This window comes from Tiliqua scincoides, chromosome 2 (genome assembly GCF_035046505.1).
Source record: "Tiliqua scincoides isolate rTilSci1 chromosome 2, rTilSci1.hap2, whole genome shotgun sequence".
In the NCBI taxonomy this organism is placed as follows: domain Eukaryota; kingdom Metazoa; phylum Chordata; class Lepidosauria; order Squamata; family Scincidae; genus Tiliqua; species Tiliqua scincoides.
Window position 1 is genome coordinate 177,738,670 of NC_089822.1, and position 144,179 is coordinate 177,882,848.

Below are 144,179 nucleotides of genomic sequence, written 5' to 3' on the forward strand. Positions count from 1 at the left end.
GCACATGTATGGGCTCATCCTTGAGAGAAAAGGACCCCACCTCCCTTTCCTCATCAAACCTCAGGGAGGTTCACTATAAAGGGCCACATAGCTAGGTGGTAGCTGGTGGTAGCAGAGAGCCTTGGCCAAGCAGCAGGTGGAAGCGGAATGAGTTGGCTGTGAGCTCATCAAGCAACCAGGCAGAAAATGGGGAATCATGCTTCAATGTGGACCAGACTTTAACCCAATGTTGGGAGGTCTCATCACATCAAGCTAGCATCTTTCACACATGAGCCCTGTGTCTGAGTTACAGCTGTGTCTGGTGACATTGAAATCTCGTGAAATTTATTTTTTCCTTGATACCACTCTTCCTCCAAGGAACTCAGCATGCTGTACATGGTTCCTTCCCTCCTTGTGTCCTCACAACCAGCCTGTGAGGTAGGTTAGGCTGAGAGTGAGTGACTGATCCAACGGCACCCAGGAAGCTGCATGGCTGAATGAGGATTTGAATCCGAGTCTTCCAGGTCTAAGTCCAGCACCAGAATCACTACACTATCCTGGCTCTCTATGTGATCTTTGATGTTCCTGTGCAAAATGGCAGAGGCAGCAGCTCCATGCCACCACTGGGCTGCTGAGGCTGTGGGGGCACTAGTCAGGGCAGTGGGGTTAAGCCCCCAATTGCACATCCTCATAGGCTCCACCACTGCCTCTAAACTTGCTGCCTGGAGGGTGGTGGCCAGGCCATGGGACTCCGTGTTATCAGCTAAACCATTGACCAACTAAAGGGCAAATGGAAGGCCATTGAGGCAGCCATGGGCCTTCTGTGCCTCACGTGGGCACCTGAGTCACAGGCCCCACCCTGTATCGCCAGATGCTTTGGCTCTGGGAGCACCATCATGCTGGTAGGTTGCCATGGGTGCATGGCTTGGCCTGGCTCGGGTAGTCTGGGTTTGGCCTGGCTAGAGACAGGGTGGGTTTTCAGGGTAAGACAGCACTAAAGATGTACCCCTCCCTCTCCTGAGTCCCCCACCTGAATCCCATGTGCAGCCTCACTGTGTCGTGGGGCTGGCAGTGCTAGCTGCAGGTGGTGTGATTGTATGGCAGGCTGCCATACAATCAAGTGGCTGTTGCACAGGGTACGTTGCAGTTTGGCTGAATAGTGTGGCTTGTCTTTCTGGGCAGATCTTTGGGAATTGTGCCTGCATGCTACATGGGTTGTGCTGCAGTGACTGTGTCTGTGGGCAAAGGCTGTCATGCAACCCACGGATTTGGTGCAATACTGACAGCACACTCCTGTGCATGTATTTTCAAATGTAGCCCATTACATTCAATGGGGCTCATTCCCACCAGGTACATATATGTGGGATTGCAGCCTGTGTTGGTAGCTTGGCAACATGTCGCAACATGTGCCATCCTAGGCATGTCCACTCAGATGGAAGTCCTACTGAGTTAAGAACGTAAGAACAGCCCCACTGGATCAGGCCATAGGCCCATCTAGCCCAGCTTCCTGTATCTCACAGCGGCCCACCAAATGCCCCAGGGAGCACACCAGATAACAAGAGACCTGCTTCCTGGTGGCCTCCCTTGCATTGGTGTGCTCACATAGCCCATTTCTAAAATCAGGAGGTTGCGCATACACATCATGGCTTGTAACCCATAATGGATTTTTTCTCCAGAAACTTGTCCAATCCCCTTTTAAAGGCATCCAGGCCAGATGCCAGCACCACATCCTGCGGCAAGGAGTTCCACAGACCGACCACACGCTGAGTACAGAAATATTTTCTTTTGTCTGTCCTAGCCCTCCCACACTCAATTTTAGTGACTGTCCCCTGGTTCTGGTGTTATGTGAGAGGGTAAAGAGCATCTCTCTATCCACTTTATCCTTCCCGTGCATAATTTTGTATATCTCAGTCATGTCCCCCCTCAGGTGTCTGTGTGCGCATACAGCTCAGTCACTTTTGGGAAGGTGACATTTTCTCAGTACCCACTTCTTTCCAATTGAACTGCTCAATTTGCTAGGTACTGTAATGTATTCTAATGTGTCCTTCCTCTCATGTGGCTCTGTGTCTTTCTCTAGCAGAAGGTATTTGGTACAGGTTGCATTTGGGCTATGCTGTTACACAGTAATTAAAACCCCTCTTCTCTGAAGCCCTAGAATGTGTAGCTGATCTCAGATGTTCAGATTCATTGCAACACGATGTGAACTGTGATGTGCTTGTGGTTACCTGGCTAGATTTTGTGTTGTCCTGAATAGAATGTTGTTGATCAGGATGGGTTTGTTCAGCTGTCACCGTGTATTGATTGTCCCCTTCTGTATATGACATGAGTCTATGATGCCACTGTGGTACATGGCAACAGAGTTGCAGTGGATGTTGGAAGCGCATCAGTGTTGCTATACTATTTCTTATTTAAAGTAGCAGCATTCTGCTGTTTGCAGCTTGATATACATAGGACTATGATTTCATGATTAGTTCATGATGGTGTTAGAGGCCACCAGCATAGAGGACATATTGGAGTGTTGTCCCTGAATATGAAACCTTGCTTGACCCTTTCTGGAAGTCTTAGGCCCAAATCCTAACCAACTTTCCAGCACTGGTATAGCAGTGCCAATGGGACATGTGCTGCATCCTGCTGTTGGGGTGCACTCACAGAGGCCTCCTCAAAGTAAAGGAATGTTTGTTCCCTTACCTCTGAGCTGCATTGCCCTTATGTCGATGCTGGAAAGTGGGTTAGGATTGTGCCCTTAATCACATATTGCGTTTTGCAAATGACAATCATGCTACACATGTGGCTTCTTTACTGAGCTCATAGTTCAACGTTTGTACGTTGGGTGGCAGTTTAAGGACCATCTCCACTAGCACTCCCAAGGAATTAATATTGCTTGAAATGGTAATGGGATTATTAGGCATCTTACAAAACTCTTGCATGGGAATTGACCTAACAGCATCTTGGCCCACTGGTGTGTGACCATGTGCAGAGAGTAACTGATACCCCAAACCAATAATCTCTGAACAAAAAGGATACTGTTTTCTCACACAAGCAGCTTGTTGAAGCTGTTGAGTAGCTTGTTGAGCAGAATTGGACTAATACTTCCTAAAAGGACTTTTAATGCTGACATGAAGTACATTTTAACTGCTTTGTCTCAGCCCAAATAAATTATCTTGGCTGACACAGAAATATGGTCTTCATTTTGTGTTACTTAGAGAAAATTTGTTTGTTTTTCTTTTTTAATGGATCATTGGATGTTCTTGGTTACATCATAGACCACTGTAAGATTGTTAGATTAGTAAATACTGCCAAAAAATCAGCAGAAAGGGAAGTCATTTCATCCCCAGCAACTATCAACTGATCAACTTCCTGCTTTCTTTTGTGATGTAAATTCAAGCTCACAGAATATCTTTTGCAGGATTTTTAAGGGTCAAACTACAGTACTACCCTTTGTTTTTTAGTTTCTTTTAAGGAAATTGTGTACAGGGGAGGCAAATAGTGGCAAAACAATGTTGGAAGGTAAGGGTGTTTAGTACTTTGCTCTATTATATTTTGATCTGGATTGCATGCACACACACACCCCACTATTTTTAATGAAAAAAATCTTCATTTGGCTTTGAATAGAAGTTTTTTTTTCTTCCTAAAATGGTTAGCACATGAGAAAACAGCACAGGAATCAGAACCATAATGGAGTCAAAGTACTAAAGCCTCCCTACCCTCTGACATGATTTCATCTCCTTTCCTGACCTAGCAGGCTGTTTCCTTAAACACACACAGACACAAGTGAAGAACTTCTTCCGTGACTACCATCTGAGCTTCTGCTGTTGCATCCCAAGAAGTTGTCTGGAAGCTGGAACACAGATTGATGATTGAGGCTTAAGTTATGGATCCACAAGTCAGAGATGTAGCAAAGTTATCAGTCACCATCAGTCTTAAGTGAAAAGCAAGATCACTTTCTGAAAATTGGACATAACATGATCCAAGCAGAGTATCTTTACAAGCTTTGTTCTGTGAAAAGGCTGACACTGATTCTGTTCTTTTCAGTTAAACTGTCCCCATAAAATAGATTCTAAAGGCCAAAGCAGACATGACACTGGAGATCTCTGCATTTTTTTTTTTAACTGAAAGGTTAATACCAGAATTTTCAGTTCAGATCAGGAGCATGGCAGTATTGGGGTCTTTTAAAATCCTCCTCCCCCCACTGCTATTTTCACTTTAATTGTGAATTTAATTTCATTCAATTAGTCTACAGACTTTGTAGGATAAAATATGTATGTTCCTATACAGATATCTGTACAGTAGCCAATGGGGAAGGGAAAAGGAAAGGAGTTAATTTCTTCCCCCCAGTGCCATGTCACAGCTGATCTCACACTGCTATGACCGTGGCCTAAGGAGTCAGCCAAGACTCTGACACAGAGGAGCTAACCTGGCAAGGAAGATCAGCAGTAGTAGGTACAGAGGTACTAGCCTAGGTCCCAGCACAGCCTCTCAGCAAGGAGGTCCACAGAATCAGGATCCTCAGCAGCAACCCGCCTTCCCCACAACCTGATTTTTTTGAGGGACTGACTCTTTCCACACTGGGATCCTTGCACTTCCCAGTGTCTGCTCGTTACTGCAGACCAAGGCAGGAGTTGACAGAGAGGCAGAGGAGTGCTAGGTTCCAGGCCAGAGACCCCTCTGTTTATGCTAGTCCTCAGGAAGGTGGTAGGGCTGGGAAGGGTAGTCAAAACCTGGGAATTACATGCGACATTAGCCCAATACAGGCATAATTGTAACAGTGGATAGTATCCACAATTGCAACTCAGATGGAATCACAACTTTAAGCACTGCCCCCCCCTTGTGCTGAAGCTCTCCATAGCTCCTCCTTCTCCCTCTGCTCTCTTTGGGGAGGAATAGCCACAGGATTCAGAACATGTGAGCTCCAGTGTTCTGAATCACATGGATATTCTCTTCACAGGGAGAGAGTGGGGCAGGGCCATGGAGCACATCAGCATGGGGAGAGGGCTTGCCAGCCTACATGCAGATATCCTGTAACCATGGAGACTCTCCATGGTTACAGAAGGTCAAACAAGAGCTATTGTTGGAGCAAGTTGTCTGCTTGGAGCTAGCCAAGGTACTGCAGCAGCAGCTCCAGTCTCACCTGCCTGTGTTTGCCACCCTCTGGCATCCTCTATGGTCTCCTGCCTGTGGTCAGGACACACACATGCATACACACACACTGGCTTTTTTGGTGTCATGTCCCATTTGGCCTTAATAGATGATGGTGAAGTACCAGTGGCTGATGAAAACTGTTTAACTGCAATATTTGCCAATACTGCTAATGCTCAGTTGGCTTACTAGGATGTCAAACATAAGGCTCACAGGCTGGATATGGCCCACAGAATCTCTTTATCCAGCCCACATGATAATTGGCTCTCCCAGCAACACCATCAGCTGCTCTCAGTTGGTGAGCTGCATAGTGATGCCTTGGCAGAAGCAGCACAGCTGAAAGTGTGGTCCACATGACAATTGGGATCTCCTGTATCTTGAAAATAGGATCAACGTTTGCATGTTTTCTCTTCTGTCATTTGCAGTAAATGAGTTCCCAAGTGAGAAAAAAGTGTATTTTTTGTCATCACCACCTTAATGATGTCACTTCTAGCCCTCAGTTGATACCAGGAACGCTACTTGGCCCACTGTAAGAAACAAGTTTGACATCCCTGCCTAACAGTGTTATGACTACAAACCATAGTGGAGATTGTCAGGTGGAGAAATATGCATAGCAACAATAGTCAAGTTGGACTGCTTTATATCTACAAAGGTTCTAGATCTGCACACTACACAATGAGGGCATATAATGGACTTCTCTGCATTACATCAGATTTGTTTTTCATGCAACACATGGAGACAGAATATGTAGCAGGAAGAATGCTAATGAATAAAATATATAGAAAACATTCTCCTCTGATCCCTTTTTGGGATCCCTCTTCTTACCCAGTAAGAAGCGGTAACATTCCTCTACAAATGTTGGACATGGTAACACAATAGTTTCAATTTTATTTTGGTGGAGCCGGTGGCTCATTGCACTGATGTTGGACACAGTAATGCAATAGCTTCAATTTTATTTTGGTGGAGCCGGTGGCTCATTGCACTGTGAGTTTCATCATTGTCTTCCCCTTAGAAAGGAAGGATAGGAAGCAAGCAAAAAAAATATCTGCAATTACTTTTTGCATCATCGTACAATAAATAAATAAATACATGTTGCAATGATACAGCAGCACAGGTGGAAGCCCAGTCTCAATTTCACAGCAAACTTTTTCTGCAGAGTCCCGAATCCCTTCTTTCCCCATCCCTGATAATATAATTTAGGGTTCCAGTAGCTAAATGCAGTCTGATGAATCTAGAGGTTCATGCCTGCATAATCCATGAGAACAAACAGCAATACAATCATTTGTCACTCAAAACTGCAAGCAATGCCGGCTTCTCTGCTGACTGATATATTTCTCGCAGTTTGGAGTGTAGGTTTCTCCTTTAGCGGCACAAGTGAAGGTTAAGGGGCCTTTTGGTTCTTGGCAATTGTGAGCTCCTTGTTGAAGGAATGGTAGATTACATACATAGAAATAATAATAATTCATGATCAGGTCTTGTATCTTGCAAACTTGTATTTTTTGCCCCTTGCACTTTAACTGTAGCCTTCAAGGTTGAAAAAAGATACATATGAAAATGATTTTATACTTTGAGTTCTGAAAACATGAACAATCAAACTTATGGCCTAATCCTATTGGGCCTTGCCACTAGCGGAATGCATGTTCTGACTGCCATGATAGCCTCATGGCAGTTGTAAAAGTTGCTCCGCCAAGGAGGACAGGTGGAAAGGCCAGAGCCTTCCCATGCATGTTAACAGATCACTAGTGACCTGCCAAGGCAGTTAGGATGGCAGGGGAGACAGAATGGGGATGGGGGGGCAACATGCTGGGAGGGGGAGGGTAGAGCATGTCAGTAACAGGGGTGGGGGAGGACAGAAAAGGGTGGCAACAGAAGCATGGGAAGGGTGGATCAGGTCTAGGAAGGGGGCAGTTTCGGTGGCAGTAGTAACCCCCAAATCTCAGACCCCTTCCCAGACTTAATCCAATGGTGTGGGTCCATGTGGACCTGCACTACCAAATTAGCACTGTGGAGGCTTACCCAGAGGAGATCTCCACAACTGCCCCCCCCCCCAGCCAAGGGGCAGGGAGAATGACTGGACTGTTAGTTATAAACTAAACTCTAAAAATTCTATCACCTGACTTCCATTCCAAATTCCTCATATAACTCTTTCCCAGCACTCTCCTGTCAAACCAGACACACTATGCAGTTTCTTTCTACTTCCTACAAAGATCTTTTATAGCCAAGGTGCACCCTGACAGGTCCATTTGAGATGATACATCCAAATCAGCCTGCCTATCATGCAATGAGAGACATCCAAGAGCACATGCTGTTTCCCATCCTTCTCCTTATCAAAGGGAGGCACGTCAAGACAACCCCCCATACAGTGAGGAGAAGGGGAACAACATGCTGGGAGGGGGACCAGGAAATGCATGATCTGTGGGGTAGGTGGGCCAGTTTAGAAGCTATCAACCAAACCAGCCTTGGTAACATAGGGCATTATTGAACAGTAGCAACTGGAGTGATTTGAAAACTTGTTCAAACCTCTCCATTTCAACGGAAGGATTTAGAGCCCAACCTGGGCTCGGCGCCGCGGCTTCATGACACCATGCACTGTTGCAAATGTGCTGTCAGACACGTTTGCGAGCCTCACCACTGGGCTACTGCCTGTGCTAACCCAGTACCAGGCTAGTGTGGGGCGGGTGCCCAGCCTCCGCCGCTTGGCGGACTCATGGACCACCAAGCCACAGCACGGTAAGCAGGGGAGGGGGCGGGGAGGGGGCGGAGATGAGGCGTGGGGAGGGCTGAGAGAGGGCAGGTGGGAGGTGTGCCAGGGGAGGGAGCGGGGTGGCAGGAGGCAGGTCTGGTGGAGCTCAGCTCCACTGGATCCTGTGAGTTCGTGCAGGGCTCAGCGCCCTACACAAACGGCTTTACTTTACCGCCAACCTTTTGGTAGGTCGTAAAGTGAGTAGCCCCATTGCGGGGCTGCTTCCCTTCTCCTGAGGTGCCGCCTGTGGTAGCCTGAGGTACGCAGGATCCGGAGGCAGCCGATCTCGGTGCTGCCGAAGCTGGGTGCCCCGGGCAGCTCAGGATTGGGCTGTTAGGCTTCTGAGGATAGTTCTGGGCTCATGGATGTGAAGATGGCTTCAAGAAATGTATATGAATGGTGTTTGGGTGCTTAGACACTTCAGAAAAATAGAGCTGTTCCTTTCAAGCTTGGGCTTTTTCAGTCCTCAGATGAAATCACTGAAGTCAACTGCACAGGGTCTGAATAAGAATGTTTTGTAAATCTGAGTAAATTTCTTAATTTCTACACAGAGCAACAATTTGCTTCCATTCTCAGAGTGACATGTAACTCTTGGGGGCATGTGCTTGGAAAAAGATTGGGCGAAAGGCTTGTAGCAACAGGAATTAGCATAAAAAGAGCAATGTAAACCCATCTGGCTTTAATGGATCATTTCTGCTTATTTCTTCCAAAGTTCTTTTTACATTTGAACCATGGCTGCACAGAGATCCAGTCATGGTCCTAGTGATCCACTAGCTTCACCAGGAAGCATCAAGTCGGGGATCCCTTCCGCAAGTAAGAAAACAACATGGAAAAATGTATCCACAAAGTTTTTCAGTTCCTTGAGGAGATTTTCTGTGGAGACAGCACGGGTGAGAAATACTGTGTTACCTCTTCCCTTGGCCTCTGGAAAACCATATTGTTCAGCTCCAAGGAAACCTTTCCTCATTGCACCTCATCTCAAACTGTCATTTTGAGGAACTAATTGTTTCTCACAACTGCGTCCTCGAAATGGTTTTCATTCGCTGCAGATTCCCCCGATTTTGCCGTCTGGGGTCTCGGCTTACTAGCTGTCCTTTCCTTTACCCCTCCAGGAGGGACAGTGCGGGGAAAGAGCAGTAGTTCCCCATTCTGACAGAAGGACGGCTGACTTTGGACTTGTCTCATCACAAGCTTCTGTGAGCTGCCAATGGTGCGGAGGAGTGCTTTTGACCATTCAGCTTTCAACCATTCCAGGACATCCAGGAATCTCTGTGGAATAGACAGAAAACATGGTCAGCTTTACATATCATAGAACCTCCCCCCTCCAAAGGTGATGTCCCAGAGTTATAGTTATCAGGTCAAGCTCACACCAAAATCTCAATCCCTGATTTTGATGGACACAAGTTATTTCTATTTCCCTTTCCAATACAAGTGGGTTTGAGATATATGCTAATTACAAAAGGAAACCAAATTCAATATTAGGAAGACTGCACACGTAGGAATTATTTGGTCAAATTCCACCCCACAGCCTCAGCTCATTAGGTGAGCATAGCTGCACCTACCAGAAAGCCACTGAAGGAGAATACCCTACATGCTCTCCATTATGCCTCAGTTCAGGCTCCTAGGGTTAAAGCTGGATGAACAGTTTTGTGTAATCAACTGTCGTTGGCTCCCTGATGGGCTAATTGGTTTTACTAGCTAGTTTTATAGTCCTGTGATGTTATGGTTTTTACTGCTGCTTTTATGGTTTACCATCATTGCATTTCTGTTAAATTTTGTAAATCACCTTGAGGCAAAAGAAATAAGGTGAGCTCTAAAAAGACAAATAATTGCATATGCCATAATAAATAAGGAAGAAGCAGCTGAAGAACTGGTGCAAGGTATTTGAGGAGTAAAGGTAGATGAACGACAGCACAAAGCTGTTGAGAGCAGGTACCATTTCAAAAACCAGGATGTGTAATGGTTAGAGAGTTGGCCTTAGGCCTGGAACATCCAGGTCCAAATCCCATGAAACTTCCTGGGTGACTCTCAGTCTCACAACTTTCACAGGGTTGTGGTGAGGACAAGAGGAACTATGTACATCACCCTGAGCTTCTTGGAGGAAGGGCGGTATAAAAATGTGAAAAATAAAATAAAATGCTGGAGCAATGAGTAATTCTTACTGTGTCCTAAAGATTATCAGTAGTTTGGTGTACAATATAGTCATCTCACCACCAAATGATGAGTAGAAAGAGGGATTTTTTGTCCTTTATATAAGCTTGCTTCTCCTTTTTTGGTGAGTCTGGAAGTTTTATTGAATGGCACAATACCTGTTTAAACAACACAATCCTGCTGCTTGTCTAGCTAGAGGTAGGTCCCATTGAGTTCAATGGAAATTACCTCAGCTAACTGTGTACATAGGATTGCATTCACCCAACTAACCAATATTATGAAGGCATGCTATAAGAAGGATGGGCGTTTCAAGACTTCTTTCTTCCATGTGGGGTCAATAGGTCAAGCAAGGTGGTCACACTGCTCTGATGCTCCGCTGGGTTTGCTATAATACCTATGCAAATCAGGACACGAGCTTGTTGAATTTACAGAGGTAATTAAGACAAATCTTTGGTATTCCCCTGCAGCTATACATTGACTTCATACTTTTATCTTTCTGTGCATTTTAATTAGCCATATTTCTATTTGAATGTGTTAAAGAAATTGCATGTCACAGTCCTGAAGCACTAAATGTGAACACCATAATTCTGCATTTCTTTTTCCTTTCAATAATGAGATGCATTCTCCTATTCAGCCTCATAAATCCTTGTCTTCATAAACTACCTTATTTGTCAACATTTCTACAGGCGTCTTTGCCATGCTTATCTTTATAATGGTGGTTCAAATCTACAAAAGCATTTCCATTTCTTGGGGGGGGATTATCACTGCACTCTGCCTCGGTCTATTTCAGACTTTTTTCAGCTTGACCTGATGAGCTGTTTTTTCACTTAAAGAGTAGCCCAGAGGGAGTCAGCACCAGAATAGCAGCACACAGGGAAGGGATATTCAGCCCTTTCCCACTGCACCATTGCCCCAGTGAAAATCAGCCTACTCAAAGCAGCTATTGACATCAGGAAGGCATGATTTTGTCTGTGTTGCTTTCTGGGTAACAGAGAAAACTACTGGGCAACCCAATCCTATCCCAGCTGCGGTGCCAAAACGGCTACTGCTGCATCCAACTGCATCACCGAAGTTCTCCTCAGGGAAAGGGGACTTTTCTCCCCTTCCCTTGAGGAAAGCCCCCAGCCCTGCAATGGGGCTTCTCAAGTCTACACTGGCTATTTTGCTGGCACAGACCTGAAAGCTTCCATGTTGGGTTTTGCACCTGACACAGAAGATAGGCTATGCAGAGCAGGTCCTATCCCCCTCCCAGGCCGGTTCTTCCCACCCTACCCCATCCTCCCCCTGCCCTGGAATGCCTCCCCCCACTCCAACAGACTTTACCACCACCTGGAGCTGTTCCCTTGCTTCAGGTGGTGTCCATCCAGTGCTGGGCTGGCAACAGCACTCCTTGCACAGAGGGTGCTGTAAATGTGTCTCTACAGCACTGCACAAAATTATTGTCTTCTGCCCTTGGCATTTTCAGCTGCAGCCCAAAGGAGCTTCCTTTGGGTGGGATAAAGCGCCCTTGAGAACTCCTTGGACAAAAGAATGTTTTGTAATAGCCTCTTATCAATGTTTTTCAGCTGTCATTCCCAATGCATGTTCCTGTACTAGTCAGTTCTTGTGTTAGAATATTCACAGAAAATTATATAAAAAGAGATCAGGAGATATGGCATTCCTCCAACTTTGATATCTTCCCACTGAGTATAGTATTTATCACTTTCTGTCATCTTCCACTGTTTATTTTTCTGAAGCTGCTGAAGAGTTTATGCAGAGCAATATGGTTGATGGGAGGAGGGTTGTCCATGTTATTTGGTGTCTCATGAGATCAGCGTCTCATCACTTACACTGCTACACACGTCGTATCATATTTCTGGCCGTTCAGCTTGTTCACTAGGCTCTGAAAGGACTTCAGGGGAAGTCCTATGGTACAACCTACCATTTTCAATTGGCTACAAATGGTAGCAAATGGACCTTGATAGTTTGAGAAGGATTGATTTGTGACAATATTTGTAAAAAACAAAAAGAAGACTTTGAGCATATATCTACCCACAGACAAACTGTTTTCCTTAGCCATTTTCTTTGCCCAGGGAACCTTGGGGATTGTCATTCTGTGAGTTCTCTAAAGAAAGAATTTTTAGCATTCTCAACAAATATCAGTTCTTAAGATTATTTGGTAGAAATTAAAATATTTCAACTGGTATATAATTACTACAAGCTTGTAGTATAGTTACACTCCAGCAGAAAGTCTAATTTGTTCTAGCCTTATGCACACATTACTGTAAGTGTGGAGACTCTCCATGCTTACAGTATGTCTTGAAGTGCACCAAGAAGATACATCCTTGGACTCACAGGCCTGCCCCCCATCCATCATGGTTCAGCTGGCTCCCAGCATCCCTAAGCATAAGAGGGATCTCTCTTCACATAAACCATGCTTTGCTTCAAATGCTGTAGGTGTGGGGAGATGGGCGTTCTGAGTACATTATCAGTAGAGGCAGAGCTTGCCAGTACATTCATGCTGCCTTGGACTATGTGTGGCCTCTACAGACTAGAACAAACTGAATAGGACTTCTGTGATGCAAACATTCGTGGCTCCCCCGTTTGATGGCAACAGGGCAAGTCCAGTCTCTCCTAGTGCTACACCATTTCTGACTTTGATTCAATCTGTAAAAGAGACATAAAGAACACATATTTTCCCCCCCGATGCCTCCTGATGAACTCAAACCACTCTAAAGCTACAGCAAATGCTGCAAGAATGCCATTCATTGCATTCTACAGAGTGTGATGGAAACGGGAGCTATTAAATGTTTTACAACCCAAGAGAATTCTTTACTGATGCACAGAAGAAGAATGAGATGAAGAGATACTTTTTCCCCCCAACAAGCTACAGGCTCACTTTCCTAAACATCTGTCTTGAGAAATCAGACAGAAACTCAGATGTGCTGGAATTCCAGCTATCTGCTGCTGCGGGTGACCCTGTGGGAGACTTTGTTTTCCTGACCTCTCATGGCCATTCTTCTGATTCAGGAATAAAGCTGGGCTAAGTTCATAAAGCGAGTCAGACACTGCAATTCAAGCTAAAGGAACTGCAGACACTGCAAGCCAGCTAAAGGAAAGTCCCACAAGGCCTACCTACAGTTCTCCACACTACCCTGATGCAAGCTTGAACTTGTTCTAATGCCAAATGAACTACTTCATGGGCATAACTGACAAGCCGGGGGAGTGTAACAAACTGGCTGACAAAATCCCTGTTTGCAAACAGCCAAAATGGTTGACTCACAGACACAGCAGCCACAACCTCTTTTCTCTCCCTCACCCTTAGTCCTTTTGCCTGTACATTCTTCTGCTAATACCATAAAATGTCCTTCAGCCCCGGGTCACGTGCTTTCCCTAATTTTACACTGCTGTTCATGTCTTCATTTCTCTACCTTCTCCACCTCAGAAATGGATTTTCAGCCCATTTTCCAATCTATCCACTTTTCTTTGCCAGCTGCCTCTAGCTCCCCTGTCTAAGAAGTTTCGTGCTTCTTAATAAATCGTACTAGTACTACTACTGTGGTGCATGCAGTGTCCTAGTTCTCCGCTTCTCTAGTGCTCTGTCCTTTGCTGCCCTTGTACAATAGCATATTGCTCCTCCTGTCCCAACTTCTATAACTTTTTTTCTCCCATCCATTCTGACCTTTCACTTTCCTCACAGAAGCAGCAATATTCCTGTTGATTCTAATGCTCACCATCGCCCTGAAAAGTTGGAGTATTCTTAACATTAAATCACAGAAAATATCACAGCAAACCAACCTGGTGTAAAGACTTGGGGCATGCAGACTGGCAAACAAAATACATGTATGTCTTTTATTGCATTATATAATTTACACAGATGGAATATCAATGCTGAATTATTATCATGTTTGAACTTCCTTATCATATGGACACAGCAAAAGGGACTGGTTTGTCAAGTGAGTAGTTGCCTACTTGAAACACTCATTATCAACCAGCAGTATATGCATATTAATAATAATAATAATAATAATAATAATAATAATAATAATAATAATAATAATAATAATAAATAGGTTGTACAAATTGTACCTTTGCATTAATACATCAGCAGAAAAGGTGAAAAAGGATCTTAATAATAATAATAATAATAATAATAATAATAATAATAATAATAATAAATAGGTTGTACAAATTGTACCTTTGCATTAATACATCAGCAGAAAAGGTGAAAAAGGATCTTAATAATAATAATAATAATAATAATAACTTTATTTTTACCCCGCCTTTCTCCCCGAAGGGACTCAAGGCGGCTTACAACATATTAAAAACAATTTAAAAACAAATAAAAACATATTAACACATACTAAAAACAGCAGTCAGAGTAAAAAAAAATAGGTAAAAAGAGCATAGAGCAGCAGCAAGTCATAAAAGAATCAGGCCTGTAAAAAAATATTAAAAGATGTTAAAAAGATGTTAAAAGGCCAAGAACTCAGAAGGCCTGTTTAAACAGAATAAATAAATCTTATAACTCCAAGTGCACATATGAAATGATAGTTTGGAACCCATCTTTCTTATAGGTTTTGGACTGATTAGGATATACCGTATATCAACTGGTTGATGACCAGATGTCACCACTGCATCACGTCAATTAGTCTAGTTTTCCAAAACTCAAGGGGAACACGGAAGGCTAATGCCCTACTCAAGACACTACAGCAATACTTATCTACAAGATTTTAGATCTCACTCAAGCAGTTCTCAAAACACTGAGATTTCTGCCCAAAGCCCAGTATCCACCACAAATTGCAACTGGGAGTTAGGTCAGTCACACAGTCCATTTCTCTTACAAGCATGTATGCATGTCTTGTCCTCAGGCAAGAGCATGTCGATGTCTGCTCAGGAAGGTTACTGTTAGTATAAAATGGACACAATGATTCAGACATTGGCCTGCCCTCATGTTCTTTTTAAATTTTATTTAAAATGCTTCAGTTGCTGAATGGTAGAGAACAAGGAGGATCTTGTGCCTTCTTTCTCTGAAAACTTGGTAAACTTTTCCTCATATTTTGGCATATTTTAAGAACTCCTTTCTTTATCTTCATCTATTCCTGTAGCATTTAATACACAGCAGATTAGAGCATCACCACTTGGTGGTGCCAGCATGCCAGGGAAAAAAAGAAACTTGCCAGAAGCTCCAAGGGGTGGAAAAGGTTCCTCCTTTACTGTATCTGGGAACATGTCTGTTGATTTTTAGACGTAAAGGGTTTTTCCCCCCAGTAATGAATAATTCTGCAGCCTATTCAGAATACAGAACAACTGTAAGACAACAGAAACCAACAGGCTAAAGTTACCATAGTTCTCTTCCTTGTTTATATGGGCCCAAAGAAACAAAAGGGAGTCTTGTGGCAACTTAATCAGATTATTGGGAAAGAAGCTTTCATAGTTCACTTCCTCCAAAGTTCATTAAACTTTCTGATGAGCCATAATTTATTGCAGTGGTCCTAAACTCGTGGGTCATGACCCACCAGCCTGAGAAGCACTGTCCCTTTAAGAGGTGGGGGCATGGGGAAAGCGGTGACACAGTCCCCAGGATCATGCTGCTGTGGGGAAGGGGGGCTTTCTTTCAACCTAACCTACCTGCTGCCAGGGTCCAGGGGAGTGTAGGGAGCCCCGCGGTGCCCTCTGCAGTGCTCCCTGTGACTTGTGGAAAGTGAAAAAAGCAATCACAACCCACTTCTGGGTTGCAATTGCGAAACTGTGTCATGATAGTTACTTTCACTTTCTATAAGCTGTGGGGAGCCATGCATAGGGCTCTGCAGGGATACCCGCACCCCTCCGGACCCCGGCAACATAGGTTAGGTTGAAAGAAAGCCTCTGTTCCCCACAGCAGCATGATCCTGGAGATCGCGTTGCTGTCCATTTCCCTGGCCGAACAAAAACTTATCTCAGGAGATTTACTCCTGAGAAGGCTGAGTACCACTGCCCTAAGAAACTGGCTACCCCTCTGAAATGTATACCCATAAACAATAATATAAATGAAGTTGCTGATCTCTTGACTAAAACATGCAACTTGTCCCTCAAAACGGCCAGAAGATTGGAGGATAGCAAATGTCACGCCTATCTTTAAAAAGGGAAAGAGGGGGGACCCGGGAAACTATAGGCCAGTCAGCCTAACATCTATACCGGGTAAGATGGTGGAATGCCTCATCAAAGATAGGATCTCAAAACACATAGACGAACAGGCCTTGCTGAGGGAGAGTCAGCATGGCTTCTGTAAGGGTAAGTCTTGCCTCACGAACCTTATAGAATTCTTTGAAAAGGTCAACAGACTTGTGGATGCGGGAGAACCTGTAGACATTATATATCTGGACTTTCAGAAGGCGTTCGACACGGTCCCTCACCAAAAGCTACTGAAAAAACTCCACAGTCAGGGAATTAGAGGACAGGTCCTCTCCTGGATTGAGAACTGGTTGAAGGCCAGGAAGCAGAGAGTGGGTGTCAATGGGCAATTTTCACAATGGAGAGAGGTGAAAAGCGGTGTGCCCCAAGGATCTGTCCTGGGACCGGTGCTTTTCAACCTCTTCATAAATGACCTGGAGACAGGGTTGAGCAGTGAGGTGGCTAAGTTTGCAGACGACACCAAACTTTTCCGAGTGATGAAGACCAGAAGTGATTGTGAGGAGCTCCAGAAGGATCTCTCCAGACTGGCAGAATGGGCAGCAAAATGGCAGATGTGCTTCAATGTCAGTAAGTAAAGTCATGCACATTGGGGCAAAAAATCTAAACTTCACATATAGGCTGATGGGGTCTGAGCTGTCTGTGACAGATCAGGAGAGAGATCTTGGGGTAGTGGTGGACAGGTCAATGAAAGTGTTGACTCAGTGTGTGATGGCAGTAAAGAAGGCCAATTCTATGCTTGGGATCATTAGGAAAGGTATTGAGAACAAAACGGCTAATATTATAATGCCATTGTACAAATCTATGGTAAGGCCACACCTGGAGTATTGTGTCCAGTTCTGGTCGCCGCATCTCAAAAAAGACATAGTGGAAATGGAAAAGGTGCAAAAAAGAGCGACTAGGATGATTACTGGGCTGGGGCACCTTCCTTATGAGGAAAGGTTATGGCGTTTGGGCCCCTTCAGCCTAGAAAAGAGGTGCCAGAGGGGGGACATGATTGAGACATACAAAATTATGCAGGGGATGGACAGCGTGGATAGAAAGTTGCTCTTTACACTCTCACAGAACACCAGAACCAGGGGACAGCCACTAAAATTGAGTGTTGGGAGAGTTAGAACAGACAAAAGAAAATATTTCTTTACTCAGCGTGTGGTTGGTCTGTGGAACTCCTTGCCACAGGATGTGGTGATGGCATCTGGCCTGGATGCCTTTAAAAGGGGATTGGACAAGTTTCTGGTGGAAAAATCCATTACAGGTTACAAGCCATGATGTGTATGCGCAACCTCCTGATTTTAGAAATGGGCTATGTCAGAATGCCAGATGCAAGGGAGGGCACCAGGATGAGGTCTCTTGTTATCTGGTGTGCTCCCTGGGGCATTTGGTGGGCTGCTGTGAGATACAGGAAGCTGGCTAGATGGGCCTATGGCCTGATCCAGTGGGGCTGTTCTTATGTTCTTATAAGTTCCTGTAAGCCCACATATGTCAAGTTTTATTCAACACACACAAAAATTCACCCCTACCCCTATCCTCTTTAATGATAGACAGAGAAGGCGATTGGAGGCAGGAGAACAGTAACCCCTTTGGAATTTGCTTCCTGAAGTGACTCTTTCATGTTGGTTCATGGCGACACCAGGTCAACAATTGCTATTTGCTCCTTTTCTTGTGAAAAAAGCAAGGACAAAAAAAAGGGTGGATACATGTTCCAGAGCTGCAAAAGGAGAGCGCATTGCAGACGAATGGCTGCATAAGTGAAAAGCCAATAGGTCACGAAATGGTAAAGGATGGTAATGCTACAGATCTTCAACATGTCTTTAGGTGAGTACACTCTCTTCCTGGAACAGGATGGCAGGCTGAGCATCTAAAGAATTGTTTAAAAGCTGCCTGGGAAGAGGTTGATGGCAGAGCACCTTGTGGAACTGAGAGAAAAAGAAAAACAAACATTTCCCCAAGGTGCTCATAAGCATAATGGGTGGATTTTGCCTAGGAAAGAGCAGCAAAGAAACTTTCCTTTGTTTGACATTTCCTCAGTTGGTATTTCTACCTGCCTCTTTGAAAATATTCGTGCTCCTCCCTCCTGTGTTTTAAACCCACAACACAACGAGATCAGAAATGGAGGAGGAGAGGGGAGGATGCAGAGCAATGGATTAAATCAGCAGCGTCAGGGGAATTAAATACAGTCCCTTCAAGAGTCGATAAGCGCTTCGCTCTGAATATTATACCTCATTGCTATGGCTCATAGACAGGAGGCTAATTGCCTCTATCCCCTCTTGCCATGGTTACGCAGCCCATCATTAAGTGTCAATTGTCACATTTAATTTCCTCGCAAAGCGCCTCCTCTTTGATTACTGCTAGCAACCCTCTGCCATCTCATCTCCAGGCAGGCATTCACACACACCCCCCCCTCCCACTAATAAACCTGATAGTACACTCAACGCCGGCTGGGAACAATCATTGTGGAGCAGGACCCAGAGAGGTGTTGGAGTTGCAATCACAGCCACGATGCCTGTTGTTATTAGGAAACTAGGAGCACAAACCCATCGCTATGACCGGACAGAACAGAGTGGGATCACAGACATAATGGGAGATCGTCCCTGTCTTCTTGATTAAACCCTAATGTTTCTTTCATTAAATTATGTTTCGCAACACCTCTGTTATTCTGTCGGTGACTTTTCTCCTGTTTATTAAGTGAATTTATTTCTGACTACATCTGCCTCAAAGATAGCTTCCCTCCTCCACCCAAATGCACTGCAAAAGCAAGTGGCAAGGGGAGGTTCCCATCTATTGCTCCTAACCAAACCAATGGTTCTAATATGGAAACATTCACAGCCAGAGAAGGAGAACTTGTCTCTCACCATGTGTGCATGTACTCTTCGAAACCTCAGGCCTCTTGTTTACACTATGGCTAAAGGCCACTTCACACATTATGGAAAACAAATCTCTGTTTTGAAAGACGTGTTTATAGGGCAGGGAGTCCTGACCAATGGATGGTTCCTTGTACATTGCTTTGACCATTTTTCAAAGCCCCCATCTGTCCCTCACACACAGCATTTTTAGGCTGAACACATTTAGCATCCGAGGGAGCAACTGAGGGAGGCCGATGCATATTTTGAAATATATGTGAAAGAAATGCATATTTTTGAAAGATGGAATGTATGTCTACCAGGAGCGGATCAATTGTCAAGGCTTCTATCACTAGCCTGAAGAACAAGGGCTCCTGGGGGGGGGGAGGTACACCTATATTCTCCCAGGAAGAAGGCAAGGGGGAAGGAAAACCCAGCTTCTCCCTAAGGAGCAGCTGCAGGCCACTTGCTTCCCTGCCATCTGTTAGGAAGAACTTAAATTCAGTTGCCCTAAAGTCAGGGGAAAAACACTCTGGCCTTTGCAACCAGCTCGCCAAACTATATGTTACAAGAAGTCTGTGATTAGTGCTTCTTTGCTTGTTTGTTTTTTCAAAAACATAACTAGGAGAGGGCTGATTTGGATACCTGGATCAAGACCATGGTACAGCGAGAGGAGGCTTTAAACCTTTGCTCCGCCACTGTCCCAGTCTTGAACAGGATCACTCCTGGTGGCTGCTATTTGCCCAGTTAAGTAATTGCCACCAATGTGAGGTTTCCTTCTGGGCCACCTAGAAGCTGGACCAAAACCTTGACATGAGCAAAGAGCCCATTCCCCTTCCCTCAATATGATTCTGATCTGAACTGGAGTCCAGGGTAGCTGCTATTTATTGGAGCACACACAAGCATGGAAGCACTAAGCACTCATTTCTCATTAACATGTAGTAAGGATCTCTGGGTTGTTGCACCATTACTGCTATTAGCTGGCAAGCAGGACAGCCTTATTCAACGAGAGAGAGAGAGAGAGAGAGAGAGAGAGAGAGAGAGAGAGAGAGAGATATGCCTTACAGCACACCATCTTCGTCAAGTACGTCTCTCTCCTCTATCTTTTCCTCCTATTCCTGTTCCCTTCTATGACTTGCCTTTTTAGTAAGCCTGGCAGCACATTATCTCATTGTGTCTAATTCTGTGATTACAGTGAACCACTACGGGAGACAAAATTTGGACCAGTTCAGGTGATACTTACTGAATCAGCCCTTCTTCGCACATTTGCACTATACGTGCTCCATGAACACACATACACTGTCCACAACACAAATGTGTCAAGAAGGGCTGGTTTCCTAAATACAATTTCAACCAGCCCCCAATCTGAAAAGTGGGATCAAAATATAATACATAAGTAAATGCATGTATAAACATTAAGAAAAACCCCAAACGTTGTTGTCTTCCATAAAGTTAGAAGCGGCCACCATGAACTATTTAAAATTAAACATGGGCAAATAAAGTGTTGGTGTCAGAAAACAGTCAATACAACTCAGACACAGATAGCTTTTAGAGGACTTGGTGGCCTTCTTGATGAGGATATGTTAACAGGAAACTTTGGCTATTACTAAGCATATGTTTAGTGCCTGTGATATAGTAAACATCAAACACAACAGAGAAATTATATGCTTCAGATTTATATGAGATGGCCTAAAGATGCAAAAGAGAGCGACTAAGATGATTACGGGGCTGGGACACCTTCCTTATGAGGAAAGGCTGCGGCGTTTGGGCCTCTTCAGCCTAGAAAAGAGACGCCTGAGGGGGGACATGATTGAGACATACAAAATTATGCAGGGAATGGACAGAGTGGATAGGGAGATGCTCTTTACACTCTCACATAACACCAGAACCAGGGGACATCCACTAAAATTGAGTGTTGGGAGAGTTAGAACAGACAAGAGAAAATATTTCTTTACTCAGCATGTGGTCGGTCTGTGGAACTCCTTGCCACAGGATGTGGTGATGGCATCTAGCCTGGACGCCTTTAAAAGGGGATTGGACAAGTTTCTGGAGGAAAAATCCATTACGGGGTACAAGCCATGATGTGTATGCGCAACCTCCTGATTTTAGAAATGGGTTATGTCAGAATGCCAGATACAAGGGAGGGCACCAGGATGAGGTCTCTTGTTATCTGGTGTGCTCCCTGGGGCATTTGGTGGGGCTGCTGTGAGATACAGGAAGCTGGACTAGATGGGCCTATGGCCTGATCCAGTGGGGCTGTTCTTATGTAAAGAACGGTTCTGATCAGCTGAATTTTCCATTTTCACCAGCAGTGTTTGGTCCAATAACAAGTATCTACTGAGTTCCAAAGCTGATCCATTTTAAACTATACTAGACTCCAAAATGAATCTGGGAGGCAGATTTCAGAATCTGGTATCTAAAATCCAAATTTTTTTCAAATTCATCACTCATTTAGATTTTTAGCCTAATTTATACAGTTCTATGAAATCTTATCATACAGAACTAAAGGTCTGTATGATAAAGAACTAAATCTGTATCATACAGAACTAAAGGTCTCTATTACAGGTAACATATTCCTGGGTGCTGAGATCATGTTGCTTCATCAAGCAACAAAATGTATTCTCATCACAAAACCCAGAAGTGTAAGGTTGAACAGTAAGGCTACTAGGATGCAGGAGAATCTGCAACAGCAGCTCCAGGACTAGATCCCAAAGGAAAAGCTGATGAAAATACAGAGCATTCAGAACAGATGAGATAGAAAATAATAAAAAGAAGAGATTCTAGAAAACTTTAATTGCCCAAACCTATGCGGCCACTGCATTGAGAGCATAGGGCTGCCACTGCAATGTCCACTGAATCCAATGCACTATCGTGGTGGAGAGGCTAGTTGAGAGAGGTAAGAAGGGTAAGACTTACCCATGCATCATGGCCGATGCACTTTCCCCTATGGGACTCCTCAGAGATATACCAGTTCTGTTACTAAGGGTGTGTCCAGCTCAGGAAGGGGATTCAGGATGCAGCAGCAGCTAACTCCACCTTGTCCTGCCCCTCTCTCCACCCTTTCCCTGCCTCTCTGCTGGTGGAGTTGTGCCATGGGCAAGTCTACGCCCCATTGTTGGTGATGTACAGCTTTCCGCTACTGGTAGCAGAGCTGGTAGCGGAGAGGTTTCTGTGATGGCGGGGCTGCCTTTGTGCTGATCTGAATGTATGCCGGCGTTTCCTTGGAACAGGATTGGACCATTAGTTTCTGTTTTGTGGTTGACAACCCAGAAGCACTTTGAAGGAGCACATTTTGAGTGGATAGTTGTGCACTTTTCAAAAGAATGAGGCACACAAAAACACTACAAAAAAAATCAACACTTCCTTCTGTTTATTTAGACCAGGATGAAGCTTATCTCTCACATGATGCAAAGAATAAGGTTAATAAAGGAATATATGGTGAAAGATCAAGGGTTACAAACCAGGATCACAAGGGTTTTCCTTGTTGGCATGTGAACATTTTAATGGTTGCAGGAAATTACTTTCAAATCTTTCTGATTAAAATGGATTTTGACTCTTAACGAGGAAACCTTGGTGGACACTTGGCTCCAAGTGATGGAAATACTTCTCCAGATGTAAGGCATTTGTTTGTGGAATTTGAAAGAGCTGTGATTCCCACCAGCTAGCTAACTAATTCTGGGAAATGTTGCTTCCTCATGATCATACTACTGGGTTTCTTTCAGATGACATATTTATGAGATGTTGACAACCCACAGGAGGTAAACATGAATACTTCAGAACATAATACTGCACTGTTCTGCTCTGACATCATGTGTTCTATGACAAGTTCTCCATGATAACTATCAGTGCATGCATGTCTAAACATACTGATGCTGAAAAGGAACAAACAACTCTTGGTATTTATAAGGCAAGGGTAAGGTGAAGTAGCAGAGACCCAACGATGAGGTCTCTTTTATGAAGATTCTACTATTTGGGCATCCAACAAATTGATAAAACTGTGGCAATACAAGGTCAGTGTCCAATCTACTTATAACAGATTTTGCTGTCTTATTTTGCTGTCTGCTGGATAACGTGCAATGTTGCGACAGCCCTGCCGGGCAACATTGGTTGGCAACCCCACTCGTGTGTTTCTCTTTCAGATGCTGCTGTTATTACTGACACAGTTCAATAAACACTTTGCAAAAGGTGAGTGCCTTGCTAGTTAGGGCACATCCCATGGTCGGGCTCAGATCTTTCTTGCCTGGCTCCCAGCCTGCATCTTTGAACAGTGCGCTACCAGGACCCTGCTTGCTGTTGAGACTCCTCCTATGATCTGTCCCAGTCCCTCCCCTGGCACAAAGGTTCCCTCCAGCTGGTGACTGACCCACAGGGACTCAAGTCCTCACTGTGAAGAGTCCTGTGTATTTGTTGCACATGGCTGCCCTCTTCCAAAGGAGATCTCTTTCTACCCTTCCTCTGCTGTAGTCAAAAGGGAATTCCTTGGATGTGTGTGTAAGTGTGAACCTGTTGCTATGTTGCTCATTTTCATTGGCAGTTGAAGGGTTTCATGCTGTGGCTGTGGCAGTAGCAGAAAGGAGAACTGTCCTCTGCTGCAGCCAAGGTGGCTGCTGATTTCCTCCCTATAACCTCCACCTGATAGGCTTCCTAAAACTTACCAGGCAATGGGGAGGGGAGCACCTGCAGCAGTGTTCTATCTTCTTTCCTGGGCACCAACCATGTTAAAAATCCCAGGTGCCCAACCTGGCTGTACCCAGGTGTACCAGAAAGGAGAATGGATCACTATGGCTGCTCCTCCTATCCTCATCAACCCACAGGATGAATGGGAAGAGCCACAGGATGAACAGGAAGCCACAGGATGAACGGGAAGAGCATCCACAGCAACAGATAGGTGGAGTGTGGCTGAGCAGGGGCGTGATCTCTGTCAAGGGCTGAGCCCTGAGCATGTGTCTGATCAGGCCCAACCATGTGTCACTGGCTCTGCATGCGCTCCTCCTTTGCATGAATGTCAGTAGTGAATCATTTTTTAAAAAACAAACAGATGCATCATTAAAAGAGCAACAGAAATGCTCAACTGATACTAATACAGACTGGTAAATCTGAGCTGTTACTTCCTCTTTTTCAATAACAGTAGCCTAGCAATATGATTACAAATAGTATATTCTCTGTGTTGGGGGAAAACCCCACATAAGATAAAGACAGATGAAAGAGGAATAAAATGACACAACCCATATTAGAGAATTACCCAAAGACGTTGCCAAGTCTGCCATGGTTCATAGCAAATTTGACAGACAAACCACATGAATTCAACATTTATTAGATCTGCCAGTTTAAGCGGCTTGCCTTGGTTTTAGTAGCTGAGTCCTTCCCTTCCTCTCAGTACTCACCTCTAATGCAAGTAATTCATTTATCTGAATAGCCTACAATGTTCAGAAGACCAGATGCTTCCATTCACCCTGGGACAGTTTAAGTGTTTTCAATGAATTATGTGCTTTACTGCCATTAGCGTTCACTCTTACTACTTTGAAGGGGAAAAAAAATTCTGAATGAGTTGATGAGGTGGTTTCATCATGATCATCTCCCAAGTGGGCCTACTTGGAACTTTCACAGTTTAAATGGGTACCTTTGAAGGATCCACCCAGACATCATGCCTGGATTAGGCAGGCATTATTGCTCTGGGTAATGACAGCCACACGGGTGGTGTGGATTCCTGGAGGGAAAGCATTTCATCCCAAGATCCAACTGCTTCAAAGCACTTTCACAAACCCAGTGTGATGTTAATGAGCTAGAATATTTCAATGAAAGGGGATTTCAGGATTACACTGACCTGGGACTGCATGGGGGATATTTTATATTGTGCCTTAAGATGAAAATATTCAGCTAATGAAGCTTCTATTCCATTTTTTAAGCAATGAAAATAAACACTTTGACACACTCCTCATCAAGTCATCTTACTCTTTGCAGAACAATAGCTAGAGCCCATACAATTTAAGCCCATAACTCACAGAAGTTTTTCTTGCTGATGAAAGGGTACAATTCAGCCAAACATTTGCTGAGATGAATATCCAGGCAGCCACAAAGGGGATCTTTGGGGTGCAATCTCTCTCTCCCTCTCATTCTAATTTTTCAGTACTGTACATTCTGGTTCCCTGTTTTCCCTTCTCACATGTTTAAAGCCACATATTCCAAAATCAAGACTGCAGGAAACTATTAGTCTTCAATACAACTCACAGCCCAAACTAACTTTCCAAAGCTGATGCAGCCATGCCAACAGGCCATGCACTATATCCATCAATGGGGAACAGTCACAGAGGCCTCCTCAAGGCAAGGGAACTTTTGTTCCTTTACCTTGGGGCTGCATTGCAGCTGCATCAGCACTGGAATGTTGGTCAGGATTGGGAAACATTCAGTATTCTTTGAATGTTCTTTTTAGCCCCAATAGTAGGCAGCCACTATGCATGGACATTCTGGGATCCCTTGATCTCAGCAGGCCTTTAATTACCCTCTTCCCCCCTCCAACCAACAAAGCATCTTGCAGAACCTTAAAAACTAGCAACAGAAGCTTTCGTAGACTGGAGTCCACTTTGTCAGCATCTCCACACACAGGCACGGACTGGAGGTTGTCCATGACTTTGTGTACCTTGGCTCAATGATCTCTGACACTCTTTCTCTCGATACTGAGCTAAACAAACGCATCGGTAAAGCAGCTGCCACATTTTCCAGACTCACAAAGACAGTCTGGTCCAACAAGAAGCTGACAGAAAATACCAAGATCCAGGTCTACAGAGCTTGTGTCTTCAGTACACTTCTGTACTGCAGTGAGTCATAGACTCTTCGCACATGACAGGAGAGGAAGCTGAACACTTTCCACATGCGCTGCCTCTGACACATCCTCATTATCACCTGGCAGGACAAAGTTCCAAACAACACAGTCCTGGAACGTGCTGGAATCCCTAGCATGTATGCACTGCTGAAACAGAGATGCCTGCATTGGCTTGGTCATGTTGTGAGAATAGGCAATGGCCGGATCCCAAAGGATCTCCTCTATGGAGAACTCGTGCAAGGAAAGCGCCCTACAGGTAGACCACAGCCGCGATACATCTGCAAGAGGGATCTGAAGGCCTTAGGAGTGGACCTCAACAGGTGGGAAACCCTGGCCTCTGGGTGTCCCGATGGAGGCAGGCTGTGCATCATTGCCTCTCCCAGTTTGAAGAGACACTTGCCCAGCACTGAGGCAAAGAGGCAAAGCAGGAAGGCCTATAGCCAGGGAGACACACCAGGGACAGACTGCACTTGCTCCCGGTGTGGAAGGGATTGTCACTCCTGAATCGGCCTTTTCAGCCACACTAGACACTGTTCCAGAACCACCATTCAGAGCGCGATACCATAGTCTTCCGAGACTGAAGGTTGCCAACTAACAGATGGAAAGAAACCCTCTTTGTCTGAGCCTTCATACACACAAACTGGTTTCTAGGGAGGCCAATTGCAAGAATTCTTCTTGTCATCTCTCATAGGCTCTGGCGGCATCACTCTCAAACTATCACACCAGTGTTGTCTTTTTCCATTATCACTGTGTTTGCAAAAGTTATGAACAGTAATTTGGAGATGTAAAACTGCAGGGTATTCTTTCACATCATATTTGCTTCTCTGCAAAGGGTATATGTACACTGATGCCATAATACTGTACAACCTATTTTGTGATACGCTTGAGGGTTAGCAGAAAGATGTCTACTACCCTGTAAAAGGACATTTAAAACCAATTGTGGAAAGGAAATGGCCAGTTGTAAGTCATCAAAACGTTATACGTGTATTCTCACAACGAATTCAAAAGAAACCAATTTCCTATAAGTGCTGGAAATGGACTCTCAGCTCTGAACCTCTGAAGAGAACAAAGGAGATTTACTCTATCAAACGAAGCCTTCCAGGTAAACTGGCACCACAGAAAGTTTGAAATGCACACAGAACTGTTATGACATGCAAACTCACAGTGCAATCCGATGCATGTCTGCTCAGAAGTAAATCACATTGTGCTCTGTGGGGCTTACTTTCAGGAAAGTGGGCACATGTTTTCAGCCTCAGTGGCTTCAGTTCTGCAGCCAGTTTGCATGTACTTATGTTCTTTGGCTTAAATGGAATGAAGTGCACAGGTCTCCGGGCAAGACGGTAGCCTATTAATGAGGTAGGCCGCCATCTTGCATTAGTGCAGAGGTCACACAAACCAAATTATAATTTGGTTCTCTTATTCTACATTTTCTTTACCATATATTTTGAGATATAGAACTAACTGCATAGTGGAGGGTATTTTCAATAGAGGCTGTCCAATTATTTGGTATCAACTACTCTTGCACTCTGTGTAGTGCAGAACATAGCCAAAAGGATGTGAAGGAAAGGTTCTGGAGTTAGTAGGAAGAAGCTCAAAGAAACTGCAGCTGAAAGCTGAAAGCCAGAAACTGTTCCTTTCCTCTTCCACCAATACACTGATTATAGGTGTGAAAATAAAAACCACAACAGTCAAAATTTTACTTTCTCAGAATCAATTACACCTCATCCAGTTACATTTTGTGTGAAGCGTACTTGGTTAGCTTTCATTGCCCTTATGTTGCATTGTGGGGAGCAGTGTTTTATGTGGAATATTTGCTCTTAACTATGTTATTATGACCAAAAAAACATTCAGGAGAGCTACACATTAATCTGTTTCAATGCCCAGATTAGTTCCACTCAATTCCAGGCCTCCATCCCTGAATGACAGGATTGTAGTAGTTAGTGAGTTGCAGAACAATTCAGTTCACTGCTAATAACTCAGGGTTTCCCCTTTGTGATGATATCCACCTTCCCCACACGCCCACGCTCCATGACTACCATGGCAGCAACAAACTAAGAAAATGAACTCCCTCAAACCATGGTCTATGGCTTCCTACTTCTACATGTGTTCTTATCAGAATTCAAAATGGCAACCACTCATATGTGACTGAGCTGGAGCAGCTGTTCTCTGACCTATTCCATTAACCCACTTTGCTTTCCTTGCTGGAGAAAAACTACTTTCCACCAGCAGACACGTCAAATCCTGGTTTGAGTACAGACTCTCTCCTCCTTTTTTGGCACATATTCTTTCTGAGATGGAAGAATGTTCTCTGCTGGGAAGAAGCTTATTTTGTCTGGACCTTCTTTGTCTTGTATAAGATCTGATTGGAGAAAACACCCTTCACTAAGCAATGATATCTGAATGCTCCAAGTTAAGACAAGCACTTCGTCTTTGTTGGGGGCCAAACTGTGCCAAAATTTTACATCCCAAATTTGTCCCCCTGCCCCAAGTCTTCATATCTCAGCTGCAACAATATTTTTCTCAGAAGTTCTGTGTTGTCAGAATGAAAGTGGCTGACTAAAATGATCACTTCATAGATACCAGAGATGACAATCTCCTACAAAATGATGTGTACAATTATGTGTATGTTGGAGAAGTGTCCTAAATCTTCAGATGTTGTTTCATTCAGTTAAATTAAACAACCCAGTACTGTTTTCTTTAACTTTCAGATGCTAACGCCAAATGCTGTTGTTTCATTTGCATAACTATTTTTTATTGTTTAGGACATATGTCATAAACTGCCCTGAAAATATGTTCTTGAAGGGTAGGGTAAAAATGTTTCCAATATACTGATTAGTTTTCTAGGCCTGCATTTTTATTGCTTGCTGCTGGTTCTGCTTTTTTCTTGCTTTTGACTTTTAATGAGATTTTTAGGTTATAACTGGTTTAAGGAGATTATAATGTTTATATTTTTTATATTTTATATCTTTATAATGTTTATATTTTTATGATTTTTGTAAGCCACTTTTAATGCCTATCAGGGAGATAAAGCAAGGCACAAATTTGTAAATAAACATCCTTTGCTGTTCCACTTTCTCTTTTAGGCAGCTGCATGATTACCTTAAAGTTCATCAGGGTTTAAGTTCTGCTTTGTTGTGTAAGCATCCTTCTGAGATTTGTTTTTTATGGCATTTTTCAAAATCCAAAATTTTGAATTTGTTCCTAGATTTGAACTGTAGGGAAATTTTGTTTCAGCTCTGCTCTGCGATTGGTAATCACAGTCAGCGTAAAGAATGAACTGACCGGTTTTCTGCCTCTAATGAGGGTTTTTCCAAGGCTGCTAGAGAAGGTCATACTCATAAGGAACTTGGTTCACAGTGCTAAGTTTGACCTCATCGGTCATTCTGACATTACAGTAAGTCAAGCTACTGAACTAATATGCTAGGCAGCCATTTCCTGTTATATAAGAACCAGAAAGCTGCATGACATAACACAACCTGATGGAAATCTGAGTCTAAAATGCAAAAACAAGACAAGTAGTGACCTGGAATTTCTGGGTGGAGCACGTGTTAACACCCAGTATTAGGACTTTTGGAGCTGCAATTGCACCATATTATTCCTAAGGCCTTTTTGACACAGACATTTAATAATAGGGCTGAGACAAAAGCCGGGATTACTTTCACAAACATTTCTGACAGCATCAAAAACCACATAACCTTTTGGCATCTTTCTTTTCCAGAGTTTGCTCTGAAAGGGGGTGAAAGTGTTTGCCTATCCAGGAAAGATTGCCCAGAATATTTCTTCATGTGATGTCATCATCTACATGACATTTTGATCTCCGATTTGCTGGAATCAGTCTTGGAAGGACAAATAGGTTCTAATGGGGGGAAGGACTTGATTATGAAACAGCGGCAGGGTGGGGAAGGAAATTATCACACAGTGAAAATGATAAAAGAGTGAACATTCTCAGTACAGAAATTTATTTGGGGAGAGAGGGGATTATGTTGCTCTTCCCCAAATATATCACTTTTGTGTTGAAAACAGATATGGGCAAATGTTCAGTGAAGCTATATTTAATAATCACCATTGTAATAAGGTCACTGCCTATTAAGGATATGAAAAGAATTCTGCTTCAAATAGACTTGCTGCTGTTACAATAATTTCCACCATTTTGTTGGAAATCACCTATGCTTACATCTTTTGCATTTATCACCTAGCTTGGTAACTACAATATTTAGGAATAAGAAGTCAGTGGTTTCCCCTTAACTGCAATTTTTTCAACTCAAATATTGTGCAGACATAATACTCATAATTTCCATTTCAGCTTTACATAAGCTGAAGACTACACAACAGTCAACACAATATTGCCACTCTTCTAGCAAAAGTTATGGTAGACCCTTGCCAGTTGATCAAATGCTACTGCTCCCTTGAGTATACCATGATGTCTCAAGAGTCTGCCTTCATGCTGTGATCAAAATACACTCTGTGGCTTGATTGAAAGTGTAGGTGGTCCCAGAGGGTTTCGCATGACAGTGAGTCAGCGTTTATGATTCAACATTTGTCAACTTACGCAGGTTTAAAATATTAAAATAACGCTACCAAGACAAACATCCAGCATAGCAGCATTTGGCATAAGGGAGTGCCAAGGAATGTGCAACAAACCCAAAGGAATCTTTTTCATTGTTGCAACTTGTAATATTTGCAATGTGATGCAATGTCAACCTAGTGTGTGGCTGCTGTGAAAGAGGCTAATGATAAGAGTCATTAGAAAAAGGATCCAGGAGTAGGCTGCAGTCCTATACACACCTACAGGGACGTACATGCCATTGAATTTAATGGGGCTTACTTATCACAGGAGACAGAAAGAGCGGACACCATGGAAGTTGATCATCCCAGCTCAGATGATTGAAGTCTATGACCACAAGATTGTATATTTACTTAGAGGGAAGTCCCACTGAAATTGATGGGCCTATGGTGTCACATACATTTTCAGAAGATTCTGGTAGAGGGACTTTCTTCATCTTAATGGTTAAGATTATTAAGATCATAATTTGAAGCATATTTCCATATAAATTGTTTCTGATCAGATCAGTTTTTACTATTCAAATCTTTTATCAGCCATCTTTCCTTTGCTCAAGGCAGCACGCTACATAAATAAATAGAAAATAGCATCCATAAATGCACAAAAACAAGAGAAACAGGAGTGCAATGATTAGCTGGGTTAGACCAGCGATTTTCAACTTTTTGCATCTCACAGCACATTGACACGACACTAAAATTGTCAAGGCATACCATCAGTTTTTTGACAAATGACAAGGCACATCACACGGACAGCTGGGGCTTGTATCCCCCAGTGGCCCTACTAACAAATGAAACTCCCCCAAGCTCCCATGGCACACCTGCAGACCATCCACGGCACATCAGTACACCACGGCACAGTGGTTGAAAATGGCTGGATTAGATTAAACAGCTATGCCAGATGCCAGCCAAAACAGAAACATTTTACACTCATCCCTCAAGCATTGTGAACCTCAAAAGAAAGATTGTTCTGCAGCCTTTGGGGTAACAGATGGCAAAGCCCAACTTCTAGACATGACATTCTCAATTCCTGTGGTGACAGAATACAAAGCAGAGCCGAACTGGATTACTGCAGGTTCAGAGGACAGTGAAAGGAAGGTGATCTCTGAGGACGAAATGACTCTACATTAATTTGCCCTGATGCTTGAACCAAATAGCAACTGTGGCGGCCTGATCCAGATTGGGACTGTGGTGCAGCAAAGAGTTAAAGTCCTCCTCTCCCCATGCTATGGTCCTGATGTGGATTTCCCTTTCCTCGGCTGCTATTTAGTGAATAAGAGTTAAGCACATCAAAGCCTCTAACTAGCATAATATATAGCTTGGCTCTCAGACATGTGGGGCCACACCACGAAGATTCAAAAGTGAGAATTAGCATCTTGAATTGGTTCTAGAAATAAATGAGTAGCCAACACAGTTGGAACAAAACTGCTGAATGTATTCATCTCTTTCCACACCTGCTGTTAGCTAAGAGGTAGCAAAGGTGTGTTTGTAATACAGAAACAAGATAGCAGTGGTTCCCAAACTGTGGATCAGGACCCAATGGTGGGTCGTGACCCAATTTTTGGTGGGTCCCATAGCAGTTGAGCAGAGCTTCCAATGAAAAAAACAGGTGATGGAAAGATCAGATAACTAATTGCCTCAAGCCTTGATGCTATTCAGAAATTGTTTAGCTGCTAATTGCCCTGCAAAGAGCTCTGCTCCTGCTGTTTGCAAGCATGTGTAAATACAGTATAGGGAAATAAATATTTGGGCATCTTTTTTCAGGTTATTATTACTTGTAAATAAATAAATTTCTTTTTAGATGTCTTCTTTTTAAAGTCTCGTAAAGCTAGATGGGTCCCAAAAGAGTATCATTTTAAAAAGTGGGTCCTGGTGCAAAAAGGTGGTTTGGGAACCACTGCAATAGAAGATATAAGGCTAGGCCCCAAAGAGTGCAACATTCTCCTCCATCCTTGTCACAGACACGCTTCTGATGATTATATAAAACCACATGTTTGCATTTTTTTTCAAGAATAGCAATGTCTCCTTCATTCCCAGTTCCATCCATGTCAAGAGGAGAAGGCAGGGGTATTTCCTGACTGTATCTTTAGTGGAATTCCACAAGATGATTCTGTCCAAGCCTCAGCTGTTGTGATTCCTGGTTACCAAGGTGTCTTTGAACCACCATACAGTAGCTATCTGTGGCATTGCCCATCTTTCATTTCAACTCTTTCATTCTTGATGACATCATTTCATCTTTCATTGCTAGAGAGTTCTCAATCCCTGCCCACATCCTAGGCTTTTCACACAAGCAGTAGAAACTTACAAATTGGGCAAAAAGGACCATGATGAAAATGACACCAAACTATTTCAAACAAAATATTTTTTAAAATAAATTTCTCTGTGGATCTAATAAACGTCCTTCTCCTCAGAAAGGATACCTTATGATAACCTTAGTCTAGCCTTCTACGTGAAAAAGAGAATGAGCAGATGATTTCAAGCTGAACAGCCCCAAGAATCTATAAATCCTCTGAGAAACAAAACCCACAGCCATGTTTATGGCTGTTTATGGGCTGTCACTTTTGCACATTTAACAACTGCACAACAGATAGACATGTGATAGGTGCAGCTTTTCTCAATAGTGCATCTGCATGCTAGGAAAATCAGCATCCACTTGTTTCTTGTCTGGCATGTCAACCTACTATTAAAGGCATCAGGTCTCATTCAGAAAAAAAGGTTGCATACATGAATCATAGATGATCTCTTAAGTGATTTTTTAAATACATCAGAAGAGTACAGTAATATATAGATTCCAGCAGCTTTACAGTGGTCAGTCAACACCATCCTGATTTTTGCACATCAAACGGTGGGTTATCAATCAAATGGTGGGTTTGGTGAAGGCTGTTAAGATATCATGGTGGTTGTTTTTTTTTCCATCCCTCATTTCTGTTGCTCTTTTGGGTCATGTCAACTCCCTGTCTGAAAATTACTACGTCTAAGAGTACAGTCCTTTCGATTTTATATGGCTAGGAGGTAGTCAAAGGGAAGCAGACCTCAGGAATCTCTCCTTTCACCAGAGCAGTGTTGTCATCAGTAGGTGCACTCAGGCACTGCCTTTGAAACCGATTTTCAATCGTCTTTAGCCAGAGAAGAAGCATTCATCTTTGCAAGTAGAAAGTTATGCATAAACAGAAACCTCTTGGTGATCAACAAAAGGAAGGAAATAGAAAAAAAGTCTGACAAGCGGTAGCATGAAAGAAAAGTAACAGCCTTTAGGGTAGACATTCACTCAAGTAAAGGGTGATATATGGAAGACAGAGGGAGATGCAATGCAAAAAATCACAGGCTACGCTACATTATAACGCACATGGTACCCGCAATCGTGACATGAAAATCCCAATATCTGGAGACACCTTCTGTGCTAGGCTGCAAGCATAGGATACAGCAGAGCAGGGTTCCTCTGGTCCCACCCCCTCCTGTCCCGGTTCCTCCCCCGCCTGCCCTCTCTTGTTTCCCCCCTCCCACTGGAACACCTCCCCCTGTCCCCAAGGCCTTCTCTGCCACCCAGAACTATTACCATGATCCTGGTGGTGGCCATCCAGCACTGGGCCGAGAGGATGCTGTACACAGATGACATGTAGATGTAAACAGAGGATGCTGTAAACGTGCTTTATGGAACGTTAACGACACCCAGCACTGGTGCTGGACAATGATATGACTGGGCCTTGAAGCGGTCATCATGCAATCCATTTTCCCCCAACAACTTCTGATTTCTTTTCCCAGGCAGTTACCTAACCTTCAAGCTGGGAAGTGATTGATCTACCATCAGTTGGTTTTCACTTAAAGTATACGTTCACCCAGAACTCCCTTGAAAGTGAATGCCTGTTGATTTGAAGTACTGTAATCTGTGCATGTTTTAAAAGCAACTTCATCGGACCCTAGGCTGTAAAACAAAGCACTTCACTTAACCGATCTATATAAACAGCCACATAGAGCTGCCTGCATAAAATAGGTGGAAGGTTATGAGCTAGATTCCTGCGGAGGCTGTCTCTTAATTATAACATTACATACATTGGCCCAATTATCTCAGTCGTTACTGAGATTTAAGGAGCTATCACCATCTTAAGAGTGAAGTAAGCCAGGCATGCACTGATGCCTGATTAGCTCAGAAAGTCTGCTTTTCCAAAGTTGCATTTCTAGACTCTTTCTGCATTCTAGGGGTCATTGTGCTTTTTCTCCTATGGGGAGAGGGCTGGGCTTTTTCTTCGCACTTATAACTAGTCCCCGAACACTGTTCCAGCAAGAAATATTTTACACATGGCTTTTGGAAAAACCCATCTCAACCCATTAATTACATGTAAATTCTATACAGAGTTTTACTAAGATGTTATCTATTGAGGACAATGCTTGATAATTATTATTAGTAGTAGTGTTGTTATTTTGTACAGAATGCGTCACCATTGCAGATGATCACGAAGCTGTGGAAAGCTGCTTGTACTGCCAACATAAGGAGAACAGATGAAAACGGGCAAGAGATGTATGCAGATAGTCTGCCCAGTCGTACCCACCTTTCCAGCACCGGTGCAGCCGGGAACAAATTTTCCAATACCTTGAGGAGGCACCTGTGACTGCCTCCCCACCACAGGATTCAGTGCATGCCCCATTGGCATGACTGCATCGGCACTGGAAAATTGGATAGGATTGGGCCCAGTGTTTCTTCCTGGAAGTCTCACAGCATAGTTTGGCATCTATTCGGAAAGAAGATGTAAATCACTTGACTGGTGGAACCTCCTGCCATCCCACACACACACACACACACACACACACACACACACATTAGTCATATTCATTCTCTGCCAACAGGTAGTTTTCTCCAAAACAAGCCAAGCATATTGTTGACTGATGGTTGTGGGATCATTGGCCCTTTTTTCTTTATAAGAAGAATGTCTGGCAGCTATAAAGAAAAGTATTACTATTTTCTCTCTCCAGCACTGACAGGAGCAGTGACAGACAGCAACATGTCTGCTCCACACCTATGGTGAGCATGGATGTGCACATAATTAGGAGCTGCCTGGGTGAAAGAAGTCGATTTGGCTATTAATCTTAAAGAAACACAACACCTAAAACAAAAACAAATGACTGGGCATGGCTAGGGAACGGAGAAGAACAATGGAACTACTGTGCATTACCACCGATAACAAACCCTGATACTAGAGTTGCCATGAAAACATTCCCCAGAGACACAGAGACTGCATTTATACAGTACTCACCTCCTCCAAAAAGAGGAAAGTAAATGCCTTAGATGAGAAAATTACCTGCTTTGCAGATTAAAATATTCTTAAGAGTGTGCACAAGGCAAGAATCTAAGCAGGGGAAAGTCCCTCTCTAAAGCACTACGCAGATGGATCAACAGGAGGCAAATAAATATATGGGTGTGGGCAACACATTCACGTCTGCAGTCCCACCCACAGTTCAACATGTTCACTGGGACTTAGGCACAGGGACCTATACATGTACAAGCCAACATGCATAAGCCATGACTCTGCAAAATCTGGGGGGAAAAACCATAAATACTGTATAGAGAAGCAATTTTCAATCTTTTTCATCTCATGGCACACTGACAAGGCACTAAAATTGTCCAGGCACGCCATCAGTTTTTTGACCATTGAGAAGGCACACCATGCAGCTGGTAGGGGCTCAAATCCCCCAATTGCCCTACTCATAAATGACCCTCCCCAAAGTCCCACAGCACAACTATGGTAAATATGTGTTCTAGAAACAAGTCTTCTTCAGGCAAACTGGCCCCTGGGCTCAATGAATGTGTGAAGGTGCAGCAGGAGTACACATGACAGCATTATACCCTGCCACCAACACACCCATTGACCATCCCTAGTCCTCTCAGTGACCACATATTCCAATTTTTCTGCACAGGGCAGAACCAGATACATGTTCAAATCATGCCGATCGTTCCTTCACATGTGTGACTCTGCTGACAAACACCAAATTGCAGTTGCGAGTGCATAGCCCACAGGTGCACTGCTGTTGGGGGCATAGCTAGCAGGCATTCTATTGCTGCCCACTCACTGTTCCCTGACCACAGGGAGATGTTTGTCTGAACGGCTGTGCCTGTCAGGTTAGGAGAATGTAGCTCTCACTCATTGGAAGTGAAGACTACATACCTACTATGGGAACCAGGGATTGCATACTAAAGTAGACAAAAGCTGCTTTTTTGGAAGTAGATAAACATGACCAAGAAACTAATTGCCCAGTCCTATCTGGGCCTTGCACTAATGGAACTCAGCACAAGGTCTGGGCTGGTGGTACAGAAGCTGCAGCAATGAAGCATCAACTGGGGCCACCAGTGCAAATGGCTGGCAGCCCCAGCTATGTGCCAATGGAGTGCCTGCCACCTACCAGAGCAGGTAGTTTGGCTAGGGGATTACAGGGAGGATCAGGGTGGAGATCAGCACAGTTGCGGGTGTGTCAAGGGCAGGCTGGGGGCAGATATCAGTGACAGTAGCTCTGCCAATATCCTATGCCCCCAACCTGGCCTTGCCCTGGACCATCTTGGATTTATGCCAGCCAAAAAGCTGGCCCAGATCCAAGTAGGCCACTTGGGGACCATGGAATGGCATAGTAGGTACGTAAAAAGGTTTTTTACACCACAATCCTATCCCCCCTCCCTGCTCCCGGATGTACCAGTCTGGTGATAGGGAGTGCTTTATGGCCATTGCAGTGCATGCTGGCAGTGCACAGAGCTGCAGGTACAAACAGAACTGCCAGTTTTTGCGTACTCCATGGAAATTGCTGTCTTAAACTCCCATAACGGTAAAAAAGGTGGGACACATTTTTCAAACAAACAGTTAAAATACAAGTAGCAAGTTTGGAACAGTCAAATCAGTTCTGTAGGTAATTTACACTATAAGCTCCAAAAGGAAGAGATCAAGCAGATCCCTAATTGGGGATAAAGCAAAAGCTGTATGATTGGCTAAGAGAGTTCCTGTTTCTTCTGTCATGGCCATGATTCCCCATAAAAATCCACACACTGCAGAAGCAAAATGCAGCAATATTGGTGGGGAAAATAATTATTTGGCTCAAATACACTGACTGAAACAAAAAATTGATACCAATGGGAGCTTCTCCACCAGGGGAGACAGCAGTTGCAGAAGGGCTTGATCAGGACAAGCACTGTGCAGTGGAGGCAAAGGTTCCTCACACCATAGTTCCAATCTGGATTAGGCCTCCCACAGTTCATATTAACATAATACCCCCATAGACTAAGCACACAAAACAACTATACATGTATAGTTTTGCCCTTGAATACATGCAAGCATAAACTCGTGGACTGGCAGGCACTGAGGCTGAGATGAAAAGGCAACCAGGTGCCAGGAAAACACCCCATCTCTTTTCTGGTACTGCATTTGCCCAGTGACCAGATTACTGAATTTATTTCCAGGAAAACATCAACATTGTGCAATTCAAAAGTTAGACACTTCTTTCTCCTACTCATACACACCACATGCTGCATTTGCTGGTCACAATAAACAGAGCTCCACACAGCACTCTCCCACCTTTGAGGTTTGCAGAGGTGGACTGAGGAGCAAGCAAGGCCAATGTAGAACCTTTATTTTCACGGTTTACCACTATTGACAACAGTGGGAACATCCCTAGAAGAGCAGGAAAGGACTGGATGTCCTAAGAAAAAAATGGCTAGGAGACCTCAGGAGAGAAAAAAAAAACAAGCTCATTAATCACCATTATTAATAATGGCCTAGGCTTCCTTTCGCTCTTGAATGCAGAAAACACAGTCAGGTCACATTGGGCCATACTAATGAGTAATGCAGTTAGGATAATGCTTACTTGTAAGTCAGTCACCTGGATGCCCATACACACAACACACCAGCAAAACAAGGCACACTCTTGCCAAGCTGGGCTCAGTAAGGGGACTGTTTTGACCAACCACTGCCAGGTAAAACTTCAGCATAACCCTTCAAGAAAAAATGCAAGCTTCAGTGTTTTATTACATAAATGTGTTTGAAACGAAGCCTGAGGCTGAACCGCTCCAAAAGGTCTACCTGGATGAAAGTCAATTCTAAACAAGGCTGCTGTTTATGAAGGTTCCCAGAATGAAGCCAAGAGAAGGTCCAGCTTGACTCCACTCCAAGGCGATGGTGGCTCTTGGAGGCTTAACTTATCACTGAGGCATGTCACTGTCTTGGAGTGCAAGGAAAGAAGGCATTGAAAAGATGTCTGCAATGTAAATAGTTAGGACAAATGGTATCTATTGGTCTGGTATCTGTTCAGAGAGACAATTCTAAGTATGCAACAGATGGCCTGAGTATCTGAGTATTCCTAGAGCACCAATGGTCATGGTTATTGTTATACTACAATTTGATGGGTATGACATTTCGGTCCTCCTAGAACAAAACTTAAATCACACCTGTATAATAAGCCAGTGGCTTTTATTGGTACAGGAGGCACCTCATATTACAAACTACTTAAGTAGGGATCAGCAGATTCTACTGCAAAAATATACAGTAAGCAAATGTAGAGGTTCCAGCTCCTGTTCATAGGACACCTGATGGGCAACCCAATCCTATGCTGCTCAGAGCACAGGGCTGCCACGGTGCCAAAAATGGTTGCCACATCATCCTGACGGGCAGCGCTGGCAGCACCTCAGGAGAACAGGACTTTCATCCCCTTACCCCAGGTAAGGCGAGTAGCCCTGCAATGAGTCTCCATAGAACCAAGAGCCTCTGTGTTGGAAGGCGGACCCAGCAGAGCTCCACCGGTCCCGCCTCCCACCCACCCTGCTCCCTCCCCCGGTACACCTACTCCCTGCTCTCTCCCCACCTCCTTCTGCCCGGGAACGCCTCCTTCCCACCTCCCCCCAAGTCCCCACCTACCTCTCTGCTGCCCAGTGGTCTGCACGACTGCTGAGCAGTGGAGCATCACTGATCCACCGGTGCTAGAGTTTCGCAAATGTGCTTTACAGCATGTTTGCAACAGTGTACGCTGCTGGCCCTAAAGCATCTTACAACAGTTAACCCATAAAATAATCCATGGATGACTGCAACAAGATTCCTGTTTTCAGTAGTGTAACTAGAGGAGGGGCAAAACAGTAAGTACTGCACTTACTTAATGTTTAAGTGGCCCCTCGCATTTGCCGTCTGAGCTATTCCAGGTAGTGACAGCAACATGCAGGAGACGCCGTTTTGGTTCGGTGAGTGCCTGCATGTTGCTGTAGCTGTTCAGAATGGCTCTGATGGCGAATGGGAGAGCCACTTACACAGCACAACACGGCACCTGCAGTTCTTATCACTTCATCCCTGCTGTAGCTACACTATGGCCTGCTTTCTAGGAAGGGTTGTTGCCTGCTGATAGAAACCATCTCCTGGTTGGAGATGTCATCACTGTCTCCAAAAGCAAAACACATGATATGTGAGGGGAAGATACATATTCTCAAACACTTGAGAAGATGCTTTTGACACACACCAGGGAGCCACAACTTTCTGTAGCTACTTTGGTACGTGTCCTCTACTGTGTGTTTTCAGGTACTGTATTCATTTCTACCTCACACTGATAACACAGGCCAACATGCATTTTGCTTCCTTAAATGTTACACCAATTACTGGGTATATTTGGAATGCCGATTCCAAAAATGGCATCCATTTTGCCCTATCACGTCTAGTATTGGAAATATGGCATAGCCTCTTCAGTGAATGGTTCAAGCAGCTTCCTCATGAGGAAGCCTACACCATGGCTTCCTCATGAGGAAGCTGCTTGAACCATTCACTAATGAGGCTATACTATATCTCCAAAACTAGACATGATAAGGCACAACAGATGCCATTTTTGGAATTGGCACCCCAAATTCATATCAAACCACCATAAAGTTTGGGAACCCTTTCCAACCCTCAATTTTGTAGGCCTGTGTATTCTGTTGTGTCAAACAGCAGTGAACATTCACTGCTGAATAGTGTGTGAGGCACCAAAGGAGAAGTGTGATTTTCCTCTACTATCCAAAATGCTGCAATGCTACGAAAAATAAGATTAATTGAACAATCAAATACAATAATCAATTTCTCCATTTTTGTTTTTCCTTTCCGTCTTCTTTCCCAGCTACATAGCAAATTAGAGTGGGTTCCCTCTTGGAAGTTAAGAGAAACGCCTTGGCTTGCTAATGAGGTTACTACCCCACCCAGATTATGATCACCTGGCACCAACTGGCAAAACCCAACCTACCTCTTGTAAACTTTAATAGCTTTGGTGGTTCTCTATTCAATCTATATCTGCAGTCTATTTCTCCATCTGCTTTTATCCAGGTCTGCTCTGTCTGGAGCTTCTTATTTGTGTATTCAGACCTTTGGAAAACTCAGTACCAAATTCTGCCTAAGACAGAGCTACTTTGGTAGGAGTAAAAAAAAAAAAAAGACAAAATATTTAAGAACAGTGGACTTTGTATGTGAGGCACAAAAATGTTTGTGCCAAAGTAGATTAGTGGTAGCGTAGCTAGAGGAGGGGCAAAACATTACATACTGAAGGTGCCACAATGCGCCAGGTAAGCAGCCATTCTAGGCAGTGACAGCAACACACAGGTGCTTGCTAAACAAAATGGCATCCCCTACACATTGCCTCCACTGTCTGGAATGGCTCCAGTGGCAAGTGGGAGGGGCCGCTTAACACATTTTGCCCCCCCCAGCTATGCTACTCATGTAGGAAAGAAATAGGGAAGAAACAGGGAAGAAATACCTCAAAGGACACAACCACGATCCTACTTCTGATTCCTTTACCTGGGAAGTACTTTGTGTTGCTATCTTTAACAGTCTTGAAAAGTGGAAAAGCATTACTGATGCTTTTGGGACACGGTGCTGCTTTTTTACCTTTTCTAGTTTTTAGCCTTTAGCATGCCATTGCTGTGCATTATGTTTGGAGGTTTATAGCTATTTTTAAGCAGATGTTTCGATTTTATATAGACTGCCTTGGGCGTCCACATAAGTGAAGGAAAGGGGAGATTTAAAAAATTAAGTGAACAGAAGCATGAACTAGGTCAACCACCTAAGGACATTTTCACACCTGGACATCCATAATTTTTGGAAACAAATGGTACCCAAACTGTAAGGCTATGGGGGGGGGGAGGGCTGTACCTGCAGATCCTGTACCCACAGATTCACTTATCTGCGGATCAGGTCCATGGCCTCCCAGGCATGTCCCCTTCTGGAAGCAAGGGAAGCTTCAATCCCCTCACCTCTGGAGGGTCCTCTGAGCCTAGCAGAGGCTATGGAAATGATGTTTTTAATGCCTTATAAGGCATTAGGAGGCCCAGGGAAACCCTCAGGGAAGTTTCCCCAGGCCTTCTAATGCCTTATAGGTCATTAAAAATGTCATTTCTGGTTTCAAGAAGAAACCAGAAGTTTTAAGGATCAGTGTGAGGTGACACAGGTCGCAGATGGATGTCCATGACGTCTGCTGGGCTCAGAGGCCCCTCCAGAGGCAAGGAAAGCGGAGCTCCTCTCGGCTCTGGATGGTAGAGAGGGAGGGGTTAGCCCATATCTGCAGTTTCACTTAAAGCCTATCTTTATCTATTCAGATGTAAGTCCCATTATCGTCAGTGGGGCTTTACTCTCTGGAAAGTGTGTTCAGGATTGCAGCTTTGATGAAATGTGGGTGTTTGATTTTGTAACAAGCCTGAAATGCAGAAACGTATTAAAATGAAACATAACCCACATGGATCCTGCTGCCCTACAGACAAATATCAAATACTGTAAATGGTAAGCAGGAAGCTTGGACTGCGTAATACTTTAGTACTCCCCTGGATTGCTGCAAGGATTATAAAGTGATACACATGACCTGCTCTGGACACTCAGAAGTGCTATCCAAATGCTTATCACTCCTTCTTCATCAAAGATGCAGTAGAGTTGGAGGCTCCATGAGAACAGCAGCTGGTTACAACCTTCTGTTGGGTGTCCAGTTCCTTGAACTAGAGCTCTACTGCATGCCTACAGCAGCTTCATGAGATGATTTGTGTGCAGAATCCTGTTTCCATACATTGAACATCCCCCTTGTTCGATCAGGGCACATTCCTTGAGGATCCCAAAGAGGCAACTGCAGCATGTGTTAAGAAACCCTGGAATGCCAGCGAAGCTGGAAGCTAATGAAGTCGGCGTAATGAAAACCTCAGTTTTCTTTTGGTTCGTGTGTGTTGTCTTTTGCTCTGTTTTGTTTCTCCATGCCAAAGCAAACTAGCTGTGCTGAGAAACGGTGTCGCTTCCTGCGATACCCGCTGCTGCTCTCCAGTCCGAGGCTGTTAAGCGTCAACTTATCAGCTGAGTTCCTGACCTTGATTATGTAGCCCTTCTGCTGCTAAGTACAGTGCAGCCACACACGCGCTTCCTCCCATCTCTTCTGGCCCCGCCATCGTGCAGCACTGTTTGTCATTGCCCAGTCTTGCAAGTCAGATCGGACCACAGCTGTCACTTACAGTCTGCTAACACGTCAGCTGCAGACTCAAAAGGAAAGAGGAGTACCGAAAGGACAGCTTGTACATTATCCTGCTGATGGCAACAGAACAGAGTGTCATTGTTTTGGGTATACCAGTAGCAGCTTTATATGGGCTTTCCATACTATCTTTCGAAGAAAGAATAAAGGACAGACAGTCAGTATATGTGTCCTCAACTTGACCACTTCACTGAATGTCAAGATACCTAGATTTTACTGCTCACATATCACTATACTGTACATTCTCACAGGCTTCCCAAAAAGTTTTGGCAAAAACAGCATGGTCAGATGGGGTGTCCAAGTTGAAACATCTGTATCTGGATTAACAAGGAAGCAAAGATCAGTGGCGTCACTAGGGCATGTGGGGTGTGTGGTCCACACAGGGTGTCACATACGGGGGGGAGGATACCACTACTGGTCAAAATTTTTAAATTCTTGGTATTTTCAAACAATACCATCATGTGATATATTATTTGATGTGTAATTTCATGCAAAATGCAATGAAACAAACCTTGTTGAAATATCTCTATTCTATCAAAAGTTATAGTTAAAAAACCAGCGGGGCAGGGCAACAGTGCATCACCATGTCCACCACCCAGGGTGTTGCCATACCCACTGCAAGCGAGGAGGTCCATCATGGGGGTGACAAGCTGGCTGAGAAACCCTGGCGACACCACTGAATCAGATCACTCTTCCACCACAATGTCAGTCCAGTAACACCTGATCTACATGTCAATATGGTACCAGTATCATGTGAGAATCAACTCCAGTGTTTCCAGCTAGGACAGCCACAAAATCCTCAGAAAAAACACACCATCCAGTACAATGTATAGGATTGTAGATGTAACAGGGAGCTGTGGCCAATGGCCCAGTAGGTCAAGGGAGCTACTAGTCAAAAAAGTTGAGAACCTTTGGCTTACACCAGGGGTGCCCAAACCCCGGCCCTGGGGCCACTTGCGGCCCTCGAGGCCTCTCAGTGCGGCCCTCAGGGAGCCCCAGTCTCCAATGAGCCTCTGACCCTCCAGAGATTTTTTGGAGTCCACACTGGCCCGATGCAACTGCTTTCAGTGTGAGGGCGATTGTTCGACCTCTCACATGAGCTGTGGGATGAGGGCTCCCTCCACTGCTTGTTGTTTCATGTCTCTGATGCAGCAGTGGCAGCAAAGGAAAGGCCAGCCTTGCTTTGTGCAAGGCCTTTTATAGTCCTTGAGCTATTGCAAGACCTTCATTCATTCATATAAGTTCATCTTTAATATATTCACTTATGTAAACTTATGCAAATGTATTCAAATTTTAAATGTAAATTAATTCTTCTTTCCCCCGGCCCCCCGACACAATGTCAGAGAGCTGATGTGGCCCTCCTGCCAAAAACATTGGACACCCCTGGCTTAAACTATAGACCTCAACATTTCCCACAGTCAGGTGTCAATACATATTATTTAAGAAACAATCTGTGGGAGGACTAGATCCAATACAACAGACATAATTCTGCCAAAACTAAACTACAACAAGTAAAGGAATGTTGCGTGCCTCTGAACTGTTGGTTATGAGCAATCATGTGCTTCCATTCCTTTTTCCTTTTCAGAACTAGCACACCAGTGCCCTTAGGGCTTCGGCCCCAATCAGTTCTGGATTCATCCTGTTGACAAGGATGGTGTGGTGCAGAGAATGGACACAGGCATTGTGCACCATCTGTTTGGGGACCTGCAGGGTGACAGCAGCAATTTTCTATACAATGCATGGAAATGGGGTGTTCCTATACCCACGTAACCATGATTTAACCCATTTGATTAAACAGCTATAGAATTATGAGACTTTGAATGGGTCTGTTCCAGATAAATGGCTTTAGGATTTTAGCTTTAAGCTCTTCAAACATTTAGTTTAGACTATTATAAGCACTAGGGGAAAGAAATTACTGAGAAACACTTTTCACTTGTCTAGCTCAGTTATATAAAAACCCTCCTGATCCATTAAATAAATGGCTGTAAACCCTTATTGATCCTGCTATCAGTTGTTCTAAACAGCCTGTGCTTTCTGAAGTTTACAATCAAATAAGCCTCATTTGTTGCATTGTCTCCCATGAACTAATTCTTGATTTACTATAGCACAGGGAGCAGAAAAACCTGACTCTGGAAATGGAGCTATACTGGATATAGAGATAATAAAATCTAAATCTGTGGTCTTGAATTTTTATTATGAAGGCTGTTTTGCTCTATGAGAGTGCCTCCTGTGGGAACTGAGCTTCTGAAAAGTTCTCAGATCACTTCCAAATGGAAAGTTGCAATTCTATGGAAAGCCATTTCACCTGGGGACAATGTCAAAGAAAAGTCTGTACATTGAGATTAGGAATATTCCCCAGGAATTTATGGCACACAATAGCAGCTCCAGATCCATGTCAGGCCACGCACACTTCTTGAAGTCCCCTCTGATGATATTGAGGAAGACCTGCAAGACCAGGGCGCAATCCTAACCGACTTTCCAGCACTAGCATAGTGGTGCCATTGGGGCATGTGCTGCATCCTGCAGTTAGGGGGCACAAGCAGAGGCCTCTTCAAGGTAGGGCAATGTTTGTTCCCTCACCTTAGAGTTGCATTGCCCTTACCTGGAAAATTGATCAGAATTGTGCCCTAAAACTTGTACTGTGCATAGGGCTGCCAGACTGCAATCTAAAGATTTGTATGGCAGCTTTGAAATGCCAATTAAGGGCCCAATCCCATCCAATTTTCCAGTGGTGCTGCTGCTGTGCCAATGGGGTATGCACTGCATTCTGTGTTGGTGAGGCAATCTCAGAGGCCACCTCAAGGTACGGGAACATTTGTTCCCTTACCTCGAGGCTGCATTGCAGCTGTACCAGTGCTGGGAATTTCGATAGGATTGTGCCCTAGTGCTCATCACTTCTCTCATCCATTCCTTTTATCTGCCATTCAAACAGGACTTCAGTTGTATCAGACAGTGAGCAGGGGGTGAGAAGACCCATGCTAATTAACAGTATGTCTTGCTTAATTGTTATTTTTAAAAGAAAAAGATGAACCTCCTGGTGCATTTTGATGGAATTAATTATAAACTTGGCTAAATCTCTTAACGAATCTCTTTGCAACATATTTTACCATGGTTCCAAAGTTCATATAGCATGAAGGCCTTTTTAATATTTTGTTAAAATCCACCTTGGTTGTTACTTAATCTCTCACTTTCTTATCCTGCCCTTATTAATATTAAAGCTGCTTCATGGCCGGAAATTTATTTAGCAACATATTATATCTCTTCTGCCCTCCTTTTAATGTGTTATACTGTTATAACTTATGCACACTGGTTACCGCTTCAACAAATGATTGCCATCATCTTTATTTTGCTCTTCTCCTCTTTGATTAGCATCTTCATCCATCAAATGTGGAACTCCAAAACTGAAGACAGTCTGAACCAAGGGTTCTCACATTCCAGTTACCCAAATCAGAGTGGCCTAATTAGCATTTCATGCAAAATTTTGTGTCCACGCCTAGCAACTGTCTCAGACAGTTGGGGAAGGATCAGAGAAGCGTCTCTTCATTTAACCACTTGCTCATGCCATGATTTGCTTATGCTTTCCTCATAACCACAAAGCCTGCCAAGAGAGAAGCAGAAAACAGCTCTATTGTTTCTCTCTTGAATCTGTTCAGCCAATGTGTTCCAACCAGTTCCAACCCTTCGGGCATAATCCTAACCAGTTCTACTCAAAAGTAAGTCCTATTTTGTTCAATGGGCCTTACTCTCAGGAAAGTGTTGTTAGGACTGCAGTCTCAGGAACATACGAAGCTGCCTTATACCAAGTCAGACCAATGGTACACCTGGTCCGGTATTGTTACTCAGACTGGTAGCAGCCTCTCTCAAACCCTAAGAGCTTCAGAGAGGAATTTTTCTCTTCTCCACCTGGAGATGCTGCCAGGGACTGGATCTGGCCTCTTCTGCATGCACAGCAGATGCTCTTCCACTGAGCTGCAGTCCCCACCTATAGAAAAGGGCCCTTTTTCCCCCAAATTTTGAGCCAGTTGGATACTAAAAAATGACCCAGGCTCGGTTAGGAGATAATGGAAAGCTCTTGAAATCACCTGAAGTCAGTCATGTAATCCCATTACAGCCTACTGTTCTCATATGCCTGGTGGGGGAAGGGGTGAGCCTGTAAGAGAGTGGCATATGACAACCCTGCAATGCTGACCAGTGATCATATTGCATGTTACAGGTAGGTAGGGCTAAGGCTGCTTTGGCTATACAGTCAAAATAATTTCCAGGTTGCAGTTATGGTCATTCTACTTGAATTGCCTCCTCTAAGACTTTCCCAGCCAAAATCCAGTGCTCCTTTCATGCAGAAGCCTTGTGCTCGAGTGACATGCATGCAGGTGCATTGCATTTTTACATGTTTAAAGCTAAAACCAAACAATTAAAAACAAAACAATCACTTTTTCACAGGCACTGCAGGGGTGGCCAAACTTGATTTGGCTGCAATCCTAACCGCTCTTTCCTGAGAGTAAGTCCCATTGAACAAAATAGAACTTACTTCTGAGTAGTCCTGGTTAGGACTGTGCCTTCATGCAAGAGTCACATATGATAAACTTCAGATATTTGAGAGTCTAAAGAAAGAGCCACAGTATTTAAGGAGCTTTTAAATTCTTAAATATATTGACTCACCATGAACATTAAACATGAGTTTTAATTCAGTGGACTCTCAGGTTTCCCAATAAACAGTGTTTTCAAACTGGGGTGTCGTGACGCCTCAGCCTGAAGGCCCTGGCCTCAGTCCCCTTAAGGGGCGGGGGCAACAAGAAGGCAGGGAGGAGGCGACCATCTGCAGGGCTCCCCAGGCTTCTAAATGTGAAAGTGGAATGCTGCTGCAGGGACTGGTGAGTACATGCCGGTCCCTGCAGCCCCCCCTTAGCAATGTGATCCTGGGGGGATCACATCGCTGCCTTCCCCCTGCCCCTGCTGCCTCCCTCCCCTCCCCTGCCAGGACTTACTGCGGTTTTCAAATTCCCCAAGAGTTTGAAAAACGCAGCCCAATAAATAATTATAAAGCTTGAAAATGGTTGATTTACATTTTATATTAACTGTGATGCAAAAAGGAGCTCAGCCAACATATTTCCGAGAGCCGCACATTATATGTCAAAGAGCTGCTTGTGGCTCACAAGCCGTGGTTTGGCCACATGTACAATAAGACACGTTAGAAAAAGGAGAAGTTCCGGTCTTTGTTACTACCTTGGGGGGGGGGGAATAAGGGGGACATGCCTCTGCTCAATCAGAGATACAGCAAGTCCTCACTTAAAGTTGTCATAGGTTCTTGGAAACTGCAACTTGAAGCGAAACAACTTACAATGAAACCAATTTAACTGTAGGCTAACTGATATATGAAAACACGAGTTACGTTCCTACAGCATATTTCTGGTCACAAAAACATCACCAAACTTCTAAATAGAGACCCCAAATGCTTCTAATATTAAAGACTGGAATACATGTGAGCTTTCCAGGCTGTAGGAAATCCCACTCAGACATGGGGAGAACGCGCAAACTCCACACAGACAGTAGCTCCGGCACCAAATTCTTTTTTTTTTTTTCAACAAGTTTAAAACAAAATGACTTATAACGAAACAACTTTCAGTGAGGACTTGCTGTATGTTAAAACACAGTATTCTTCATGCAGGGCATCTGGCATTCCTAATCAATGGGAGGATCTCTGCATGGGCGCAGTGATTTTCTCTGCAGACAGGTGGGGTTCTGAGAGCACACCTGCAGAGGAGTGGAACTTGTCGGCATCTTGCCGGCATGCTGTATCTCCAACAGGAAGACAAATGTCTGCATAGGGCTCAGGTCACACTACAACCCATCAAAATCTGTTGAAACTGAAAGGATGTATTCCAGAGTTGGTGTTCTTGGAGAGCACCCTAAATCTTACTTCAGGCCACAAGGCATCCCTGCCCAATACCAGATATATTTCACCTATAGCTTTTGCGCTGGTCGCAGTACTACTAATTATTAGGAATCCAAAAATCCTATTCCATGTTCTTTCTTGTTAATAATTCAGCTTGCAGTTCTATGACAGGTATCCCCAGTTGCTTTCCACTGTACTCCCATCTAGCCAACAGTCTCTATAGCAGCTGGCCAACTATATCTTCCAAACGGCCTCTGTAGTTACCAGTTATGTGCAATGGATTTTTCATTTCTTATGTACATTTAGGTCCAAATCCTAACCAACCTTCCAGCACTGGCATAGCTGTGCCAATGGGGCGTGTGCTGCATCCCGCAGTTGGGTGGCACTCATGGAGGCCTCCTCAAGGTAAGGGAATATTTGTTCCAGTACCTCAGAGCTGCATTGCCTTTATCTTGGTGCTGGAAAGTCGGTTAGAATCGCACCCTTAACCTTTTAACAAGCAGTGTTCATTCCAGTGGCCAGGGATCCAGCGATCAGCAAAATGTTTCCAAAGCAGTTAGAATCCTCATTTCACTTATTGGCTCAGACTGACAATAGTTGACTGACTCCACTTGGATTTTAAATTGAGAAATGCCGGATACAGGAACTTTACATACATAATGGTGCTGCAGTGGTTAGTCAATTAATTAGTTCCATTAACTGATGAAAAATCTTTCAATCAGCTGAAAAGATATCATTGATTAATTAGAGAGGCATTTTTAAATGTTATTTTTAATTCAATAACTCAACAGAGAAGTTGATGGCAAGCAGTCTCCCTTCTCTCTCACATAGGAGAGTATTCTTCTTTTCAGATGATGCCTACACATTGTTTCATGTACACAGCATCAAAACCAAGGAAAGGATACCTTTTTCTTCAGATGTACTATTTTACTCAATTAAATTTGCATTTACTTAAGCAAATTGATGTAGATATAATTGATCAATCCGTTATCTAACGAGCACTGGTCGTTCCCATCTAATGGGCAATCCTAACCTGCACTGGTGCAATGGGGCCACATGACTTCTGGAGCAGGCTGGAGGTCTCCTTGGAATATTTTTCCCCTTACCTCAAGTAATGCTCCAGCCTATTTAGTTGGCCCAAGTCCGAACAGCCCCGTGAAGGGCTTCCAGGCATAGGAGGGAGGACCGGATACAGCAGAGGTCCTGCACCACTTTACATACCTCCACCAGCAGCCAAAAATTGGGATAAAATGCCAGTGGGGTGGTGCGTGTGTTCCTGTTGGCACAGCTTACACACCTCATTGAAAAGCTCTTTACGGCACTTTTCCAACAGCTAGCACTGTTGGATGGTGCTAGCCGTCAATAATATTGTAAAACTCATCCAATTTAATGAGTGATGATTTCTTTAATAGGGCAATAGCCTTAAAAAATACAGATTTGCTAGCCTAGGGGCAACTGGCATTTTATAACCAGATAGCTGTTGGGTACGACATTACTTTCTATACAGGGCATAATGTCAGAGCAGTGAAGAGTGACAGTGTAGTTCACGAATCAGAATATATTTAAATGTTGTGTAGTCAATAAATCCAGGGATTTTCAGTTAAGCAGTGTTCAGATAATGGGATCCTCTTTCTCATCTTCTAGCTGAAGATGCAATGCAACGTTCTGCAGTATCTGCAACCTGCTTTTTTCACACCAGGTTGTCTCTGTAGTTGAGGAACACGTGCAGATTCTGGTCTGCTAAATATTTCCATTCAATCTAATGAGTCAGAATGGAGAAAATACTGAGCAAGGGATCTGGGATTTAGCCGGTGCACTTGGTAACGTGCACGGCTTATCTTCACCAATTGATTGTAAAAACAGACACACAACGTTTAGTGCTCATAGGGTTTAGATGGAATGAGGTGCACCCACCAATGCTCTCATGCTTCAGAAGGTTCATGACCATCCATGAATTAACTGACACAATAGTGGGAATAAGCCTATGATACAATTTTGGAGCATGGAATGTTCCTCATCCTCCCCACCCAGGGTAGAATCAAGCATTATACTTCCTTTCAAGTACAAGGAATTCGTGAACATCGTGAAATCAAGGACTGTAAAAGTGAAAAGGGGCTACTAAGAAGGGAGTCTCTGGAAATAAGGCACATTTGTGAGCCTTACCACAGGCCCAGCGCTGGAGATAGCCCCGCGCTGGGCCCACAGTCCGCCACACAGTGGCTCACCCAGACTGCCAAGTGGTGGAGAGGTGAGTGAGGGCATGGGGGGAGGTGGGGAGGAGGTGTTCCAAGGTGGGGGGAGGGCGGGAAGGTGGTCTTGTGGGGGAAGCAGGGATGGAGGGGAGCAGGACTGGCGGAGCTCAGCTCCACCAGATTCAGAGCCCTATGTCAGGCCACACAGTCTGACGCAGGTCTCCTTGATTCTGTGCTGGCTAAAGAGCCAACACAGAATTGAGTAGCTCCATTGTGGGGCTGCTTCCCTTACCTGGGAGATGGGAACAAAAGTCCCCTTCCCTTGAGGAGCTGCTGGAGGCTGCCGAGCAAGCTTAGGATGCCGTGGCAGCTGGCAGCCATTCCCAGTGCTGCGGCAGCTCTGCATGATGGGCAGCTCAGGATTGGACTGTCTGTCAATGTCCTATTGAATGCTTTCATTTTAATAACCCAAAGTATGAAATTCTTTATTCAGCCGTCTGCTACAAGATATCCCTAGTTTTTTGCTTCCCTGTCAGGTTTTCCCTTGCACTGAACTACCTGCAGAGCTGACCCATCCAACTGAGATGGCCAACTGAGACAATCACCTCCAGCAGCAAATTCGTGGGAGCACCTGCCTCTGCCTTCTTGCACTGTTGCACTGTTTCAAATCCTCTTGGATTTGAAAAAGGAAGAGAGGAATAGAGCAGAAGTGTGGAAGCCGGATAGCAGGATACACCTCTCAGAGAATCCATGGCTGAGCAGTGAGATGCACTCAGGCCTTTTATAGCCAGCTCCAAAACTCTACCCTCTCTAGGTCACGCAGGCTTTCAAGATCCATGCTTAAAGACTGGTGGCAGAATTTGGGTCTATGGACAGCTTGGGAGTTGCTACGTGCTCTCTTTCCCATACATTGGCCTCTGATCCTCAAGTACTCTCTTGAAAACCAGCAACCAAAAAAGGAGATATAATTAGAATGTTGCCACTTAATTAAAACAATTGGGATTTGTTTGTTTTGTCAGAAGAACAGAGCTGATATGTGCAAGGCCTGCCTAGGATATACAGATGCCTTGCAGCCCTCAAGCTGCTTTCAAGTGGCATGAAGAATGCAAAATGGCTCCGTTGTGACACTCATGGCTGGGTTTCTAGTGAGTAATTAATACTGAGAGCAACTCTGAGCAAGCCATCTTAGCCATTTCACTTTGCACAGGCACAGCTCCCAATGACTTCCAAAGGCAACAAAAGTTTCTTTGCTACCACAAGAAAAGATGTCTGGATTCTGTAGCAAATGAGTGACAATTGTCTGTTTATTGTTTGGCTCTATCCATTGATATGGAAAGATCTGGAATTCGCTCTTTGTAGTATAGCTCAGATTCCTTTGTGAACTCTAGAACTCTTTGGCATGCTCAGCCTGGCCAATAGTTTTCTCTGTTAAAACAATGAATCTTTGTAGCCAGAAGAGGTTAGGGAAATGACTAGGAATGTCACCTGCCACAATGACAGCAACATGCCTTTTAAAAATGCAGAAGAAAATTCAAGCTCCAGATATACCATAAATCTCTGTATTGTGACACACATGTGAAGCAAACTGAGCCTTTGAGAAATAATTATCAGACTCTGTTAGTATATAATATGTAATTAGCTGGAAGAACAAACATATCTTAACAATTCGTTCTTCTCCACCTCTTGTATACAGTGCTGCAAAGCAAAAAGAATAAATAAAATAGTTTTTGCTGTGTGCTCTGGCGCATTCCCAGCAATATTGTGCAGTCATTCAGATACAATTCTCTTTTATTGCAAGGGTGTAATTTGGGTGAGTGTACTATTCTGTGATAAAAAAGACTTTTAATTAGGCTGATGTGTTATTTTAAAAATAGACCCCATTTAGTAAGAAAGTATAGGGTCAATTCACTGCATTGCCAAGTTTCCTTATGTCCTTAACTGCCTTTCAGATTCTACCACAATAACTGAGGTTCATTTTCTTGTGGCTCTTTTGAAGGCAACAGCATTTAATACAATGCATTCCAATGCTATGGTTTGAGCTCCAGGTGGTGGTGAAGGCCTCGGGTAAGAGCTACAGGTGGGGGCCTCAGTGGTGGGGAGAGATGTTCCGGGGAGGAGGAGGCAAGGAAGGAACTGGGGCAGAAGGTGGTGGGACCAACAGAGTTTTATATGCTAGATAATAATAATAATAATAATAATAATAATAATAATAATAATAATAATAATAATAATAATACAGGTATTTATATACCACCTTTCTAAATCCTCAGATTTCTCCTCAGACTTTATTCAAGGCGGTTTACATAGGCAGGCTATTTAAATCCCCGTAGGGATGGATACTGGAAAGTTATTAAAATTCAATGAAAGATGAATTAATAGAGAAAATAATGAATGTGGCAGAAATGGATAGGCTTACAGAGACTTTGGAACAACAGCGTAAATCAACTCAGATAGAACAATGGAGATCATTTTATGCTTGGTTGAAAATGAAGTTGTAAATGTATAAGATAGGGCATTTAGATGAATATATTGTATACATGATATATTATACAAGATATGATATGATAGATAAATGATATTAAGAGGCTAAGCTAGAAGAAGAACAAGATTAGAAGATATGTATTGATTGATTAGCTATATAGATATATTATTGCCTGCACCCTCCAATGGTGTGTGTGTGTGTGTGTGTGTGTGTGTGTGTGTGTGTGTGTGTGTGTGTGTTGTGTATTGAGTTTGTGTTTGTTATGTGTTTGTTTATATTTGTTGTTTGTGTTTATTTTGGAAAATAATAAAAAAGAAATTTTAAAAAAGAAAAGAAAAAATCCTTCATGTGAAAGCCAATGTGTGAATTTCTAATTAAAATAATGCAGGGGGTCACAATCAACCATTTCAACCCCCCTGGTGTGCTATTTAACAGAAAATAAAAGATTGTTTAATTGTACTGGGTCACATTTAATTTGATTCTAAGTTCATACATTTGAGAAAAGCACAACTCAGCTTCTGAAAACCCCAAAAGGCAACTTGGCAACCTTGCAAAAATACAGTATCTATTTTTGGGAGTTGGGTTAGGAATTGAGTTCGATATGGAGATACTGATCTCACTATGACTAGATAAGTCACACAGATAAAGAGAATCACATAGAACAGATAAGGAAGGAAAAGGATGCAAATGAAATGTGGGATAGAAGACTGGAGACTAGGAAGTGAAGTACAAAACTGGAAAGAAAGAAAGAAAGAAAGAAAGAAAGAAAGAAAGAAAGAAAGAAAGAAAGAAAGAAAGAAAGAAAGAAAGAAAGAAAGAAAGAAAGAAAGAAAGAAAGGTTTTTCTAGATGCCAGGTTGTTCCCTAGCCCATGAGATCAAGGCTGCTGTGACATGTAAAGGCAGCAACAAGATGTTGGGAGGATGATCTTGGCATTCTGTTTTTTCATGCTATGGCAGAAGACAAATACATACACAGATAAGAGCACTTTTCACAAATTTCACCTGACATCAAGTATTTCTGCTTATGAATATTGCCCTAGTCTATCGTTTCTGCCCAAATCTCCAAGTGCTATGAGCTTTGTATTCAAGTATCCAAAACTAAATGAAATACATGCCTAACCATATTTCTTGGCATTTTACTGAGCGTAGGCATTTGAATCACGATCCATAAAATATGTAAGAGAAAAGAGCCTGACTGTCATGTGAAATCACATTTCATTTGCATTTTAGTCCTTTAAGATATATGAAGCCTAGAGAGAAGTTCTGTATGGACGATAACATCAATAAGATCACACAAAGTTCATTTATGAAATTTATGCAGCAGGAATTTATGAAGCAGGAGTTGTGGGCCAAACTTCAGCTTTTTCGTTTTGGAATTGCTGAATCAGAATAACACAAAAAATTGCACCTGTTAATTGATCTAAACCAAAAACGGGAGGTCAGCTTCTAATATGCTAACAGTAGATATTTGTCTGTTGCTGTGTCAGCTGAGAGGGTCCTGTTCTTTCCTGTGTCTCCTGGAATGTTTTCGGACACTCTCATGAGGGCAAAGTCTCACATCACATAACTCAGTATCCTATGTCAGCTCTGAAGGAGGGTAGGAGGACAAACTGCTCCTGACTTGGTCACTTCAGAAAAGTTCAGCAGAACTTGACACAGGAAGTTAAGTGTGCACTACATTGTGAAAGTTGATGAATCAGCCGTAAGAAGGCCTAAAGCATGTGAAATATTTTCATGCAGTCATGAGTCCAGTCATGCCATCAGAGGTGGCCATCATACACTAAAAGCCAAGGAGCTCAAAATGGATTGATCTCTGCCCAAAAAGATCTGTGCAGCCATGAAATTGCACCAGACCACAATCCTGTGCACATGGTCAGTCAGGGTAGAAATGTACACACGGACAGGGGAACAGCATTAACTTGCCATACCCCAAGCCTCCAAGCACTGATCGTTACCTGCACAGAGGCCTATCTGAAAATACAGAATTCCAATTCGTTTAGACTCTGAACATGTGATCTGTAGCCTTAGTTTTTGCAGGGTACAGTCTGCATACAATCAAGATTCCATACACACTGGAATGCAACCAGGCATCTGGGCAGAAGTAACACCTGGTGGTCAGGGGCAGAGTAAGGACATGCAACTCCATTTTCCCCTCTACACAAACATGCCTACCCAATTTGACTGCCTACACAGGGCTCCTGTGTATGCATTGCAGTCATGCTTACCATTACAGGAGGCCACACAGACAGAGCTCGTGATGAGAACCTCATAGTATGGATTTGCACATACATACACAAAAATCACAGAACTGGCACAGTATATTTCAGCAGGGAAGGTACAGTACTTTGCTTTCGTGGACTAGACATTATCTAACCCTTGCCATGCACATACAAGGAACAAGGTTTCAGAATTTTGCAACTGCACCCAATGTAATCTCATACGCTTGTCATACTATGATCTATTTATTAGATGTACAGTATCGCTCACTTTCCTTCCATCATGGAATTCAAGGCAGCACACACAAGATTACCAGGTGGTCTTTCATTCAGGCACTAGCCAGACTTGTTTCCCTCCTTGAAAGTAGTTACTGCCTAGCCCTCCTGGGTTTGCATGTCAAACTCTTTCCTGCCTTTCTCCCTGTGTTTGCAACCAGAGATTACAGTGTCTTGGCACCCTTGTCCCATGATCTCTGCAATGCTTCAAACTGCCTCAGCAGGTACAGATATGTAATCTTGGGCTTTGGCAACTCTGATCATTGACTCACAAACCCTGCTCTATCTTCTGTATCTTGTGTGCTGTCAAGCTGATGACACACTTAGGCCCAAATCCAAACCAACTTTCCAGCACTGGCATAACAGTGCCAATGGAACCAGTGCTGCATCCAGTGTTGGGTGGCACTCCCGGAGGCCTCCTCAAAGTAAGGGAATGTTTTTTCCCTTACCTCGGAGCTGCATCGCCCTAATGTCAGTGCTGGAAAGTGGGTTAGGACTGCACCCTTAGTGCCTCTATTTTTTTTCTTTCTTTGTGTGAGTGCTGTGTGTGCACAGGTGAGTCTAGGACACTTGGTCCATGTAAACTGTTTTAGGGGGAGACCAGACTGCCCCAGGCCTCTGGTTGGGGAGTCCCTTGGCCATCACAAGGGTTGTTTGAGCTTTTGGGTTGCTCAGTAGTGCGCCATTGGCTGCTACACTTGATCCTTGCACATGTAACAGAATTCCTTGTGTTCACATATTACGCATGTCTTAAAAGTATGTCCAATAACAACAGAATTAACTGTAGTGTCAAGCATTGTGGAGCTTTCTCCTTTGCTCCCTGCACTGTATTCCAGTTTTCTTCTGCAGCTGAGAACCTGTTGCTTTATCATGCATCAAAGGAGCTAGTGTCATGTTCCAAGCTATGAGCAAATCTAAAATATCAGCAGCTTGCCTGCATGCAGAGCATGTCCACTTGGTTCTGTTGTGGTGAGTTCTGAATTTAGGAAAACGTTCTCTGCGCAGACTGATCTTATGCAGGTTTACCAGGAGAGGCCTTAGAGCAGGGGTGCTCAATAGGTGGATCGCGATCTACCAGTAGATCGCAAGGCAAAATGAGTAGATCGCGGAGCCCTGTCTCTCCAAACTGTTAATATGTCAGTTTCGTCTAGTGACTAGACGAAACTGACATATTTAGCTGACATGACACTGAAACTGACACTTTAGCTGCTCTTCAGGCATGCAGCAACAAAACTGACGAAACTGACTAGACTCCAGCAGGGGCTCCGTACATTAAAGGGGGTGTCTGTCAGATCCTTCCTTCCCCCCTGGTAGATCTCCGGGCCTTGCTGGGTTTCAAAGTAGCTCTCGAGCCAAAAAAGTGTGAGCACCCCTGGCTTAGAGGATACCCTGCCCATGCAACGATACAATCCATTCCCCCAAGAATTCCCCACCACTGCTCTTGCTGCTGCCGCCACCACCTCCTCTTCAGGCAAGCAGCTGGGTGAGCAAGGCGAGGCATGGTGGAGCCAGTTTCCTGCCCCACTGCCTTCAGATCCAACATTGCCACCTTCCTCCATGCCATCCTGTTCATTTCAAACAGGATGGCCCAGAGGAGGGAAGCTGATCAAAGTAAAAAGGCAGGGGGTGATCTCTGGATCACCATGGCTGCTTCCCATTGCCCCCTAGGCTGCTTTCTTAAGTAGACAGGTGGGTGAGAAGGAGGGAAAGAAGAAGGTAGATGCTGGCACAATGTAGATGCTGGCACATATGAAAACACTATTTGGAGCTCTGCAGTGCTCCAAACCCTGACCATGGTTCATCAAAGGGCTGACATCTTTTCATCAAACCTCTAACCTAAGGGTAGATTCACAGGTTTCTCTGAACAAAAAAAAAAAAGGGGGGGGGAGACTCAACAAACCAGCACAGTGCAAAATGGTATAGCTTAAGAAAATACATATAGCCTGGTAGGGCATCTCTTACTGCAAATGTGAGTTAGAATTCTTCAGGCTACCCCAAAATACTGATGCTGAGTGGCTATGTGCCAGTACCCTGTACCTAAATGTCTGTGCTTTGCAAAATAGGCTTCACTAACAAGCAACATCTGCTTTTCCCAAGTTCCCAGGTCATACCCTTGTCGAATTTCACTCTGCTAGGACAGTCTGTTAATGTTTATCTGAAGGGAGAATTTTTTTTGGTAGACCTGGTGACATTTCTCAATTGTGTACCTTTCCGGTGTCATTAATCCATAGGTTCCCTAGCATGGAACAAGCTGCATAGAGAGATGAAACTGTACTCTGGATTTGCTTATGACCTCAGCATGGACAAGAAGAGAAGCAACTACCAATTAATCACTTTAATTTAAAAAACAAACAAACAAACAAACAAACAAACAAACAAACCATACTGCCTTCTGTTTAAGTATGATTGGTCACTGGAAAACAGCCACAAGACATCCAGGAAAGCAGGCAAAATGCTATAGGGGAAACTCCCTTATCTACACTCAATTTTACTCAGCACTGAAATCACGACTGGACGTGGGTCAACTCTGAAGCGTAATCCTAGATCCAAGCTGTACTCACTGAAAGATGGCTGCCAAACCATTCAGTGTTTTCTACAAGTTCCACCCCCCCCCCCAATGTCTTTTCTTCTGATTAGACCAGGGGTGTCAAGCATAAGGTCTGCAGGCTGGATGTGACTCCCGGAAGCAATTTATCCATCCCCCTGTTATCATTAGGCTCTCCCAGCGTGATAATTGGGCTCTCTCATATCTTGAAAATAAGAACAAGACTTTTCTTTTCTGTCATTTGCAGCAAATGTGTTTATCTGTGAGAACGAAGTGCTTATTTCTGGCCATTATCTGCTCAATGATGTCATTCCCAGCTTAATGATGTCACTTCCTGCCTTCAGCAGGCACCATGAATCGTACTCAATCCACTACATGAAATGCGTTTGACACTGCTGGATTAGACAGTTCTAATTTCCTAACCTTGTGCCCTTAGATACTATTCAAATTAGCTGTGCTTCTTCTAAGTTATGCTAGAGTCCTCTCCTATAAATGGCATTTGGTCCCCAGTGTTAAATAAGGGTCAGGCCCACAATGAAATATGTGCTTCTCTTACAGAGTTCTTATCCATTAATAGGGCCACACTTTTCTACCCATGTGCCTATCCTTTGCAATAAGATAACTGAGTTTTGTGTCTACCCCTTAAAATGTACTTGAAAGCTACTTTCCAGATTGAGGAAGAGAAATCAGACAGTTCCTCTCCTTCCCCCCCCCCCCATACATACAGTTTCCCCTCCAATGCCTGCAGCAACATGTCCTTCCTCTTACATCTGGCTTCAGGAAGGGCAGGGCTTTTGATTCCCTTAATAACTCGGCTTGAGTAAAAACAACTCTCACGCATGACAAGGCACAAATGGAAAGGTTTATGAAGGTGCATGGCAATGTGGAAAAGGCGACAGGGAGAAAGATGCTTGCCAACTGCAACACTCAGTGTTTGGCTGCGCTGCACACAGGGGAAGTGGAAGAGAAGTGTGGAGGAGGTCTGTGCGCGTGTGTGTGTGTACAAGTGCATGTGTGAACACTGTGTTCTGCGAAGAGCATCTTCAACACTCAGCAGATCTTTTACCAGTTCAACGAGCTGAGACAGTCAGGCAGGAGTCTTGTTCTGATTCCCAGGCAAAGAAATATACCCACCAAGCATGTTTAATCAAGATATATCAGTCAGTCACTGCGCACTATGTTGTTTGCAGAACAAAAAATCTGAGTGAGAAACCACAGAAAGTACAGCACTTTTTTTAATACGTACAAAACAAAGGTCGACAGTCCCAGTGCATTTCAAGAACAAAAACAGTATTTTGCAGAGCATACATTTTGGTAACCAGTCACCACACATACGCCTGCTATTGCATTTGAAGAGTTCTTGCTTTGAGAACGGGCACAGCTCTAATTATTGCTTTGTTTTCATTGACTGGTCTGGCCTGCAGACAACACATTCAACAAACTAAAAGATAGCAAATACTAATTCATATCAAAATATAAACAGATTCCCACACTGCCAACACTTTGCTAGAAGTTACAAAAGAAATATTATATAAAGTGCTCTGCCCTCCTGTCCCATCCCCCCACTTATTAAGGTTAGGGTATATGGGCATAATATATAGAAATTCTGAGCTTGTAGGTAGTTCTTTTATTTAAAAAAACAAAAACACAAAACTTCCCCCCTGAGTTTTTTTCCCCAACAAAACACTATTCTAGGAAACTTATTGGAATCTTCAAGGACTGATCAAACATTTTTAACTGGATGCCTTGGGTATGGTTCTGCTAATGGCTACTAGCTGTTTCAAGAGTTAGACAAATGCATCCAATTCTCAAGATAGTTACTAAATGCTTCTGTGTTAATGAGATGTCTTTGACAATGAAAGAGCCTAGGAAAACCACTTCAACTGAATGAAGACAGAGTACCCAACTTGATGACTTGTTCCAAAGGAATCTTCCTTTCAAAAGTCACATGACATGATTCACATGCAAACTATGATCTCTCAGAAGTTCCTGTTGCGGGGTGGGACAAAGGATTACATCAAACCTTAAAGCCAAGTAAGTTATTACCCATGTTTAGGAAGTAAGCAACTAACTGACAGAAGGTAAGCCATTTTCAAATGCCCAGGGACCTCTTACTCATTGCTGTTTGGCTCTCCATTGTCTCTTCCTGTACTCTTGGGACATCTCTCTAGTCTACATCCTCCTTGTGCTCCCCGTCTTTCCCGTTTACTTTTCAGTTCCGATTAACGTTCAGTCTCAAATGACGCATAGGGAACTTGCGCCACTAGAAGTTTGAGAAAGGGAATACTCTCAATACTGCAGAGACAGACACTTTGAATTTGCACAAAATAACAGCAAGGTGTGCATTTTGCTTGTGATATTTTTCTCTTGTCCATTTCTCTGATGCTTACAGCAGTGGAAAAAGAAAACACTGAATGCTCTGGGGAGCTTAAAATAGCTCCCAACCACAGAAAGTTCAGGAAGGCCTTCTGGTCAGCATTCGAGAAGAGTAGTAGTAGTAATAGTAGTAGCAGCAGCAGCATTAGCAATAAATAATAATAATAAATAATAATAAGCAAACAGACAAACAGGTGCCCCGCAGAGGAAGCAGGTTGCATTACTTCCTCTGCTATGTTTGTCTTAGGCAGTTTCACATCCCCTTGCTGCACATGTATGCTGTGAAAATAAAGATGCCCCCCCAAAAAATGGACTGACATGTAAAACAATGAGCGGCTGGGTCATCCGCAAGTCTGTGCCTGCTTCTTGATACAACTACAGTCTCTGTGGTTGGAGCTTAACTTCAGCTGCCATGCGAAGAAGGCAAATGCTGCTTTCTATCCACCTCACACCCCTTCTCCCTTCTTTCCTGCACCTGTTGACTCATGTCTTGAGTATCAGCTTTCAGTCTGGCAGAAAGCAGGCAGCCAATATACAGCAAATCCAGAGGCAGAGACAGGCAATATGACAGAAAATCTACTAAACAAACCAATCAAACCAGGCAACAGGCAAGACTGCACGACACAGCTGGGGGCAGGAGACTGACTCAGCATTTGAGCTTTGTCAGGTCGGTGAACAGGATCATAAAATTTCTTCTCCAAGACCAACCAGTTGAAAGCAAATAGCACGTCAACGGCTGGGGTGACCTTTAGCACGAAGTTTGCATAGAGAGGCATGTCCTGTGATTTTGTCCCAAAATTCAGTTATATTTTTTCACCACCCTCTTCTGGTGTACACCAAAATATATAACTTAGGGTCCAATCCTATAGTTGCCCTGCGCTGCTGGAACTCAGATTACAACAGTACAGGGTGCTTTCTAGTGGTGTAAAACCAGGGCCACTCTCATGTGCTGCCAGGTTGCTGCCACAAATGGGCAGCAAAACTGCACACACAGCAGTGCCTCCAAAACCCTCTGTCAGTTCCAGGAAGTTGGAGGCAGAGGTGTGCCAGGAGCAGAGAGGGAGAGGGCAGGGGGAGTTTTGGGACAGGGAGTGGGTGGATCCTGGCAGCAGCAGCTTGTGCCAGAATCCTATCCCCTCTTTCCCTATCCAACCCACCCCTTTTATCTCCTTATACCAGCAACATGGCTGGTATAGGTCCAAGGAGACCCATAGACGATTGAGCAGTCTACAGGGAGACAAGTAAAAAATATTCTTACTTCCCTTCTGCAGGCTGACACGTTGTCTCCCTGCTACAGCAAGCAGCGCCGCCTCTGTTGGCATGGCTGTATGCTATAATGTGGCAGGAGATAGGATTGGCCTGTTAGAAGTTTCCTAAATCCTCCGCGTTTAGTAGAACAGTAGGGAATGTCTAGAGATTGTTTCTAAAGAGTGTCTGGAAACACACGCTGCTTTTTGAAATTCAAGCTTTGTGAGTCACCAGCCTTGTTTTAACTAGCCTTCTTAATTCCAGAAAACATGCTTCCCGCCCTTCATCTCCTCCCTTCCAAGGGCATCTTTAAGCTTTTAAAGAAAGTAGGAGCTAGGTTTTGAGAGTCAGGTAATAATAATAATAACAACTAGGTATTTATATACCACCTTTCTGGTCATCAGATTACTCCTCTGACTTTATTCAAGGCGGTTTACATAGGCAGGCATTTCTAAATCCCTCAAGGGGATTTTTACAATCATAGAGGTTCTCTCTTTCAAGAACCAACAATGGATCTTCCTGGTTTGGTCTCACTTCTGGCCTCCAGTTCTCCCACGCAGGCTGACAAGCAGCTCCATCTCTCACATGGAGGGCAGCCAAGACGCTTCTTGCTCACACCAAGAGCAGGTGGAATCACTCAGCTCAGCTCGGCTTGTCAGCTGCTTCAAGGTCTTGCCATTCTCAGCTGTTCAAGGAGCTGCCGGTGCCCTCGATCTGGCGACCTTCTGATGTTATCTTCGGGCTAACGGAGGCTCTACCCTCTAGACCAGACCTCCTGCCTGACATCTGACATCTTAGACATCTGACCTCTCAGATGTCAGAGGCCAAGGCAGGGATCACAAACAAAAGATCCACTTCGAATATGGGGCAGTGGCTGACATCATATTCTGCAACAGGAGGGGGTACATAGAGCCACTTGCACAGAAAATTGGCAATGCCTGCTGGCCCAGTCCAGATGCATGTGCGTGCTACAAAATCACACACTCATGCCCACAAAACTGGGTTGGAAGGTGCCAGGGAGAAGGGATGGTGCACTCTCAGTGATGGTCCAACCCTCCTTAGTAGGGGTGAGTTCCAAGTTTGAAAGCTAAGCGGGCTCTGAAGATTTCAAGTATTATTAAATGTATCTAGAATCCTAATGATCTAGTGAATTCTGTTAGAGAGTTGTTGGGTTTTTCTTTAATGTACATAGAAGTGACAATGTGCACACCCTACTCTGGTCAGGGAAACTGAGGACTATGGCATAGAAAGTGGCACAGTGTTTTCAGCCTTCAGTGTTCATGGTAGATTTGTTCAAAAGCATCAACATAATTATTCTTGCACAATATGACACAGTATCGCAGAAGGACTATGGTCCCAGCACTCCCCCACAAGAGCAGCAGAAAATGAAGGTTGTCTTTACCAGTGCAAAAGAGACATAGCCTGGTGGGGTAAAAGAAAATGATTGCACAGTTCTGTGAACCTATACCACATCAGCTGTTTATTTGTTCTAAACTCCTCCAGGCAGGGACTAAGTAGAGAATGAAGCACACTGGGTACTAATTTAACAATGAAAAGTAATATAATGACCCAGATCAATCCTATTTTTATTCCAGACTTAATTGCCTGTGGGACCTTCTGGGTTGTGTTTTAGCCAAATAGACAGAATGGCATTTGCAGAGAGGAGAATGTTTACTGTCTTGATTGCAGCCTAAATAGCATAATGCCTTTAGAATCACTCCATAAACTTAGCAGGGAAACCTTAAATGGGAACTGTTTGCTAGCTACTAGTTGATCCAAAACCAGCACAGAGTTGCTCTGAGCAATAAATACCTTTACCTTCCTGTCATTGCTGGTCTAGAAGTCAGAGAAGGACAAATGAAATCACTGGCAGAGCAGGTGACATAGCCCTCCCTGCACTTAGAAGCAAAATGTTATTTATCCTGTAGCATAAATTAAGTTGAACACATTAGGACTCCACCCACATTTCCTGCTGTCATCTTTTGAATGATGCCAAGCCCTGCAAAGAGTTTTGCCTAACGATTTTACAATAATGAGGCTTAATCCTCACTAGCTCCCTGGCATGTAGGATCATGCCTTTCCATCTGCCAAGGTTCTAAATATGGAAGAATGACCCAAATGCAGGACACCCACAAACACGCTTCTCTCCGCCCTCCATCAGCGTGGGGACCATTTCACAAATGGGCAGTGAGGATGGATTGGTTGAGCTCCAAACCACCACCAGGCATAGTCTCAGTTTCATAACAACAGTGAGGACTTAAATAATGTTGGCTAGTGAGAATGAGATAACATCAGGGTTGAGTGGGTGGAAAACAAATATAGATTTGAAATGAAGTTAAAGTCCAGGGAGTTGAAAGACATGCAAATTGTGTGAATATCAACAAAGATCAGGTCTTAATGAGGATTTCACAGATTATACTTGAACTGGTTCCGAAACAGTAGATTCTCCATATGTGATCAACTGCGTGGAGGAACATGTTCAAGCAACTAAGAACAAGGTAAAAAAAAGTAAACTTTACAGAAGTGCTAAAACCTGTAAAAGCGACCCTAAGTTTGCCTTCAGGCAAATCCTGAAAGCTAGCATCTTCCAATGAAAAAAGTGAGCCATCCATGGCACCAAATTAGTCCTTGAGTTAAAGATTTTCAGGACAGCAGCTCAGTATTATTCCTATCTTCGTGAGGTAGATGAGCATGTAACACTACATCACAATAATTAAAACAAAAAACAAAAAAACAAAAACAACTCCTTCATGCAGACCCCTACAGTGCAACTCTTGGTGGAAGAAGAGACTCAGAAGTGATTATATAAAAATCCTAGTATGTCCTTCCTGAAATACCTTCTACAGTCTGCTTATAAGCCAGTGTAGGGCACCTCCCATTTACTGGGCAAACCTCTTGCTAAAATGTTAGCTATTGTTCAGCACTACATTCTATTCCCTGGGTAAATGTCACAGGGTGATGGCAATGATCATGCCAGAGAATCATCTGTGCTACGCTCTGTCCCCTGGAATTCAACGCTACCATGCAACACAGTACCTTTACAGTGCAAAAACTCTTGCCCAGGAGGAGGGCCTCTTTCTTCATGCAGCAATTCTTGAGCCTTCTGTTGTCCCATATGATAACCATTGTGATCCCCATTGAAGTCACTTTTCCCATTGCTGTTGGAATATCCATTGACATACATTTTCAGGGCAGACTTCCGCAGGCAGAGGATTTCCTGGAAAGCATATCTAAAGTCCGGGCTTCGGCAGTAAATCAAGGGGTTGAAGGCAGAATTGACATAGCCCACCCAGTTCAAAAAGATGTACACAAATTTGGGAATGAGGTTGTCATGGATGACGTACACAATGTTGACAATGAAGAAGGGGAGCCAACACAAGGTGAAGGTGCCCATGATGATGCCCAGGGTTTTCAGAGCCTTGTGTTCCTTCAGGCAGAACTTGGAGGTTCTCCGGAGACCTCCCCTCCCCACTGTCTGCTCCTGCTGAGAACTGTGCTGGTGGAACCTGCCCTCACACTTATCAATCTTCTTGAGCTGCTTCTGGGCCACTTGGAAGACCTTGGCATAGACAAAAATCATGACCACCAAAGGGATGTAAAAGGAGATGATGGATGAGGTGATGGCATATCCAGGGTTGGTGAAGAAGTCACAGCAGTTCACGTTTTGGTAGCAGGTGAGGGCGACCTCGTCCTTGGCCCTGTACCAGTGCATCTGGATGGGCAGGAAGGAGGTCAGGATGGAGATGACCCAGACCAAGAGGATGACGATCCTGGCTTTGTTCTTGGTCAGGAGGCTCTGGTACTTGAAGGGGGACGTGATGGCGAAGTACCTGTCCACGGCGATGACACAGAGGGTCTCGATGCTGGCCGTGACGCACAGGATGTCGATGGAGGTCCAGAACTCGCACCAGAAGTCTCCGAACAGCCAGGTGCGCTGGATGATGTGGCTGGCTCCGAAGGGCACCACCGCCAGCCCCATCAGGAGGTCGGCGCAAGCCAGGGAGGTGATGAAGTAGTTGGTGACCGTCTGCAGCCTCTGGAAGCGGGCGATGGCGGTGATGACCAGCACGTTGCCGAAGACGATGGCCAGCACGATCAGGGCCATGAGGATGCCCATGCCCACCACCCAGGCCTCTTCGGAGCCGCGGGGGGCGCCTCCTTCCGCGCTCTGGTTGCCCCCGCCGCTGAGGTTGGCGCCCAAAGCGAGCGGCAGGGAGCTGGCCGTCTCCATCGCCGCTCCAAAAGTTCTCCGCTCCCTCCTACCGCCGCCCGCGAGCCCCAGCAAAGCCGCCTGCGGCGCGCCGAGCCTCCGCTGCCAGCAGCAGCCCTTCTTCGCCGGACGGCTGCGGAGTTGCCAGCCACTTGCCCCCTGCAGGCACCCTGCGCTCAGCGGCTCCGGGCAGGCTGGAGAAGATCCAGGCTTGGCAAGCGCGCCACGCGGGGCTTGGCGGTCCGGGGAGCCTCATGCAGCCGGGAGCCCTGGAAGCCAGCCCTGCCACGGGGGCACCATCGCTCTGCTCCCGTCCGGCGCTCGCCTCCTCCCTGCGCGCTTCGCAAGTCAACCTGGGCGGCCAGGGCTTGTCCCGAGCCCGTTATGTTCGGGGGAGCCGAAAGGAACTCCCCATTGTGACGTCAGGCGCCCCCTAGCCAATAGGCTGCCCGGAGGGACACGCACAGAGATACACCCGGAGAGAGCCGCGGGAAAGGCTGGGCTGCTGGGGATCTCTGCCCCGCTCCCGTCCGGGGCCGCGTCCCGGTGGCAGCAAAGTCGCCACCTGGTGCCACCGCCGCTGGCAAAGGATCCGATCCCGGACTGTTCCTTCCAGGTGGAGTTCGGGGAGCCTGGACTGGCACGAAGCGACGGCGGCACCTGCCCCACGCGCCTCTGCCCCCCGCCCCCCAGTTAGGCACCTGACTCTGGAAGCGGCGCCCGGAGGAAAGCCGCTGGGAGATCAGGAAGACCCGGGAGGCTCGCCCCGCCTCTCCTTGGGGCTGCGGGAAGAGAGACACCGCGCTGGAAAGACAGGCAAAGATCTGGGACTCTGGGCACCGGAGAGCGCCTGGGTGCTGTGAGCAGCCTGCCAACCTCCACAGGCGTGGCGAAAGCCTACCCAGAGGAGGGAGACTGGAGGCGCACCCAGCCTGTCTTGGCAGCGCACGCTTCCGCCACCCCACATTCTCACAGCGCCTCGCACCACCTCTGCTTGCAGTGCGGGAGGGACCGTCAATCCCCGAGCTGCACCCTTCTCCTGAGCGCCCCTTTAAGGCGAGCGCCACGCCGTCATCCTGAACTTTGCCAGCCCTCCTCCAAAAAGCTCACCTGAGCCTGCAAGAAATACCATTGCACCTCCCCAAAAAGCACCCCTCCAAACTTTCCATGCTGGACACCGATCGCTGCTTCTCAGGGACAGCCCCCTTTTAGTAGTAGTAATACTTATCCCCGGGAAAGCTCTCAGCACTGGCCTCATTTTGGCTTTGGGGGACGTTTGGGGAAGCCCTCAAAAATGTTGTGATGGTGCGTTCCCATTACCCCTGGGGGCTGGGGGATAAGAATTTCAGTTTGGCTGAGCTTGTGGTAAGAGGCGACTAAACAGCCACCGGGTAGATGGGACTCCTTAGCCTGGGAAGGCAGCTCATCTGAGAGAAGGAAAACTCTGATCCCAAACTTCCACTGCCTTGTGGCTACATCCAGTTATGGAAAAGGCTTCAGGAGTCAACCTCGAGGCAAAATCCATTCCAGCGATGTGGAGAGGGGGGCTTTGCTGCATGGGTAACAGTCTATCCTCCATATCTACTTTGCCCAGGCTTCGCGCACTGGAGAGGACACTCTGTTCCAGAACCACCATTCAGAGCGCGATACCGTAGTTTTCCGAGACTGAAGTATGCCAACATGTTGATGCGTTCCCATGCAGGACATGGCCATTCTTGGAGGTTTTTAGCCCCGCCGCTCCATTTAGAGCATGAGCCTATGCTTGACTACTCAGAAGTAAGTCCCATTGTCTTCAGTGGGGCTTACTCTCAGGAAAGGGTGCGTAGGATTGCAGCCTAAAATGCTGAATCTAAAGATGGGAACACATGCCCATTTGGATTGCAAATGAGTTGCATCCACAAGCAGATCTCTTCGGAGATTAAACATTCCCACAGTTATTTCCATGTTTTGTTTTGTTTTTAAATCTGCTCAAGGGAAACCAAAACAAAACTCGTCTAGCCAGGAGAAACCTTCTGGCTCAACTTAAATTCCTGCCATCCTAGATTTCTACTTGCAGAGCCTTTAAAAAAATCCCAGATTGCTTTAAGAATGTGATTTCCCTGTCTAGTCAATTCTAGAGACAATGTGCTTGCATTTGTAGACTAGCATTGTCTGTAGAACCCAGAGAAATGCTGAAACAGTAAACAGGGAAATTTTCTTTGGAAAAAATAATCAGGCAGCAGTCTCATTTTTTCAACCTACAGCACCTACTATGGGTATTATCTTACACCACCCAGGATCATAATTAGTCTACAAAGAAATTCCTCCAATCCTCTTTTTTTTTTTTTTTCTTTTTTTGGCACCCAACCTGAAGAAGAGTACTGCAGAACTTGAAAGCTCACTCAGTGCTTCATGAATTTTAGATGTTACAGAGGAACCCATGGACTTAGTTTCTCTCCTACTGTTTGTGAGAACTAGCCTTAGGATTTACATCTTACATGCACATAAGTTTGGGCACTAGGTGTGAAAATAAGTGTCAGGTTCCTGTTTTGCTCCCAGAAGTGTGAAGGACTTTGATTGTGAACTGGAATCTATGTGGATAAATTCCTTTATAAGAAAGCTGTGTTTTTGTGACCCATCTGCTGGAAAAGCAGTTAGCAGTAGTGTAGCTGGGGGGGTGTCACAGGACCCTGGGCAGCACTCTGTGGGGGAATGGCAATGCCACCCCCACCAAGACAAACCAGTTGCTGTGCTCTTGTCCCCCCTCAGCTGAGCTGCTCTAAGCAAGGTAAACATGTGTAGCCTAAACCCTGGGACCATGTGTGAACAGGCTCAAGGAGATCTGTCTATATACCTCCTATTGAGGTGTTCACTGCATGCATCCAATGGCGGGCTGTAGTCCACAAAGGTTTGTGCTGAAATAAATTAAAGACTCTGTGCAAGACTCTTCGAAGGAGAATATGTAATTCATTTGAACATATCCCATCCTGATGAAATACCCTATATAGATTCATAAGAACATAAGAACAGCCCCACTGGATCAGGCCATAGGCCCATCTAGTCCAGCTTCCTGTATCTCACAGCGGCCCACCAAATGCCCAGGGAGCACACCAGATAACAAGAGACCTCATCCTGGTGCCCTCCCCTACATCTGGCATTCTGACTTAACCCATTCCTAAAATCAGGAGGTTGCGCATACTCATCATGGCTTGTACCACATAATGGATTTTTCCTCCAGAAACTCGTCCAATCCCCTTTTAAAGGCATCTAGGCTAGACGCCAGCACCACATCCTGTGGCAAGGAGTTCCACAGACTGACCACACGCTGAGTAAAGAAATATTTTCTTTTGTCTGTCCTAACCCGCCCAACACTCAATTTTAGTGGATGCCCCCTGGTTCTGGTATTATGTGAGAGTGTAAAGAGCATCTCCCTATCCACTCTGTCCATCCCCTGCATAATTTTGTATGTCTCAATCATGTCCCCCCTCAAGCGTCTCTTTTCTAGGCTGAAGAGGCCCAAACGCCGTAGCCTTTCCTCATAAGGAAGGTGCCCCAGCCCCGTAATCATCTTAGTTGCTCTCTTTTGCACCTTTTCCATTTCCACTATGTCTTTTTTGAGATGCGGCGACCAGAACTGGACACAATACTCCAGGTGTGGCCTTACCATAGATTTGTACAACGGCATTATAATACTAGCCGTTTTGTTCTCAATACCCTTCCTAATGATCCCAAGCATAGAATTGGCCTTCTTCACTGCCGCCGCACATTGGGTCGAGACTTTCATCAACCTGTCCACCACCACCCCAAGATCTCTCTCCTGATCTGTCACAGACAGCTCAGAACCCATCAGCCTATATCTAAAGTTTTGATTTTTTGCCCCAATGTGCATGACTTTACACTTACTGACATTGAAGCACATCTGCCATTTTGCTGCCCATTCTGCCAGTCTGGAGAGATCCTTCTGGAGCTCCTCACAATCACTTCTGGTCTTTACCACTCGGAAAAGTTTGGTGTCGTCTGCAAACTTGGCCACTTCACTGCTCAACCCTGTCTCCAGGTCATTTATGAAGAGGTTGAAAAGCACCGGTCCCAGGACAGATCCTTGGAGCACACCGCTTTTCACCTCTCTCCATTGTGAAAATTGCCCATTGACACCCACTCTCTGCTTCCTGGCCTCCAACCAGTTCTCAATCCACGAGAGGACCTGTCCTCTAATTCCCTGACTGTGGAGTTTTTTCAGTATCCTTTGGTGAGGGACCGTGTCAAACGCCTTCTGAAAGTCCAGATATATAATGTCCACGGGTTCTCCCGCATCCACATGCCTGTTGACCTTTTCAAAGAATTTTCAAATGAGAATGCTTTTACTGAGATCCATGTGGCGCCCATGTTGGAGCAGGTAAGGGCTGCTCTGAGCCCTGCAGGGGCAGAGGAAGGGCAGGGAGGAGCAGGAGAGGATGGTAATGGCAATGGGGTGGGCAGACCAGGAAGGGGGCAGGATCAGTGGCAGCGGTGCACACTGTATCCTATCCCCCTTCCCAAGAAAAGACAACACAGACTTGCATCCAGCTTGTATTTAGCAGGCACAAGTCTGAGTTGCCACATTGAGGCAGCTGGGGCTTACCCCCGGGCAAGGGGATGAATATCCTCTTATTCCAGGGCAAGGGGCATGAATATCCTCTTATTCCAAGGATGATGATCATCAATATTCCATTGATATTCCATTGATGAAGTGATTGCCAGCCCAATCCTATCCACACTTTCCTGGGAATAAGCCCCACTAATGGGACTTACTTCTGAGTAAGTCCAGCATTGCAAGTTCCCCTATAGCAGTGTTATTCAAACTGTGAGGCACGGCTCTTTAGGGCGGCGCCAGGAACTCAAAGGGGAGGCGCGGGATGTCCTCTCGCAGCGATATAGTCACTCCCCTGGGCAGAGCCCGTCTTCTGCCCGTAGTCTGCGCTTTTTTTTAAAGCAGAAGAAATGGGAGTTGCTCAGCTGCGAGAGTGGCTGCCGCCGCCCTGCCCTCTTCTCCCTCCACTCCAAGGCTGCCTTCTTCTGTGTTCCCTGCATGTTGTTTCCAAAGCTCTTCAACTCCAACCCCCAAACATGCTCAGCTTGCAGTCCTTAACCCTCGCTGATCCTTGTCTGATTGGTTCCTAGTTCCCAGCCTGGGATCGATTCTCATCAAAGTGAAATCTCTCTTTTCAACCCCCTCCCTCTTCCACTCCCCCCTTTCCATCTCCAGACCTTCCCACTTTCCTCCAAATAAAACGCTTCCTATTTTACCAGTCATCAGGACTCTTAAAGTTGCTTCCATGCAGTTGGCAAAGGGGGGGGGGGGGGAGAGACAAGCGCACACTTTACTTGGCCAGGAGCAGAAAAAGGGTACTGTTTTTAAAGTGATTTATTAATCTTGTTGTTTGACTGAAGAGGAAAGGCTGTATTTTTAAAGTGATGAATCTTGCTATTTGAAGGGAATCAGCCATTGATGAAGTGATTGCCAGCCCAATCCTATCCACACTTTCCTGGGAATAAGCCCCACTAATGGGACTTACTTCTGAGTAGACATGCATAGGCTTGAGCTGTGCATCTCCTAGTATAGGAGACAAATCAGCTTCCGAACCAAACCCTTATCAGCTCTGATATATTTTCATGGTCTATTTTTGTTTTCCCCACCAGCTGTTGAAAAAATTCAATTTCATTAAATTAATAAAGGGTTCGATCCTATCCAAGGAGAATGGGAGAAATGACTACTTGGATTGGGGTCCACAGGGGTGTGTGTGTGTGTGTGTGTGTGTGTGTAATGTTGGTCAGACTGGTTGGTCACAAAGTTCATTTGATAAAACAATTATATTGGTATGCTTACGAAGTCTAAAAAAATGAGTCCTCCTGGACCAGACAAAATCTACCTATTCCAGTATCCTTTCTCCAACAGTGATCAGCAGCTGATCATTTATAAAGCATGTATATTGCTGTGTATTAATAATATATTTTTAAGATCTGCATTTAATTAATATGATTAATATAATTAATATTGATATATATTTAATATTTAATATTATATTATAATAAATATATATTATATTATATATTTAATATATACTATTAAATATTATATTTAATATTTTTAATATAAATATTTCTGGCCACTTCCTGTTTAATGATGTCACTTCCAGCCCTCAGGAACATGATGGGGAGTCATGGCCAACAGCCACGGGGGTCAAGGGAGCCACTGGCCGGAAAAGTTTGAGTACCACTGCCCTATAGGATTGAGCTCTATGTTTGCAATCATGGTAAGACGGCTGCAACTGTATTCCTATTCTGTAAAGGGGTCCCTAAAGAACGGATATCTGAACATTCCTTGGAGAGAATTTCTCTTCTTTTAGTTTTGGAAGATCATTTAATTCTGCATATGTATTTCTGCCCTGTCCATTAGGTCCTTGATGTGTGGAACATTCTCTGAAAATTTCTGTTCATAGGCTTTTTAAAAACTGAAATGGGGAAAGATATTTCAGTCATACATTATTTTACCGAATGTTGCATTGACACAACCTGTGCAGATTCATGATCACATTTGTCTTCTTAACTTGAAAACCAGAGACAGATAACCACTTTTCCTATTCATGTTTTAATTGGGCTTGGTTTCAAAACATGCTTCATTACTGTAATCACAGAGGTAACCTTGCAACACCCTCTGTTATGAATTCCGGACTAAACTTAGCATGTGAGCTGCGAAAAAGCTTATTGAATTGATGCAAGAGGAACTTCCTTCCCATTTTGGAAAGTGTAGAACACACGAGACACATCTTGTACGAGACACATCGTAATTGCAAGGAAGGAAGAGCAATATTACAGCAAAGAGTTGGAAAACTGGAGAATAATATTATATGAACAAAACAGGAATATAGAGATAATCAAATTTCGGAAGAATTACAACTGTTGAAAAGTAAACTTCCTCTCTTATCTACATGTTCAAAATGCACCTATGTAAATAAAATGATTTAGAATGAATGTACTGTATTTCCCCAAAAGGTGTTTCCCGCAGCAGAAGAAATTGTTTTTGACAAATATAGCACAACCAGAACAGACACGATACACAACATCTGTTTAAATGTGCATAAAATATCAGAGCCATTGCAATAATAAGAAGTCAACATTTGTTTTAATGTTTTTATTGCATTTTTAAATGATTAAATTACTATTACTGCACATAATATTTTGTTCTTAGTTTTGCATTTGGTTGCTTTTTTATTTTTTATTTTGTATGTTACCTTGAGTGCTCCTTGTATTTGGAGAGAAAGGAAGGATATAAATCACTTACAGTCAATTCTGTCCGGCTTTAGTGCTGGTGTAACAAGCTTTCTACCAGCACTAACTGCCTTATGGTTGTCATGCAAAACACTCTGATTGCTCAAGGCATTGTGAGCTGCTGGAGCACCAGAGGGAAGGCTGGAGCCTTCCTGCATGTGCCGGAAGATCTGGGAAGGGGGAAGGTCCAGTGGTAGAATGCCACAGTATTTATTTATTCATATTTGTATACCGCCCTTCCTCCAAAGAGCTCAGGGCGGTTTACACAGCTGCTCCTCCCTTCTTTCTTGTCCGCACAACAACCCTGTGAGGTAGGTGAGGCTGAGAGAAAGTGACTGGCCCAAGGTCACCCAGGAAGCTTTGTGGCTAAGGAGGGATTTGAACCTGGATCATCCAGGTCTAAGTCCACCTCCCAAACCACTACACCACCCTGGCATTGCTGCATCAGTGTTGGGGTGAACCATCAGACTGGTTGGCAACCTTCAGTCTCGAAAGACTATGGTATAAGCCTACAGCACCTGGTATTCCCAGGCAGTCTCCCATCCAAGTACTAACCAGGCCTGACCCTGCTTAGCTTCCGAGATCAGACGAGATCGGGCATGTGCAGGGTGTCAGTTGCTGTAAAATAAATACATAAATATATGCCACTGACATATGGCATTACTATGGACCTGCATGGTACATAGTAAATCTGCGTGATTAGAGGGTTTAGAAATAAAAGTGCTAAAAGCATTAAAATATTAGGGTATATAAACCATTCAATGTCTTCTCCCATTAATTACAGGTAGAGATGGGAGAAACACCACTTTCTGCAATTCTCATTTTTGTTTAAAAAAAACACAACCATAATCTGCAAAAAATAAAACTAGTTAGTTTTTATTTATTTATTATTTAATGGGGGTAGGTAATGGGGGCATGGGTAATGACTGTGGCTGCATCTGCTGACACTATACCACCTATATTACCAACCTAGTACACTTTTAAAGTAATTATTATAATTTATTATTATAATTATAATGTCAAGGTCCTGGCCAGTGTTTGGAAGCACTATGATCCCTTTCCCTGCCAGCACCTTCAGTGACAGCCTTGCGTGACTCTGGGACATGGCCTGTGGGCCGACATGGCTGGCCATGAGAAGAGGGAGGTGGCAGTGGCCACCAGGGCGAGGCAGTTTGCCGCAAAGAGGCAGATGTGGTAGTCACACTGCTGGTTGAGGAAGCCAGCCACCAGGAGCCAGAAGTGGCTGTTGCGCCATGGGGCCTTCTGGTGCAACTTCTGGCCTCAATACGATGCTGGTGGCCTGCCGTTCCATGACAGCCTTCCAGAGGGCGGAGCAGTGACAGTTGGCTGTGTAGCTCCTCCTTTCAGTCTCAGGATGGGGAACATTGCAGGAGGAGCAGGGCAGGAACCATGGAGCAAAGGGACAGCCAGCAAACCAAGGGGAGAAAAATACAACCTAGCAGGGTAGCAGGGGTGGACTCTGATGGGGCATGCAAACCCTATATAAAGCCAGGCAGGGCCATGATGATGTTCAGTGGTGGTGAAATGATCGGCTGAAGGGGAAGCTGGCGTGCCTATGAGCCCCTCTATAAGAGAGCTACAACCAGGGAGACGGGAAAAGGTTGCCAGAACCTCCTCCCGCTGAATCTTGTCTGAGGCTGTTCTTGCCCAAAGCAACTCATGGGGCATCCAGGCAGTGCTCCACCTCACCTCTAAATGTGACCCTTCACGGTGCCCTTAAGCCCAGCTGCCCTGGGGCAGCATGTGACACCCTGCGGGGCCAGACATTGAAGTTTGAATAAAAAAAAGCAACACTTTCTGTACTTTGGAAAACACCGAAATCCACAAAAGAAAAAACCCACGTTTTCTCCCACCTCTAATTACAGACATCCCACATAGCCCCATTTTGATATTCAGTTATCCTACACACCAAATGAACAGTGCAGAGAGGGCAAATTTCCTCAGAGCAAGTGCTCTTATTTTGTCATGCTGTTAGCATACATTGGAAGCTGGCTTCTACTTCATCAGACTATTGGTTCATCATCCACCACCTAGTTGCTGTTCCTCATGGACTAAAAGCCCCAAAATGGGCATGCTGTAACCTCACATGGGGGGGGGGGGATTGGGATGCTTTGGAGGTGAAAGAGGATTTAAATTTAAAATTCCCTTACCCCTTGATAAGCCTCCAACTCCACATTGGGTCTCCCTCCCACTCTGCAATAGGTCTCTTCAGATCTGCGCCAGCAATTTCCTTCAAGCCCAAGGAAAGAAAGGGGACAGGGAGGCTGCAGAAAAGGGGGATAGGATCCAGTGCGTACCATCACCACCAGATCCATGCCCTCCTGCAGCCTCCCTGCCCTGTTACACTCCCCTCCCTGCCCCGTTGTGCCCTTCCCCACCCCCACCTCTGCCTTACCTGCTCCAGCAGGTTGCTTGTGATGTACTGGTGGACTGGGAGCACTGCCACCTCAGAAGACCATGCAACAGCCCACTCCTCAATAGGATTGGGCTGCAAGGCAGAGAAGTTCTTCCCCAGCCTATCACAGCAGGATTAAATGACATGGTAAGCATGTGCTTAATGCTGATGAGCTTGTTTATTTTATATTGAATGGCAATGAAATCAGCCCGTCCCCCACAGATGAAGGCCATGGCATGGGGGGAGGGGCTTTCATCCTACCCCTGTTACAGTTCCAGCTGAATCTCCCCCCACAAATGCTATTTGTTATTGGGGGTGGGAAAAAAGCTCTCATAGACATAGGCACCAACAGGAACTCTTTTTTCCATCTCAAAAAGCAGTTCTGAGAGGGCAATCCACAATGGGCAAACTAGTTTTGAGGGGGCAAACCATGGTGGGGCTTAGTATAAAAGGCTATCCCATCTCAATGCCATCTCATCATGGTCCCAATCCATGCAGGCTGCCCAAGGCAGCTGATTTAGTGCCAAAAAAATAAATAAATGCATCGGTATTATACAGATGCTTAGCGGAACGTGTCATTTGACCCCGAAATCCTGTGTACACTAAGAGTTTGAACAGAGGTTTCCTACAAGCAAAGCACTCTCTTTCCCACAGTTCTATGACCCCCCCTCCTCCCCTGAGGTGTGTTTTTCATTTGTTTTTCAAATGGTACAAGCTAAAAACAGTGCTGTTCAGTATCTATCTATCTTAAACAAATAAAAAAAAGTCAAAATGAAGAAAATGTCAAGAAAAGGTTATTGCAACTAGAAAACAAGACAGTAACTGTTGATACTAGGGACAAACAACAGGGGATGGCCATCACCCCTTCATGGTCTTTCAGCTTCAAGCAAGTCTGGCCCATTCAAGAGACCAACTGAAATGGTTGCCTCTGCTAGCGAACTGGCAGGGTGCACCAACTTCTGTCACTCCACTTGCCTCCACTGGGAGGTGCAAAGGCTGGCGTATCACCTGATAAGGGTGGGGCAGCATTTGGCACACTCATCTGGTGTCAGGAGACCTTGGGTCAATCCTGGCTTCCAGAAGCATTTGGCTGGTTGCCATTAGAAACAGAACACTGGAGTAGATAGACCTGGGTTGGATTCAGCAGGACACATCTTAGTTATTTCTTATTTTATGGAAAAACATTTTAACCCCACCTTTTCCCGTCCAGAGAGGGGCTTACCCAAGGGGGCAGAACTGGGTGGGGGGAGGGAGGACCGGAGGGAGGATTGGGCCCAGGAGGGAGGCTAGGGGTGGCAGCAGACTCTGCCACCAAATCCTATGCCCCCTCTGTGGCCGGAAAGCCCAACATGAGCCTCCGATATGGGCCTCCTCAGTTCTCCTTCCAGGAGAGAAGGGCTAGGACCTTGACACAAATCGCTGCTGCCAGGATCCACCCCCTCCCTTCCCTGAACTACCCCATGCCCTCCCCCTCCCTGCCCATGACATGCCACCACTTGAGTTGGCACAGCTTAGATTCCATGGCAGCATGGGTGTGGAGCTGCCACTGCTTTATAGCAGTGGCTGCAACTGACCCAGCAACAACATGATTTTTTTTTGTCCTACTGTCACTGGGCCTCAAGAGCCTCAACAGCATATCAAGAGACTCACTGTCGTATGAGGCCCATAGGGCCATTAACCTAAGAAGAAAGGTAACTGATGTAGAAACATGCAGGGGAGTTATCAATATGAAGAAACATGAAGAAGGAAATGCCCTAATTTTAAAATGCATTACTTGAACTTCTGCTTGTTCTCTAATGGATGTGTTGTGCAGCTAATGACCCACAGAACCTTTCTGTCTTTATTAGGGGGACAGATCAGCTTATCCTAAGGCCATTAACAGTAACAGATAGACCTTATGCTATCCTGGATTTGCTGTATATCACATTTTTGTCCGGCATATGAAGGGACTTCTTTTTTAACTGATGAGAAGAATCTACAAAGAAAGGACAAAAGTTTCCCAAAACATACCACAGATTTTCAGGATTTCTTTGCTGCTGTCATACCATGGTGTTCCAGGGCTGATTTGGTGATACAAATTGTGCCTGTTTATTTGCTTGCACATTTAAGGGGAAAAATAATAATCTCAGAAGAGAAATTAAAAACCTTCAATTGAAAGAATGAGCAGTAAAGATAGAATATGAATATCCTTTCTCCATCTAACAGCAGAGATGTCTGTGTGATGCATACCTGCTTCCAATCACAGGTCAGATCCAATCACTATAACAACTTGTTCCTAAACAGGTTTACACTGAATGACTGTTGCTGTGTTGACTATTAACTACACCTAAAATGTAAACACGTATAAAAGAGCCTCTGTATATTTTGTAAAATGAGGAATCGCTTTGTGAATTTAGAATGTTCTATATTAAAAGGAACAGAGTTTTTAAAAATTCTCAGAGCAGACTCAGTGTCCCCAGGAGTCATAGAATGTAGACAAAGTGGAGGCAGGGAGCAGCAGAATATGGGGAGATGGAGGAGGGAACTGACCTGCCCAATGCTATCCCCAGTGGTGCTGTCGGGTGCAGTGGCGCCAAAATGGCTACTGCTGTATCCAGCAGCCCAACCAGGGCCACTGGAGGTCTCATTGGGATAAAGCCCCAGGCCCTGCAATGGGCCTCTTTGCTTCTGTGCCAGCTGTTTTGTTGGCACAGATGGGAAAAACTTTGTGTCAGGCTTTTCATCCCTCTCGTGGGCTGGTTCCTCCCCCCGAACCTGCAAACCCACACTTCTGCCTGGAGAGCAAACCAGCACCGAGCAGTCTCAGTGCAGTCTCAGTGTAGCACTCAGTGGTGTCTCAGTGCATTACCCAGCACTGATGGTCCTTCCTCTCTGGCTGTTGCGGATGTACCTTACAGCACGTTTACAACACCCAGCGCCAACTTTGGAGCTCAGTGCTATAGGATTGGGCCCTGAGTTATCCCAAAGGGAAGGATAGGTCTGGAAACAAAGTTTAATGAATTTGAAGTATGGCCAAACCCCAGAGTGTGTGTGTGTGTGTGTGTGTGTGTGTGTGTGTGTGTGTGTGTTTCCCATAAAAATTGATAGCTTGCAGACAGGGGAATAGGCAATATTTATATTGTTATATTAAAGATAATTACTATTGAAGCTGCTTGTAAATTTATTAGCAGTGTTCCATGATTAAACATAATTAAAAGTAAACATAAAAGCAATTGCAGCCTATCTTGACCAGGTAGTTAGTGCATGTTATTCTGAGCTAATCTGTCAAGTGTGTTTGTGTTTCCCAATCCAGTAGATAACATTGATTGTGGTAAGAGAGAGATTCTCAGAACCAGGGGCATAAAAACCACTAGTTCCCCCATGCTACTAATTGTTAACATAGCTGATATTTTAGGCAGGTTCTGTTGACATCGAGATGGCACAAACACTAGCATGCTTGGCCACAACTCCCGCAACATCCTGTACTAAATCAACTAAGCAGTAGTGGTGAGCTAAACCAAGTAATTCTTGTCTGCAAAGTTTGGTGGAGAGCAGAATGAATGTATCTCTGAATCCATTATACTCACCCAAACTGCACAAGTATTGTTTGCAAGCCACTCCATGCCCTGTTTGGAATATTTGAAATAGGGCCACTCTTGGAGGCCAACATGCATCCTCCGCTCCTTCTGCATGCCCATCCAGTAATGAGTCTTAGGCCCAGATCCTAACCAACTTTCCAACACTGGCATAGCTGTGTCAGTGGGATGGGTGGTGCATCCTGCAGTTGAGTAGAACTCACAGAGGCCTCCTCAAAGTAAGGGAATGTTTGTTCCCTTACATCGGAGCTGCATTGCCCTTATGTCAGTGTGGGAAAGTGGGTTAGGATTGCACCCTCAGTATGTGGGGCTTTCAGCACACAAGGCAGCCTTAGCCACATGCTCAAGCCTCTAGCATGGTGAGTATCTTGTGTTTTTACAACTCACTACAACCCATATGCAGTCAGAGCATGTGAAGAAGCCTCTTATAGTGTGAGTTATTCACAGGACTGCTCCAGAGCACTACCTCATATGTCCCAAGTTTCCAGTATGGGAAGCAGATGGTGTTTTTACCACCAAATTGTCATACCAGTTGTGCAGAGCCATTTCCAGAAGGGATAGAATAGAATCTGCCCTTTCAAGGTGTTTGTGCTATATCCTAGTCCCACTCTGAAAATGCTTTTACTCCAGCTGCCACCTAGGGTTCCTTCCCAGATTGTGCTAGATCGTGCAGTACCATGGAAATATGTCCAGGACTTGGGGCAACTGCTAGTAAAGAAGTACCAATAGCTGCTCTTGAGGTACCAGGACCCTATTGCCTGATCTTTAGGATTTCTTCAGGGGAGCAATGGATCATATCTTATCAGTTAATATGCTTGAGAATGTTCTGTACCAAGCATCGTATTGTACATTGACAGGAAGTGTTCTTACTTCAGGCAAAGATGAGGAGTAAGATACTGGTGAAACAGGAAACTCATGCATGACCACAGGCTCACTAGTAAGCTTTCCTCAGAAGTTTGAAGATTGCCCATAACTAGTGGCAATCCTTATGCTGAAATTGCTTTTAGAGAGCCACATTCCCTCATCCACTGACATGATGGGCAGCCCAATCCTACCTAGATTTCCCCCTCCCACCAACTCAGCTGTGCCACCAGAAGGTGCACTGCATTCTGTGGGGGAAGAGGCAGTTCTGCCAGGTAAAGGAACATTTGTTCCTGGAGGTCTCTTCCCTGTCCCACTGAGCCTACTTGGATCTGTGTCAGCTACTTTGCTACCTCCCTGTTCCGTTTTCTGCTCACATCCCACTATTGGACTTGCCTCCTGGTCTGGCAGTGGGTTTTCCGTACTGCCGCCAGTTGTGGCAGTGCTCTAAAAATGGCCACCGATTGCATGCCACGTGCACCACCAAAAACCATTTCATGACAGTGGTACTATGTTCTGATGTGGTAAATCCCACTGCACACTGGGCCTATCCTGGTGAAGTCTGTCACTCTGATGACCTAACTGTAATCTGAAACATTATCTAGAGATAATGAGAGAGGCAGATAGAGAAACTAGAGAGGCAGATAGAGAGTCAGCCTTGCCATGAAGCGACTGAAACAGTCACGTGGAGTGGCACCTTGGAAGGGCAGCAAACAGATGGGCTTCTAGCCTGTCTTCACCACCATCTCCAAAAACCGGCTGTGGCATTTTTAGGCCTTTAGGAGGCCACAGAAGGCCATCTGGGAGTCAGTGAGACTGCTGGCAGCCTCAGAAGGCCCTTCAGAGGCCATGGAATGGCTTGTAAAAAGAAAGGATGGTAGAGGGAGGGGTCATGGCGGTGCCCCCTGGGCAGCACCCCTGGGCGTTTGTCCCCCTGCCTCCCCAGGTATGCCAGTACATACCCATGCAAGCAATTATTTCCTTTAAACTGGACTTCAGCCATCCAGATCTGCTGTCATTCAGAAAAGCATGAGTCGTGGCAAATGGGAGGGAAAAGCAATATGATGTAACCCTGCTTTAGGCTTGATTGCTTCTTTTTGCTAATTAGCATTCATTTGAAAACTCTCAGTAAAATGTGGAGAGGTCATTTTCCCTTGCCTAAATCGGGGGCGGGACCTGGTGCTCAAGCTGATCCTGTCTAAAGATGACCAATAGCCTAAAGAATTTGAACAAGCAGGTACTATTCAGGCAGAAAGAATTGGTTTCTTTTTTGTTTTTCATCTTGGTGTGCTGGTCTGTTTGCTTGCTGGTTTTTTCTTCTTTTCTGAGATCATGCTGAGAAGGCACATTGAGTCCTTTGCTCGCAGCCTGTTGGGCCTCATTGCCTTGGCCACTCATCTGAACAGGCAGCTTTGCTCCCGTCAGGAGCCAGGGTGATTTGGTGGTTAGCGCCACTGGACCTTGGTGCCAGCAAGACACATTTGTAAGCCTGGTACCACAGAGTGAGCGTGGAGAACATCATTCTGATGACAGTCTACTCAAAGGCACCTCTGTGCTGATCACACTGCATGTCAGACGCCTAGCTCTGACATCAGCAAAATTAGGAGGTGCCAGTTGGCACTCTTTATTTTCACCTGCAAACCTCACAGAGCTCACTGCACTGCTTTTTAAAAAAATATACATTATTATAATTAGGTCAAAGGGAAAAAAAGAAACCTTGGACCATCTTCAAGCTACAACTTTCAATGCTGCCTAGGGCTTTAAAGACTGCACACTGGAGCTCCTCTGGACATTATCAAACTTATGGCTCTTTCGCAGCACCGCACAGTTCTTAAATGGACAGTTACATTCACTTCAGTGAAAGCATTTTTTTTTTTTAAAAAGGACAGATGCCATGTTCAGTAGTTTCCTCCTTCTATCATCCCCCTGTCCCTGCTTGTCTCAAAAACCAGTTGGCCGTTTCAATGGTTCTCTTGGAAAGTTTGAAAAACCTCAAGGATTTTACGAGCATTTGAAAGAATGCTCTTTGCAGCCCTTGGGGGAAGGAGGATATAAATAAAAAGGCAGGATACAAATATTTTTGAATGTATAAATAACTCATTTTTGTTCACAGCTCCTTTCACTAGGAAAAAATCTCTTACCTTTGTGGAGGACAAGGGGGTAATCAGGGGTAGGGTAAGGTTCACAAGCTGGTACTTGCCTGTTTGATGCTAAGCTGAAAATGATGCACCTTGGGAGTGTCATTTCCTGTGGGGATTAGGGTTTGATCTGCAGAAACCCCTTGATCTCAACAGGAAGTGATGCCGCAGAGCATGCTTAAAAGCATCATTCTCCACTGTGCCAGACATGCACCTGGCTGCTAGCTCTCCCTACTGCTGGTTCTGCTCCTCTTATTCCCAGCAGTAAAGCAGATTTTTTCTGGCAGAGAGCATTTTTCTGACCCATTGGCAGGGGAGGGGTAGTAGTGGCAGAGGTCCCTTGTTTCAAGGTAGCCACAGATTCAAAGGGATGTAAAATTGACTCAAAATGGACCGTGGTTTTCTGAACGGGGGAATTCACATGTTGCGTTCCCTCTCATTCAGACATGGTTAATGCCACTCATTTGAAGGTGTGTTTACAGATTAGTGGTCTCTGGGATATAGGAAGTGCTAGCATTGGCATTCTTGATATTGGCTAAGTCACAGTATTGTATCTGCACTCACATAAGGCACATGTAGGCAAACTGGCAAAAATTCAAAAAGGGGGAGGGAGCAGGACAAAAGGTCTCCCATCCTACCCTACTTGCACAGTTTCTCTGCAGCTGTTCTTTGTCAATAATGGAAGCATAATCTTTTGTCAAACTCCTCGATGCTCAAGAACTGCTTTCAGGCATATCTTACGTGCAGTTGTAACAGCACTAGAGATGCCATGAAACTATCCCCAGAATGTCTTGGCCAAATGCAGCTTGAAATGCTGGTGACAGCCAAGTGTTGAGTGCAGCCCCAGTTGGCATGGGAGGAAGTGGGTCAAGAAAGAAAGGATACATTTTCCATGCACAGCGTGCTGTCTCCCACTGAGGGTCATCAATCTCTCCTGGGACTTGATGAGATCGAGGGGTGTGTGGGAGTGTTCCTGCCCCTGCTCCACCTCCTCCTATATTTGCACCAGTATCTGGTGAACATTTGGTAAATATTCAATTAGTAGAACCAAAAGTACCATGGATCGTGGGTGTTACTAGGTCAGCGATTTTCATCCTTTTGAATCTCATGGCACACTGACAAGGAGCCAAGGCACACACATTGCCGGGGGGGGGGGGGAAGGCTCACATCCCCCAATGCCCCTACTAACAAATGACCCTCCCCAAAACTCCTATGGCACACCTGCGAACCATTCATGGCACACCAATGGTGTCTCAGCATAGTGGTTGAAAATAGCTGCACTAGATCCTGAGCTTTGCGATGTCTGTCCGTAAATAGAAAGATCTTATGTCTCCACCTTAAATGTTCCTCAGATAAGATAGCATAAGATTATGATTAGGTCAGAACATTGTAACCAAGAGTGGAATTGGAATGTCTTTTTCCACAAGGGACATTTTCTGCATTTCCCGGTTATCTCACACTTGACATGGACTTATGCACACTTGAAAGTTGATGTGTGCTCAGATCTGTGTTATGCACTGGCTGCTATGGAGTCCATGAGCCCTGCCCCGCCCCCAAGCAGGGCATATCTATTGTTATAGCAGCATCTCAAATAGGATTAACATCATAAAGAAGACAACCACAGGCCCTGCCTGACATAAACAAATTATGTTTTCTAAATGAATTGTTGACTTGGCTAGAGATCAGTATCTTTTTTTTTATAACAGGTTGTTGTGGTAACATAACACACTTGTCTCTATAGTCCTTTCCCCCCTTTCTTTCTTAAATGCTAGGTGGAGCTACTTGAGATTTACCTGAAGGTGTGAATCACTAATGAACTCTATTTCTGTTTGTTTTCAACTGTTTCCTAGAGTCTAATTCAAGATTAACACTGGGGCCCTAACTTCAGATTGAGCAGAGGATCCAGAGGAAGGGGAGGGAAATAAGCTTGACACTTTTCTTCCCAGTTATTCATCTACTCAGAGTTTTTCCCACCCGCAAGCTGCTTTTCTCCCCCCAAGAGATAAGATACATGTTCCTGCATCTTTTATGTCTCAGAGAGAATATCAGTGATGAGGATGTGTGTCTGTGCAATTTTCCACCACACTTACACAGCACATTTGAATGCAATAATGACTGGGAAAGAAAGAATTAAATACCCCCATGTTGTGTGGTTTGAGTTCATCCACAGAAGTTTTATCTGGTAAAAGTGGACCCAAGAAGAGAAGAACCACAGAACTACATGTAACACAAAGCTAAGCAGGCATCCAGCTGGTCAAGTGAATGCCATGATTCTGTTGAGCTACTTACCTGCCTCACTGCAGCAGCTGATCACACCCCCTTTCATTGCCCCCAAACCACTTAAGGAAGACAGACAGGGATCTAGCTGGTAAGGGGGGGGGGGAGAGAACTTAAACACATTGTCCAGATTGGTTGTAATTATTTTCTTCCTCTTGCCTTTCTTTCATTTCAGAACACCTTGAGGACCTTGCTCGCACCCTCTGCCACACCACCAATGACAGGAATTCAAAGTGGCACTTCAAAAAGGTATGGCTGGAGGAACTGCTAGAACAAGTTTATTTCTACCTTAGTTGTCAATTAGCCTTCTAGGTCTGGCCAAGTATGTAGTCAGTCTGATGAAAGACAGGAAGGCAAACTTGCAGCATAAGATCAAGGCAAAGGTAGGCAATGCAGGGGATGACTGGCCACAGAGATGGGGACTTTCTTCTCTCCCCTAAGTCCATTAGCTGAGGACAAAGGAAGGTTAGAGAACAGGGAAGGGAAGAAGACTTTGGGGCTAGCATAAGGGTAGCAGGGAGGCACCCAGTGAATCCATCCTGAGTTTGTTCTAGGTCTGGGGTTCCAAATCCTGAACTTAGAGTGCCCTCCACCTCCTCACAAGACAGGGCAATTGCACCCAGGCTATCCAGCTTAGCCTTGCTCAGTTTGGCCTGTTCTCCCTGGTGAGTCAACCCTGCTGAGCTATCAAAGCTTGCTGGGGCAATGAAGGTCTCCAACCCTCAGGGAAGACAACTAGGGGATGAAAAGGAGGAGGAAAGCTGATATTGGAGGGCATTCTGGTTTGTACCTGATATAACTCCTTTTTGCAGCATATTCTGGCTTGGACCAAAACTTTGGGCATGGCCTACCTCATCCTGCTTGACAGAGACCTCTCCCCATGGGAAGAAGTAGAGAGGCAGGGACCCTGACACAGGTGTACAAAAAGGTTCGGGCAGTGGAAGTGCCCAGGTATGGCTCTTAGCAAAAGTATAGTAAGCAATCCCAGTCAAACCTTAAAGCAAAACAAATGGCCCAATCCTATTGGGGCCTTACACCACCAGAACAGGCATTCTGATGCCTTAAGGCCCTTTTCAGCTGTTGTAAAATGCAATAAGCCATTTGATGCAGACTGGTTACTGCTGCATCCTGTGAGTCACTGGGTCAGGCCAGGGAAGACTGTGGGTGTTGGTAAGTCAGTGCAGGGTTTGGAGGCAGGGATAGAATGGGAGAGGTGGAATGGGGCAGAGGTGGGCAGATCAGGGTTGGGATGAGGGCAGTATCAGTAGCAGTGGTACACACCAATATCCTAACCACCTTCCGGGTCTCAATCCCCCCCCCCCATGGGTTCATGCAGACTTGTGCCAGCTGTAGAGCCAAATTTTTAAATTGTTATAACTTGGGCCACTGCATGCTATGGTGGGGGGCTGACCAGGTGGCCAGGGAGAGGCAAGTAAAATATTTTTACTTAACACCCCCTTCCCCCCCACCTGTCCTCTAAAAGGTCTTCTTGGATCTATGCCAGCTATTTCACTTGCATAGGTCTAAGGAGAGTTGGAGGATGTGCCAGGCTGGGAAAAAGGGGAAAGGATCTTGACATGCACCTGTGTTGATGAGATTTCCCCCACCTGCCCCCACTTTGGCATACTCCCCGCCCCCAACCACCCATGATTCTTTCTCATTCTGCCTGCTCATTGACTTATTGGTGACAGGGCAGAATGGAGAAGGTTCAGTGGTTTGCTGTTGCCTCCCCCAGCATAAGGGTAGCAACAGTGCCTCCCACTGTTGCCTCAGTGGTTTGTTCTGTTGCCCACAGAACAATGGGTGACTTTTGTGCTATTGTTGTGGGACTTGTAACTGAATCCTAAAGCTGGTGGCTCTCCCTGGTGCAGTGGCACCAGAATGGCTACCACTGCATCCAGAGGCACTGCCAAGGCCACTGAAGCTCTCCTTAGGAGAAGGGGACTTTTGTCTCCTTCCCCTGGGGAAAGCCCGAAGCTCCACAAATCAAAGCTTCTCAAGTCTGCACTGGCTATTTTGCCTTCACAGAGTTCAGGATCCAGCAGAGCAGAGCAGAGCAGAGCTCCTATCCCCCTCCCACTCTGATTACTCCAAACACCTGTTTATGGATAAAGTGTCTTGAGTTTATGATTAATACAGTTTTCACTACTTATAGTGGTAGAATGCTGGGTTTTTTTCCGCCCACCTGACTGTAAATATATAGGCACTCCTGGGCTCGTATAATCTGTGGAGGGGGGCTTTCAAGTAGGCTTAAATCAAAACTTTCACCTATGAAAGAGTGTGGGATACTGATTGTCAATCAGCTATGTTTGGCGCTTAATCTAGATATTAGCTATTGCTTCAGCAGCAGCAGTCTGACAGATTTTCCAAACCCATTGTTGGAACTGTATCTAGTAGGTGTAGGGGTAGAGACGGATGACCCAAACCTTCTGGGTTCACCAACCATAGCAAGAGAGGCACAGTAAGCCTACAACCATAGCTGGATGGTTCATAAGGACCAGAGAGAGGTGACATACCTTAAGGAGAAGAAACAGAGAGGCTAAAAGCATGGTGACAAGTACTGAGATAGAAGGATATAGTTGCAGTCTGTCCATATTTATGTCTTGACAGGGAGCCACTGCTCTTTTCGCCAGATAGATAGTTAGATAGCTATGCCAAAGCCTGTAGGTGTCTCAGGGGTTCTGTGTGGGGAGGGTCAAACGACACATTACTTTTAGCACAGGCTATGCTGTAAATTTTCTTTTTCTGGGTAAAATAGTACGTGCCTGGGGGCCCCATCAAGATCCAGATGAGAACATGGAGCAAGGACTTCAATCCTTTTGCTGTGTCATGGCAAGCATGTGGCTGCAGATCACGCGCTTAAAATGACACCTGCGTAGCGAGATAACCGTGTGTAGGAATGCAGTTTGCATTACAGGGAATGACACTCCAGAGAAGCTCAGGTTGCACAGAACCGCATGTGCCAACCATGGGTAAGTGAAGTTTTGGTATCTTCCTCTGTCAAGCAGTTCTGAAAAAAGAGGCATTCAGGACCTTTCTTCTCTGCAACCTTTTCTGTGGATCCTTTACTTGGGATCCAACTTGCTGTAGCCTTTCACTTTACGCTCTGCCACACTTTTCTGATGATACCAAAGTGGGTGTGTTATAAATATGGCAAAAATGATATCAACCCTGGTTCATATACAGCACTACACTCCTGGCAGCTGAAATAATGATTTGTAATTTTGTGCAAGCTGCTGGTAAAGAGAAAACAAAGAAATACTGACTATCCACATATGCTGTTACTTGTACTGACTTGTTCTGTATAAGATGATTCTCAAATCATCTTATTAAACTTTTAATTAGCTAACAGAGCCAGTGGTCTTCATTAAAAATCACCTACTGTTAGAAAATGTAACATTTTAATCACAGGCAGCCCAATCCTGAGCTGCCCGGAGCTATGGGACCCGGCGGCTCCACAAAGGGCTCCCGCCAGATCCAGAGCCTCCTGCGCTATCACGGGAGGCTCCTTGGGAGAAGGGGATGTTTGTCCCCTTCTCCCAAGTAAGGGAAGCAGTCCCGCAATGGGACTACTCACTTTAGCAGCGACTGTTTGGTCGCCACTAAAGTGAAGGCACTCGTGTAGGGCGAGCAGCCCTACCTGAATACCCTGGATCCTGCGGAGCTCGGCAGGAGCTCAGCTTGGACCTGCCTCTCCCCCGCCCCCAGGAATGCCCCCGACCATACCTCCTCCCTTCCCGGAATGCCTCCCCCATGCCCCCAGGAACACCCCCATTCCCCGTTCTGCAGCCTGGTGGTAGCAGGCAGCGCTGGGCTGTGGGTGGTGGCTCAGCGCTGGCTGGAGTTGAGCCACCTGAGGTGGGAGCCTGGCGGTAAGCCCTGCAAATGTGCCTTAAGGCACGTTTGCAACTGTGGTCCACAGGATTGGGCTCTTAGGGCTCAATCTGGCACTGGAAAGTTGGACAAATGCAGCTGCAATGTACCCCAAGGTAAGGGAGCAAACAGGTAAAGGGGACCTCTGTGACTGCCCCCTTCACTACAGGATGCAGCACATGCCCCATTGGCATAGCTGCATCGGCGGTGGAAAGTTCAATAGGTCTAACCAACTTCCAGCACTGAGGTAAGGGCAATGCATCTCCAAGGTAAGGAAACAAATGTTCCCTTACCTTGAGGAGGCCTCTGTGACTGCCACCCAACTGCAGGACACAGCACATGTCCCCTTGGCACAGCTGTGTCAGTTCTGGAAAGTTGGTTAGGATTTGGGATTTAATTGGTTAGCAGGAAGAAGGGGCAGCACAACCTAGAATACTGTCCAATGCTGCCTCAGGTCTGCTGCTGCCACCTTTGCACTACCCCCCAAGTCCCTTATCATTCTCCTTGCATGGTTTCTTCAAATGCAGAAGGAACTACTTTCAAGCAGTCCCCCTAAATAAAACCGGATGACCTGCACATCTGCATTCAAAGAAACCACATGATGAGCATGGTAAGAAGTCAGATTATCTGCTTTCCTTTTAGCAGGCAAAAGTGGATCAATGTGGCTTTACTCAGCGTGTGGTTGGTCTGTGGAACTCATTGGCACATGATGTGTTGACGGCATCTGGCCTGGATGCCTTTAAAAGGGGATTGGACAAGTTTCTGGAGGAAAAATCCATTACGGGTTACAAGCCATGATGTGTATGTGCAACCTCCTGATTTTAGAAATGGGCTATGTCAGAATGCCAGATAGGGCACCAGGATGCAGGTCTCTTGTTATCTGGTGTGCTCCCTGGGGCATTTGGTGGGCTGCTGTGAGATACAGGAAGCTGGACTAGATGGGCCTATGGCCTGATCCAGTGGGGCTGCTCTTATGTCCATGGCAAAGAAAAAAAGATTAATTCCAGGACCATGAACTGAACATGATAAGGATGCATACTTTCAGCACAAGTCTTTAATCAGTGGTTAGGAAACTGGATATGCAAAAATGTCTTGTGTATTCTCAGGCAAGAGCATGCTGCTTACTTACACAATGCAATACACATAAAAATATTTTATCTACTGGTTGCTAGAGGGTGAAAATGCATTGATATGTGAATGGGAACAGGAGGAAGGGGAAATCCACCTGAGGCCAAGCTGGCCAACTTCTGACACTACCCTCGAAAGGAAGTCAAGATAATGCAGTTTTCTTACAAAGCAAAGAAAGATAAGGAATTTCCAAATGTACATTTCCCTCGTGAGTGTAGCCACAAATCTAGAAATAACACAGAAGGTATTTCAGGACAGATACCTGTAATCCCATGGATTTGGAACTATCTTAGTTGTTCTGCTTGACCTGTTTATTTGAACAGCCATGGGAATTGATATAATTGATGACTAGTTTGTGGGTATCCAGCATGCTGGAGAAGGCACCACACTAGTACACTGCAAAAGCACAAGAATCGCTGGTGAAAGCCAATCAATTACAGACCTACTCCCCATTGCAGGGTCCAAGTCCACAATGCTGCTCCCTGCATCATGCAACCAACCCACCTGGATACATATCCAGCACTGCATTGAGGACCACTCAGAAAGCCAGGAAACTGGAAGTACTGATTAAGACTGGTGGAAGCCTCAGGAGACTTTCTGAGTGGTTTGCAATGCCAGGTGCACATGGTGCTTGGGGCTTCTCCCCCCCACTCCCCTCCTGATCCACCACTGAAGCCAACTTCTAGAAGTATCCTAACATGCGAATGAGTTTATGAAGTCACACTGAGTATTGTATATTGATGCCAGCAGAACAGTGGAATGCAAACATGCAAATGACCTGGGATGTGTTAAAGAGAGCCACATCGTCTCTCTGACAGTGTGTCGGGGGCTGAGGGGGAAAATTAATTTACATTTCAAATTTGAATAAATTTACAAAAGTTTACATAAATGAATATATTAAAGATGAAATTATATGAATGAATGAGGGTCTTGCAATAGCTCAAGGACTATAAAAGACCTTGCACAAAGCAAGGCTGGCCGTTTCTTTGCTGCTGCTACTGCATCACAGACGTGAAACAACAAGCAGTGGAGGAAGCCCTCATCCCACAACTCACACGAGAGGTCAAACAGTCACCCTCACACTGAGAGCAGTTGCGTCGGGCCAGTGTGGGCTCCAACAAATCTCTGGAGGGCCAGAGGCTCATTGGAAACTGGTGGCTCCATTGAGAGGCCTCGAGGGCCGCAAGTGGCCCCAGGGCCTGGGTTTGGGCACCCCTGCCTTATGCCTTTCAAAATAGTTTTTTGTGTCATACTGGTCTCCAGTAAGCATCAGTATAATGCATTCTGACTCTGGTTTGTCTTAGCATACTTGACAGCAGCAAACTTTGAAGAAAAAGTCTAGATTAAAATGAATTCCAGATCGTATTTCCAAAACAGGGAGGATATGAAACCTGCACATTTCCTGTACCATACAAGTAGAGTCTTGTGCCTGGGAAGCCACTTGAGGAACAACAGAAGAACATAGTTCATATAAGGGCACCAGTTCAATGAAGTCACTAAAGAAGTACGCTGTCCTTAAGGCCTCTTGCGGGCCATAGCTCAGCAAGTTCATACCTATATGGAAGGACTTCCATGAATCCAGCAGTTCTGTCACTAGTATTCCCATCCTGAAAGCAGCCTTTAGTGCCTCACTGTGCATGGCTTGGTGGACTTCTCCAAGTTGATAAAGAAATATCTGATGCAACATGTAGCATATCTTTACTCTTCACGCCCACCAGGCACCTAATGCTAGCAATACACTCCTCTAAATAGCAGCCTCTGTGGCCTGACAACACTGTATGAAGTATTTTATGATAAATGGCATCCAGCAGAACGGAAACTTATGATTAACTGAAAGTCTTTATCTTCCAGACAGGAGGTGATGGGAGGATGATGAAAGAACATAATCAAGTGCCAAAAAAATGATGCTATCATCACCCCCACAGTAGGTGATTCTCCTTATACGAATCTCAGCACTGGATGTGACAGTGAACTATTATGAATTTATACCCTTTGAGCCAAATGTTACATTTTTTCCTGAATAAATCTATAAGAATGATGACTAGAGGTTAGAAAATGAGAGGCGCAGTGGGAGGTCAAGAGAGGAAATAAGCGCAGCTCCAAAATATTCATTACAGATAAAAAATTGGGAGGAGTGTGTTGTTGTGTTTAAAAATAACCTTGTCATATTCTTAGCTGGCTTTTGAGTGAGTTGTGTGCCTTGAAGGCTACAATCAAAAACCTGCTTCCTTAACAATTAACCCATGAATTTTGAAAGAAATCTTCCCCTAATGAGTTCAGGATTGCAGCCTCACTGTGCATGAGGAACAAAGACAAATGCAACGTTCTGAGCTTAGGCAAAAAATGAAAAAAGAACAATCAAAGGTATAAAATGGTTAATACCTGACTTGGCAGGACATTGTATGGAAGGGATCTTGCTGTTGCAATGGATCACCAGCTGAATGTGAATCAGCAGAATATGTGGCTGCAAAGAAGGCTAATGCAATTCTAGGTTGCATTAGTAGAACCATAGCTTCCAAGTGGCGAGAAGTAATGGTTCCACTTGACTCCATGCTGGTCAGACCTCATCTAGACTACTGTGTCCAATTCTGGGCACCACACTTCAAAAAAGATGCAGTCAAACTGGAGCAGGTTCCGATAATAGCAATGAATGGTATTATTTAAACCGCCCCTCCCAAATAGGCTACCTGAACTGCTATGGGTCCCCTCAGACATGCCATTCGTTTTGGTGGCCAGGGGGCAGGGTGAGCAGAAAAATGTGGGATAATAGCCGGCGTGTGTGGCTACTGATGGATCTACATCCTCCCTCCCCCAACACAACCCCTGGTTTCTCCCCCAACACACCCCATTACACCCCATCTCTGCCCATGGTGCACTTCTGCCACCAATTTACTGGCACCTGCTGCATGCACTGCACCTCTCACCATTCATGGCAGCAACCCAGCAGTGTGTGACGGTGGTCTCGCTTTTGTACCACCATAAAGGAACGTGTGCTGCCAGAATGCTTTTTCCTGCAGCACAAGGCCTTAGTATATTTAGCGTGGAGAAGAGAAGGCTAACGGAGGACATGGTAGGGAGAGATGGTCATTGAAGCTAATGCAACAAGCTCCTTCTGAGCTGTCCCTGCAGATCTGAAGTCTGGGAAGCCAAAATCTGTTTCTTCTTTCTTCCCTGACTTCAGGTCTGCAGGAATGGCTTAGAATACAGGAAATGCACTGAAATGTATTGTAGAATTCTGAGCACCCTCCAGCCTGCAGTGCTGAGTCTGAAACGTGTAGTTCTTTACTCCTTCCCCTTTGGCAGGAAATTAAAAGACAACTACGGTTCTGAGACTTCCAACAGATGAATAATAGAGTGTTTAATGTGCACTCAAATTTCTTCATTGCAAAGAGCCAGAACCTTGGTTTATATGAACACTCTAGGTTGCTGGTCTCCCCTACTCTTCCCCTCCCTGCAGTGGGCAGTATGCAAGTACAGTATAAGCAAGTGTGGAGGAGGGAAAATCACAGATAAAAGGGCTGGTATTGGTGGAGGGCTCCCCTCCCCTGCTTTGGAGAACCCTTAGATTAAAATCTGGACATTTTCAGAGAATTTTTCAGAAAAAAATTACAGGCATCCCCAGCTCATTTGACAGGTTAGGGACTGGAGCCATGGTGAAAAGTGGAAAAGGTTGAAAATTGAAACCCAGTTTTATTTTTTATTTTTTTTTTTTTTTTTTTACAAATGTTGCTTCCAATGCAACATTCAGCTAGCAAATTGTAAATACCTTTTTTATCTTGCAAATTCCAGCTGTCACCCAAAGATTTCTGCAAATGGACTCTCATTAATGCCTTTGGGAACAGGAGTTAAAGGAGTGCTCTCTGTCTCTCTCACATACACATGCACACACCAAAACAGTTTGAGTCACCTTGTCATATGCAAATCAACATGGGGGAGGACAATTTTAGTCTTTCAACCAGAGAGAGGTTGAAAGAGAGAAGCATGTGTTGAATTAATGACTTCTGTGTATAATCGAAATGTGTTGAAAGAGTGGATTGTGGAAAAATGAACCATCAGAAAGCAGGGGATACCTGCATTGGGTTTTTCCTGGGAATTCTCCAAATCTCAGAAAGATCCAGGGCATTCCAAACCCAGAGGGCTGAATTTTGCCCATCTCTAAGCAATGAATACAATTCTGTCTATCTTTTGTCCTCCCATTTTTTTCCTAGAACCTGGACTGCTGCCAACCCTTCCTGTAGAGACAACAGTCCTGACAAGCCAATGGTACAAAATGTTATTCCAAGAGTTTCTCCTGTGAGTTTGGTTAATGCAACTCTAAGTTGGCAACCTCTAAGTGACATCGAATCTTCTAGGTTCGATGTCACTGTGACTTTTATGCAAAAAAAAAAAAGTTGCTGTGGAGAACTGGAAGTTATTTTTTGATGTGAATTCGCTTGACTAAAAGGTACATTTCCCCATTGATTGACAAGATACATATGTGATGTTTGAAGTTAAACTAATCACATAACTGCAAGGAAGAGTGCTTTCTGAACCACTGTATCCATCTACAGAGGATTTGCTGATTCATGTTTAAGGAACTGGGAAGCAAATTAAATTAACATGTCTTAAAGAGTTAAGACAGAGAGAAATACATCAGCCCTGCTGTGGTCTTTTAGTGCCAAGAATATGAAAATGTTTTGTGAAAGTATAAAATGAGAGGCTTTGGGGGGGGGGGTGCCTTAATCTGGCATGGTATGGTTGCTGTAAGCTCCATTTTTACTTGGAAGGAGGGAGCATCATTGAATGACCAGCTGAAGCGGGACTACTACTGAGTAGAGCTGCAAAGGATTTGGTCATCCTGGTAAACCTCACAGCTGCTGCGCATGACCCTCCTCCCTCTTGCAGCACAGTCCCTCCCACCCCCTCCCGCCCTCTTTACAGATGGGCAAAACAGCAGGGGAGTCCTTAAAGTCCTCACGCTCCCATGGTACTTTTATATATTTCATTTTATTTACTTACAGGAATTTACAAATTTATATCCCGCTTTATCTCTCATGTGCACATTCAAAGTGGTATGCAGGGGTGGCCCATCCATGAGGCGAGGCAACACAGGCTGCATCAATGGCAGATAGTTCCATGGGAGAGGGAGGGTGGTGGATTAGGGGTTCCCTTCACCCCAAGTCTGTCAACACCTCCCTCCAATGTGAGCCACACTGATCCTCTTTCTGCTGGTTAAAGTGAGCAGAAAGCTGATCACCTGCCTTCTTCCCATGCTCTTTGCATGGTTTCCTCAAACCCAGAAGTGTGGAACTTCTGGTTTTATTTACAGGGACCATGTGAATGAAGGAGTGCCTTCATTTTTGTGGTTTGAGGAACCTGTGCAAGGAGCATGGTAAAAGGCTTTAAAAAAATAGTGCAGAAGTGGCAGCAGCAGACCTGACCTATGGATAAACATGCAGTGAAGAAGGAATCACCTCGTCCCCATCCCCACTATGTAATGGCTCCATGGCTCTAATGGGTCTTCTCAGATCTGTGCCTGCGGTTGAGCAGGCACAGACTTGAAGAGGCCCATGTCAAGCTGTCCAGCCAGGGAGGGAGGATAGGATATGGCGGCAGACTCTGCTGTCATCTCCGCCCCCATCTGGGTTCAATCCCACCCTCCCCCAGCCAGTTCAACTCCAGGAAACCTCATTGCTGCCCAGCAGTGATACTTACCATTGGCAGCTCGTCCGCAGCGTCCATCCAGTGCTGAGGTCTAGCGCCAGCGCTCCCTCCTCACCAGGTGCCACAAACATGCTTTATGGCATGTTTGCATCACCCGGAGCTGGTAGTACACATGTGCCACTGGTGCTGGCAACTATAGGATTGGGCTCTGAGAAAGTTATAAAGTGTACAAACCTGTGAGAACTTTTCTGAAGAAAACAACTTTATCAAGTGCATGTTCATGGATAGGGAGCAGTCATGAAGGGGAAATGTCATTTAGAGAGGAGGCATTTCCTTTGCAAAGAGGGGGCATCTCTGAGGGCTTTCACTTTGGGGAGACGGCAAGTTGTGGTGTTTTGGCCTTGTGTTTCCACAGGATAATTTATCTTGCCCATGGTGACAAAATGGCTGCGGCTCGGCCTTGAGAATGTGCTAACCCAAATCATTGATGTCAGACAGCTGTGGGGAAAGAAGAACCCTTTACTAATATTAGAAAGGCTACTTGCTTAATCAAGTTATAGGGAAAGGAACGTTACGTGCCTTATTCTTCTTAGTCTGAAAGGAAGCTCATTCTTTCCTGAAAGCTTTCTTATTAAATCTTCTATCAAACCAAAAATAGCTTATGTGGTTGCTACTACTTCCATAGACGTTTCTTTTTGTTCTGTGAGATTGTTCCAAAGACTCAGGGAAGGGGAAATGAAGTGAGAAAAATGGAGCTTGGTTTCCATGTCACCTCTGAGGGCAGAAAGCACTAAAGAAAAATGAGGATGGGAATGTGATGTATTGTACCGCTCCTTGTGAAATCACAATAAACTTAAAATCTATCAAGGTAGACTTGAGCTTGCAATTTTATCACAGGGAATCTTTTCACAAAATCACTTCATTGTACACACATTGAAGGAAGAATCATCTCACGGTGATAACATCTTTTGTCTCCACCATTGTTTGAAAGTGTCATCAGGTCTCTAGGTTCAATTTCACCTTTAGGAAAGAGGTTTGAAGGTTTTTGCAATTCCCACCTTTTATTTCTGTGACAAGAGAAGTTTCACCCGCTAAATTGTTGGGGCTGCTGTTAAAGTCACAGGAGCAAGACCAACCCTGTTTATATATATATATATATATATATATATATATATATATATATATAAAGGAGAGAATTGCCATTCCAGGCTAAGCTAGAGATAAAAATGAGGCCAGATCAAATCTAGAATGGTTGTGTCATATTTGTGGCCCAAACCTATTCCCCCGCTGTGCCAGTGGAGCACATGCTTTGCTGCTACATGCTGTTGCAAAAGGACCATTAAGCGCTTTGCAACAGTGCTACTCCCAGCAACTGGCATAATGGGGGAGTCAAAGGGGAGCAAATGCCCTGAGGTACCATGCCTGTGATGTGGCGCTACCTTCCTTGCCCCCCTGCTGCCTTCCTTGGGTCCCCCCATGGAGACCTTCGGAGGGCCAGGGAGGCAGCACATGGCCTCCCCCCCAGGTCCTTCTAAGGCCTCCAGTGGGGGGGCTTTAAACCCCACTTTCTCTTTTTGGACAAAAACCAGAAGTGACATTTCAGGCCCTTAGAAGGCCTTTTTGAGGGCTGGTGAAGCCTTTAGACGAAAACTGGAAGTGGGGTTTTAGACCTTCTGTAAGCCTCAGAGGAGGCCATGCACAGCCTTCTTCAGCCCTCAGAAGGCCCAATGGGAGGCATTCTCCTCATGGAGGGATGGCATTCTGAAGTCCTGGCCCCAGGTGGCACAGGGGCCATGATCGTCAGTGCAGCAGCACTAGTAGAAAAGCTGGGGGCCTCCCCACTGGCACTGGTGGCCACACAGACAACCGACAGAGCAGGCACGGGGGTGGGGAGGGCAGAGGGCAGTGTGTGGAACAGGGCTTGGGGTGGGCAGATTGAGCCCAGAAAGGAGGATGGGATCAGCAGCACCAGCTTACACTGCATCCTTTCCCCCTTCCCAAACCTGACAGTAACACAGATCAACTAGGATTCGCGCCAGCAATATCACTGGTGCAGGTCTGAGTTGACCCATAGCAGTGGCTAGGACTTACACGCGACAATGTAACAAATGTCCCAATACACTGAGGAGATCTCCAGCAGCCAAAATTCCCCCACTGAATGCTGTGGAACCAGTGCCACTGCATTGTGGTACCGGCAGCGCAGGAATTTAGTTAGGATTGGATTGTCAGTCAGATCGACCTCTTATTTTAGTGTTCTGAACAGCAAGCATACCAATTTTCTAGTCATAATTTCGTGCTGAAATGGGAGTCACTTGTGTGATGAAAGCTCTGATGTTTCTGTCAAACAGACACCTGCAAGCAGTAACAGCAGAGATGTACAAGCAGTTATGATGGTGTCTGTTTAGCGGTTAAAGCATTTGTGTGATATGTTAAAAGTTGCCATCAGAACAAATCTTAAAATGGTTTAAGGTTATGCTCACTGGGTGACAAGAAGTCCTGGGGCATTGCAGTAATGTCATGGGTTGTCTTTTAATGTAACAATAACAACACAACAATGGGTTGCTACCAAAGATGCTTCTACTTCTGTGTGAATTTTCAGACAACAGCCTTCCAAATGATCAAACATTCCGCAAAGGAAGGAACAAAATTGACCATACATTGTTGTAGGCCTGTCTGTTTCTTCATGATTGGTTGGAAGCTAGGAAAGGGGACATGTGATACTAACACATCATATGTTCAGCCATTAAGGCCACTGAAGAGGGATAGACATGAACATGCCCCCCCCCCAATAAAACCACAGGCATATCAGAAGGCCTACTGCTTCCATATAAACTAGTTCTGTCTATGCATTGTATTCTATGCCATGGTTCACCTGTGGTTTGTGCCACACCAGTGGGTAACCATGATACTATGTTGTAGTAATGTTCAGATCTGGTACCCATCTGATACAATCTGAAACAATCTTTCTGCTCTCCATCATTTTCTTCTCTTTCTCCCCCCTTCCCTATGCTCCATCTCTTTCTTCCTCTTAAGATTACTGTTAACAATGGTACTACAAGTATAAACCATCTTTCCTCAGGTCACAAAGTATGCGTTGCAGACCAGCAGTGTCTTGTCAGTACAACTCCGGTGTGGCCTAGAGCAGACTGTAGTCAAAGAATCAGGACTGCTTAGAACAGTGCTTTGTTGATGGATAAAAGGCTTTTTTAAAAGCACCTAACCAGACATTTCCTTGTCGTTAGCAACCTGAGTCAAATACAAGGAGCTGCTTGCTCAGAAGTGAAAGTCATTGTACGCCAGGCCCTTTATCTGAATAGGGCTCTTGCAGCACTTTAAAACAAATTATAGTGCATAACCTCTAAAAGAATGATAACTGGCTTGGGGTTTCCTGTTCAATGTGGCACCCATAAACATGATAATATCTCTTAAGTGCTGCTTTGTGCTATAATTGTATAGTAACAAACCAGGCCAGAGAATACAATGAACAGTTATTTTTTCTTTGTTTATATTAAACATTTGCCCTTATATTCTAATGATTTTATCTCCAACTGACTTTTTCTATGTCACCTCCCAATGTGATAGTTCCAAATCATTCAAGGTCCAGTAATTCTGCTTCTTCTTTCTGGAGGTGGTTCTTCCACTCTTATTGGGATCTAGCTCTGTACAGCTTTCAGCAGTGAGTGCACTGACTCTCTATTAGGTTTCTTCACTACCAGAGTTCCAGTTGTGTGGCCTAGCTGTGGATCACTTTTCACTTTCAGTCATTTTAGTACCCTGCTGTTTTCTCAAGGTGCTCCAGACTGTGTACATTAGACTATCTCTCTTTTTTCCCCCCTCTTTTCACAACAGCCCTGTGAGATTGGCTGGGTTGAATGATACTCAACACCTTCCTTGGGGTTTGGACTTGTCGTCCCATACAAGCCAAATATATGTCAACCCTGAATTGGGACAGACATGGGTATATCTGTTTCAGAGTCTTGGGCCCCAATCTTTGGGGCCCAGCACGCTGCCCTGGCAACTGCCATCATGTAAGATGGCCACCACTGGCCATGAGAACTCTGCACCATCTGTGAGGCCAGCACCTCAGCACTGGGAGGACACCCCCAAGGAGTGCCGGATGGTAAGTGTCCCCACCAACCTTCAGGGAGATTTTTTGGGGTGGGGGAGGGCAGGGCGAAGGCGGAAAGGGGATGGAACTGAGCAGAGGGAAGGAAGGCCGAAGGGAGGATCAGGCCTGGGAGGAGGGCAGGGGCAGAGGCAGAGTCTGCCATTGAATCCTCTGTTCCTTTCCAAGCTGCTCCACCCAGCATGGGCCTCCTCTGTTCATGGCACATGAAAAGAAGATATTTGACTCTTTATCTTTACACAAGATCCTGATGAAAATCTCTCCTATTAGTTGTCAGATATCATATTAAACTGTTAAGCAGGTAGAAAAAGAACTTCTCCTGGGAAAGGTGCCTAGAGCCACTACAAAATGTGAGAGAGATTCATGTGAAAGAGATTCTGTACTGGAATCAAGCAGCCTCTTATCTTCAATGAGACCACATCAAATGACAGACTTAGAAATGAACATGTCAGTAGCAGTCCACATCACACTTTGTGAAAAGACATTTTTGGAGAGGGTGATGCACTTCTCAGCATGAGAATGAGTTCTACCATGTTACTAGCATGACTGGTATTCAGGAATTACTCACTCCCAGTTACATTAGCAGCTAATAATCTGCTGAGTATAATTTGGATATATGCAATAGTATTCATCTGTTTTACATAATGTAACTGACAAGCTTATCCCAAAAGAAACAGAGATTGGCACTTGAAGGAATGCTGATGGTTAAAAACAGGGGTGATTGTTGCAGTTTGCATAGGGGTGTCTGTGTGTACATGCACATAAGGGTGGAGTTCCCTAAGAACAGATTATCAACGTTCCTTGTACGGACAAAGAATGCTGCCATTTGGTGCCAAGGCCCTAAACTGGAAAAACAGGGAAGACCATGGTTCTGGATTAAGACACAAGAGGATGTTTGATGAGAATATGGTGCTGTTCTTTCCCTACCCAGAAAATGAATCTGCCCAGTTTCTTTGTAATTATGGAATTTGCACCAAATCACATTCATATGTCTTCAAGGATTTGATCTGAGATGGATTAAGTATCCAGTACCCCAATGCACATGAGTCATTAAAAAGCTTGAAAAATGCTCACCTCTGATAATAAAATGTTATCACTGAACTCTGCCTATAATTTTATCTAAAATCCAGGGATCTGCAGCAACATGAACATGAGTTAGAATCTATCATAGCTTGTTCACACCCATCCTGAGAGTTAATCCTGGCGCTTTGATGATCCTAGATACTCTCCAGTTCCATTATTCAATCAGTACAAGTTTAAGAGCAGAATCCCCCTTTGCTTTCATTTCACTTTTTAAATCTGTTAGTATCATAACTCCCTGAATATAATTCTGGCCAAACTGCTTAAATTAAGGCTGCAATCTTATGCATGCTTATTTGAGAGTAAGGCCCCAATCCTATCCAACTTTCCAGTGATGATGCAGCTGCAATTCCCACACCTTGGGGAGGCCTCTGTGACTGCCCATCCACCTGCCCCGTTGGCACTGCTATATCAATGCTGGAAATCAGTGCAGCCCTAAGCATCAATGGGCTAACTCAATGGGGCTTACTTTTGAGTAGACGTGTATAGGATTGCATTATCAAAATAACCAATATGGCAGGCAAATCTAAATACTGTATCAAGTCTCCTTCATTCCTGTGGTTTTTCTGATGCAACAGACACTCATCTAATTGCTTTGTTACACAGAAATGGTTTTCTTTCGACACTGAAGATATAATGATTCCACCTCTATAAATTTTAACAGGAGATATAAGTTCTACAGGATTTTATAACGTTCCTTGTAGATCTATAGATTATCTGCCCCAATGTTGCATGGAGCTCAAATGGAGATTTTGACAATGAAGTCTTGATGAAGAACAGAAATGGATCTTCTGTGAAGATAGAGAACTAGAGAACAGTGAAATAGAGAACTATTTAAGCAGATATCTTCTGCTGCAACATGTTGAACCATAAGGCTTCTCGTTGCTCACCTTCCAAGATGCAAATTCAAAAGAATCTTGTTTGTTTGTGTGTGTTAATTTATAGGTGGAGCAAATGTGGGGAAAGGGCGTGGACCTCAAATAATTTCTTTAGTGAAAATCCCATTCAAAAGGAAATAAGCATTATTATGTCTTGGAAGATTAGGGAATTTTTCTCTTGTCCCACAGCTTATATAATCAGGGGAAGTAGTATTGTTGACTACAGTTAGATGACACTACTAGTAATTGTACTCCTGGCACACTATTCCTGCTAACAGACAAAGAGGCACTTTTCCAAGTCATGCTCCTCTTATATTTAGCAGAAGGAGAGTAACTGCCCTCCCTTCAGCCCAACACACTGTATTTTCTAATGGCTATTGCTGGTGTCTCTTTTGAGAGCCCTCTTAGGACAAAGAGCCATTTTAAGCATTTGATTTTCAGCCCAATCCTATGGGGCTCTACTGCTGAAGGAGATCCTGTCAAGTATAATTTTGAAATAAGTTGCAGGTTGACAACATGGTTATCATCCCAAAGGAGGCACACTCTGCATTGTACAAAACAAGGACTTTCCCTTTTCTTGACCTACTTTGAATGAATGTTTATACAACAAAATAAAAAATATGCAGCTAGTGTTTAGGTCTGGCTCAGTTCCTATAAGGGAAGGCTTAAGAGGCTTACTCCTTTGTTAGGCATTATATAAATAGTTAATAAATTGTCCAAACGCTACAGAAAGCTTCGTTTGGCTCTCATACACCAACAGTGCTTGATAAAATTATGATTGGTTATGCCTAATGTAAAAATTCACACATCCCGCTTAACCCGCTGTTGATAATCTTCACTAAACAAGATAATGGCTTCCTTTGCAGCAAGAGAGTCCTTGGTTCAATTTCTCATTTGGTCTGGTCTGATCTAGACAGAAATATAAGCCTGATGTTGGTTTGTGATTAGAGTTTTGGTAGGAAGAGGTGGGGCCTGTAGGAGCTTCACAAGATGAATTGCATTCCACAATATTTTCTTCCATGATCATGTCATTTTGACAAATTCTGCAACATTACACTTTGGAAAGCACAATGCAAGAAGCCTTGATATATTGGGCCAGCAGACTCCAGTGAAGCAGACACAGAAGGATCTCCTATTTATTAGGTATGGCATGACCAATGAAGTGGGTGAGAGTCTTATGAAGGGAGGGGGTGTTGTGTGAACTCTGGACTTCTGTGACATTTCAGACTTCAGATACTTCAGTCAGTGATACTAAGTCAGAGGAGATCTCCACTAATGTGGGCTTGAAAAGAAGTTGCCAGCCCTCCAGAATTGGCCTGGAGTCTCCAGGAATCAGCATCCATCGTCAGGAAACTACTGAAATAAATCATAGAGATTTAAATAGTATTGTCAATATTAGAAAAGGGGGGGGGAATCTCCAGGGATAGCTCCATTCAGACTTGGCAGCCCTAGAGAGATCCTATAAAGCCCAAACCAGCTTATTCATCTGAGTAACACTCTGCAAGACCCAAGGAAAGAGAATTTGGCCCCTAACTGTTCTCCTGAGGCATTTAGCCTCAAAGAAACCTGATTTATACCTGCCCTTTATTTCCAACCATCCCAGGCCCCTCACTCCCAGCACAGAAGGCAGACGGTACATCAGAGGTCACCAGAAATGCTGGCACGCCAGACTCTGAGTCAGGGTGCTGCCCTTTTATAGGCTTGCCAAAAGAATAGCAGTGCTGGCACCAGGCTGCTGGAGCAAAGACCTGTTCTGAGCACCCCCCCCCTTCCAATAATGCCCCAATGATGTACTACTGGACACTACCAGTACCAGATAATTTGAAGGTTCAGGGGCCAGCCCGGCCTAGATGACCCTCTGATGTTGTAAGCCATTCTCACCTTCTGATGCCACCCCTGAAGAGTGGGACTCAGGTGCTCAGTGAGCTATCAACATACTGCCTGTGTCATGCTGTCCTTCAGCCACATGCTCCTCCTAGGTCCTTGCTTCTCTAGAAGCAAAGAATTCCAATATAATGTCTACAGATTTCTTGTCTATAGCAATTCCCATGCAGACTACAAAGGAAATCGTTCCCTCTCCAAGGTCTCATAATTTGTGCTAGGGGTCACCAGGGCTGTGGACCTATCATACGATGGCATCACTGGTGATTCCAGGGATATACTCTAGAATCTGTTTTCAGGACCAGCCAGGACTCAGCCTATATAAGGAAAAGTGCCTCTGAGCATGTGAAACATGCATTTTCTCACTGCTGAACAACTACACTTTATGCTTCTTTCTCTTACACATGTAGATGCTGCTGACAGTGCAGTCCCACTACTTTTCAAAAATTCAGCTTATTTATTTTCAAACTTAGGCTGCAATTGTATGCACACTTACTTAGGAGCAAGTCCCATTGAACTCAATGAGACACACTTCTCTGAGTAGATATACATAGGATTGCATTGTTGGTCTTTGTTTACAAGAAAGTCTTTAGCAGGAGATAACTCCCCCCCCCCTTTCCAGGTCTTCTTTAGGCTTTCTTCACAAAAACCTCCCCCTGGTTTTCTCCTACACACAGTGCCCCCCTAGGGCCCCCCATACACACAGAGAAAGAGCAAGTACTTCATTCTTTGCCCTCACTTGCTAGCAGGCCACATTATGCCAGGACTCAGCTCAAGAATCTATTTGCCGTACCAGGGTTGAATCCAAAAATTGCCTCCATAAAAAATTTGCTCTAGTTCTCTGTCTCTCCTCATCTTGCTCCAGTAATGGACTCCTATCCAAAATAATGTCAAACTTCTGAAAAATAACAGGGCAGGCTGAACAGGAACTTTAGTTGCCAGAAAGAAAGATATGTTTTAGCCCTATATCCAGGTGACAACTACACTATTAAAATAACAAGTAAGGAAGTTTACTGAGTGAGAGCTGAAAGTTCAGCATAACTATCAAGGCAGAGTTCCGATCTAACTGTCCATTTTTATGGACAGAATAGAGTTTATTGTGATTCTGGTGTCCTAAGGTGACACTAATTAACATGCTCACAAGTAGCTCTGATTTCTTATCTGTGGGCTGACAAGGGAAATAATTCTGCTGTGACGTTTTAAAAATGATAGGCCACACATTTATTTTCAGTTGTGGTGCTTGGTTTCAAGTGTGGTGCTTGGTTTGGTTTTATGCTGCCTTTATAATTGGTGTTGTTTTATTTGATTATATTTTGTTTTATTGTGGGCAACCTTGTGTTGCCTTTTCAAACAAATTACAGGAAAGCCATGTTCAGAGCCACCTCAGCCACCCAAGACTGTCACTGTTTTTATTGCTGTATATGTAAGGCCTATTTTGGATCATCACTGATTATCTCTTTTTATGAGATAATTTTTTTTAAAAAAAATCCAGGCTTCCTGCTGCTGCAACATGCAAAAAATGACATCAAACACAGCCTCTTCTTTTAACGCCAAAAGCAGGGGAACGGAAATGGAAGAGGTACAGCAATTAAAACAGGAATAGAAAGTCACGGCTGCAATTAGTCATGTAACAAGGAACATTTCGGTAATTTCTTAAAGCTAATTTCTAGGCATTCTAGAAATGAGGTGTTCTGGATGTCCTGAGTTTCCTAGGAACTCTTTTAAATGTGTTCTTCCTATGAAATAAATCGCTGGAAGAAAAATAAAGCCAGTTTGTATGATGCCTGCTGAACTGGCCCCTTTTCATGAGATTAGGCTTGTCCCTATCCCCCTCCTTCTGGCATGCCTTCTCCCATTTCCTGTGAGAGGATGGTTTATCCATTGTAATTGTGTGTGATTTAGGAAAAGGGGAAAAATGCTCCAGCAGGAGGAGTAGGCAGACAGCTTTAGCAGAAGCAGAAGGAAGGCAGCCTGGCAGTCGGGGAGGGCAGCGTGGTGAGCAGAGTGTGGGCTTGCTCACCCACCCTTGTGGGATCTCAATAGAGATGAATACAGAATATGGGATCTCAAATAGAGATGAATAAGAGAGATGAGGGCTGGGCTTGGTGCAAGATCTCTTGCTCTTTTTCCAGAGCTCTTTATTTTTATCCCCTCTTCCCCCTCATTCCAGACACTCTCTTTGCCTAATCAAACAAGCTAATCCTCTCACACCACGTCTGCCTTTTGTTGATTGGGTTTGAGGCAAGGAGGCTGAATCACAGGTGGCGTGGTTTGCCAGCGCCTTCGTGACAGCGTCCCTACACACCCTGGGACTGTTCAGTCTGAAATGCGCCTCCAGGAAGTAGTTATCATGTCACCGCCAACTATTTTTGGGTGCCATGCATTTTCTGGTGATTGGAGGAAGGCTATGCAAGCGCCCCTGCATTGGGCCCCACTGGTTCTGAGACCGGCCCTGGGAGTGGGTCATGTGTTGCGTCAAGAGGGGTCAGTTCAGCAAGGATTGTCTGAACCAGCCCATAATGAATGACTTTTGTAGTAGAGTATCAATGAAACAGTCTTCTTCTTCTGAACAGTACCCATTCAGGTCCTGCCTTGACTGTTTGTGTTTCCTTACCAGGAAAGAACTACATGTTATGATGTAACTCAATCACAGAGTTACATTTTGAGACACCTTTTTAAAAAAATACAGTGAGGTAAGCAGGGTCAAAGAAGCATAGCAGGACAATTTTCCACCCAAAAAATGGCAGAAGGGGAAAGGGTTGAGAAGTTCCCATCACCCTGCAATCATCAGTTAGTGAGGTGAGCATGACACCAGTCTAGCCTTTTGCCTCCTGATTAAAAATTTTTTAAAAAATTTATTATTATTACTACCTGCAGAAAGTTTTAAGCATCGCATAGCATTGGAAAATGCAATTACCCCATCATCCAAAGAAGCGGCACATTGGGGGAGATTAAGCGGCAAAGATCATGAGGCACATTAGGGGAGGTTCACATATGTGTGATGTGCATGCTTCATTGCGCTGGCATTTTGATGGCCCAGTCAGGCAGTATTGTCCAAACTAGCCCAATATCTCATGACTAAGAAAACGAATATTTCATGATGCAGCCTCCCGGTGTAAGCATTAGAGAGCAATTTCTCACCATTTATTCGTGACTAACAGAACGTGTACAGTATTTCATGACGCAGCCTCCAGTGTAAGCAATAAAGAGCATTTCTCTCAGGGATCAAATCTGTGCTGCAGAAGAGTTAGGAAGAAAGGAGTTTGGGAGTGAGGAGTTAAGGACCCAAGGCAGTGCGCTGGGCTGAATTTCATATAGTGATTAAAAACTGGACAAACTTTTGCTGCAGGTTTCTAGTATATATGCAGTGTATATGTCTGACTGGAGCATGGAAAAATGCAAGCACTGAGACTGAGATGCATCACAGCTTTCTATAACTAGAAGCTAGCTGAGTCATTCAAGGAGGTACTTTGCATCATATGCGGATTATCTTTCTGTCTAACCCCTGAGGCTATGTGGTGAGGTGCTTTTGTCTGTATGCCCTCTCCCCATTCTCAGAGGCTTGATTGGTGCTGATGCATCAAAGGGCCTTTTTCAATATAGCACATGCTTTATGGGACTCCCTGCCTTGTGAAATCAGGCAAGCCCCAGCCACCGCAATGCTCTACATGCTCCTGCAAACATGCCTTTCTACCTAAGAGCTGAGCCACTCACTCACTCTCGCAACTGAGGTCTTTTTGTTCTGGGCCTTGTCTTGTATTTGCTGTTCTTCTTGTTGTTTTTTTTATTTATTTGACCTTTTTGATGTATATTTTAATTGTTTTAATCTGTTGGTCACCACTTTGAGAATCCTAGACCAGTTGTAGACAAGTGGTGGACAATCTCTTAAAAATAAACTAAAATACTTTCACAATCTTCTGATCAGCAGGTCAGAATTGAGATTTCACCCATATCAAGAATTTAGTACCATTCTATGTGAATTCTATCCACATGCTCAGCACACTCAGATCCTCACATGATTAGCCTTTAACCCAGGGGTGCTCAAACTTTCAACTTTAGGGGTGCTGGACCTTTAACAAGTGTATAGAAGAGAGGATTGCAGCAGGTGCAACTTGTCATCCCACAGATGACAAGCTGCACCTGCTGAAATTCTCTCTTCTATACACTTGTTAAAGGTCCAGCATCCCTAAAGTTGAAAGTTTGAGCACCCCTGCTTTAACCCCTCTGTTAAGTTGGCCCTTGCTGTAATGGCTACAGCACTGAACCCATATCACACCCATAACAAGAATTTAGCAGCAGAGACTTCCTCATATAATATCCCCAGAGCAGGACTGTCCAAGACCTCTTACTATATTAGAAGGGCTTTTGATTCATAAGTGTTTTAGGAACATCCTACTTCCTCATAGCCCTGCTGTGTTTCACCAGCATATACACCACCTAGTAACCTGCTCTGTATGTGACAGCAGTATCTGTCAGAGGCTTTCCCTTAATTATCTAGGGCGTGTTCCTTTGAAACTGGGAGGAGAAGGACTCACCTTGCCCTGTGGCATCAACTGCAAACCATTACCAAAAATAAGATTCTACATCAGGATCCCCAGCACTTTGATGTGTTGCCGCAAATCATTTGGGCCTCTCCCTTGTCTTCCTGATTTCACCAGATCTCCATGGGACTCACCCAAGAGAGAGACAAGAGTTCCCAGGTATAAGGAGAAAACCTCAGCAGTAGTAGGAGTTGAAATGATAAAGCAGCAACAACCTCTTAAGAAATCAATGTTGGAGAGACTTGAAGTGTGAAGGGATGGAACAATCTATAGGTTCAAGATGGACTTGAGTATGAATTTATTTATTATATTGCTACATGTCCTTTGCTCCAAGGAGCTCATGAGGACACACATGTTTTCCCCTTTCCCTGTTATTACATGTTATTAACTTCACAACAATCTTATGAGGTTGATTAGGCTGAGAGATAGTGACTAGCCCAATATCACTAAGACTGCAGTCCTGTACACAGTTACCTGGGAGTACGTTTCATTGAACTCAGTGGGACAATTTTTTAGCAGACCTGCATAGGACTGTGTAGTTAGTGAATTGCATGGCTGAGAAAGGATTTGAACCCAGGTTCAATGCTGTAGCTATTACAGCAACGGCCATCTTATCAGAGGGGTTAAGGCTAATCATGTGAGGATTTGAGTGTGCTGAGCATGTGGGTAGAATCTTATTAAGCCCTGCAGAAGGATAAGATGTTTTCTCCATAGTTCACTTTCAGTTATTGCTAAAAGCCATCCTGCTGCTGCTGCAATATTATGATGCTTGAACCTGAGTCCACACAGGCCTCAGAACAGGTTGTTTTGCCTGTTCTTCTGCCAGGGCTTCAGGAATAAAAAGTGACTCGTCCAACATTTTTAAATCCAACATTTGTCCAACATCTGATTTTTAATTGACTAATGGCACAATCCAGAGGCGCCCATGTACTTGCACCAGCCCAGGCGGGTCGCAAACGTGCCTTAAGACACATTTACGCCTCCTTGGAAGGAAGCCGGGCTGGCGCTCAGAGGAGCACCGGCCTGTGGAGGCTGGCACAAGCCTCTGCACCGGCTTCCTCACTGAGGCTTGCGTCGGCCTAGCTAGGCCAACGCAAGCCTCTGGGGTGGGTGGAGAGGAGGCGAGAGGGAGACGTTCCTGGTTGGGGGGAGGGCAGGCAGTGGGTGGTCCTGGGAGCAGATGGGCAGGGAGCGGTAGGTGGGACTGGAATCCAGCGCTCATGCTGGATCCCAACTCCTGTTCCAGGGGAGCTCGGAGCAGCTTCAAGCAGCTCCGCTGTTTTCGGAGGTGGCAGAAGTCCAAGAAGACCCATCGGGGAAAAAGCGCCTTACCCAGAGGTAAGGGGAAAAGTTTCCCCTTGCCTCTGGCTGAGCTGCCTTGGGACCCTATCCTGCGCTGGATACAGCGCAAGCCTCTTGGCTTGCCTGTTCCAGTGCAGGGCAGGACTGCGTCCTATGCCTTTGTGGCCTAAAAGAAATGAAGTCTCAAGCAAAGCAGAATATAAAGGGAATTGAATGAAAACAGCCTTCCTTTCATCATGGCTCCAACTGGTTTTCACTAGATATACAAACAAACATGTATAATGCAGCAATATTGTATTCAGCACTGTGTGAATGCAAGTTATAACAATTTTTGTAATTGTGCTGTTTGTCAATGATGCCAGACTGGGACTGTATTTCTATTATAGGTTAAAGCAGAAATAACCATCAGAGTCACTGGGGTCACAGTGATCTAAAAGCAAGACAAATAAGACTTGGGTTGTGTAATGCATGTTCTTTTCACCAGTTCTTTCTGCCATCAGTTCTGTAAATTCATTCAGAGTCCCTAAAATTAATTTCTTATCTAAATCTAAGCAAAGGCACCTGATATAGTTGCAGCAGAGTCCTGGTCCTGCTAGGTGTACAGATGAGAGAGAGCCAAGGGTGGAGAGGCCCCATGCTCAAGCACCTCTCCAGATATGAGGCCTACAGAAGCAGTCACCTCATGCAAGGTGACTCCTATCTATCTGCTTTAGACAGAGGATCATCCAAAAAAACACACATACAATCAGATGAATATCTGCTCTCCTCACACAGAATCAGAACCTATCAAAACATAATCAGCCAAGTATCCATTTGCAACCAGTGTATATAAGCAGTACTGAATTTGCAGTGGAGTTCAGAATAATATCACACCTACTATTGCGTGCCTTGTACAGTGTACCAAGTTTGCAATGAAATTTATGATCAAAGGTTCCTCCGTACTGTTACTTCCTGGATTTATTTAATGCCATAGAAGAGCAAACAAAAAGAAAATTAAAAGTCGGGTATAGTGTTTAAAAAGAAGTCTAGTGTTACTATGTCCTAACTTGATAACTATAGACCATTTGCTATTGGTCTTTTTCCCCCTTCTTTATCTGCTAAGTTAGAGACTGGTTCCATTGTTGATATCTAGTAAGAAACAATTCATTTGTGTGTGAAGTATAATTCTTTTGTACAGTCTGGAATTGCCTCCAGGAGGAGAACCCAATTTAGAAAACCCCACTTGGGGCACCTGGGCACCACTGGGGGGGGGGGGAGCAGAGATGATGAGGGACAACAGTAGCAACTCAGGAATCTTTTATTACATATAGAATTATATACATGGCAAGAAATGTCCCACTGGCTGAAAAACACTGGCCTAAGCAGTGTGCTGCAAATACCTGAATACTGCTGTATTTTATTAGCGTTCTGAGATCTTTTCTCAATACTGTAGTCACTTGCCTTAGTGAAGAAACAGAGGTCTTAAGAATCAACTAAATTCACTGGGTATATGCTTCTTCTCCTCCTCCCCTCTTTTCAATTAAATAAATATTAGTATTCATCCCACAGATTACTTAAAGTTGTGTTCCTGTTTGTGCAGTATAAAAATGCCTAGCTCAGATCTTGCCATGCCTCAAATACCTTCATGTGAACTTCCCTGAGGCACTGGTGCTTATTAGCAAAATATCCATCTTCATAATATCTTGTATGGAAGGAGGACTTGAGTGTTTTAAGGAGCCCTAAAGGATTTGAGCCCCTCCCATCTGTTTCCCAGATTGAAGCACGTTAACATTATCCCTTAGAACTCTATGGAATTCACATTTTACCACCATAGCTCCATTCTGTTTCTTGGTCACATTATTGCAGTACAGCCTTGGATTGTGTATTTTGTTTCTTGGGTTCTGGATTCTGTTTTGAAGGGCGCAATCCTAACCCCTTATGTCAGTGCTTTTCAGCCCTGACTTAAGGGCAATGCAGCTCTGAGGGAAGGGAACAAACATTCCCTTACTTTGAGGAGGCCTCTGTGAGTGACACCCAACTGCAGGATGCAGCACATGTCCCATTGGCACCACTATGCCAGTGCTGGAAAGCACTGACATAATGGGTTAGGACTGCATCCCTAGTCACACTAGTGTGGTATAGCCTTGGGAACTGGCTCCATACACAGTATTGAATTCTTCAGTTCCTTCAAGGTGCTCAGAGAAACCATTTCACTTCACTAAACAGGAGTGCTAGGTTACACTGTGACGTAGTGACTCAACTATGGACCCAATCCCAACTGGCCCTTGGGCTGACAATAAGTCCCTTGTGCCGACCTGGAGGTGACACAAAAGTGCCGTAAAGCACTTTTGCACCACTGGGAGAGGAGAAAAGCTGGTGCACGTCTGTGTGCTAGCCTCTGGAGACTGACACGGGCCCTACAGAACTAGAGCAAAAATAGGTTCACGCCAGCTGAGTCTGGCCGGCACAGGGGCTTGGGGAGGGCAGGGGAAGGATGGTACGGGGACGTTCCAGGGCAGGGGTGAAAGGGTGGCGGGCAGGCCTATGGGTGAGCCATGGGCAGGCCGGTCTCAGACAGGGGGGTGCAGCCAGGATCCAGTCCTTGTGCCAGATCCTAACCCTGCTGGCAGGCAACTCAACACAGCGCCAGACTGCTCGTCTCTGTGCCACTTCTTTAGGTGGTGCAGATCCAAGTAGACCCATTGAATGAATTCCCCTTGCCCTGGGCTGAGCCGAAGGCAGCCCAGCCCTGTGCTGGATACAGGGCAGGTCGGCTGGTTTACCTGTTCCAGCAGGGGTTAGAATTGGGCTATATGAGTCACTACATGAGGCTCTATAAATAGGCAGGAATTTGAACCTGGACACTGCCTGCCTGAGCACTCCATTCCAGCCATCACACTGCGCTGGCTTCTCACAACTCTCTCGGTGTATTTGCCCTTAGATTTTTATCATTCCTTATCAGTACTTTTCTAGGTCTCTCTGTAAAAGAATGTACAAACTCAAAGACATTTTGTAGTTTTCCATTTTTGTTGAATAAATAAGTTTGGATCATGAACACCGCACAGACTTTCTCATGCAATATTAACATTGTTTGGTGGAAGGAAGTAGCAATTATCTGTTGCAGAATCTTGCCCTCTGCTGATCACACTGTACAAATATATCAAAAGTGTAACATCATAAACTGGGGAAGGGGGGGTGATAAGCAAAAGAAGTCTGTGAGCATCAATACCTTTAAATTAGCTGTTAGTACATTTAGGCTAGAATTACATGTGTACACATTTGGGATGAGACTTTGGCTCCTTTTTGCCCCCTGGATTTTGTCTATTGCAGCCTGAACTATGTGACTTGGGCTGCAGTCCTAACCAACTTTCCAGCACTGACATAAGGGCAATGCAACTCTGAGGTAAGGGGACAAACATTACCTTGCCTTGAGGAGGCCTCCATGACTGCCCCCCCCCCCAACTGCAGAATGCAGCACATGCCCCACTGGAACAGCTATGCCTGTGCTGGAAAGTTGGTTAGGACTGCGCCCTTGTAGTTCAATCCTATGCATGTCTACTCAAAAATAAGCCCAAATGAGTTCAATTTGACTTACTCCCAGGTGTATAGGATTGCAGCCTTAATCAACGATAGGCTGATACATGAAGGATCCTGAACTGAAGTGGGAGAATTACCCTGGCTAATTGAGCAAAAGCAGCTTTTAAAGTGGTATCTCTTTTACATTTAGCAGGGGAAGACCAACTCTGCCTATTCAACCCAGCATAGCATCTCTCTCTGAGACTGTTGCGGGTGTCTTCCTTGCATCTTCTTTTCAATTGTGAGCTCCTTTGGGACTGAGAACCAACTTCTTATTCTTTTTTGCTGTCTGAACTGCTTTATGAACTTTTTTGTTGAAAAACAGTACTCCACATCCCCACACCCGGGGCAAAGCTCCCCCCTGCGGACTGTCGCCGTCCCCCCACTCAGAAATCTCCCCACCACTCACCAGAGGCTCACAGAGCCTCACGCAACCTCCTCCCACGCTGGGGAAACCTCTGTGAGGTTCCCCGGCGCTATAAACTGTGCTTCCAGCGAACCAGAAACACAGTTTTCGCCCCCGTCAGGAGCCTCAGAGAGGCTTCTGCAGGGTCCAAGCGGCTGCCGCCTGGGGCCTTTGCCCCAGGGCGCTCAATGGCAGGCACACAACTGAAGCAGTATATAAATATTTATTACAATGATGTTTATTATAAACATTTATTCCAGACTTTTGTTTCTGTGTTCTACACTCCTTGATTCATTGCTGATAAAAATAAAATAAAGATAGCTCAGATCTCTCACAAAGAAAATTCTGTGGAAACTGTATCCATTTTCTGTTCATTAAGCTATAAGCAGTGGGGACTTTTTTTTGACACTTATTAGTGAAGTAGAAATGGGTTAAGTAACAGAGAACCTGCTGGAAAAGATACAAGCCACAAATCAGGTGTGCTATGGGTTCCCACCAAAAACAACATCCCTGTGGTAAGAATTCCTTCTCTTCCCCAAATGTTTAGGGTAATTTACATATGCATCAAGATGCATATGATGAAGGGCCTGAGGCTATGGTCGCCCTGTGTTGCCAGAACTTGTGTTCTGGCAGTGCAGAGCACTTTCCGGGGGCGCAAACGATTGGGCCACAAAAGATACCGGGCTGCAGCCACAAATGGCAAGTGATGTTGTTTCCACAGAAGCAGCTCTGAGAGGCTCCGCTCACCCCAGTAAGTAGTTGGCGGGGTGGGCCATGTGCAGGGAATGGAAATAAGCACTTCGGGTGAGGAACTGGAGGGCATGTAAGGGGAGGTAGTGGATCCAGCAGCAGTCATGTGCACCAGATCCTATCCCCTGTTTTTCATCCTGCCCTGCCTCCCAGCTCTCCTTAAATATATGCTGTGAAGTTGTATATAGCAGCTATATAGCTGGCATAGGTCAAAGGAGACCCATAAGCCAACAGGGAATGCTAGGCAGAGTTAAGGGAAAAATAGTTTCCCTTCCCTCTCTCAGGCCTCTGATCACCCCCTACCACCAGAGCATGCAGCTTGCGCCTCCATGGTGTACCTCCGTGCTATATCATGACAGGGGATAGGATTGAGCTACAAATCTTGTTGTTAGCTCCCCTTGTTGTGAGTTCCCCATCCCCAGGCAATGATGTGGAACAAGAGGAATGAAACTCGCAACGTGACTAGAAACACACACACATCCTTTGTACATTTTGTATTCTCAAATGGTGTGGGTGTGTTTTCCCATCTACCCTCACATTAGGAATTAATAATTGTATCCGAACAAACTTACTCAGGGCTGAGTCCTACTGAAATTGATGGGATTTGAGTTAATCAGTGGCAGCATCATAGGTTGGACCTCTGTTGTACATTCCAGGGGAGAATTCTCTCTGCAGGACCCCACTTACCTTCTCAATGGCTGCCAGAGGATTTGTGGTAATCTAAATGCTTACTTTGAAAATCTAGTTGCATGATGCCTCTAGATTTGCTTCACTCTAGACTTGACTTGCCCCCAAATATCCTCCTCCCTCCCCTCACATTGGGAGCATTGCAGGATGGGAGCAGAGAGCAATTGCCCACATTTGCCTGATGAGACCCTAATCTGGCTCTCTGGTTTGATGATAGCCGGGGGGGGGGGGGACGACACAAGTCAAGCTAGGGGAGGGGACGAGTGAGGCAAAGTATGTGCATACTTTGCACACATGGGTAAGAGGTTCCAGCAGACCCTGGTGCCAACCTTGGTCATGATTAAAAACCTCTCAGTAATTCCAATGCAACTTTGTCATTGTGGGTCATATGCTCCCATTGTACACAACTCAATATGTTGAATCAGATGTTGCAGTTTTCTCTATTGTACTTATCTACCATTAAGGAAACTAATGACTCAGGAGAGGATGTGCATCCAAATATCCTCCCCATATGTACACATATATCCAGGGCTGACTGAGTTAATTTTATTTGATTAGAAACAGATGTGCCTCTTATGGGACTAGCAAAGCATTTCAGAAAACTGGCTTTTATGTCAGTAGCTTCTGGACCACTCCCCAGCCAATGTCTCTGCTGATAAGCCTGCAGCATTGTTTACCTTGGATGCAATGGAGGAGCTGTTTTTATCTACCAGAAATCATTAGTCTCTAGTGACAGATTGTTTGTCAAGGTTCCTCAAGATCAGGGCTGGCCCATCCGTGAAGCAAACTGAAGCAGTCACCTCAGGTAGTAATTTGGTGGGGGTCCCCATCTCTATCTGCCTACTTGCCTCCCTTGCCCCTCCTTCTACTCCTACTCCCTGGATTAGAAAGAAGAGGGGGACAAAGAGGAAGAGGAAATGTGGAGAGGAAGATAGTGCTAGGAGAGTGGGAGCAGTGGATGTCGGCACACCATTGGATAAGGGAGGGCCAGCATCTGGCATGCTATCCCAGCTGTCAGGAGGTCTTGGCCCTGCACCGCTAAAGATGCCACACTTGCCTAATCTGGCCCAACCAGTTTGGACAGAAAAAAATGAAGATAGTGATACAATCTCTCTTCTCTTTTTCTCCCCCTTCTCTTTTATTATTGATTGATCTTGTCAAAAACACAAACAAACAATTAACAGAAACAACAGAATTAACAGAAACAATTAACAGACAAGTGACAGAAACAAACAATTGTGGTCCGCTTAACCCCTACCCTTTTCTTCATCCTAACCGATCCCAGTAGACAGAATATAAAGTGTCATTAGGTTAGCAAAACAAGCAGCTAGATATGGTTTGAGATGAGATAGCAGAGGAGGCATATAGAAGAATTAATAGGGAAAGAAAAGGAAATACAGGGCACTGGAGAGAACTCAATGGGAAGGGTAGAAGCACAAGAAGCAGCTAGCAACCACATGTTCAGAAAGACAGAGAAAATATTGCCCTGCACATGTGAAGCTGTCAGGATGATTTAGAATAGAAATTATTTTTTCCTTAACAGAAAGATCTAACATATTGCTAAGCCAGAAGTCCAATTTGGAAATATGGGACTTCCAATAGTACGTGATGGTCCTTTCAGCCACTAAATCAGCTTGATAAATCCAAAATAAATCACTTGATAAATCACCTAATAAACCACCATAGTGAGTTCCCAAAGAACAGGTATACGTAGCAGGAATGAAGCATTAAAAGAAGATGCAATGAAGAGGACGGACAGCCCAATCCTAACTAGCGGGGCAGCGGGGCTGCTTGGCCTACACTATATCCCGTGCTGGAAAGGAGCAGGTTGAAGGTCTTCTCAAGGTAAGGGGGCATTTTTGCCCTTACCCCATGAAAAGCCCTAGCCTGCTCAACGGATCTGCTTTTGTGACACCCTAGGCCTGTGGTTCTCAAATTCCCAGGGAGTTTGAGGACTGCCGTAGGTCCTTGCAGGGGAGGGGGGAGGCAGCGGGGACGGGAGAAAGCAGCAACATGATCCCCAGGATTGCGTCGCTCAGAGGGCTGCGGGGGCAGGCATTTACTCACCAGTCCCTGCCGCAGCCTGTCAGGGTTGCGAGGAGCCCTGCGCGAGCACCTGCACTCCACTTCCGGTTTTGCGGAGGCCGAGCGCAGTCACTGCGCTTTCACTTTTTAAGCTTCAGAGAGCCCTGCAGACGCTCGCACAGGGCTCCCCGCCTCCCAGGGAGGCTGCTGCAGGGACTGGTGAGACATCCCAGTCCCTGCAGCCCCCTTAGCAATACGGTCCTGGGGATCGCATCACTGCCTCCCCCCTGCCCCCACCCCTTAAGAGAGCAGAGGCCAGGGCTAGGAGTTTGAAAAGCCCTGCCCTAGGCCAGTGCAGCAGTTACTGCATCCGCATAAATGCAGGCGAAAGACTGTGCCAAAAGTAAGATCTATCATTATGTCCCACGTTTGGTCAAAATTATACAATTCCTGAGCACTTCTATAACATGTGAACCAAATGGATCATTCTTCATCTTCAGTGGCTCATAGACTGTTTTGATCAGTCAGTGGTAAGTGCCACCAAGAAACAGATGAGAAAAAGATGGCATGCAGCAAAACCTGAAAGTGACCAATTTTTCAGAATCTCAGGTCATAACTGAATTTGTTTTACTCAAGATTTGAATTGCCCACGCCTTGATCAGCAGGCACCCTTATCACCAGCTCAAAAACTCTACCTTATTCTGTGTCCCTTGACATTCATGTATTCCTGCCACAAACTACCTGCACCATCTTTTTTTTCTCCTAGATTCAGCTGGACTGGGAAATTCTGGCCTTTGCAAATGTTACAAACTCTTTCCCTGTGTTTTGTTCAGAGTGCTCTGTTGATTAAATTGAAATTGTCCAAATCATGTATAAATAACTACCTCACACTCCCCTTGTATAACAAGTACCCAGCATATTGAAAGCTTACCTTCAGAGAGAAGGGTTCTGCTTCTACCTCTCTTTCTTCCTGATATACTATCTTTCCACATCCAGCGATTGCATTGCAATTGACTTTGTCACCTGCAATTGACTTTGAGCATTGCAGTTGGCTGTCACCAGGAATGGCACAGCATTTTTCATACGGCTAAGGATTGGGCTACATGCTGATATCACCGAGGGCAAACAAAACCAATTCAGGAAGTATTGCTGTCACTCTAAATAAGTGAACATACGGTCATTATTCTTGTGATAAAATCACCAAAGGAATTGCTGGATTGTGATGCTGTCAAAATGTTCACGAAAAATGCGCCCTTTCAGCTCATCCCTACTTACACACCATATCTAAAAAAGGATATACTTAACTGTTTTCCTGAACAAAGTGACCTATATTTTATTCTCTTTGTTTTATTGGAAAAATGTTTCCTGTGCAGTACAAAACTAAGGAATATGTCTCCTCTTTCGAGGAGCCAATGAACATTATGGTGATTTGTAACATTATGGTGATTTGTACAATATTTTTTTTTTTTTGCATACAGTTTGCATTGAATTGTGCCAGTAGCTTAAAAATTCTATCTCGAAGTTTCTTTAGCAGACTCTTTTGTGCTGCTCATACACTCACAAATGCTAAAATTCTATGCACACTTTCCTGGGAGTAAGCCCCATTGAACATAATGGAACTTACTTCTGAGTAGACCCAGTTGGGATTGGGCTGCAGAAAAGTTGTCAGGAAACAACCGCTTGCATTCTTTTACACATATCTTACACATATCTTCCTGAATACTACTGCAAAATCTTCCTGCCTTATGACTGCACTGGTAGAAAGCTCATTCCGCCAGTGCTGAAATCCAATAGGATTGGGATGTAAGGAAGGACATTAGAGAGGCTTAGATCAAAAGAGCCACCTGTGTAAGCAAAAGTATCTCAGCTTGGAACCTCCATGTTTCTGAAATGTTTGCCTCTGTGGTTGTTAGTCTTCAGTAAATATACACAAATCAAGTGCGTCACTCTAGTTAGGGTCTTACCTACTGTAAAAGACATTTTTCATCCCTTTGCCTTTATAATTTCTTGTCTTTATTAAGTTATTCCATTCTATAAAGGCTAGCATCTAGATAGATCTTGACATCTAGGCAGATCTTGAACAAGATTGTTCAGTCCAACTATAAAGAACTTCAGAAATTCCCTGCATAAATTGGAAGGAAAACAAATAATTCAGGACTTACTCCCTCAGTTTTTCAATGATTTTCTAGCCAGGCCTTTTATGGAAGGACCAGTTAAGTAACAGCAGCCAGAGGCAGAATGTCAAGAGACAGTAAGGCCAGGGATAAGTTATAGCACAAGCTCCCTTCGTATTACAGTTGTCTGGTACATTTCTCTCTCAGATTAAGGAGCCCAGTGAAAGCCGCTGAACAACACACTCATTCCAACTTCTGGATCAGAAAAGCAACAGCCACTAAACCTGTTTCTCAACTGTAAAGGAAAACATTTATCACGAGCCTGTAAAATAATGTGGAGGACATATGACAGATGTACACCCCAGGCTAGTGCAACGAATATTGCAGAATACTCCTCAAACAAAACGCTTCCTCGACGGCTCTTTCAGTGCAAATATTTAATTATGGCCCACACTACTGAAGAAGAATGGATCAGCGATGGGGTGAAGTGGTCACCTCTGGCATGTTCCCTCTGGTGTTTTATAGTGGCAGACTGGGGTAGGCTGTAGTTCAGTAGCAGAGCACCTGCTTTGTATGCAGAATGTCCCAGTATCAACTTCTGGCACCTCCATGTCAAGCTGGGAAAGGCCCCTGTCTTAAGCTAGTCTGTGTGGACAATGTGAGCTAGGTGGGCAATTGTCTGACTTGCAGTAAGGCGTTTCCTGCTCAAGGCTGCCAGCTAGTATTAGGAAACATAAAGGAGTACAGTGTTGTGTTTAAGACCCTTGCATCCACTCCTTCGACAATCTTACATGCAATCCTGTGTATGTTTACTCTGAAGCAAGCCCCACCAAGTTCAATAGGACTTACTCCCAGGAAAATGTCTATAGGACTGCATCAGAGCAGCTATTTAACTTCACAAGTGACTTGCCCAAAGAGATCCAGTGAGGCACAAGCTTCCCCGTAGTCAGCCCCAGCACTGTAGCCACATAACACCTGTTAGCAAGATATAATATCTATATATATAGTGAATAATCTTTTAGAAGGCTGCCAGCAGTGTGTGTGCTTCAACCAATTCACTACAGCAGATGAGTGGAGAGGTGTTTTCTTCTTCTGGGCAAATGAGAAGCAGTCACTGCACCATTTTGGCAAAGGAGGCAAATTTACTTGGGGCAAACTATAGTATTTAGATGATTGATCTAAGTTCCCCACCTGTAAAATGGGAAGAATTGGGACTTATCTCACAAGGTTGTTGTGAAGAACAGTGAGGCTGCATATCTCTGAATGTCTAATCCTGTATACTGTATTAGAGAAATCATGAACAACTGTAACAAAATGATTGATGTCTGTGACTGTGTTTACCGTAAGAACTCAAAATCTGTCACCACACATCCCACCTAGTAAAAACATGTTGTGCGCCTTCGAAGTTTCATGTTCTAAGTAGACAAAACACAAAAGTACTGGGTGTTTTGGTACAGCAGTTTCTAGTTCTTAGTAGATAGAATGAGACTCACTGCAGACACTCCAGAGTTTCATGTGTGGACTGGGGGGGGGGGGAGAGAATTTCAAGTGCAGCTAGGGTTATTATCCTGATATTGAGGGTGGAAAGGGCTGTAGTTGAGAGACAGTCACTCTCCTAAGTCTACCACATGAGTTTGAGACTGAAGTAAGATTTGAACCAGAGAGATCATGACTATAGATTACAGTAGCAGAGACACACCACAGTAGTTCTGTAAAAAAGCCGACATAGTATTTGTTTGTGTTCTGAAGCAGTTCGAAGAAGATAACAAGACTTAAAATGGAAGACTGGAGACCTTCTGTTCTGTTCCTCCTTTTTACTCAAGTGAGTAACTTTATTCACAGGTGATAATACCTATGCTGCTCTTTCATACAATATTTGACTTACTCCTGCAAAAAGTATCACAGGAGCTTACTGGGGATGGGAGAGACAAGCTTCAAGAATACCCTTCCCCTTCTCTCAGAGGGGAATTGGATTGTGTGAATGCAACCAAAGACAGCAGTGAGTAGCCAGACAGTTGCTTTCAGATGTGCTGAGAAGGAAAGCCAGATGAGCCTCTCTTTACACTCCCTGAACCAGGTTGAGTCTATGTGAAAATATAATTACTTTTGAAATACATCCACATCTCTCAGGGTAAGGAAGAAACCTGCAGGGTAAGCACTTAAGCAAACGGAGCAATCTGGAAACAAACAAGGCATTTTCGTTGGCAGAATATCTTCAGGTAGAATTGCTTTTCATTTTCACTTGGCACGAATACAGCCTAACTCTCAAGTTCATCAGTTAGGATATGCTGTAGTTCAAATAGCATTTAATGATGCTAGAACAGTGGTTGCGTCTGTGTGTGGTACAGTTCAGTTGGTCTGAACAGCCTGGAGAATAATCACAACTTCTGGGCAACCAACACTCTAGATCAGTGGTTCTCTCACATTTAGCACCAGCATCCACTTTTTAGAATGAGAATCTGTCAGGACCCACTGGAAGTGATGTCATGATCAAAAGTGACATCATCAAGCAGGAACATTTTTGACAATCCTAGGCTGCAATCCTACCCACACTTACCCAGGAGTAAGTCCCATTTACTATCATTGTTAAAAGAATATACATAGTAGCTTGTTAAAAATACAGGTCTGTAACATTTCCCCAAATGCAGTCACATACCATGGTAGCATGGTCTAATATATTAAAAATAAAATATTGAAATGAATGGGGACCCACCTGAAATTAGCTCGCAACCCACCTAGTGGGTCCCAACCCACAGTTTGAGAAACACTGGTCTAGATAAATGATAATTAGAGCAGTCACATGGTTGGTTGATCCTGGCATAAAACTCTGTGTAAAACTCAGAGATATGATTCTCCACATTGATCACATTACATCTCCACATTGCATGTGAACTGCTGCATTTTAGGGATTCTAGACTTCTGTTGAGTTCTATTCATGGGCATAACTCTGGAAGCATTTACATGGGTGACCAACCTGCAGGTAGCAGTTCCTTTTTTCCTGCAAGTATATATTTCCATCACAAAAGATGCAAGATACAGTGCAAACATATGTATAAAAAGACAAAAGTATTGAAAGAAATAGTTATTCAACTGTATATGAGATACCCATTTAATTTGTTATTAAAGACATTGCAATCCAGGTGGGTCAGGTCAGAATGCTTGGGAGGGGGGTTGTGGCCTAATGTTCTCCAGGAGGCCCACTTCTCATCACATGCTTTGAATACAGATGCTTCCAGGTTCAATCCTTGGTATCTAGGGCTGGGAAAGATCTACTCAGATCTACCTTTCCCACCCAGGTCTGGGAAGGACATCTGACAAACCTGGAAGAGTCAAAGCCATTGAGCTAGATGGGCTAACAGTCTCACATAGTGTAAGGCAGCTTTATGTGCTCACATGATCACTTTTGTCTGCTCATAAGCACAGGAAATGACATTAGAGATGCTCTAACATGAGATAATGAGGGAAGGACACAGCACACTGATGAAAAACAAGAGTCATGACAGGCAGGAGATATGAGAACTCACATCCTAGAGGTTCCTCTATTCTAGTTCCAGAGGACCATAACCTACTTCTTAAGACATTACAAATACTTTCCAACTGTTACTTGGGAAGATCAAATGTATAATTTAAGAAGGCAAAGATGCATAGAGAGTATGCATTAAAGGGAAAAAAATATATATCATCTTCTAAATTCCAAAACTACTACTGTATTTCTTCTTCTCCTGAAGGTGTATTTATGCAAGTATGATACTCTCTACATCAGACATAAACCAGATTCTCAATGTGAACATTAAAGAAGTTTGTTTATAGCCAAGAAGATTTTCCATGTAAAGACAAATTTTAAATTGTTGCATTCTATGCCTCATTGAAAACATCAGCATCAATCAATCAAAAAACATTTCACATAAATCTAGCTAAAGTGTATTCTAAACATCCCTCGACATATTGCAAGAGAATCTCTTCCATTGTGGATGAATGAGAGAGGACAACATCTCTTATACCTGTGGCATCAAACCTTCATACCATTCTCACTGTCAAATCCTAACAGGAGAGTGCTGCATCCTGCAGGGGGGCTATCATGGAAGTGCCTCCATTTGTCCCCTTACCTAAGGATAAACCTCTGTTACTCTAATGGGTCACCTTGGATCTGTGCCAGCTACTTTTCTGGCACAGGTCTGAGGTGAGTGAGAGAGAAGGAATGGGGGAAAAATGGGACAAGGATTTTGGTGCGAGTTGCTGCCGCTAATGATCTCTACCCCATTCCGCCCCCGTTCTGCCCTCTCCCCTCCCAGTCACTCCATTGTTCCTCCCTCTCCCTGCCCTGTTCCTCCCACTCCCTTCCCCTGCTGCTGGCTTATCTTTCTAGCTTATCTTGCTGGTTTGCCAGAGGAGCTGGTTGCAGAAGTGGACCTCCGGTGCTGCCGACATTTGCAGCAGCTCTCCCAAAATGACCACTGATGGTGCACTGTGTGTACCACCAGAAACCATTCTATGACAGTGGAGCAGTTTTCCACTGTTGTAAAGGGCTGCATAACCCTGGTTAGGATTGGGCTATCTACTTATGTAATAAAATATCTGAGTGATTTATAAAACAGGTAAAAACAGTTTCTGTACTTTGACTGTGGGGAGAAGAGAGAGTCTGACATTTGCTGTAAAGACATGTACTGCCTGACAGAACTTGGTACTTCTAGGATACTAAAGACCAGGACTGATACTGCTTGCTCCCCAACAGATCAACCTGTTCATTTGCACATGTGGTTGGTCTGTGGAACTCCTTGCCACAGGATGTGGTGATGGCATCTGGCCTAGACGCCTTTAAAAGGGGATTGGACACATTTCTGGAGGAAAAATCCATTACGGGTTACAAGCCATGATGTGTATGTGCAACCTCCTGATTTTAGAAATGGGCTATGTCAGAATGCCAGATGCAAGGGAGGGCACCGGGAGGTAGGTTGTGTCTATTGTCTGGTGTGCTCCCTGGGGCATTTGGTGGGCCACTGTGAGATACAGGAAGCTGGACTAGATGGGTCTATGGCATGATCCAGTGGGGCTGTTCTTATGTTCTTAAGACACGATGTGTATGTGCAACCTCCTGATTTTAGAAATGGGCTATGTCAGATGCAAGGGAGGGCACCGGGATGCAGGTCTCTTGTTATCTGGTATGCTCCCTGGGGCATTTGGTGGGCCACTGTGAGATACAGGAAGCTGGACTGGATGAGACTATGGCCTAATCCAGTGGGGCTGTTCTTATGTTCTTGTTTTCTTATTTGTAATAAACAGTTCACTACAAAAAGCACCATACATTTCCAGCATCTTCTTGTCACAGGAACTGGATAAAGCTGCATTTGAACTTCTTACTGCTCAGAGAACCGGAGAGTGTGAAACAGCAACATAGATTCCAATTCCTTGAGTATCCACAGGCCTGCATACTGTCAAGGGCAAATTAAACATGACATTAAACATTGCTAAAATCATTAGAATATCCAATTCCTTCACAGAGGCATACCATAACCAAAGCTGTTGGCCCGTTCATCTCTGCTGCACCCAAAGCTTTCCTTGTATATCCAGTAGTCTTAGGTCGATTTTATCTGATTTCCAGCAAAAATATATGTTGCACCTATCTGTAAATTTCCCAAAGAGGAGCCTATTGTTGAGTACAGCCCATCTCCAAACACATCACAAAAATCACCAAGGATGCCAAACTCAAGAATAAAATCAAGATAATACAACACAGACTGTGCAATACCAGTTCAACCTTGAAACCCTAAAGGCAACCCAAACAGAGATGTTTATTTGTTTTGGTCGATTTCCAGGTAAAGTGAATTATGCAGTTGTGCACCAGCCATCAAAAGTACCTCTATAAAGTCTGGTTCACACATGCATGTTCATCACATGATCTTTTATCATTTGATTGCTCAATATTTGATTACTCTAAAATTTAAAAAAATAATTCTTATTAAAAGTATTGTGTTTGAGTTGGCATCAGGTGGTGTTAAAGTGCCCACATACAATTCGAGTTTGCACAGTTACAAGGAACCCTGGAACATATAGTTTCCATTGTACCTGATGTCAAAAGCAAGGACCTAGAGTCCATGGGAATTATGTTTCCCAGGACCCCTGGCAGCTGGAATACTATCATGAGCATGCTCAGCAGTGTCTTAGGTACAAGGAGTTTTGGAACCTGGAAGGATGGTGGGAGGCCTCAAAGAGAGGACTCAGTTGAACTTGTTTGGAAAAAAAAACCGGAGAATAACTTTTGGGGGGAAATGGGAAATGCACCTGAGCCACAATGCAGCCATGCAAAAGGAGTGGGCAAGTTTATATAGCATACCAGGTAATTACAAATTTAGTAGCAGTGTTGCACTAGTTCATCCACTGGCTTCCTTCAACCTTGTATATTCACCCAAGTGAGACAAGCATTTTGGTTCTCCATGTGATTCCATCCATATGCTGGATCATGTTCAGGCACCTCAGTGTTACACAGATAGAGCCTGTGCCAACCAGTAGCTCAGACTATCGTCATGATAACAGGAAAACATTCTGTTCCAAGCAGGGCAATGACTGTTGGATACTGCAGAATATATTGATGTGCAGTCTGGTTTACACTGATGCCTTTGATATCAGGATCAGTTGGGGGAAAGAAGCATCCAGCTCATATCTATGAGTCTATAAAAAGAAATGTAGAGATTCTTCTGGAGTTGTGGAGATTCTTCTGGATTCTTCCTCCGACAATGTAGATTTGGTCCGTGTCCTCCCCTTTGGCTCACTCTGAACATTGAAATTCGTACACACGAGATCTTGGAATCCTTCTGCTGTTCTTACTAATTGGCTGATCTGACTGTGTACATTCTTCTGACTCATGTTCTATCTATAAGCTTCTCTTGATATCAACAGCGCTGCGGGAACATTCCCAACCTCCGGGGATGAAATACAGCACTGGAAACCAAAGTATGTGCTGTCTATGCAATGACCCAAACGTAAAACAGAGAGTGTTCTCCATCTCCCTCACAGTGGACTCACAGTAAGATGGCAAATGACTAACACAATAATGCCTCTTGGGTCACTCTTATCGGTTATTTCATCACAATGACAAAGAGGAAATAGCTACAGCTCTCAACAGTGTTTAGTTGCACTGTGGGGCTTTGTCAGCTGAGGAGCATTCCAGATGCTGCAAGGAAATACCACTTGTTCTCATTACACACTGTTCTGTTTCAGCCAACGTCTCAGGTTTTTGTATACACTACTTCAGGAACAATGTGGTAGGAGGAGATAGCACATCTTCAAAGGGAATTTATTTAAAATATGCTTGCGGTTAGATTTTATGGTCCTCATTTTAGCCCCTGTGTAAGTGCTATCTTTGGGGATTGCTTCCAACATCTTAATTTAAAGGCATGGGAGTGTTCTCCTAGGTTAACACTGTCTTGCCCTGCCCCACCCCAATGACTAATACATGTCATGTCTTCAGTGAAAAACCTTGCAGTTTGCAGACATAATTCCCAAAATATGAGAACTGCAGAGAATTTACAATCTCATCCTAAGCAAGTTTTCTCAGAAGTATGACTGAGTTCAATGGGACCAACTCCCAGGTAATCCTATGCATGCTTACTTGGGTTTATCCATCTTATTTTAATGAGACTTAAGTAAGGATGCATCTGATTGCAACCTTAGATTCTGATTTTCAGCTGGATAATGCTTCTGAAATACTGGGCTCAACATCTGAAAGAGAAGATTCTCAGTGTAGAAAGTCTTACTCAAGGCTGTCAAACATAAGGCCCGGGGGCCGGATGTGGCCCATGGAAGCTTTTTATCTGGCCCTCAGGCTCTCACCTGCTGAGCAGTGCTGAGGTGTTACTGCTGAAAGGGCAGCCCACATGAAAGTTGGGCTCTCCCATATCTTGAAATATGATCAAGAGTCACGTATTTTTTCTTCTGACATAAGAACATAAGAACAGCCCCACTGGATCAGGCCATAGGCCCATCTAGTCCAGCTTCCTGTATCTCACAGCGGCCCACCAAATGCCCCAGGGAGCACACCAGATAACAAGAGACCTCATCCTGGTGCCCTCCCTTGCATCTGGCATTCTGACATAACCCATTTCTAAAATCAGGAGGTTGCGCATACACATCATGGCTTGTACCCCATAATGGATTTTTCCTCCAGAAACTCATCCAATCCCCTTTTAAAGGCATCTAGGCTAGACGCCATCACCACATCCTGTGGCAAGGAGTTCCACAGACCGACCACATGCTGAGTAAAGAAATATTTTCTTTTGTCTGTCCTAACCCGCCCAACACTCAATTTTAGTGGATGTCCCCTGGTTCTGGTATTATGTGAGAGTGTAAAGAGCATCTCCCTATCCACTCTGTCCATCCCCTGCATAATTTTGTATGTCTCAATCAGGTCCCCTCTCAGGCGTCTCTTTTCTAGGCTGAAGAGGCCCAAACGCCGTAGCCTTTCCTCATAAGGAAGGTGCCCCAGCCCCGTAATCATCTTAGTCGCTCTCTTTTGTACCTTTTCCATTTCCACTATGTCTTTTTTGAGATGCAGTGACCAGAACTGGACACAATACTCCAGGTGTGGCCTTACCATAGATTTGTACAACGGCATTATAATACTAGCCGTTTTGTTCTCAATACCCTTCCTAATGATCCCAAGCATAGAATTGGCCTTCTTCACTGCCACCGCACATTGGGTCGACACTTTCATCGACCTGTCCACCACCACCCCAAGATCTCTCTCCTGATCTGTCACAGACAGCTCAGAACCCATCAGCCTATATCTAAAGTTTTGATTTTTTGCCCCAATGTGCATGACTTTACACTTACTGACATTGAAGCGCATCTGCCATTTTGCTGCCCATTCTGCCAGTCTGGAGAGATCCTTCTGGAGCTCCTCACAATCACTTCTGGTCTTCACCACTCGGAAAAGTTTGGTGTCGTCTGCAAACTTAGCCACTTCACTGCTCAACCCTGTCTCCAGGTCATTTATGAAGAGGTTGAAAAGCACCGGTCCCAGGACAGATCCTTGGGGCACACCGCTTTTCACCTCTCTCCATTGTGAAAATTGCCCATTGACACCCACTCTCTGTTTCTTGGTCTTCAACCAGTTCTCAGTCCACGACAGGACCTGTCCTCTAATTCCCTAACTGTGGAGTTTTTTCAGTAGCCTTTGGTGAGGGACCGTGTCAAACGCCTTCTGAAAGTCCAGATATATAATGTCCACGGGTTCTCCCGCATCCACATGCCTGTTGACCTTTTCAAAGAATTCTATAAGGTTCGTGAGGCAAGACTTACCCTTACAGAAGCCATGCTGACTCTCCCTCAGCAAGGCCTGTTCGTCTATGTGTTTTGAGATCCTATCTTTGATGAGGCATTCCACCATCTTACCCGGTATGGATGTTAGGCTGACCGGCCTATAGTTTTCCGGGTCCCCCCTCTTTCCCTTTTTAAAAATAGGTGTGACATTTGCTATCCTCCAATCTTCTGGCACCTCTCATTTATTGAGGGACAAGTTGCATACCTTAGTCAAGAGGTCTGCAACTTCATTCTTCAATTCCTTAATAACTCTTGGGTGGATGCCATCAGGGCCCGGTGACTTATTGATCTTTAATTTATCAATGAGGTCTGAAACATCTTCTCTTTTAACCTCTATCTGACTTAACTCCTCGGTCAGGAGGGGCTGTTCGGGCAGCGGTATCTGCCCGAGGTCTTCTGCCGTGAAGACAGATGCAAAGAACTCATTTAATTTCTCTGCCATCTCTAAGTCTCCTTTTATCTCCCCTTTCCCTCCCTCACCATCCAGAGGGCCAACCGCTTCTCTGGCGGGTTTCCTGCTTCTAACATATTTGAAGAAGCTTTTATTATTCCCCTTAATGTTGCTGGCCATGCATTCCTCATAGTCTCGCTTGGCCTCCAGTATCACCTTCTTACATTTCTTTTGCCACAGTTTATGTTCCTTTTTATTCTCCTCATTAGGGCAAGACTTCCATTTACGGAAGTCATTTGCAGCTAATTAGTTCCTAAGTGAGAAAAAGTACTTATTTTTGTTATGACCTGTTTCATGACATCACTTCCTGTCTAACGACATCACTTCCAGCCCTCAGCAGGCATGATGAATGCTATTCAGCCCTCTGCATGAAACAAGTTTGACACTCCTGCTGAAGCAGTTAATAGATACACAATAAACTGTCAGACCAGAATAAATGTTGGACTTTGTTCCTCAGTCAATCTGCACAAAATAACTGTGATGGGAGAGCTGTTCAGGTACCCTTATATGGTTTATTGCATAGTTTCTTGTTTCCTTGAAGTGGAATGATGTGTCATGTTGCAGAATGTCCACACAAACATAAAACAGGAGCAAGAGCCGACTGCTGCATATCCAGTGTTTTGTGGAGACAGCTTCAAGTCGCATAATTTAGCAAATGAATGCAACAACTATCTCCACAGAAAATAACACAGAAACACATGATACCAAAGTCCACGGGCACAAAACTAAGCAGATGCTTAAATATCTCGTGTTGAAGTACATGGGACAAATGCTTAACTGTGACTGGATCATGCCCCTAAATTCTTTGTTATATCAAGAAAGAAGGAAATGATATTTATGGGAGTTTAAGCACACTGGAGCCTCATTGAATGAATAGTGAATATTATACTGCCCTAAAACAGAAACCTTCCACAGTGGGACCCAGAAGTGGGTTATGCCCTAACCTTAGTTGGTTGTGGCAGTGCTGCCACCATCATTTTGTTTTCAGACTCACATCTGCATAGTTTCATAGCAGCTAAGACTAGGGATCCTAAAAGAAATAAATCCCATCAAAGACAATGTTTTTGGAGGGGTTACTTTGGCCAACACCCCCAGTCATCAGTGGGACCCTTCCAGTCTCCCTGATCTCCCTTGCTGTAGCACTCCGTCTGCTGACTTGCCTCACCTTGCTTCTGCCTCCTCTCCACTTTTCAAAACCAAGCACAAATGGTTCCCATGCCACTCTCTTCCAATTCTGTCCTTCTAATTGGTCTGGAATGTAAGAACAACACAACAGCAGTGACTGCTGATTGGTCACTTCCAGATGGGATAAGAAAATAAGCTGTAATGGTGTGACCACTCATTTTCCTATCCCTTTCACCTGCTGGTCCTCTGGGTTCTTGAAAGTGGGTTTCGTGTTGGAGTTTGAGGTAAAACTTGGCCATACGTTGGCAAGCTGGAGACCACTGCCTAAAACAGTACACACATGTTTTAAAATTATAATCTGTTGGTTTATTAAAGGGGGAAGCAAATAGCATTTTTGAAGAACAAATGTCAGTTAACATTCATCCTTTTCTTTCTTTTAAAAGTTATCAAACACTAACTATCTGGGGGAAAAATGGAAATATGCAATTATGGCTGCACTACCATATACACTTACCTGAGAGTAAGCTCCTTTCTATACAATAGGACTTACTTTTGAATAAACATGTATAGTATTGCGCTGTGCTGCAATAAAATGGGTAACTAGATTTTTGGAAATATTATCACGTCCATATTCATTACTCTATATATACTGGTAACCTGATATTGTAAGGATGACCAAGCTACAGTCAGAAGCACATTTACTCTGGGAAACATCTCACTGATTTCAGTGAAATGAAATGTGTCAGTTATGGATTCATGAAAATATTTAGGACACAAATCCAGTCGTGATTTAGTACTTTGGCAACCCAATCAAACCGAAATGCCTATACGGCAATGCAGCAGTGCCAGCATAGGCCGCTCTGCATCCCACAGGGATTTTTGGCTGCAGGAGGTCTCCTTGGGGTAAGGGGATAATTGTCCCTTTGCCCCAGTGTAAGTCCCAGCGGCTGCAACAGGTCAACTTGGAACTGCACTAGCAATATCAGTGCAGGTGGATAAGACCCAATCACTAAGACCCGTTTCCTCCCCATTTCACCCTTCCCTGACCCATTCAACCCTCTCTCCATCCTGCTGCCACCAATTGTGCCCCCTCCCAGGCTCAATCTGCCCCTTTGCCCCATCTCCTCTCTGTTCTGCTCTCCTCCCACCCAATTCGACCCCCATTCACCCTTCCCCTGCCATGTTCAACACACTTCCCCAGTGCCATTCCACCCCCCATATTGGGCTTACTTGCTCCAGCAGGCCTCCATTGCTCTGCCGGCGCACATAGGAAGGCTTGGCCTTCCCACTGGTGCACCGGCTCCCGATGCTGCCACAAAGCACCTTACGGCGCTTTTGTGGCAACCAGTGCCAGTAGAACAAACGTTTTGCCAGTGCTGCCTTTCAATTGGATTGGGCCATTAATTTTCATTGATATTAATGGGTGATTAAAGCGTGTGCTTAGCTGTCTCCTTTGAAATCAATGAGATGTTAAAATGCTTAATTTAGTTTGATCATGCTTTTTATCTTTCAAAATAGTAATCAGTTGAGAGGGGGTTCCATTGCACTAGAGACAAAATGAAAAACAGTAGCATAGCTAGAGGGGGCAAAACCATAAGTAGAGCAGGTGCCACAATGTGCTGTGTAAGCGGCCTCTCCCACTCGATGTTGGAGCCATTCTGGACAGTGTCGGCAATGTGCAGGAGATTCTGTTTTGGTTCGGCAAGCACCTGCAGATTGCCACTGCTGCCCAGAATGGCTCCAATGGCTTAGGGTCAGTTAGACAAAATGTTTACTTTGTGCTTAGCAGGTACATGACTTTTGCACATAGTAGGTGGATCAGAGCCTGATCCAGATTGAAACAGTAGTGTTGTAAAAGGGGTTTTCAACAAGTGCAGTTCTGATCTGTATTTGATCTTGAGCCAGGTGGTGTATTGGTGCCTCAGTAGGGAAGTTCCCATTGATAGACTGCTTTCTGTTTTGAAAGACAAACCATTCTCCTGATGATCTTAATATCGGAGCCTGAGTGCAATGTCAAGAGGGTCAATAATGTCAAGAGGATTAAGAAGGCAAGAATGAGACATGGAAGATTAGTTAACTAAATAACCATCTTCCTACCCCCCCACCCCCATTTTTTCACTGATTTTTTTCTTTGCTGTTACAAGGGGGTTTGTGAAGAGCTTACATTATCAAGATGGGACCGTTTGCAGAATTCCAACACTGCAAAAGTTGGACCAATGAGCGCTGCACTCTGACATTTATTAAGGCCTCTGCACTTTGGCAAACTTCATGCTGTCCTTCTGTGCTTTGCAATGGAAAATTGGGGAGAACTGGGGCAAAGAAATGCAGTAAGAGAGGGAGACTGATGTACAGGAGGAATCTATACAGAGCATTTGGATTATTTTTAGCTTGATGGCTTCTACCTAATATCGAAAAGCTGAAAAGTGTCCAGTCCCTTTCTTCAGTCGATATACAGGTACTGATCTAATCCTAATGGTTCATTTTCAGTTTGGAAGTACTCGTAGATATACTAGTGGCCTAATCCTACTCAGATGCTACATGGTGTCTGTATGCTGTGCCTCCTGTCCTGCTGACATTCCCCATCATATACTATGGCAGTAGAGCTCATGATCACTGGGCGCACCCCCTCTGAGCTTAAGAAGTCACAAAGAGAACATTGCAGACTGTGAACAGAGAGGTCCCTCCCACTGTAGAGTTTTTTGTTTGTTTGTTTTTTTAAATAGCAAAAATGACTGGTGTTGCTGCTGCAGGTGTTGTCACTCCCCTTTAGGTTGGCTTGCAACCCAGTTTGGGGCACAATCCTATGGGCCAGTAACACCGGCAATGGAGCCCATCACCAGCACTAGGTGTTGCAAATGTACCATAAAGCATGTTTATGGCACCGGGGGAATAGGGAGCTCCAGCGCCAGGCTAGCACCAGGTCTCTGACCGGTGGAAGCTTCCTCTTCTGGATCCTATCCTGCATGTCAGACTGAAAAACATGACAGCGAGCTCCTCTAGTCTACACTGGCAAAATAGGTGGTGCAGATTCGAGTAGCCCCATTGTGGGCCTGTGCCCTTACACGGGGGAAGGAGATGAAAGCCCTTTTGACGCCGCTGTGCCCAGTGTTCTCAGGGCAGTAAGGATTGGGCTGCCCAACTCTGTACCTATCTGACACATTCTCTAGGACAATTTAATGCATGTGATTTTTCCTATACAATTCCCTTTCTGGAGGACAATTATGTATATAAAATAATTAAGCACATTTCAGATATATTTGAGCCTCACACAGCTTAATCCTGTAATAATTTCTGTTGGTTTATTTAATTAATAACAAAACAAGTAAGAAATCACTCAAATAACATAAACACATACTAAACATTAACAACTATAAACTAAAAAAAATTCTTAAACTTACAAGGGCGCAATCTTAGCCTATGCTTGCACTGAGGCTTGCAGGAGGCTGTACTGCATCCAACACAGGTTTTTTGGCTGCAGCGGCTCAGCCACAGGCAAGAAGAAGTTCTTTCCCTTACCCGTGGGTAAGGGCTGCGCGCCCCAATGGGTCTCCTCGAACCTGCACCACCTCTGCAGGTAGCGTAAGTCTGACAAGAGCGGAGCGACTGGAAGCCGCTCTGTTCACCCCGGGGATGGGGGTTGGGATCCGGCATAACTGCCGGGTCCCAGCTCTGCCCCCGGCTCCCAGTGTGCCCACCCACGGGCCCCTGCCTTCCTCCCGCCCAGAAACGCCCCGTCCTGCCCCCTCCCCACGCCCTCCACGCCCCCCAAACCTACCTTTGCCACTTGTGTTGGTGCACTTGCAGCGCAGGAGCCGCAGTGGAGGCTTCTGCCTCCGTCTGTGCCTCGGCGCATTTGAATGCATCAACGTGGTTCCTGCCTAAGGCAGCGCAAATGTGCTTTACAGCATGTTTGCGATACCTTCGGGGCTCCTATACCGTCATAAGTGCCGGTTAGGATTGCAACCCAAATTTATCTATAAGTTAACTAAGTGTAGAGCCGTATGCCATCAATTTGTACAAACTTCAAGCATCCAATTCAATCATCATCATACCTAACACAAATTTCTTTCAGCCTTTCTGAAGTACTTTTTTCCCTGCTCCCTTTACCTAACATTTCTCTGATGTCTTCTTAACTATTAAATGTAATTGCTTTTATTCTTCAAAGCTTTAGGGCGCAGTCCTAGCCCCTTACGTCAGTCCTTTCCAGAACTGGCATAGTGCTGGAACATGTGCCAATGGGACATGTGCTGCCTCCTGCAGTTGGGTGTCACTCACGGAGGCCTCCTCAAAGTAAGGGAATGTTTGCTCCCTTACCTCGGAGCTGCATTGCCCTTATGTCAGTGCTGGAACGCACTGACATAAGGGGTTAGGATTGCACCCTTAGCCTCATGCAGCTTATTCCTAACTGGGCTTTAAGACAGAGGACCAGTGGTTCTGCTGTCATAAATGGTCGTATGGTGGTGAGCACAGCGCACTGCTGGCAACAGTTCTTGACCCACTGCTGTAAACAATGACGGTGTTGGAGGCCTGCTGCCACTGCTGGCTGCCAACGAGAGAGCGCAAGTAACCCCGTACAGTGGGCAGGTGATAGGAGAATAGGAGAGTGTCTTAGTGGGGAAGGGCAGGCAGGAGGCAGAATAGGGGAAGGGTTGAATCCCGGCAGCACCAGCGTGCGTCAGGATCTTATCACCATTTCTCTTCTCTTCCTTCTCTCTTACTTTCCTTGGACTTGTGCCAGCAAAATGATTGGTGGACACCCATTGGAGCAGTGTAGGCTTGCCCACAGGGTAAGGGAACAAAAATTCTCTTACCTAGGGAAGGCCTATGTGACTGCCCCCCACCACCACGCAGGATGCAGTGCACGCTCTGGGGTTTAGGATTCTGCTGGCATTTACTCCTGGCATAGTCAGGCCTTCATTTCTTTTCAGAGTGAAAATTTTCTTAATTTTCTTAACTGACTTGCTTAATTTTCACCTGATACATTCATATTAACAGGAATGATGACATTTGACAAGACGGGCCAAAACAAACAGCCCTATATGTTTTCTGTAGAAGAGCTATCATCCATCTGAGAAAGAATAGAATTGAAGGGGAATATTGGTCACAGCAAATTGCTCTCCCTCAACAGGTGACTCTTTCACCATAAAGAACTGGGGAAATGAAGCTTTAATATTTCTCTTTCCTTGAAAGAATCATTCCAGCCACCAGAATTCATCGTATTACTTCACAGGCCTTTGACAGAGGAATGAACAAAATGAAAAGTAGAAAATCAATAACGCTTGCTGACAAAATCTCATCAACTATACAATGAAAGATCAATATTCTTTCCAGATCAATATTTAAAAACACCAATGGAAACCTTTAGCAGTTTTACTGAAGCCAGGGTGACACTTCAAAATAATAGCCAATACATGTCACAGATTTTGACACTAGCAGCCATAAAGAATAAAATGTCCTGCAGTATCTGCTGTTGGTAAAAAGTATGAATTAGCTGCCAGCATGATGGAAATGAGAATATAGTTTATAGGTTCTTATGAAGGAAGAAGAACTGTCTTAGAAGTTAACTGTCTTAGAGCCCAATCCTAGGCTCGGCACACCAGCTCACCACTGACGCGCACTGTTGCAAACGTGCCATAAGGCACATTTGCGGGCACTACCACTGGGCGAGCGCCAGTGGTAGCCCAGCGCTAGCCAGCGCCAGGCTACTGCCAGGCAGGCACCCAACCTCCACCACTCAGCGGTGGCACGGACCACCAAGCAGCGGAGAGGTAAGTGGGGGCATGGGGGAGGCGGGGAGGAGATATTCCAGGGAGGGGGAGGGGCGGAGGGGCAGAGGGCAGGGAGATGGGAGGGAGGAGGCATTACGGGGAGCTGGGTAGAGGGCGGGGGGAGGCATACCAGGGGGAGGGAGTGGGGAGGGAAGGAAGCAGGACTGGATCCAAAGCCTCCGCGTCAGGCTCACCACCCAACAAGGAGGCACTTGATTCACCGCCAACCTTTTCGTTGGCAGTGAATCAAGAAGCCCCATTACAGGGTTATTCGATTTACTTGGGGGAAGGGGACAAAAGTCCCCTTCTCCTGAGGAGATGCCAGAGGCTACTCAAAGCATACAGGATGGGGCGGCAGCCATTTTCGGCACTGCCTCAGCCGCGCACCCCGGGCAGCTCAGGATTGGGCTGTTAGTCAATGCCAAAGCTTTGATGAGGATGAAGGATTGTCTTATGAGCAATGGAAAATTCTGGGGAAACGGAACTGCACACAAAAAAAGTATCATCACTCCCTACTGAGTAGGCCTTTTCTGAATCCTTTGTGTAGGACCTTCTTAGATGGGAAAGGTATCACAGATTGAATATCCCTTATCCAAAACATGTTTTGGATTTTTGAATATTTGCATATACATAATCAGGTATCTGGGGGATGGGACCCTTTGTAGGCATGCATGCATTGAGGAATCTGGGCATGCACATTGTAGCTGAGTGGGGCTGGGAGGGTCATTTTTCCCTTGGGGATGCTGAATAAACTGTTTGGTATGCACCTGAATTTTGACTGTGACTCGTCATATGAGGTCAGGTGTGGAATTTTCCACTCCTGGCATCATGTTACTGCTTCTAAAGTTTAGGATGTTGGAGCGTTTTGAATGCCCCAACCTGTGTAGGAGCACAGATCAGGGATGCTCAACCTGTGTAGGAAAACCAAGGAATGGCTTGCAATCTGCTCGCATGCCTTGTCATTTTCATTAGTCTTCAAGCTGTTAATTTTTATAGTCTGTAGCTGCAAATCCCATATGCAGGATACTTGGGATAGTGTAGCATAAATTGTTTTCAGTTGCATTTAATTGGAAAACCAGTTGCATATTAAATAGCAGTCCATTCTCTCTACCAGGAGAGGAAACTGCAGAAGTCTATCATGTTTTCAGGACAATAACAATGGGGAAGGAGCACCTATGCATCTAAGCATAGGCTGTGTATGACTTTTTTATTTTTGTCCTTTTAGCAACAAGCAGCAATTCAACAGGGGATGCTTTTCCTATCACTACATTTCCATGCAGAGAAAGTATTGCCCATTATGCAGTCATCTTTTCTGCTTAATTTAGATGTTTAATTTAGAGCTGTGCTAAAACAACTTACTTGATTTTTGTGTGTATTTATTTAAAAGGGCTTTCCATTTTAAGCAATTTTCAGTGCTTGTTTTTGGAGGCCAGAGCTCTCAGCTGCAGCCCATCAAAGACAGATGGCGTCATCAACATCTCTACTTGTGTGACAGAGGTGGAGCTGATAAGCAAGTCAGTGTATTTAAGCAGTTTATTGGTCAACTCCCCTGGGGGCTGGGGATAGGAATAGGCCCTCAGTTTGGCTGTACTTGTCGTAAGAGGTGACTAAACAGCCACTGGGTAGATGGGACTCATCAGCCTGGGAAGGCAGCTCATCTGAGAGAAGGAAAACTCTGATCCCAAACCTCCACTACCTTGTGGCTACATCCAGTTATGGAAAAGGCTTCAGGAGTCAACCTTGAGGCAAAATCCGGAACCGGAGTCCCTGAGGCAGTTCATGGCTGAACACAGTCACGTTCTGGCAACTCCTGCGATGCCACTGGAACCAACCATATTGGCTTCTGCCTTTCCATTGGACCATTTCAGCGATGTGGAGGGGGGGATTTACTGAATGGGAAACAGTCTGTCCTCCATATCTACTTTACCCAGGCTTTGCGCACTGGAGAGGACACTCTGTTCCAGAACCACCATTCAGAGCACAATACCATAGTCTTCCAAGACTGAAGGATGCCAACATTGGTCAAAGCAAAGTCACTGCTTGTTTTTGCCCCTTAAGTGCAGGTTTGGAGTAAGGGGTACAGTATACCCAGTCAGAAGGGGAAAAGAACGTGCTGCAGCTCATCTTATGGGTTAGCCCTTGGGTTGCTTTTTTAGGTGTCACAGTTAGGATCAGGGTTTGTTGTCATGTTGTGACTTGCTTGGTGAGAGAGGGAATTGTTTGGTATCAGCTTATGAAAACTCCCCATATGGAAGCTGTGTGGTTGCCCAGTTACAGCTTATTGTAGACACTTGTCTTATGACTGGCTCGGTTGTGCCTTTTAAATTATCAGCCACATCTGTGTACCCAGCAATTTTATAAGCTATGTGACACTGCTGCTAACTTCTTTGCTTGGTCTCTGGCACTAGATATTTTATGTGTTGTGTTTTTGCTGTTCTCACTGCCATAATTATTTAATCATTGTCATTTATTGTTGGGAAGTGATTTTAAAGGTTCATTAATTGCTGCTTTTGTTAATGGTTTGTAATTTTATATGAGTTAGAACCAAAGAGAGGTTGTTTGATACACTGGATTTTTTTAATTGTTTAGCCTTGGCCTCATTTGCCCCCATACTGCCAGATAACTGCGGTGACACCACCACCCTCTTGGATTCTGTTAACTACATCACAGTGTTACATCTGAGGTGGGGACATTATGGATACTCAAAATTGCATGGCTTGAAACAGTCGATCAGATTTGAAGAGCGGACAGAAGTTGCTGAAGACAGTGCAAAGAAGGAAAATGGCACTGAGAAGCCAGAGCGTAGTGGGGGAATGAAAGCATTAAAATAATGCAAATGCTCAGTGATCTTTTTTAAATATGAATTACACACGTACACACACAAAACTATGCTGAATGTGCTACTTTTGAAGCAAGTAGATAGATCAGAGAAACATTCAATACTCAGTGCAGTCTTACATTTCATTAAAGGTTATTCTGGAGTAATAATTCATTACTATGAAAATGAGTAATTCTGAAAAATTCTTTCCTCCCTTTTGCCAAGCACCCCTCTCTCTTCCCAACAAGTCCCAATCACAAGAAAGAAGAAATGCATGAGTGGTTTCTGGCAATTCTCAGTCTCTGAACACCCACAGTGCCACTCCTGGTTATAGCAGCATTGGAAGCAGGCATCATTTCCCCTGTGTGGTTTCCTTCTCTAATCCAAGCCGATTCAACACGCTTCCAAATGTAAACACCGTCAAGACACAGCGCTAGCAAACAGCCGGCTGCCAGATGCTCTCGAAGGACTTTTTAATTTAACCATTAACTTTTGCGACATCAGTCTTACAAAAGAATTGATGTATGTTTCTCCTGGCACAGGTTTAGGGCTGACACATTTTTGATGAAAGGCAAAACTCTTTTGTCTTTAACAACTGAACCACAGATGGAATTTAACAGGTGAACTTTTCCCAGTCGGAAGCAGTGATGTGATTTCATCATTCCCCAGATGAATTTTGGCCTGTTATGTGGCTGAGAGCCCTTCTTGCTCTCTCATTATAAGAAGCCCTGCCCCTTTTTTCTTTGCCTTCCCACATGCATAATATAAAACGGACTAGTAATCCTCTGCTACAGTGATGTTGCTGTGATGGTTTTGTAAGTTATCTGTTGGTTGTTTTGTTCATTTGCCAGTGATATCTTACAAAACCAAAACAGTCTTACTGTCATGTCACAGTACAGAAGGATAAGTCTTAAAATTTAAAAAAAAAACAGGTAGCGGTACGTCAAGCTTGTGAACCATGTCAGACCTGTTAAATTAAACAGGTCCTGTAGCCTAAGAACATGCTATGGAGGATCTGGGGCTGCTGCAAACCCATTTATCCCCTCTCCCCTGAGTCTCCCCATTAACTTTTGGTAAAATAAATAGCGAACATGATGTTGTTATGTTCAGCCTCACTCCAATTTATTGATTGCAAGGAGCAGTAATATGTTGACCGTGATGATATCAGTTCAGATCACACATTCATTTTACCAAATGTCACTAGACCGACACCTGAGAGGTGGGAGAATGCACGTCAGCAGCAGCCAGATATCCCCTGTAATTTTTACGTATTCCCATACTGGCTGCTATGCTTTGGAGTAAAATGAAAAGAGAAAATTAAATTGAATAGATAAGGGTCAATCAATCAACCTCCATGGGACGGGACAGTCATCAGGGCAGCAACAAGGGCAGAGAGGAGGGTGGATCAGGCCCAGGAGAGGATGAGATTGGCAATGGCAGCGCATGCCAGATCCCAACTCCTTTCCTGGGCCTGATCCACCCTCCCAGCTAAAGAGCTGGTGCAGATCTGAGTTGACCCATAGTGGCTGCTGGGTTTATCCCAGGGCAAGGGGATAAATGAGCCCTTACCCAGAGAAGATCTCCAGCAGCCACCATCACCGCCCATGTGGGATGCAATGGAAGCCACGCCTGCCCCGCTGCATTGCTGCATGGGATAGGGGAGGTTAGATGGGATTGGGCTGCTTGTCTGGTATTTGCTCCCATAACTGTTCTCGAGAGACCACTTCTGAACTTTGTAGTCTTAAGAATGAAACCTTTCGCCTGCTTTTCACATCAAACACGTCAACGTCCATATTTGGAGCACATGATTGTTGAATAAATATATAATATCATGATTGGTGGAAACATTTAATCACATCTCAGACCTTTGGGAGTTAGAGAAAAGTAATTGTGTCTTAGTGGATGAAGATTCAGTTATGCCATTTCCCCCTTTTGAAATATGCATCTAAAGCAAAAACAGTGTCAGAGTAGATTACTCTCAACAAGGAAGTTTACAAGCATAGTGCGCCTATGGGTACATTATGTCTTGGAAATAAACACTTATTTATTATAACAGAAACTCTCAGAATATGAGATCATCTTGTAAGTATTTGTGGCAATGTTAGGAGTACTCAGTTTTATCTCAGCTCTGTTGAATTGGCATGACATAAAAGCAGAGACAGATGAATAGCTAACTTCACTTCAGGCTTTCTCACCCACTCACAAGAGAGAATATATCTTCTTATTAAAAGATAAAGCAGAACAGCAGCCAAATGGTATCAGAATATTAAACCACAGATTAGGAAAAACAAATATATATTAGATGGGTGATAAGAGCTGAATTAACGTCTTTTCTTTATGTGGGTTTATGAATATGTCACTGCAAGTTCAAGTGGATTCTCAGAATTGCTTCACACCTTGGAAAGGAAAAAGGCAAAGGCAGAGGTGTGAGTGACTCACGCTTCCACTTTCTTTGTTTCTTCTGTAACAAGATAGATGCAATTCACAGATCTCATCCTTGGCGCGATTCATGAGACTGAAAAGTTATCTGGATCTCACAGATCTCAGCACAAAAGGGATGCCCATCCTTAAAGCAGAGGATGAGAAAGCCCAAGTCACCGATGCTTCGTGTTTCTATGCTTCTGTCTGATGTGTGAATCAGCTGTCCATCTTCTTCCAGAACCTTCCCACTCACCTTCTCTGTTTGGCAGAGGCTTTAAAATGTGACTCAGCTGTTGCTTGAGATGTCAGTGTTGTATATACGCCATGTTCCATTGTTGGAACATGAACATGTATATGAACATTACATGAACATGTATATACATGTTCCATGTATATACGGCATGTTCCATTCCTTAGTCTGTTTCAAGAGCGCTCTCTCTCTCTCTCTCTCTCTCTCTCTCTCTCTCTCTCTCTCTCTCTCTCTCTTTTTAAGGGAACCCACCCAGAATGTTTAACTGTGTAACAAGAATAATTGTGATCCATCAGGATCCCAAACGTGCACTGCAGAAACCTTTGCATGCCACTCATTCATGGAAAGCCTCTCCTTTTCCATATTCCTCACTGATGCATGCTAGAGAAGCAGGGATAGATCTCTCAAATAATGTACATAACGTACAAAAAGCATCAACTGAAAATCAATGCCATAACACCCAGTCAAGATTCATAGTCTTCCAAAACTTGGTCACCTCTGAGTTTTTATTTGCTCAACTAGAACAGCCACCAAGTTTCTGCCAAAACCAATATTGTGGAGGTCAGTTGAAACAATGCAGACATTTCATTCTGCTCGGCATTTGTTTGCTTCCAGTTGTGCTACATGCTCAAGCCTCCTTATCTAAGCCTCTTGGGTCTAAAATTTCTCAACAGCCTGTTTCACTAAGACTTTTCCTTTTTTCATTTTAATAATTGAAGCGCTGGATTAACTAGTGGAACAGGAGGTTTCAAAAGGAAAGGCAGAAGGTCAGAATTAGGCTCAGTGGAACAGTGTCTGCTTTGTGTGGAGAACGTTCAACTCCCAACATCTCCAGGAAAGGCAGAGAAAAATTCCTATCTGAAAACTTGGAGAGTTGCTATCAGTCAATGTGAACACTACAGAGCCAGGTGGACCAGTGACTTGACTCAGTATAAGGCAGCTTCCTGTGATGTAAAACAGTGAGCCCACATCCCACAACTGCTCTGGGTGGGACCAACCTCTATTTGATTCCTCTGCTCCCAGAACTGCCTCCATCAGCAGCCTTTCCACCTACTCATGATGTCACAGTGTCATATGATAATAAGAAAATATTTTGATTTGTTTATTTTCCTCTTCTCTCCCCATTCCTTTTTCCATATCTCTTATCTTGCTAGTCAATATTTTACATTGCAGAAAGCTTGGATGGTGGCTGCCCAAAAATTGTTAATAGAATGTGCAGTGCAATCCTATGTATGTCTACTCAGAAGTAAGAGTCAACAAGTTCAACAGGACACTCCTATGAAGGTGTATATAGGATTGCATCCTTAGTAAAATTGAGGCCTGTTCACGAAACGGGTCTGCACTCCTGCCAGAATTTCAATCTGGAGCCAGATCATTTCCAGTCTCGCTTGGTAGAAGTTCATACCATACACCAGTCTCTGGTCTTTGTTAACACAATCTGTCCAAGCTCCCATCTCCCTCGTGAGCCGGTGTAAACAGTTCCTCCCTTGTGACAGCGGTTCCCAAACTTTTTAGCGCCACGACCCATCTTGTCCACTGTGGGGAGTCGCAACGCAGTGATCCGTGTAGCACACAATGCCTTTTTGGAGGCCCCCTGGAGACCACTTCCGGGTTGTGTTGGGACAGTGACCCACTCATTCCATTGACCTCTGTGGGCCCCCAAATGCCCAGCAGAAGCAACTGGAAGCGACTTCCAATTTGAGGAAGCAAATGGAAAGCTGCGTCAAACCGGAAGTCAGTTCTGTGTGGCATTCTGAGACCCATGGAGGCCAGTGGAGTGGGTTGTGGCCCAGTATGACCTGGAAGCAGCCTTTGGGGGCTCCAAATAAGACACTGTGGCACTACAGAGAGCATCCTGTTGTGGCCTAGCATAAAGGGGGTCACAACCCAGTTTGGAAAATACTGCCCTATGACATACGCACCATTTTAGAAAGACATTATCAGGATATATCCATCTCCCCTTGCCAAATGTAGGAGACTTCGGCATTGCCCTACATTTAGATTGTATCAAGAAAGAACTTAGCTACAAGAATACACAGAAGGAAGAAAAGGGCACTGTGGCCAAAGTGGGAGAATATAAGCACCATCTTTAAATCTGCTTTCCACCAGGGTTGTCAAGAGTTTCCCAGTCCTCCACAAATGTAGAACTAGTTGTGAGGTTGGTTGCATTTACTCTTCACTCTGAGAGTGATCACTTGAATTACTTCATATTATTTGGCACTGGGTTGGCCAAATGAAGGTAAATAAACTTTATATAAGTTTATGGTAATGGAACATTCACCATGCCTAAGATTTCCATAACACCTGATCATAAGCAGGACTTGTAATTGTGTCATGACCAATTCAGGGTCTCTAGGCAGGAAACCTGAGACTGCCAAGACAGCACCACACACTTTTTATGCAGCAATAAAAGGAGGGGGAGGAAACATGTGGATAACCCACCACTGACATTGAGCAGGGATTCTGTAATTTAAAAAAAAATGTAATTCAAAGTGCTACAAACAGTGGGGGGAACACAAATAGGAACATAGAAGGAAGGAGTGATGGGAAAGAGAGAGAAAGCAAGGAAAAGGGAAAAACTTGAGCAGTGAACTAGTAGATGACAAGGGGAAATTGGGGGAAGGGCTTTATTATTCAAGCATTTTGTGTCTCTTTAATCTTCTAGGTCAGCAGTTCTTAAACGTATCACGGTCATGGTGCCCTTCATTCGTGGTGGTCTCTTCCCAGCTCTCCTGTATATTGCTATCTTGGTTTGCATAAGATCTTGTGTGATCCGAGACAGTGGTGCTTAGGAGAGCCAGGATGATAGGCGCCACCCTCATGGATCGCACAAGATATCACAATCCAAGATGGCAGTGCCTGGGAGAGCTGGAAAGAAGAGGCTATCTGGGACATTCTGTAACCCCCCTGTGAGTTCGCCATGGCATGCTCGGACAGCTCACTGTTTGAGAACCACTGTTCTAGGTATTCATGCTTTTGAAAATTCAGGAAGGCATGCTCTCACCAGTATATTTTTCTTTACTTCTGAAGTATGCTTCAGATCTCTCCAAACTGGCAGAATGGGCAGCAAAATGGCAGATGCATTTCAATGTCAGTAAGTGTAAAGTCATGCACATTGGGGCAAAAAATCAAAACTTCACATATAGGCTGATGGGTTCTGAGCTGTCTGTGACAGATCAGGAGAGAGATCTTGGGG

At 44.6% G+C, this 144,179-nt stretch overlaps 1 protein-coding gene and 1 pseudogene across 1 annotated transcript; both read right to left on the reverse strand.

The window, feature by feature from the left end:
• Positions 1-5,989: 5,989 nt before the first annotated feature.
• ADRB2 (adrenoceptor beta 2) lies at positions 5,990-66,629 on the reverse strand. The gene is made up of 2 exons (XM_066615107.1): positions 65,119-66,629; positions 5,990-9,127 (listed from the first exon to the last, which is right to left on the reverse strand). Exons 1-2 carry the CDS (start codon positions 66,311-66,313, stop codon positions 9,093-9,095), a joined length of 1,230 nt encoding a protein of 409 aa, XP_066471204.1. The 5' UTR covers positions 66,314-66,629; the 3' UTR covers positions 5,990-9,092.
• A 7,456-nt stretch (positions 66,630-74,085) lies between these two features.
• Positions 74,086-74,205, reverse strand: LOC136642336 (5S ribosomal RNA; annotated as a pseudogene).
• Positions 74,206-144,179: the final 69,974 nt, after the last annotated feature.

What these genes read in the sequence shown, in the direction of transcription:
- ADRB2 (XM_066615107.1), bottom strand. Translation starts at nt 66,313, where the DNA reads ATGGAGACGGCCAGCTCCCTGCCGCTCGCTTTGGGCGCCAACCTCAGC. An exon ending in AGAGTTTTTGCACTGTAAAG is followed by an intron (nt 9,128 to 65,118) that starts GTACTGTGTTGC and finishes TCTATTCCACAG; the next exon opens with AGATTCCTGGATGTCCTGGA.